At 29.8% G+C, this 127,194-nt stretch overlaps 6 protein-coding genes and 4 non-coding genes across 14 annotated transcripts; 6 read left to right on the top strand and 4 right to left on the bottom strand.

Moving 5' to 3' along the window:
• The first annotated feature begins 13,139 nt into the window (after positions 1–13,139).
• TRNAK-UUU (transfer RNA lysine (anticodon UUU)) lies at positions 13,140–13,211 on the top strand. The gene has a single exon. It is a non-coding gene; the product is annotated as a tRNA-Lys (tRNA).
• Positions 13,212–16,402: 3,191 nt separating this feature from the next.
• Positions 16,403–16,473, bottom strand: TRNAG-GCC (transfer RNA glycine (anticodon GCC)). The gene has a single exon. It is a non-coding gene; the product is annotated as a tRNA-Gly (tRNA).
• A 1,689-nt stretch (positions 16,474–18,162) lies between these two features.
• Positions 18,163–23,739, top strand: LOC125874139 (probable protein phosphatase 2C 1). 3 transcript variants are annotated; one of them, XR_007447234.1, is made up of 11 exons: positions 18,163–18,406; positions 18,565–18,616; positions 20,371–20,450; positions 21,848–21,929; positions 22,093–22,163; positions 22,270–22,346; positions 22,425–22,522; positions 22,960–23,083; positions 23,177–23,254; positions 23,352–23,400; positions 23,494–23,739. XR_007447234.1 is itself a non-coding variant. In XM_049554976.1 (11 exons), exons 1-11 carry the CDS (start codon positions 18,255–18,257, stop codon positions 23,544–23,546), a joined length of 921 nt encoding a protein of 306 aa, XP_049410933.1. In that variant the 5' UTR covers positions 18,163–18,254; the 3' UTR covers positions 23,547–23,731. The 3 variants fall into 3 exon arrangements, 2 of the variants coding, with proteins under 2 accessions (XP_049410933.1, XP_049410934.1); XM_049554976.1 differs by having other exon boundaries at positions 23,172–23,254; positions 23,494–23,731; XM_049554977.1 differs by lacking the exon at positions 18,163–18,406 and having other exon boundaries at positions 18,563–18,616; positions 22,266–22,346; positions 23,172–23,254; positions 23,494–23,733.
• An 11,948-nt stretch (positions 23,740–35,687) lies between these two features.
• Positions 35,688–87,854, bottom strand: LOC125874145 (40S ribosomal protein S4). 3 transcript variants are annotated; one of them, XM_049554984.1, is made up of 6 exons: positions 69,296–69,368; positions 68,280–68,357; positions 68,009–68,189; positions 67,491–67,588; positions 67,173–67,368; positions 35,688–36,134 (listed from the first exon to the last, which is right to left on the bottom strand). In XM_049554984.1, the coding sequence occupies exons 1-6, from the start codon at positions 69,296–69,298 to the stop codon at positions 35,896–35,898; spliced, it is 795 nt and encodes a 264-aa protein (XP_049410941.1). In that variant the 5' UTR covers positions 69,299–69,368; the 3' UTR covers positions 35,688–35,895. The 3 variants fall into 3 exon arrangements, with proteins under 3 accessions (XP_049410941.1, XP_049410939.1, XP_049410940.1); XM_049554982.1 differs by lacking the exons at positions 67,173–67,368; positions 67,491–67,588; positions 68,009–68,189; positions 68,280–68,357; positions 69,296–69,368 and adding exons at positions 36,453–36,550; positions 36,988–37,168; positions 37,258–37,335; positions 38,235–38,341 and having other exon boundaries at positions 35,688–36,330; XM_049554983.1 differs by lacking the exons at positions 35,688–36,134; positions 69,296–69,368 and adding an exon at positions 87,830–87,854 and having other exon boundaries at positions 66,732–67,368.
• A 2,199-nt stretch (positions 87,855–90,053) lies between these two features.
• Positions 90,054–95,545, top strand: LOC125874561 (gamma-interferon-responsive lysosomal thiol protein-like). Its single transcript, XM_049555462.1, has 5 exons — positions 90,054–90,476; positions 91,213–91,278; positions 91,729–91,869; positions 94,358–94,450; positions 94,976–95,545. Exons 1-5 carry the CDS (start codon positions 90,207–90,209, stop codon positions 95,180–95,182), a joined length of 777 nt encoding a protein of 258 aa, XP_049411419.1. The 5' UTR covers positions 90,054–90,206; the 3' UTR covers positions 95,183–95,545.
• A 1,097-nt stretch (positions 95,546–96,642) lies between these two features.
• LOC125873151 (gamma-interferon-responsive lysosomal thiol protein-like) lies at positions 96,643–98,870 on the top strand. The gene is made up of 5 exons (XM_049554033.1): positions 96,643–96,912; positions 97,199–97,264; positions 97,376–97,516; positions 97,838–97,918; positions 98,535–98,870. The coding sequence occupies exons 1-5, from the start codon at positions 96,655–96,657 to the stop codon at positions 98,700–98,702; spliced, it is 714 nt and encodes a 237-aa protein (XP_049409990.1). The 5' UTR covers positions 96,643–96,654; the 3' UTR covers positions 98,703–98,870.
• Positions 98,871–103,478: 4,608 nt separating this feature from the next.
• Positions 103,479–103,560, bottom strand: TRNAS-AGA (transfer RNA serine (anticodon AGA)). The gene has a single exon. It is a non-coding gene; the product is annotated as a tRNA-Ser (tRNA).
• Positions 103,561–104,123: 563 nt separating this feature from the next.
• TRNAR-CCU (transfer RNA arginine (anticodon CCU)) lies at positions 104,124–104,196 on the bottom strand. Its single transcript has one exon. It is a non-coding gene; the product is annotated as a tRNA-Arg (tRNA).
• Positions 104,197–108,151: 3,955 nt separating this feature from the next.
• LOC125872029 (ubiquitin-activating enzyme E1 1) lies at positions 108,152–115,472 on the top strand. Its single transcript, XM_049552682.1, has 7 exons — positions 108,152–108,368; positions 109,683–110,056; positions 110,277–110,494; positions 112,214–113,008; positions 113,232–114,100; positions 114,194–114,629; positions 114,731–115,472. The coding sequence occupies exons 2-7, from the start codon at positions 109,696–109,698 to the stop codon at positions 115,325–115,327; spliced, it is 3,276 nt and encodes a 1,091-aa protein (XP_049408639.1). The 5' UTR covers positions 108,152–108,368; positions 109,683–109,695; the 3' UTR covers positions 115,328–115,472.
• Positions 115,473–116,067: 595 nt separating this feature from the next.
• Positions 116,068–125,616, top strand: LOC125874116 (uncharacterized). Its single transcript, XM_049554937.1, has 11 exons — positions 116,068–116,151; positions 116,247–116,456; positions 120,579–120,636; positions 120,754–120,797; positions 120,898–120,978; positions 121,693–121,763; positions 122,052–122,162; positions 122,927–123,009; positions 123,148–123,364; positions 124,291–124,374; positions 125,192–125,616. The coding sequence occupies exons 2-11, from the start codon at positions 116,361–116,363 to the stop codon at positions 125,259–125,261; spliced, it is 915 nt and encodes a 304-aa protein (XP_049410894.1). The 5' UTR covers positions 116,068–116,151; positions 116,247–116,360; the 3' UTR covers positions 125,262–125,616.
• Positions 125,617–127,194: the final 1,578 nt, after the last annotated feature.

The following is a 127,194-nucleotide window of genomic DNA, read 5'->3' as shown; positions in this document are numbered from 1 at the left end:
AAAAAAATAAAAAATTGAAATTAGAAATATCTTTTAAAACAATTTTTAATATTTTTTTGGGAGGGGATGGTGGTAGGGGTAAAGAAATTGAATTTAAAAACAAGCTATAAACTTTTATTTTATTTTGGGGGGAGGGGGGTGGTTGGGGTACTGGTTTGAGGGTAGAGACAAAATAAATTAATTTTTTCAACAAAAAAAGTAATTGTAATTTGAAGTTGGAAGAGAGTTTTGGAAAATGTTTTCCTTAAGTTTTGAAGGGAAGTCATTTTCCTTAAATTTGAGGAAAATGAGTTGATTTGGAAAACATTTTCCAAAATATTTAACCCAACCAAACATGAGAAAATTGAAAAACATTTTTCGGAAAATATTTTCCTTCATACCAAACACACTCTACGTCCAAAGTTTGGTTCTGTCAAATATCAAGTCTAACTTCAGACACCACACATCCAAAATAATACTTATACAAAAAAGATATAAATTAAATGATGATATCAAAAAAGAGACTCCGCCTAAAATTATAGAATCATAAGCTAATAATTGTAAAATATGCATTATGCCATAAGATTCTACACTAGCGTTAAATTATAAGGACCATCAATAGTTTGGTGCCCTAAAAATTATCAAAAAATTCCAAATGTCAGTGTGACCCATAGAAAATGATATACTCACCAAACAATTGGTGTTTGCTAGTTAGAGATATGTACAACAAGATATTTTTTAAAACTTTGTTTAGTTAAGTGAATGATACTTGGGTATTGAGTCTCACCGTTACCATTAAAAAAAAATCATGTATTTGTCATATAAAAAGAATCAGGTTAACGCGTGAGTAGGCGTATCGAAGACAAAATCATGTAAAATGAAAGAGTGATGAATATTTTATATTGTACATTAACTTGATATTGTTATACGAAATCATAACCTTCAAATTTTAAATTCTCTCTTCTAAATGAGATGGTAACCCATTTCAACAGTTATCAGTAAAATTTTATACCTTGTTCTTTTCACTTTACGTATCTTAACTTGACTAAGCACAAAATTTAAAAATTAAAGTACGTGTAGCATACTAAAAATACTATTTTCTTTATTTATTTTTAATGTTAAACAGGATATATCATTTTTATATATGTTAATTGAATTATAAGTGAAAGTGTCCACTTTTTACATAAAATGTTGCTCCTCCTTATACTAGCACAACTTCTTATTTCCTGGCTAAAAACCATATTAATGTTTGTTGGAACACCATACAAAATCCCATGTTTTCTCCTAGGTATTGCAATTTTTTGTGTGGCATGAATTTGTGAAAAAAGTGAAGTTAATTTTTGAAGAAATTAGAGGATCCACCAAGACAATGATAGGAAAAAAGAATTATTGAAAATAATATTTGTAAATAGAGTTGAATGGTATCTTTTTAAAAAACAATATAATAAGTAACTACAAGTCGCACAAAATCATACTTATTTTTTGTTTTAATTTTCTTCAACAAAGAAAGTGATTTTCTGAATTGAGTGACCAACAGAGAAATCAGCTTCTATATATATATAATATAGTCACTAAAAACCATTTAAATTATGTTATTTTTTTTATTTTTTTTGAGAAAGCAACCTCTAACAACTTAGGAAATTTAGAGTTTAAATCAAATATGCATATTTGAATCATTAAAAACCAAAATCTAATGTTTATTGGCTTATGAAAAAAAATGAGAAATATATGACAACACACAATACAATATATTTAATGCATAAAATATGCATAATTCATGACTTTCTACTTTTAAAAAGATAAAGTTATTAGGTACAAATCATCAAAAAGGTCCAAATATTTCTATGACCCATTTATGATATTAATTAGGCTGGCAACTCAACACGCTATGGTTTATATTAGTTTTGGACCCTTGAAAAGTAGTGGCAAAGAACCTTCTAAAAAAGATGTAACACTATATTTATTTATTTTTGAAAATAAAAAACTTTATATATATTTATATCGTATTAAACACGAGGAGAGTGAATGTACTATTACAAAAATTATTATTTCTGAATCCATTAAACTTTTGATTCAAATAAAAAAGGAAACAAAATAATAAAATTTCATTTTTGCTGGTATATTGGGGCGAGAGCAGAAGCTAGTTTGGGTGCAGATAAATTATACGTTTTTCTAAAAGGATACATACCATAGGCTTGAAAATAATTATATAAAAGTAAATATTAATATCGACATTGTTGCTGGATAAAGCAAATTGACAAAAGTTCTCCAATTTTATGTCTTGACAATTTGTTATTACATAATTTATATTGAACAAAATAAATATTATCTATACTTTTGACTTGTCAAATTAAATCATAATTAGATATACTTTAGCTCATAATTTTTTTTGGGTAACCAACATAAATTCCAATAGATTAGGGCCTTATGTGTCTTTCCATGAGTTTGTGAAATTACTATTCGTGTCAAGTTTTGGTTCCGACATACATGTATCTGACACGTTCAAATACAAGTATCTCGGACTCATGTGGGTCAAAATTAGGTGTAATTTGTTTAAGATATATTGTATCCAAATTGATTCACATGTATATGAGATACACTAACTCTTTCGCTCACCTCTATTCTCTCTTGCTCACTTCTCTTCTTGTGTATCTATATTTCAAAATATATATCTAGTGTGATTTGCATCTATTTGGGGGCACAATGACTCTTTCACTCGCCTCCCTCCTATCTCTCTCTCGCTCTCCTCTCTCCTTATGCATGTATTTGTATTTCAATGTGTATCTGATAGCAAAAATATATGTATCTAAGTGTATTTGACTTGAAATTTGATGCGAAATTATTAATTAATCAAATAATATGTAATTGTTTTAATTATTAAAAAAATGGAAATATAATAGAAATATTTGTATAATTAGATAGTTTTCAAAATTTGATCAAGTGAATCAACCATAAAAATTAAAAGGCCCCCATTTTATTGGCAAACCACAAAACATTATATTGAGGTAAGATCTTTAAAAGCCTTTCAAAGGTTGGGATTGGCTAAATTTTGTTTAAAATACACAAATTATACAGTGATTATGTAGGTTAAATTTGACAAAAATAAAGATTAGGTTATTTAAAAAAAATAAAAAGAAAATGTTTCCCATTATAGGTTGTTATATGGTGTAATAATCTCATTCATATAGAAGTATTATATTTGAAAAATAGTTATGGATTTGATTATGGGCCAAATGTGTACAAGAAGCCCAATCTTACTACGTGCTTTTCTATGTATTCTTGAACCACTTGTTAATTCATTGATGTCCAATCTAATTTTATAGTATTATGATTCTATAATATATGGAATATAAATTTAGTAACGTAAGTCACCAGACATATATGAAAGTGAAGACTGATACTTAAGTCTACCCTCAAAAGCGGAAGTTTCAAGTATCTTTGATCAATAAACAATATATAATACAAGAAACTAGGGAGATCAATGAGGATATTGCCTATTGTATTGGAACAAAGTGGATGAAATGGAGCCTCACATCTGGGGACCTATGCGACAAGAATGTGTCATTACCAATTCTTAAAGGTACTTTTTACATAGTGGTTGTTAGATCAGTTATAATGTACGCATGAGACTGAGTGTTGGATAGTCAAAAACTCACATGTCCAGAAAATGAAATTAATAGCGGAAATGAGGATGATGAGACAAATGTATGGTCTACATAGAGAGAGATAATTAGGAAGAAAAATATTTTAGACAAGGTGGAAGTGATCTCCGTGATGGACAAAATGAGGAAAGAGAGGTTGAAATGGTTGAGGCATGCATGTGAAAAAAGATAACAAATACCCAGGGAGGAAGTGTGAGAGGAAGGTTGTGATGACTCATGAGTCTAAGGAGAGGTAGGTCGAAGAAGTATCTTGGAGACTAGGTGATTTGACAAGACATGACACACCTGCAATTTATCAAGGACATGATCCTAAATAAGAAGATATGAAAGTCAAAGATTAAAATAAAAGACTAGTAGGTAATCGAGCGTCGTCTAATCCTTCTTAGTATAGTATTACGATCACCCTACTAATATGTTGTTTCTTTTCGTTTGGTTATCATATTTTTGCTATTGTCACTAAAAAAATTTTTTTTATCTATTTCTTCATTTGTATATTCCCTTTTCAAATCTTCTTTGAAAATGCTTTATTTTAGGCAATTGTCTTTTGGAAATAGTCTCTTTATACCTTCGAAAGATAGAGATAAAATTTATATATACACTATTCTCTCCATACGCTACTTATGGAATTACACATGATATATTATTGTCATCATTGTTTGGTGGTAACGACTCAATTTATCCCCCTCGTATGTTCTAGTGGTGTATATAAGATAACACATTTAAAAAATTTTAAATTCTTATTTTATCATTGATAAAATGATGATTCATAGCGAAACAAATCTCTTTCTTTCTTAAACTCTGTTACTCGGTAAATCATGTCCATAAAAATTGGGAGTAATGGAGTAATGATCACTAATTTTGAACTCAAAGATGTGATAAGAATGAAGTTTTTTTCCTAGTTAGGTAGCCCTAGGAAGTGGTGCAAACTTCTGTTCAAGCACAGTCCATACCTAACATGAAACTATATAAGATAAATAAAATGTTGTTCATTTTAATAGTATATAAGTACTAAAAACAGTAAAATCACAAGATTGAATATAATGTAAACAGGTGAAGTGGTTTCATTGTCTCCATACAGTAAAACACCTAATGTGCCCTAAAGTAAGATCAACTTCTCATAATCCAATTATAATATGCAAACCACTTCCCTCAATCCCCTTACATATTTAAAAGATATTGATCATTAGGGTTGTTATATTCTTACAGGCTAAAATCAGCTCATAAAAATATTATTCGTTTAATCTTGTTTTTGATCATAGATCATTCATGACTATCAGAAAACATGGAATTGGCGACAGAGAAAATTTTGCAGATGAACAACTAAAATCTCATGTTAATCCTTTTTAGCGTACTGATTATTAAAAAAAAATCTAATTAGCTATGAGTTTTTTAACGACTAATTAGCTGGAGATTACCGATAAAGTTTATAGCTAATTTCATATTTTCATATAGTGATTGGCCCACAATTAATTTAGTCTATTTCCGCTCATAAAATTTTTGGATTGATATATAGCGAAAGATATACTTTATCTTTATTGAAAACTACAAATGTAGCGGTAACTCTTCATAGCATAGGCGAAGTAAAGATTTTTACTAAAGGGTTCAGAATATAAAAAGATTATAAATACACGAAGAATAAAAAAAATTAGATTGATATACAAGCTACAAACGTACCGATAAGTACTCTTCATATATAGCATAACAAAGTAAAGATTTTTACTAAATGGTTCAAAAATATAGAAAAATCATAAACACAAGAAGAATAGAAAAAAATCAATATCTATAATATCTACATAAAATTTGTTTATATATATATGATGTAATTTTTGACTAAAAAAGAAATTCATCTGAACCCTTTTATGATACTCTAACTCTATTCCGACCCAGAAAATAAAATACTATAAAAATATTGTTTACACTATATATCAACATAGGTACGTATATTTAACTTAAATGCATATCTTTATATGTAGATCTTTATCTTTAAAATAGTTTAATAAAGCATTAAAGAAAGTAAGGGAAAACGTGACTTAAACGCTATGGAGTCAACATCTAAATTAAAAGGCCTGCAATAATATTTACGTCAATATGCAAGTGGCTGCTAAGCTAGTAAAAGCATATACTCATTGTGTTTCTTTATTAGCTGGCGTTTTAGCTCAACATAATTGTTACTTTAAAAATTCGATCAAGATCAAAATCGAATATCGTTTTTAACGACGATACTCTTAATCTTAAAGAAATATGTAAAATATTTAAAAGGAAAATTTAGTCTTCCTCTACAAAAGGATAACGCTTAGTGTAAAACTATAGTTTGTACTGATCATTTTTTTAAAATGAAAAATAAAAAGAATTATAGCGATAACTATGATAATAATTGAGTTCTAAATTTAATGTTTGTACATATTAAATAAATTATTAACACAAAAATCTTATTAGGGCAAAATCTATTAAGTTTGACCGAACTCGTATGCAGGCTTCTGGCAGCTCCATCAATATATGTTTAATTTCATGAGATTTAAGCATTATTGAAAAAAAAAATAGTTATTTAGCACAAAAATATAATTGAAAATTGTTACTAATTATTGTGTCTTGAATTTTTGAAGTGATAATTATATTGAATTTTTTTTTTATTAAAACAATATTTATTTTAAGATAGAGGATTTATGTCAAAACCCTAGCCACAACTACTTCATCTTTATTGTTCTGCATAATAATAATACTTCATACAATTAAACCTCTCACAGACTCTCAGAGTACTGTATATATATAATTAATAATAATAATAATGATAATAGTAAATAAATAAACAGCTATGCATAAAAAAGAAAATAAACATTTAAGAAGTTACCAGAGACACAGACTGAAAAGCCATATTTTTAGGCTAAAAATAAGAACCTATTATGGAAAAGAGTTTAAATGTTAAGCATGATAAAATAAATTATGGAATAAACTCAAAAGCTAACCCGATAGTATTTTTATTTATTTAATTATATTGTCAACACGTATGGATCTGATTCTTTTTTCATGCATGGATCAATTAGCTAAGTTATTTTTGATAATGGGTGTAATTAAGGAGAGTCAATATCAAAAAATTTATTTGTTCTACACGGTCATATTAAAGTGTGTAACTATTTTATGTAGTTAATTATATTTTTCTAACGCATAATAACTTAAATATTCTTAGCTAACATAGAAATTGCTTAGTAAAGTATGATATGAAAAAACAAAAAATAGAATTTGCATAAAATGAAGTAATTAATCACTCAAAGTTGATCATCAAGAACCCTAGCATGAAAGCACAATTGATGGACTAATTTCAATCTCCGGATCGATTAATGCAAGAACTATATATATATAATAATAAAAAAATATATATTACATACCTGAAAATTGTGAGTGAATTTTTGTGAATGTTAATTACTTGTGTTTTATAGCAAAAAGTATGAAGGAGCCATAGAACTCAGGATGGATAGCGCCAAATATAATTGATGAATTTATTGTACCAAAAAAACATAATTAAAAAGATGAATTTATTGTACCAAAAAATATAATTAAAAAGATGAATTTATTGTACCAAAAAAAATAATTAAAAAGAAAAATTCTGAAAATCAAAAAGAAAACATCATATCATTTTCCATGGCGCTATCCCTCCTGAGCTTTACAGATCCCTCCATACTCTTTTTTTCAAGTTAACATCACTTGTATAACTACTATGATATAAAATATACAAGTGTGTGTGTATATATATATATACACATATACACACACAAAAAAGAAAGTCTTTTTGTTTGGTGTTGAAAGAAAGTATAGTCCAAAAGTGTTTATATAGGAGGAGGAGAACTAATGGGGTGTTTTAGGTTTTTTGATTATTTTTTTTGGGGGGGTGGGGGAGAGGGGTATTAAGGGTGGGGGTGGGGATGTGATTAAGAACATACCATAAATAATTAGTATAGTACTATCTTTCGTTTATTTTTATTTGTCATGTTTCGCTTTTCGAGAGTTAAATTACTTGAACTTTGATTAATATTTTAAAATATATTTTTTTTCATTGTACAATGTGTGAAAGATTGCAATTTATAGTATTTTTTGTACAGTTTTTGAACATTTGAATTTAGAGTTTGAAAATTGAATAAATCTAATTTAATTGAACTTCGAAAATTAATCAAATTAATTCTTGTAAAGCGAAATATAACAAATTAAAAGTAAACAGAGGGAGTACTATTCGTTTTGGGGTTTAGTATCAAGAGTATGTTCGAATTAGTTTATAATTTATAGCTTATAAGTCAAAAGTCAAAGAATATTATTTTTAACCTATGATTTTGACTTATTTTTATTATCTAATTTTAAAATAAGTGCTTAGATTATTCTTTTTATTTTACTCAAATATTATAAAATTATTTGAAAATTATTTTACTTAAAAAGCACCTTAAATAAGCCAGTTCAGACATGTTCTAAAAGGCTAAAATCAGATCAAGTTTAAAGTGGTTTGAGTTTTGGAGGGACAGGGGAATTTTTTTTTTATTGTTCTTGCAAAAAAATATTTCCTTTTAACATATTGTGTTAAAAAATAATCGTTGAGACGATAATTCAAATCCGCATCATAAAAGCATAGTAAGAAGCAGTGTTTTAAAATACGATGATATGAAATGAAGCATTTTACTTAATAAGATCAAACTTCAATTTCAAGGATTTTTAAATTTTAAATAAATAAAATAACATAAAAACGCAAAAAAAAAAAAATCAAAATTTCCTTAAATTGCTATCAAACTACACATTTTATTTCCCTGGTAAATAATTGATAAAACTTTATCTGTATTATAATTTAAACTATTGTTCTTCATAAATAAGTCTAACTATAATTTTGAGAGACGTATATAGTGTTAGGGTTTTGCCCTGATTTCCTTACCATAATTTAAGATTTATTTTTCCTTAAAGAAAAAACAAAACATTACCATAAATGTTTTTACTTTTCTTGAAAGGAAAATATAATATTATTTTATATTTGGTTTATTCTCTCCTTTTAAGACTCTTTTTCTAGTAAGAAAATGTTTTAGGACTCTATAAATATAGGTTTGTTTCTCTAACACAAAAACAATAACATCCACAATGTAGACATTTAAAGACTTTTGTTTATGGGGAGATTTATTCTCTCTAAAGTTTCAATGTTTTTCTTTATATTAGTTTTGATATAATAATATTTTGATTTTTAGTATAAGATTTTGTTATCTGATTTATCAACTATATAATTTGCAATTGTAAGCTTCCGCATGACGCCCTATTCACTCCTTCAGAACCCAACATATAGAACTAAGATATGAAGGTCAATAATACGTTAAGATATAAATTTTAGCTTTTATCCTCACAATATTCACAATTAGTAAATATGCAATATATGAGTCATTATATGAAATTCCTGAGAAAATAATAGTTCAAATATGTTTAATCGTTATATCTTTTTTGAAGGATAAATATAAGTAAATAATTATGTTTTAACCCTTCAAATATGATGCAAATAACTTGACCTTATTTACTTTTTTCTTAATAAAGTTGTCAATAAAATTATAGGAATGTGAGTTCTGACGTAAAGTCTCCCAAACACAAAATATGTAATTATTGCATTTGAATTTATTTTTATCTTAATAAGATATAATAATTATATGACTTTTTCAATGAAAATAAAAATATATAAAATAAATCAAATATAGTATCATCAACAATAACGATAATAACAATAAAAAAATAATAAGTACTATTAACAAGAGATAATAAAAATGAGTATAGCTTTATTTGAGTTACTCGATGTTTATGAGTTATAATTTTATAAAATCATATTATACTATCAAATAATTATAAGGTCAAACTTAAAATAACATGTTAAGAAATGTGAATTAAGAAAAAGTTTAAGAAGTACTTACAAATTACATTATAATAACTAATAAGTAAGTATTTTAAACTATAAAAAATTAAGAAGAAAAATAACATTCTTTTTAAAATAGTATTTTTTTAAAAAAGGATAAATAATTTGAAAAGTTTGGGATTTTTTTTTATACATTATGTTTTCTTCCTTTATACGTTGCCGACTACGTTACCTAGGCTCTCCTCGAGACACGCCGTATTGTTGAATGCCACTTTGTACAATATAATACAAACTAATTATCACTGATATAAGTTGTGGTGTAGTGACGAGATTGTTTCATCCTTAATCAGAGGTTTCGGGTTTGAGCCTTGAATATGAAAAAAATCTTGTTCGGAGCGCCACCGTTAAATGGGCCCTGCAATGCATGATCCGAATTTAATCGGAGCTTCAATGTGTGCTCTAATTATCAACAAGACTTTGAAAACACAAGCAATATAAAAAGAAAATGTAATATTTTTTTTAAAATAATTTAGTGATAATATTATATGTGAAGGTATACTTTTCAGAAAGTAAAATGTAATTTTGTATGTATTTATTGAGTTAGTATATATATTGAATGTCAATATATTGTAATGTTAGCTACATTTTTCACATAAATTTATACATCCAATCAAGATTATTTTGGATTCAAATGAACCTTACCATTATTGACAATTATGGTCTTTAATTGGGATACTGTTTGAGAAAATGTTAGATTGATATTTCGTATGCTACTTACGAAGCTGAGATAATTTTAATTGAAGTTAATTTAATATTTTGTCAATATTAAAAATTATCTGATAAATCGATATCGATAGAAAAGCTATTAATATAATAGTAAGGTAGGGTAATACATATTACATAGTATAGTGAGTCGTACATGGTATAAAATTTTGGGTCAAAGATCACCAAATCATGGCATCGATTGTTGTCTTTCACCATCCCAACATAACTAGTGATTTATACTTTAGATGCCCCCATTTTCTTCAAAGTAATCATAATTATTTTATTATTTTATCATATTATAAGGTCGGCAAAAGAACAAGTTCCATGGCTTTTCCTTTGAGTTATTTGTTTATAGTCATAAATATAGTTGTCATATGATAGAGTTTGATTAAATCTGAATAGATTGAAATGATGTGAGTTTAAAATTGAATAGGTTATTAATTCACTCAAAAATTATTTGGATTGAAATGGAATAAAAAGAAATGGATCAAAATTCAATCTCCACAATTATAACTATATTTTTAATTTTTTTAATTTTTTTTATATTAATACCTAATAAAAAATCTTTATTATCGCTATATAACGTATCAAAATTAAAAATATTTTTGACTATATAAATTTTTAATTTTATGTTAGTAAGAAATTTTATTATGTAATAGCTAATTAATAGTGTATATACTCTTTCTAACAAGCAAAAATATACTTCTATTCTCTTAGTAACCAATCATCATGCAAAACAAAAATTATTTAGTCCAAACTTTTCAGGTGAAAAAAAAAAGAGAATAAATTCCTGATTATGATTATTTGTCATATTACCAACCATTGCTTGAGATTTATTTATAACTATTTGATAAAATTGACTTATTTGTATAAATAATAATTCGTACACTATCAATATATACAATTTAAATTCTTTTAAACATTTTAAAAAATAAGTATTATGTATTCAAAAGTAGCAATGCGCATGTAGTAGAAAAACTAAATGACTTTTAAGTTAACTTCAAGTAAAATATATTTATAATATCAATGTAGTTTAATAAATGCTATTATGATAGGTCCAGTGGTGTAGCCATATTTAGCTTAAAGTGGCCAATCAGATACACTTTGTCAAAAAATTATATTACATATATAGATAATTATAGAAATATATTGTTTTTTTTTTTTTGATGACAAGGGAAACCCGCAGTCGCTATCCTTTGGGTGCGCACAGGGTAAAACCCCCGCTCTTATGCAATAGCTCGCAAACCACATAGGAGAGGTAACCCGCACTAGACAAACCCGGTGAAAAAATATTTTTCATACGTATATATTAAATTTTGAATACCCTTAATAAAAAAAATCCGACTTTACCTGTGTCAGTCAAACTATTATAATTATATTATAAATATTTTTGTGATAATATTCTCAAAACTCAAAAAAAAAAAAAAAATTAGTCAAACAAGGGTTTTGGAATCTTGAACTTGAAATTATCCAGCTAGAATTAAATCATTAATCATCAAATACCAACACACCTTTCAAAGACACAAAGATTAACATCATTGCAAATTCACCATAATTCATAAGCAAAACACAATGTTTAAAGGAAAATTATACACAAACTTAAATGAGGTATGCAACATTATCATAATTAATTCTTGTAATAGCTACGACAATAGCAAATAAAATACTGAGAAATGTATTTTTTGTTTCTTCAAAGCTGTTTGTATTGTCTTTTTTATGTAATTATGATGTTATATTTTTATGTGTCATAATTATGTGGGGTTCTAATTTATCATTTGTTTATCTAATAATAATAATAACCATAAGTGGATAAAGTCACGAGACTTCGAAATTCCATTAAAAGAAAGGTTCCGGAAGTTTCTATCATAAATTTTAAATATCAAAGATAAATGATATTCCAAATTACCATATAATAATAATGATGATGATGATATATTTAATAAATTTTATAAGTAAAATGTGGAAAGAGAAAAGTGTACGCATGCTTTATACTGCAGCAATAGAAAATTAAAAATAATAAGAAATCAAAAATAATAATAATACTATTGGTAAGGAAAAGCAAAACGCAAAACTATTTACTACTAGTTGGCCTTCTATTCTAATTCTAGATTTGTCATGTCTTATTTGATCGCCTCTTTCAGTTTCAGAAATCATTTATCTTCAATATCTACTCCTCTCTTGGAATATCATTTATCTCTCTTCAAGTCCTCTTATGTCAGTATCTACCATCTTAGTAATAACTACTCATCCATTTCAATTTATAAGATATAATTCAGATTTAAAGAGTCAAATTTCTTTATTTTGATCATGCATTCGGACATGATCGATTTGATTTTTGAAAAATAATTAACATATTTAAAAACTACACAAAAAGTACTATAAATTATAAGAATTAACAATTTAAAAATATTTGAAATGCATATAAATAAAACACAATAAAAAGTCTTCTTATTCGTTGCTTGAAATTCAAACCTCATATAAACAAGGAAAAATACATAATAAATCAAATACTATATTTTTTATCAAAGCAAAAAATAAGTGAATATTCATTTTCTTACACTGCACATTACATAAAAATGCTTATGCATTTATTACTCCCTCTATCTCAATTTATATGACTTACTTTTCCTTTTTAGTCAGTCCCAAAAAGAATGACATATTTCTATATTAAGTAACAATTTAACTATAAAATGTCCATATTTCCTCAATGAAATGATTTACAGCCACACAAATTTCTATCATTCATTTTAGACCACAAATTTTAAAAGTCTTCCTTCCTTTCCTAAACTTTGTGCCGAGTCAAAGTACCTCATATAAAATGGGACGGAGGGAGTATTATATATATATATAGATATATACAACAGTAAAACATATCAGCCGTCTTAGCTCAGTGGTAGAGCGCGTGGCTTTTAACCACGTGGTCGTGGGTTCGATCCCCACAGACGGCGATTGGTATTTTTTTTAATTTTTATTGGTCCAAAACTAGAACAAATACACAATTTTTAGATTATTTTTTTTTGGAAACGTTATAATTATTTAGATATTTCTTAGTCAACCTAGGGTGGCGTATTTGGTACAAATAAAAATATTTTTCGTGAAAATAAGTGTCTTTTACTTATTTTTTTGTGTTTGGTACATAAACAACAAATATTATTCTAAAAGCATTTGTATATAATCTAGAGAAACACTACGAAAGGTGAGGGGTGGGATGGGGGACTATGGGAGTAGGGGGTGAAATTTGAAAATGAGGTGAGTTGGAGAGGGGGAATACATAATCGATGTGGATTAATGCTACTTACGGAATTTATTTTCTCTACTTTCACTTTTTTTTAAATAACTTGTTTTCTTTTTAAATAAGTACCGAACACACCCTTATACTGATAAATAACGGGTGATGAACAAAGTAACCTTATTATTCTGCGACGCAAATAAGTTAAATTTGAAATGCGAAAACTATATAAGAAATTTAATTTAAAATTATGAATTCTCAAGCCGTCATGAAAAAACCAAAATCACATCAAGTTACATTATAGATGTAATATATTCCCAGCTCAAGTGATAATTACCAATACTATTTCCATTTTGATTTATTTTGTTGATTTTGACATAAAGTTTAAGAAAATAAATGATAATTTTGAATCTCGCACTCTTAGTAAATATATATAAAATGTACTAAAATATCCTTTAATTTAGTTTTAAATTTTTTTTTTTTAAAACAAACTAAAAAAGTAGTCCTTTGGGATGGCTCAGTTGGTTTGGAGGGTGGTCATCAACATAGATGATCTGAAATCGATCCCCCTCAATGCATTATGAGTCGAGTTTGTCGCATAGAGCTTGTCTAGTGTGTGGGTTTACCCAGTGCACACAAAGTGCTCATCAGAGAGTGCTCACCTGAAGAACAGAGATTGTAGCGGTTGCAGTTTATCCTAAAATTTTCAGAAGAAAAAAAAACCTAAAAAGATAAAAGAAACAAATTAAAACGAAGGATTGCGAATTTGCGACTTATTTAATCCTAGAACTAGAAAGTTCTAATGTATAATAACAGTATAAAATTGAAAGAGCTCCATCAAAGACCATATTACTATTTTTGCAAGTTAGTAATGTCAAAGATTGTATTATATATATATATATATATATATATATATATATATATATATATATACTCATAAAGCTAGAGACTACGTACACGTCTATCCATACTAAAAGTTTTAATTTTTTAAATTTAATCTGCTGATAACTGATAGTCATTTGAAGAATGTCCTTAAATCTGGACAAACAAAAAGTTCCAAAATTAACTTGATTTTGTTTATATTTTTGACTTCCAATTGGTCCAAAATTAACAACAACAAACATCATGTCTAATGAAATCTCATATTTCTGAAAGACCCTCCGCTCAATTAACACATAACAAAGCGGTATAGAAAAGCACATATAGTTAAGAAGACAATTGTTTCCAAAAATATAGAAGCCAAACTAAGACATGATATTTGAGTTGACTTAAGCTTCCTTGAGTTCTAAGCACTTTGGACGCCTCGGTGATGTGAAGCGTCGATCCCAATACCAATTCCTATAGCTTTTACTTGGTGTTTGCTATGCTATTTATACTACTCCTTATGATGAATTTAATTGAAGTAACATGATGTATTCATATAATCGCGCCAAATTATTTAGGATTGCGGCATAACTGTAGTTAGGGGTGTTCATGGGTCGGTTTGGATCGGTTATTGGTCAAAATCAAAACCAAACCAACTTAATCGGTTTTAAAATTATCAAAACCAAACCAAATATAATATACATTTATCGGTTTGGTGGTTATCGGTTTCGGTTTGGTTTGGTTATTCGGTTATTAACCGTACACAAAAGTAAAATAAACAATTCATTCAAAATGTGAAAAAAGTGACAACAATCCATTCAAAACGAAAAATAGTTAGAATGACTTAAATTACTAAACTTTCGATCACTAAATTTACTATCAATTAACTTTAAAATTCACTATATTGGCCTAGAAGGAAGAGACAATAATATTTTCAGTCCCACAAAGAATTGTCATAGACACTCATATACATGAAATCAATAAGATAAATATTTTCATCTTGGGCATTTTTGCTTTCAATAAGTAAATTATAAAGAAATTTTAATGAAAATATATGTAAGATCTTTAAAGTTGTTTATAAAAACAATATATTAAGTATGTATATTAATAAAATATATGTATATAATTTTTCGGTTCGGTTCGGTTATTTTTTCGGTTTTTTCGAATAAAACCATAACCAAACCAAATACTATCGGTTTTCAAAAATCTAAAACCAAATCAAACCAAACCCAAATAAAATCTATTTTATTTTATCGATTTGATTCCATTTTTTGGTTTGTATCGGTTTTTATCCAAACCGTGAACACCCCTAACTGTAGTTATATTATATGTACATGAAATCACGAATGTAAAGTATGATTCCGACATAACCCTAGCTTTATTTACTTGTTAGTTGATCAAAACTTTTAATAGACAGCTTTGGATTAAAAAGAAAAAAAAATGCACCAGCCGGGANCTGAACTTTCGATCACTAAATTTACTATCAATAAAACTTTAAAATTCACTATATTCGCCTAGAAGGAAGAGACAATAATATTTTCAGTCTCACAAAAAATTGTCATAGACACTCATATACATGAAATCAATAAGATAAATATTTTCATCTTGGGCATTTTTGCTTTCAATAAGTAAATTATAAAGAAATTTTAATGAAAATATATGTATGATCTTTAAAGTTGTTTATAAAAACAATATATTAAGTATGTATATTAATAAAATATATGTATATAATTTATCGGTTCGGTTCGGTTATTTCTTCGGTTTTTTCGAATAAAACCATAACCAAACCAAATACTATTGGTTTTCAAAAATCTAAAACCAAATCAAACCAAACCCAAATAAAATCGATTTTATTTTATCGATTTGATTCGATTTTTTGGTTTGTATCGGTTTTTATCCAAACCGTGAACACCCCTAACTGTAGTTATATTATATGTACATGAAATCACGAATGTAAAGTATGATTCCGACATAACCCTAGCTTTATTTACTTGTTAGTTGATCAAAACTTTTAATAGACAGCTTTGGATTAAAAAGAAAAAAAAATGCACCAGCCGGGAATCGAACCCGGGTCTGTACCGTGGCAGGGTACTATTCTACCACTAGACCACTGGTGCTTGGTTGTTGGAATTTGTATGCCACAGCAATTTTGTTTATGAAACGAGAATATAAAGAAAAAAGTTCTCATAAAAATAATTAAATGAAAAAATAAAATTTTAAAAAAGTCAAGTTGTGAAAAATACAATTTTGGACGAAATATTAGACTATTGTCTAATATCTATAAAAGCTTAAATTGTGATCTCATTTCTCTCATAGTATTTTTGTTTTAATCAAAATGAATCTTTTAGATCGTAGTTTATTCATAAATCATAAGATAAATAAATAAAAGGGTCATTTACTGAATCAATCAGATTATTTTTTTTTTCTTATTTTGATTTCTAATTCAATGTCGGTTATTCTTACCAACTAATTTGTATTCTAGTTGTATAAATTTCATTAAAGAAAAAACGTGTTCACTATTCTATTTTTAGGTCTCGAATTCTAACTTTTTATTAAAAAAAAAAGTTCATTCTTTCTACCACAATCTTTGATGATAATTTGAATTCTATCAAGTGAGTGAACTTTTAGTACCAGTTGATGGGATAGTAAGTATCCAAAATATGCGTCAAACCATATATTCCAAAAGTTTTCTTTCATTTTAAAATTCATGTTTAATCAAACACTTTTACATAAATTAAGAATGCAAAAAGTAAATAGCTATTTATCCTTAATTGGAGATTTAAAGTCAGATGATTGATATGTAATTACCTTAAATAGTTCTCTCGTTATGTTTGAGTGAAATTTTGAATATAAATTCAAAGTAATATGACCTCAAAAAAGTGAAATAGAAAATTCTAAGGACAAATTAAACAAAAAGTCTATTGAGTTAAAAAAAATTACACAACAAAGCAAACATGTGATATATATTTATGAAAAAACCATTATAGTTTAAAAATTAAAAGTTGTATCTATGTAACATTTTAAAGAAAATTTCTCTCCTTTTCCACATAAATATGACAATTTTATTTTGTATTATGTACCAAATGTAATTATATTCCATATTAACTGTATTTTGTATTATGATCAACCGTATACATATTTTGTATCAATTATATTATGACATTTTCTATTTTGTTAATTGTATTCGTCAATACAATTTGTGTTCGTTAATTTAATTATATTCGGTATATGATACAAATCAATTGTATCAATTATATTCAAACAATTATATTTGTATTTCGTATCAACTGTATTTATATTCTATATTAATTGTATTCGTGATACAATGAATATAACATGCATTGATCCTCTCTCCGGCTCGGTCACCTCTCTCCTTCTAATATGTATCTAAATACAATGATTTTTTATACAAATCAATTGTATTCATGATACAACTTGATACAACGAAAACAACAAGTAATTAACCTCTATCACCTCTCCTCCCATAGCATGATTTCATATCGCATGACCAAACGAGCCCTTAGTATCAATTGAGTGAAAATATCAACCTTAATAATATCAATATAATATATTATACTGATTTGATATTAGTTAAACAAAATTAATTTGGAGGTATATAATATAATATAATATAATAAATTATTTAGTAAGATATGAATGTAAATGATACTATATGTTTGAACTATTTTATTTTTGTGAGGTATTTTCTTAGTGTCTGTTAAAATTTATACCACGATATCCTTTTCAGACTCTACTTGCGAAAATAAACGGGGTTGTTGTAAATGCAAAATCCAAAACAACCAAACGTGGCCAAATGACGTACCCACGTCCTCCGAAGAAATCCCATTTTTACACTGTTAGCCGATAGCGTAGAAAGGGGTTAGAGGAGACGGAAAAAATGGCGATTTCCATTTTCAGGCCTTCTGTTTCTCTTCCTCAACAGTTTCTCTATTCAATTAATCCCCAAAAATTTAGCTCAATTTCTGTTATTAGAAAGAAACAGAGTTTTCTTCGTTGCGCTTCATCGGATTCTGCTCCTCCTCCGACTAGGTAAAGCAGAAAAATAGTTTCAATTTTTTTCCTTAGTTAACAAGTAATCGTATCATTTATTTGAAAAATTAGTATAATTATTTTTTTATCTTAGTATGTTGTATCCATTGTCCTGAAGAATTAATGGTTATTGTGTATCTACATTTGTTTATTTGCAGGCAAGAGATGTCATTAAGTGTTGGAATGTACCTAATTCCTCATCCCAACAAGGCAAGTAGTAAATCATACTCCGTCTCTGTCTATTTTTACTTGTCCACTATTGACTTGACGACGGCTCTTTGCTATGTTGCCCTTCGAATATAATACTCTTTATGTCCACTTTGAATTGTCATGTTGTGCTTTTTGAAAGTCAATTTAACTATTTTTCAAAATTAAATTAGATTACATTAATTTGATATTTTAAACAAAAATTTTAGATATTCAAAAACTATACGAAAAATACTATAAATTCTAGTAATTTTTTGCATATCAATATATTGAAAAAATGCATCCTAAAATATTAGTCAAAGTTATTATCGTTTGACTCTAAAAAGAAAACTATGACAATTAAAAGTAGACGGAGATAGTAAAATTCAATGTTTTGAGAAATGATTATAGTAAGTGATAAATTATCTTTTGATTTTTCATATTGGATAAATAAAGGAAATATTTATTTTTCGTATAATGGACAACTAAAAGTAACAGAGGGAGTATTGTTAATATTTTATAATGGCTCTTCTAATTATGTAAATTTCTCTCAGTTTGGACCAATATGAGTAACACTACTTCCCTCTTGTTTATTTCATATGAGCCCCGGTAGTTTTCTTGTCCTATGATTTATGTTTTCTGTGTTTCGATTATCGCACTCTTTTGTTGTTGTTACTATTCCTTGTTCTCTTAATGCCATGCACTGTTTTTTTCCTATTATTTACTATGTCCTCTCTACTTTTAATATTTTCTTTTCATATTTTGCTTTGATATGTGTTACTTGAGCTGAGGGTTTTCCCGAAACAACCTCTCTACCTTCCCGAGGTAGAGGTAAGTAAGGTCTGCGTACACTCTATTCCAGTCAAATTTTCACTAAGGGGGTTTAAAAATATAAAGAAGTAAACACGCGAAGAAGTAAAAGGGGGTTAAACATCTACTATGTAATTTTCCGTCTAAGAGTGTTGATCAGCCCTACGTGGCTCCACCCCTGCTCTACCATCCTCAGGAGTTACTTGTGGGATTAAACTGAATATGTTGTTGTTGTTGTATATTTGATTGAGCATGGAGTTCTCTTTAAAAAAGACTTTTGGAACATACCATTAGGAACCTTAAAAGATTTTGGCAATTGTGCTATTAACTGAGTTTTGAATATAATATTTGTACATATTTAGGGGTTTTTAGATGCATATATAAGGTTTGGCAAAGCTACTCACAGTGTTATCAAAGGCGCGCTTAAGCCCTGAAGTGAGGCTCAAAACGTGTTAAACGCTTCGTCTCGCTTTTCCTTGCTCCAGAGGAGATTGGTATTGGTAGAGTCGCATTCAACCCCGTCTTTGTGTGCTTTAGTGTCGTCATCAGGGTTCTAAGGCAAACATTTCCTTGCCAATGGGCCTCTTATGAAAAGTGAAACTAAATAATTGATATTTCACTTTATCATAAAAAAAATTCAATTTCTTTGGTAATATATTTGTCATTCATGATTATAATTATTAGTCTTGGACTAAACATATATTGTATTCTTTTCTCCCTTTGCGCCTTTTTTCATTAAAGCCCACGTTTTATTTGCGCTTTGCGCTTAAAGCCCCACAGACCTTAGAGCTTTTTTGCCTTTGATAACACGGGCTACTCATCGAACTCATACACTCAAGCCTACATCCACGGTCTGCCCCTGGTCTACGTGCCATAACATATAACATTTCCATGATTATAAGGGCATGTAATTAAGTGTAAAATGAGATGTTTTATTATTGGCGGTGTTGTATGTTTATGTTTTGAAGGTTGAGAAAGGTGGAGAAGATGCATTCTTTGTGAGCAGTGATGATGGGGAAGTGATTGTTGTTGCTGATGGTGTTTCCGGGTGAGATGCTTTATTATGGTTTCTTTTAAAGATATTTCCTCAGTTTGCAAAAGCACGTCATTTTGTTTATCAGTAACTCTTTGGCGTAATTTTAGTGAACATAAGTTATATGTTAAACTATCTTTAATGTGTAGAACTTTAAGGAATCAATTTTCAATATTATACAAAAAATTATAAGCCATGACTTTCTTTCTATGATCAAGTATTTGTGTTGGGGACAAAGAAAGTATGAACTTTGTAGACAGTACTAGTCTGGCCTTCAACCTCACAAGTAAAGTCGGACATGAGACAGCTACAGCCTACGTGTATTGTTCTGGTGTTCTCAACTCCTCTCTACCTGTGATTTTTGAGGTTTAGAACTCACTGAGATCCCATTTGGAGATGTTTATAATCACATGCTTGCACCACAATAAATCAACATATGAGTACAACTTCCAAGTCGTATTAGCCAAGTAGAAACTCTCATCTCAGGCAAGGCAAGAAAATTGAGCACGATATTAGATTTACTGTCCCATAGTAATCAATCAACTATGCCTCAAATCTAGACTAATTAGAAACAAGCTTATATCTGCTTTAAGGCAGAATCGATTGCAGGACCTTATTTTGAGCTCTTTTCTTCTGTACTTTCTGGAGGGGAAAATTTTGGGAAAGGTCCATACTAAGAGCTCAATCACATTAAGAAAAATTATCTCTGGACTCGTTGCGAGTTTCAAAGTGGTATCTTTTTTTTTTGGAAGTTACTGGAGTAAGAAAAATTATCTCTCGGTTTCACTTTTTCGGTAATATAAGGTGCACCTTCTAATAGCGCCATATATAAGGATGAACATTACAATACAGTATTACTTAAGTTGAATCTTCTAAATGATATCATCAGAATCCTGTTTATTTTCATATCGAGACTGAAACTACTACTCAACTGGAGTAACAACGCCAGAGCAACCTGATGCATGAAATTTTTTTAAGTTGAACCTCTCTACCTGGTATACGACTATAAGCCATCAGAATCCTGCTGCATGAAAATTCTTTATTTCAACTTCTGAGTGGTATATTTGTGAGGATTGAAATTTCGTCTTTTAATTTAGAATTACATACATATACACAAAACTAGTGCATAGACGAGGTTCCCTAGAGAGGATTATGCAATGAAAGGATATTAGCTAACTCTCAGGACTAACCTTATCAGCTAATAAGGAACTATGATGATTCCGACTGTTATTCTGCTTACACTCAGCAATCAACAAATTGAAGCTCTTAGATCAGTTAAAGTGCAGAGCTAAAATAGCCACAAAGTCCACTGGCATTATCTCCAAATGACAATTTTTTGAACCTAAATGTTTGTGGCTCAGAGTTGCATAAATATCTAACATATATTTTATTCCCTCAAATGTTCTTTGCAGTTGGGCTGAAAAGAATGTGGATCCTGCACTGTTCTCCAGAGAATTGGTGGCTAACGTTTCTTCTTTGGTGGGGAATGTGAAGGTACCAACATTGTGAAGACAAACCATCCTGATTTTAAAATTAGTTTCAGGCGTCACATCACATTAAATAACAGTGACCTGTGTTTCCGTTTAAGTAATCACCTAGATTTAATCAATTGTTATGGATTCTTCATTGAGACATTCTGGTTTACTAAATTTGCCAGGTCAATGATGATCCTCGGATTCTCATAAAGGGAGCCCATGCTGCTACATCATCTATCGGTTCAGCTACGGTGTAGGTTCCTTTTATCTTCAGTGCTATTGTTCTCGAGCATTGATATTCATCCAGATTGAGGAACTTGATTATTATCATTGAATGTGGCTTTCTATGTGGAAGATAGAATTGTTTCTGTATTCAAGAACGGAATTTTGAAGATAGGCAGTGTTGGGGATTGTGGACTACGGGTTATTCGTAAAGGTACAAACTCATATTTTTCTTTTGTGTGACTTTAAGGTTCAATTTTATCTGATGTCATTATTGCCTATTTGGGTGCAGGTCAGATGATTTTCTCCACATTTCCACTCGAACACTATTTTGACTGCCCATACCAGTTGAGCTCAGAGTCTGTTACTCAAACATACCTTGATGCCATAGTATGGAAAGTTATATACGGTGAATCATATTACACTATTCCTTTCGAGTAAAATGAACTTGGTTCTATTTGCTTCCTTGTCATTATTGGTATCTGGTTAGGTAAAGAGGATAAATTTTATAATCTTTTCTCAGCTGTCAAAATTTTACACAAAAAGCTTTCAGAGACCTCCTTGCTTTCTAGTACTTGCAGAATCCAGACTAATTTGGATGCCAAGTAATTAAAATTTACTCTTTTCCTGATCACCTGATGGAGAAAATCAATTTTCTCTAATGTGCACTTTGGTATCGTTAGAGATCTTGTTACTTGTCATCCAATAAGCCTACATGTCCTAGGGAGACGTTTCTGTCGCCTCACCACATAAATTTTGTGATATTGTATTTGACTGCTAGAGTAAACGCGCTCTTTGTCTCGTCTCTGTGTATGTTCTTTTCTCAGGTTAGCACGGTGAACTTGCAAGTAGGAGATACAATTGTAATGGGCTCAGATGGCCTCTTTGATAATATTTTCGATCAAGAGATTGTTTCAGTTGTGACCACAAATGATGATGTCTCTAATGCTGGTACTTGTTTTCTACTTAAATCTTATTTCTGCTTGGAAACAGTTGACTCATTTCTATGGTATTCTTACTTGTTTGGTATCAATGTTAGCTAAGGCATTAGCTGATTTGGCGCGCAATCATTCTGTGGATACCAAATTCGACTCCCCTTTTTCACTGGAGGCTAGAGCAAGGGTAAATTTTCAGTCTGATTCAATATATATATATAAATTGTCCTCAAATGCATTGTCTGTCACGGTATAAGATGATACTTATTTTTTAGCACTAACAGGGATTTGATGTTCCTTGGTGGAAGAAAGTATTTGGAATGAAGTTTACAGGTATGACTAGAAGGAATCATTTTTCGAGCCTTTTCTTGCCATATTCTTGATGACATGCCCGACAAGGTTTCTTTCCTATGTAACCTTGAACAGGAGGAAAGCTCGATGATATTACAGTCATTGTTGGAAAGGTGAAGACTATGTGAGCAAGCTGGCCTGAACACCACTGATATTTTCAACAACAAAAAAAGGTCGTGAACATGTCATATATCTTTGGTGCCAAGACATTGGCAGGGTGAATCATTGGGCAATCGAATGGTGTTTTAAACTACGAGTTGAAGGATGAGGTAAGACGAGAACAACTTCAAACTACACTCGATCATTGTTTTTGTATTGTAAGTTGTCTGTTGTAAGACAATATATGGCACTATTATCTGTATGACATTTGGGACCATTTAAATTCTTCATTGATAAAAAATACAACCATAAAAAAGCTTGCTAACTTGTTTAACACCTGCAGTCTCCAAAGAAATGGTAAGTATTATAGATGTTATATCTCTTCTGGAAAATGAAATTTCATTATGTTACTATACAAGTTTTGGGGAATGAAGTTTCATTATGTTACTCTTATCAACATAGATATCAATTTACTCTGAACGTGAAAAAAAAGGATAGATAGGAAGAGGTCACCTCGCATATATAATCCTGGAATATTATTCCTGGTTTGAAACCAAATTCCTCCTAGAAATGGAATTTAAATTTTAGTGTTAAGTAAGACATCATACATTATTCATATATAATGATAAGTCTTCAACATAATATAATTGTGAGGGAATCTGTAATTAATTCTAAAGTAATAAAAGAAAGAGTACATTTGCAGCAACAAACTGGCTTCTGCTCCTCTTCATGCAATCACGTGACTACGAGCCTTTTGCCACGGACTACAATTTATGTATCATATTTATTGAATTTATATACATAAAAAAATATTATTATACATAAAGTACAATGAATAAATTAAAATCATAATATCTTACTAAATTATGTATCATATTTATTGAATTCATATAGAAAAAAAATTCATTATACATAGAGTACAATGTATATGTATGATTCATTGTAATACAATTTTTGTTAAATGATTCATTGTAAAATAAATTTAAGAATTCAATGATTCATTGTAAAAATAAATTTAGTATACATAATGTTTATTGTTTCTTAATAATCAAATATTATTCCTTGTATCTTTACTTTTTGCATTCAATGTATGTTGGTGAGAGAATAAACTATATAAGCAGATAATAAATTTCTTGAAATCATATCCAAAAATGGTTTCTCATTTAAAATGTGTCACAATTTCAACAATAGCATCATATTTCACAAAATTGTCTTAAATATATTTGTATTTTTTAAAATTTATTAATTTATAATATTAATGGGACCACATTTATATAGCGCTCTTCTGAAAATACTTTTTTTAAAATTATCTTATCAGTGATTTTTTTCATTCGCCCAAGTCGAAATCGAAGAAAAATACTATCTTAAAGAGATTATTAATTTATTAAGGTTTTACAATAACTATCATTCAGTATTCGACAGCTAATTATAAATTAACATTGGATATATTAGACTTAATTCAACTATATCGCACGAATGAAAAAAAAAAAAAAAAGAGAAACCTTTCTAACATGTCTTTGAAATATGGCCATGAACAACATACTCATAAATGAGTCTATACTAAGACACTACTTCTTGACTCACATAATTTTATAACCTAAAGTTCTTATATCAAATTTATCGCGATCTATATAACACATTATAGAAAANACCACATCCAAAAATGGTTTCTCATTTAAAATGTGTCACAAAATCAACAATAGAATCATATTTCACAAAATTGTCTTAAATATATTTGTATTTTTAAAAATTTATTAATTTATAATATTAATGGGACCACATTTATATATCGCTCTTCCGAAAATACTTTTTTAAAACTATCTTATCAAAATGAGTGATTTTTTTCATTCGCCCAAGTCGGAATCAAAGAAAAATACTATCTTAAAAGAGATTATTAATTTATTAAGGCTTTACAATAACTATCATTCAGTATTCGACGGTTAATTATAAATTACATTGGATATATTAGACTTAATTCAACTATATCGCACGAATGAAAAAAAAAAAGAAAAAAAGAGAAACCTTTCTAACATGTCTTTGAAATATGGCCATGAACAACATACTCATAAATGAGTCTATACTAAGACACTACTTCTTGACTCACATAATTTTATAACCTAAAGTTCTTATATCAAATTTATCGCGATCTATATAACACATTATAGAAAAGACAACATTTGCCACTACTAACAGATTGTGGTTGGCTTAACTCAGCATAGGAGCTTATTGGATATTGATTTTTAAATATACTATTCCTTCCGTTTCTTTTTATATGTCATCCTATTTTATAAATAGGACCACAATATTTGTTATTTTATAAAATTTATACATAAATTATCATATTTTACCTATTATACCCTTGATAGAGTAGTTAATTAATCTTGAAAATGTATTCATCATTTATTATAAAGTTGACTTAAGAAAACAAAACACTAAAGATAAAGTTACATCATTTCTTAATGCAAATGCAAAGTAAAAAGGGACGGAGGGAGTAATTCATTACTCAATCTTAAAGTGATATAATGTTGTCTTTAATTAACTACTAGTAAACTTTAGAAAAGACAACATTTGCCACTATCAATAGATTATGGTTGGCTTAACTCAGCATAGTTTGGCATGTGGCCTAGAACTACTTATCTATCATGATTTCGAATTTTGGATCGTGACACTCTATAATGTCTATATTTACAATATCTTTGACCTTCCAAAAAGGTTAGCAAATTATATCTCAGTTTCATTAATGACAGTAAAGCAACAAATATATGTAGAGTCTGAGATTGAAGAATATGTTTAGTGATAACAACGTTTTAAAACTTATACACATGCTCAAAATTGAACTTGAAACACAATAACTAAAAATCAAGGATAGAGTTGTTACACAAATGACCTCCAAAATTTTAAGGATAATCATTGATAAGTAATTTGAAAACAAATCTAATTTCATAAATATATCAAGTTAGATTACACTATATTTCTTCCATTTCAAAACAAATGATGTTTTATATATAAAATAAAACAAAATAACTTTTTTCTTCCAAAATTATCCTTGTGTATATGAAGTTTACACCATTAAAAGGTCGTCTTTTTCTCCAAACTAAAAATATCACTTATTTTGATACAATTGAATAATATATGAAGTAAATTTACCATGTCAATAAAATACGATAAATTCTAAAACTTAAGACTCCCTCTGTTTATCTTTACTTGTTCACTATACTAAAAATAGTTGTTCAATAATATTTGTCCAGTTTGAAACCCAAGAAATAATTTATTCTTGTGCTTATTGTACCCTTACTATCAAATACTATTCAATATGAGTAATATTTAATACATTTTTCAAAACATTAAATTTAATATATTCAAAGAGTAATATAGTAATATTATCTCTATTATTTAGAGTATTATTTCTTAATGTATATACCAAGTCAATAATGAACGACGACTATTGTTGAACTGAGTAAGTACTAGTCGATCATAGAACACGAAGCCTTGGGAACCCAATATTAATGCTTTCTAATTAAACAATAGACTTTAAGCTATGTTGTCAAATGTTCTCATCTAATCTGAATTAGTTGCAATTTGGTGTCTGGTCCTAGATGCTTTCAGAGCTAGATGATTGCCTTGCTGATATAATTTCGATCTTGAATATCTCAAATTCGAATCTTCTACAAATACAATTTCTTCTCTAAATTATATTTAAAAAAAATATTTGATGTTTACTCTTGATAAGACGTATTTAATCTATCCTATTTATCACGTATCACTTCGTAAGTTACCTATATATCTAAAATCTTATCCAATTTTCACCCCATACAACCTCTTCAAACTCTAAGAATAGAAGCTATGTTGTCAAAGATTAGATTGTTTAAATCTTCACTACTCATATTGAAATTTGAATATATAAAAGAAAATAAAAAGACAAAACATCCATTTTCCCAATATAATCGAATCTTCCATATAACAAGGCTCATTAAATGTTTTGGATTGGAGCTTGCATGTTTTTTTTTTTGTTTTCTCTATGACGGTGAAGATGTTTGTTTTTTCCGCAAACTTTAATACTTAGATTTATTAATTAGTTTAAACAAAATAAATAAATTAATTAATTAATATTGGTTTAAACAATACATTTACAAGGTTCTGAACTTCTGATCCTGTCGACCACCCTATCTTCTTCCTATGACCGTAGGGTTTGAAAAAATTGTAATTGTTCATTTTTATTTGTTCGATTTGAATTTTGTACGCTTTAGATTAGATTTATAAATTGTTTTTACGATATAATTAGTTGTTTGTAGTGGCATTTATTTAATTTTCTAGGGTATCAATTTAAATTTGTTATAATAGTTATATCTTTTGTTATATATGTCTCTTTAATGTAAAACCTTTTATGTTTATCGAATTCTGAAAGTCCTAGGCGGGTAAAGTGCACCTAACAAAAACAATTAATCTTATGTTTAAAAATTAAACTCAAAATCTCTTATTAAGATAATTGATCTTTTGCTTAGAAATTGAATTCGAAATCTTTTATTAAGTATAAAGAGTTACTTATTATCCTACTATAAGAAATTCTTGTTGGTCTAATGCATAAAAGTTAAACATAATTGGATCAAACTTATACAATTAACCGTATATACATTTTTTTTCTAAATTATCAAGTTAGTCTTAAATCATCTATGAATGTGTAGTGATAGGAAAATTTTCTTATTATAATTTTTACTTTTTTTAATCGAAAGTTATCGATGTTATCAATTTAAATTTATGCCACGTAAAATCAAAACACCAATTAAGAGTACAAATTTACATGTGTATCGCATAAAGTCATACTCTCGATCCTTTTCTAATATAATATATTTTTATTTTCATAACTCAAATCCATCACATCTTAGTGAGAGAAAAAATTACATTATTTATTAGTCTCAAGAGGAACTTTGACTTGGTTTTTTAGAATTTTAATACTACTAGAGTAGCATATATTATAATATAATATAATAATATTAGAGTCTACTAGGGAAAGAGAGCTTCTTTTCTTGGAAGAGCAGATTACAAGTTTGGAATCATGTGGAAAGCATTCAATGCACATCTTAAGAAACATTTGTTAATTTATTGGACTTTTTTACGGCAGGAATCTCATAATTAATTTTCGTACCAACTTAATGTGAACATATGTTAGAAAATATAGTTAATTAAATAAATAATTAAGTGGACAGGAAATATATTGATTTTACTATATACAATATATAATATCCCTTTTTGCGACCCTTGTTCTATGGTAAAATCAATTTGAATTTTCTTCTTTATTTGTTTTGCAATCTTTTGGGTGAGGGAAGTAAAGAATAATTAGTCTGGGAATAGATCGGATCACATAATTAAAAACTTATTATTATTATTATTATTATTATTATTATTATTATTATTATTATTATTATTATTATTATTATTATTATTATATATATATGGTCTTGTTTTATATTTTTGTAATTATATATATTCTACTTTTTATAATCTCATAACTCTTGACTAGTCAACTCTTCATCGCGATCGCTTGATTCAAATTTTTCAGCCACTATTTTAAGTTTCCAACCTGTCGAGTATTATCTATTTTGATCCGTCCAGATACTTGTATTTCAAAATATATGAGGTTAAAATTAGGTATAATTTGTTCTAATACAGTGTATTCATCAAGTGGATTCGCATGTATCTGGAATAAACAACAAATCTAGCTTGCTTGTCTTGCCCCTCTCCCATCTCGCTCGTCATTCTCATATGTATCTGTCATCCCAAATACATGTGAATCACACCAGATACATACAAATACATGTATCTAGTGTTGTGGTCTCCTTCCACATCTCGCTCGCCTCTTCTTACTATTTTAGTGTATCTAGTAGCAAAAATGCATGTATCTAAGTGTATCTTTTTCAATATATAATAGAAAACTCGTAATTAATAGTAATATACATAATATCTTTAAAGTATATATAATAATGTTATATATAATACTCCATTTGTCCCTAATTACTTATCCACTTTTGAATTGACACACCTATTAAGAAAACAATGACTGACATAGTGAGTTTACCATTTTTACCTCTATTAATTATGAAGTGGATGAATTAAAAACTTAAGATTTTCAAAAAGTTCTATATTTTTCAAAGTAATTAATTGAGGGTATAAGAAATTGTCTTTTCTTGATTTGTCAAAATAAATAAGTAATTAGGGACAATTAAAAAAAAAAGAAAAGTGGACAAATAATTAGGGACAGAGAAAGAGTAGAAAAGTATATCTAATTGTGTAAAGAAATTAAAGACATAGTCATTAACCTAAGTATTTGTGCTTAATTCCATGTGAATGTCTGCCAACAAACATTCACGTTGAGTCCATATTTTGCTAAAACCTAACGCTAGTTGTTCTATGTAATATTTATTGCCTATTGTCTTATCTATTAGCTAATCTTGAAATAAATCTTCTACTTGTATTTTCAATAATGGATACTATAACTTTTAACTATATATACTAAAATATTTTATTTTTTTAAAATTATACTATCAATGTAATGTAACATATCGTCGTATTTTCCGGGTTACTCATTTCATTTATTATGTGCAATTAAATATTATAGTTTTCTGATTGGGAATTTTTTTCGTACACTCATTATATATATATTATATAAGTTAAACTGATAAATAATCATGTGCCATCAACCTTACACATTTAGATATTTCAAGACTAGAGTTTTGTGCATTGTTAAAAAATATTTAAAATAATCCCATCGTTTTTATTTAGTTGTTTAAGTTTGAGTATTTGACATGGAGTTTTAAGAAGTGAAAAAATATTTATGTAAATGTATCATGTGGTCTTAAACATGTCAGGTAGAAAACCAATTTATATTAATTCCTTATGCGTTAAATCCTTATATCGATCCCATCTTAATCATCCTACATACATGTATTTTTACTGAATTAAATCTTCGTGTCTCGCCTCTATTTTTACGCGACATTTTCTCCAATTAAATCTACAAAGTACAAACCAATTTAAATTCCTTAACTCGGATCCACTAAAAAATTAAAACACAAAAAATCCATCATTTATCAATAGTGGATACGATTTCACCATTCAAATATCATTCAAATTAAAACACAAAAAACTTCATTGTTCATCAAGAGTTGACACCTTTTTAGAAATTTATTTATAACTCAATCAACTAATATTTATTTAATTCTTTTTAATTGAATTAATACACACGCAAAATGTGAACATTAAAATTACTTTTCTAAGAAATATGTCACATCTTCAATTTTATAAGACCAAAATAATATATATGTAGAGATATAGATTAATTAGTACTAAAATAAATTGTTAACTTATTAAGTATGAGTCAAAGGAGACAACACACCCCACGTTATAACTTATGTACGCCATGGCGGTGGTCAACCACTTTTGATTTGATTTTCTATGATTTATTCTATCACGTACATAATTAAATCATCTAAAAATAATGATAAATTTAAAATTTAATTTTTATGAATTAATATTTCTTTATTTTTCAAAATATACACATAGTTCAAGTTTGATGCATTGAATTCTATTAAATTTATTGTGTTTAATCTTTTTTTTTTTTTTTAATCTATTGTGTTTAATCTTAGATTCATCATTGTCTAAAAATAATTATATGTAGCTAGTTATAAAAGTTACATTAAAAATTCACACAACGATTATCCAATCTTTGTAATTGAAAAATGACCAATGTCAAAGAGTTTTAGATTTCACATGTGAAATTTGATATATTCATAAATTTTCACATGTGGAATTTGAAAAATTGAAACTCCATCATAGTGCTATTTTTCAAATATGTTTTTAGTCTGAAGAATGACTAGTGAATGGGGATGGGGGGGGGGGGGGGGGGGGGTTAATTTCTACTAATGATGTTAATAACACATAAAATAAGTCAAAGTTATCTATTATAATAATATGTTAAAATATGATACTGATTAAAGTCGGTCAAGTCGTATTCCTTCTGTTTTAATTTGTTTATCTTTTTTTTCTAGTCCATTTAAGAAAATTTCTTTTTTGATAATTTCTTAAATTGAAATTTTCATATAGCATCTTTAATACCACATGATTAAATAACGTACATTCTATATATCTTTAATTTGACAGTACAAAATACAAGTCTTCGTTAGCTTTTTGAATTTTATATCAAGTTAAAATCAGATAAATAAATTGAAACACACGAGGAAGGAGGATGGGATATTTTATTTTGTCAATCATCAATTGTAAACACAACTAACTCACTCCTCCTTGTATAAATCATTATAAATAGGGTGTTTCCCAACTAATTTGTCTTCCAAATTAAACTACACTTTATCCTATACTATACTATTACTACTATATACTATTATTATTTCTTTGCAGAGAATTAAGTTATAATTAATTTCTCTTTTTTCAAGATTACTATACTTGACCAAATTTAATGGGAGGAAGTTCTTCTCCTTGTGCTTCATGCAAATTATTAAGGCGTAGATGTACAAAAGATTGTACATTTGCTCCATATTTTCCACCAAATGAACCTCACAAATTTGCCATTGTTCACAAAGTCTTTGGTGCTAGCAATATTAGCAAGATGTTGCAGGTAATTTCCTCTTTTTCCTTCCTCTGATTACCATAATTTATATCGGCTAATTTTTTTTATCAAACTCATTTGTATTGATTACGCCATATAGAGATATTGTAGTGTATTACTAGGGATAAGATAACTTATGGTCTTATTCTTCTGTCAAAAGTAGGAAAGAGTAAAAAATTGATCAAATCGAGAATCAAGTGTTAGCTCTCACCTCTAACCTCACAAAAAAATAATAATCAAAATGGCGAAAGGGGTTTATTCAAACTCATTTAATCGGAATATCATATTGCATATATTATAAGATTAATTTTTGTTTTAATGTATATAATAGATATTGAATTTTGTTATAAAAGCATACTGCCATTTTGAATTTTTTTACATTAGCATTATATGCAGTGATTGTATAATGAGTTTTTACAAGTATTAGTTTGTATGGTAGCATGTTTGTTACCATTTTTTAAAAAAATATTATCAATTAATGTTTATCATAAAGATTTTCTTATAATATATTTATATTAGCTAAACTCTAAATTTATTACCTTATCAATGATTGATTTGAGTGTAGAAATATTGTTTACACATACTTGAATTTATAATTTATTTGTTCAACCTTCTAAAATTGGTCTAATTTTGAAGAATGGTTTTCAAAAGAAAATTGTTTTGATGAAAACTAATGGTGTTTGATCAATAAATTTTAAAATAATTTTTTAACAGTAATTAATTAAGTTTGGTCAAACTTTTTAAAAAGTGCTTCTAGATGTATTTTTCTCAAAAGTAGAAAATACTTTTGGTGAAAAACTATCTTTTTAGCTTGTTAATACTCTCTCCGTAAAATTGTCATGGTTTCCTTTTTAGAGTCAAACTATAAAAATTTTAACTAACATTTTATGATGTATTTTTTCATCATATTGATATGAAAAAAATTGCAATTTATAGTACTTTTCATATAGTTTTTGAATATCTAAATTTGTTGTTTAAAATATTGAATTAATATTTTTAACTTTGAAAATTAGTCAAATTGACTTTCGAAAAACGCAACATGATAACTAAAAGTGGACGGAGGGAGTAACAACTTTTGCTACTCTCGAGAAGCATGTATTTTCTCTTAAAAACTTGACCAAACACCTAAATTTTTAAAATAAACACTTTTAATCTCTCAAAAATGTGGTCAAACAGACTATTAATATCGTCATGTTATATGCAACATGTGTATACGATTAATTTATTTATTTTTCATATTTTTCTTTTTTTGGTCTTAAATCTTAATGTAATATTTTTCAGGAATTACCTATACAAAAGAGAGCAGATGCAGTAAACAGTTTAGTATATGAAGCAAATGCAAGAATGAGAGATCCGGTTTATGGTTGTGTTGGTGCAATTTCTTTTTTACAAAATCAAATTTCACAATTAGAAATGCAACTTGCTATGGCCCAAGCAGAAATATTATGCATCCAAATGCAGAATAATAATAATAATAATAATAATAATAATTTGTGTGAAATTCAAATTAATAATAATGATAATAATTTGCAACATGAGTACATAAGCTTGTTGCAAATTATTAATAATACAGATTAAATAACTTGTTTTGTTCATTTTGTTGTAACTTGTAACACAATGTTTGGACTTCTAACAAAATGATGAAATGTATTTTTGCCTTTTTGAGTACTAGTTAATGAAATTGATTTAAGTTTTATATAATTGACAACGTAAAATTGACGTTATTGTCCTTTTGTTAATTTTCAAATAATTTTTGTTGTACATTGAATCTTCCTTTTTATCAGTAGTATTAGCGTTATTTTGTTCTTCAATTTCAACTATCATCGATATCTTTTGGTGTTTCGACTATTACATTATTGTATTGTTATTATTGTTTTTTTTTTTGTCTGCTGTGTAATGCTATGCATTTCGTATTATTTCAATTTTGTTATTGCTTCCACATATATTTCTCCCTTTTAAAATTGTTTGGCATGCTCTATGTTAGTCGGGATCAGTTGGGGAACCTCTATATCTTTATGAGGTAGATGTAAGATCTTCGTACACTTTAATTTTTTCACACCTCATTTATGATATTACACTAAATATGTTATTATCTTAAAAGGATAAATATAACATGAATAAATAATATTTATGGAGGATAAATAAGAAACTCAATAGTTTTCTTTTAAAAAAAAAATTGTTTTATGAAATTACTTTGTTCAAACACATCATATATATTGGCAACTAGGCCTAGCTAATTGTAGAGAAAGGGTATATTTGCATATATCTACTTGTATATTTATATATACCATTTATATACATCATATATAATTGAGGATGTGTGAAAATTAGGGGAAATGGCTTTTTAAGTCGATGTATATTTATATATCCTCTTGTTTATATTTTTTATGTAAGTGTATATCAATGAAATTTTAATATCATATACAACAATATAGACAATATAGTGTTTTTTTTACTTAATTCGTATATGAATTTAACCTTAAATCAATTCAAATCACCATTAACATTTCTCAACTTTGTATATAATTTCATCCAAGTATTTTTAATGAATACATTCAAAAATATTTTTAAAAATTCAATCCAAATTTAGATGTGACCTTGGGGTTTTGATTAATTTTTCTACAAATGAATCAAGAGGATTTTTGTGGTAGTACTGAAATAAATTGCAGCAATATACCACTAAAAAGGATATGGTGGTGTGGATAGAGTTGTTGTTCTTTTAACCAAAGGTCTAAGGGTTTAAACCCGGGTATGAAATCTCCGAGTGGAACCCAATGCAGTGGTGATCAGGGTAGCTCACAGAACCCAATGCAGTGGTGGTCAGGGTGGCTCACGAGGAGGATATGATGAGCAAAATCCAATGAACTGTTGGAAAGTAAGAATTTACTATTTTAACCTGCAGCTGCATCCACCCCACACCCCATAATGCAATACTTGACCCAGCCCACTGCTATCGCTACTTTTATCGAGTTTGCTGTAGCATTAGTGTATGATGCAGGATCAATACGGGTACCAAACACTCGAAACTGTGCACTGGAGGAGCGAGGTGTCACCCAACTGTAATAAAGTGAGTTGGGTGAGTGCTGGTGGAAGATAGCAACTACCTGTGAGAATGTTCAAAGGTTCAAAGACTCAAATGATCCAATGGATCAATCATAGTGATGTGGAAGAAGACCTGAGTGATCAAAGTTCAAATCCTAACAAACAAGAACATCAAGTAAGTTCTTACCGTTGGTGAGTACTGGTGGAAGATAGCAACTACCTGGTGAATTAGTCGAATAGTGTGGACTATAGATGCTTCCATAATAGTTTTGAGCAGACTGTTCTAAGACAAGATAGCAAATTGGTACCAGTACAATCCTAAACTCTCAAGACCTGGTCAGCACTAGAAGGAAATAAAGCGTAGAAGCCGAGTTGACCAGAATCTTGACATGATATACTCAATGCAGCAAATACAACCCTCAGCAGTAACATAGCATCTTAACTACTACTCTATGGCTTAAAAGAAAATGGGAAAGGAGAAACTATTTCAAATCTGGAACAAAATGAACAAGGATTGATCCATAAAGGAGTCTAATCATCTTCTCATTAAAAAGTTAGGCATGCTAAAACCAAGAATACAAATATTCAAAAGGCTGCTCGCAGAATAAAATATGTATTACTAAACAAAGCAAAACATTTAGAGTCCAAACTACAAAACTTAACTTTATCACGCTGTAAAGCGTGAAATTGACTTGAACAGTGGATGAAGCAACCTGGACAGTTTAAGCAGGGGTGCCAGATTGAGCAGCCAGCCTCTTCCTTGCCTCCTCGATGATGGTCAACTTAATTCCTTTACCTTTGGGTAGTGAAACCCACGGCTTAGTACCCTTACCAAGAGTGAACACATTTCCCAAACGTGTAGCAAATTCATGACCCTGTGAATCCTGAATGTGGAGGGTCTCAAAGCTACCCTTATGCTTCTCCCTGTTCTTAATAACACCAACTCGTCCCCTGTTTCTACCTCCAGTCACCATCACAACATTCCCAACATCAAACTTGATGAAATCAACAATCTTATTGGATTCCAAGTCCAGCTTTATGGTATCGTTGGCCTTGATGAGAGGATCAGGATAGCGGATTGTTCTTCCATCGTAAGTGTTCAGGTATGGGATCCCCTTCTGACCAAACTGCACAGAGCGGACCTTGCAAAGCTTAAACTGCAAATCGGAAGAACATCATTCAAATAAGAGCAGTATACCACCAATAAACTATACAAGGTCAGAAAATGACTCTAACAAAGACATTCGTCACAAATGCAAAAGTTAAAATATTAATCTACCTTGGACTCCTCGTCCCTGAGCGAGTGAAGACGGAATCGGCCCTTAGTGTCATAAAGGAGACGAAAGTTCTCATTAGTCTTCGGAATTGAAACGACATCTGTATATAGAACGTGCATTAGTCATTTTCAAGGGTGAAACAAATAAGACAGCCGACAGAAAGAGAATGTCATATGAAAATTTAATAAAAACTCTATTGACAAACAGACCACCTATCCATAGTACTCCAGAAGTTCCAATTAATATGACTTTCCCTACTTTAGAATGTTCCCCGAAATATTTAACACAATTCTCTTTCTACACAATGTTAATAAATCAAATTTTGTTAAACTGTTCAAAGAATTAAAACTTTAATGTGATGTTTTATCCATCAAACTAACTTACCAACCAGTATTTCAGTATCCTTTTCAAGTATTTACTTATAATAAAAGACAGATGTTTGGACTCTGTAAACATCAAATACCATTAATACAACATGAATTGACAGTGCATTAGAAAAGATACCAACAACAGAAAAGGTAGAAAAAGAGCATTTACCCATGAAACCAGCAGGATATGTCTTATCTGTCCTAACTTTCCCATCAACCATAACTTGTCGTTGCATCAGAATTGAGATCACCTCTCTGTATGTGAGAGCATACTTCAACCTGTTTCGCATAATAATGACCAATGGCAAGCACTCCCTTGACTTGTGTGGGCCAGAGGATGGCTTGGGAGCCTATAGAGCAAAAGACAGAATTTATTTAGCTAAATCAGCTCCAAATCATCTCGAGTTACTTGGAAAATACTCAAAGATAATTCACTTACAAATGCTCCACCAAGTTTATCAAGCATCCAATGCTTTGGGGCATTGAGCCTCTTCAGATGCTTCTTCAAACCTCTAGCCTGTAAATAAATGAAAGCGCAAGTTGAAATTTTCCTCGATATATCTTCAACATGCGTTTTGTTTCCAAAAATTAAAGCAACACCAAGTATGCAATATGATGCATAACACAAAACCAATCAACCACTTTATGATCTAAAGATCAATAGACATAAGGGGTGGCAAAATTGTCTTAAGAAAGAAAACACTCTTCCATAAACAAGGTTTGCACAAGTCATGACTCATACTCATCTACCGGAAATTAAACCATCAGATCATGTAAAGGGCCAACACTCATCATAGAACTATAAATTAAGCAATATAGATCATGTAAAGGGCATAAATCAACCCCAAATAAACACTCCATCTTCCATAAATATGTCACAATACTGAGTAACACACCAAGACAGCATAATCGACTGATAAAAGTAATCAAATAGAAAAAAAATTGATGACACAAAAATTAATTTACGAACATAAAAAGAAATGTATACAACCAGTACTCGATCCAAAACTACTAGTAGAACAGTACACTTATTTGAACCGATCTGGGATCCAATTAATTTTCAGGTCGCATCTCTATAGCAAAACTACAATACATAATCTAATGTTTCACTCGAATAATATCAAAACAAGTAAATTTTAACTTCAAAACTCCAGAATCTCTACATCAACTGATCCTTAAATCTCAAAAGACAAAAGAGAGCATAAATGACCAAAGTAAAAAAATGGAACAAACCCAATATTTCCTTCATTGAAAAATGTAATTTTAGGTCTAGTAGAAAATTTTCCATTCAATGATATTAATCCATGAAAAAAGTTGTAGCAACAAAACTCAGCAAAGCGTAAAAGATTGATAAAAAAATGCATCATAGTACATACAAACTTAATGAGTGAAGAAATGGAGGATAGAAGAACGAACCATTTTGTTGGTCTAAGAATTTCTCTGTATTTTTTGCAGCTTCGATGAAGAAGACGAGAGAAATACTAAAACCCTAGTTTTTTTGTTATAACCTTGCATGCCCTCTGGGCTCTGGATAAGTTGGGCTGGCCTTTTAGTGTGTTACTAATTTGGGCCTCCAATTACTTCTCATAAGAAAAAGTGAAGGCAAAAGGCATAAATTCACCATTCAACTTGTCCTAAAAAGTCAGTTACATGCTTAACCTATCATGACGATCTATTTCACATTTATTCTTGTTAAAACTGTAACTAATATCACCTCAGAACTGACGTGGAAATTTAATTAAATTAAAAAATAAAATAGGTGCATTTGAGTCGAAAATAAAGTCAAAAATAATAAATTTTTTACCCCCACCCCCCTCTATTCTCCTTCTTCGTGCTCATCTTTTCTTATTCTCCTTTAGTGTTCTTCTTTTTTATTTTTTCTTGTCACAACTCTACAATTTNTAAAAAATAAAATAGGCGCATTTGAGTCAAAAATAAAGTCAAAAATAATAAATTTTTTACCCCCACCCCCCTCTATTCTCCTTCTTCGTGCTCATCTTTTCTTATTCTCCTTTAGTGTTCTTCTTTTTTATTTTTTCTTGTCACAACTCTACAATTTCTCACTCAATTTTATCATACTTGAGAATTCTCCACTAATTTCTACCGATTCACCAAGAAAAGTAATTTGCTAATCTATATTTTACAACCCAGTAACATCAAAAGAACATTCAAGTGTCTAACCCCTAAATCCCCAAATCATTAATACCTAGAAAAGTTAATTGTTCCCCACCCCCATATATCAAAATTATCAATTTTACACAACACTGCAGATTTGATAGAGCAGGGGTTTGGATTCAATGACGATTTATACATAGCAAAATCAAAATTGGCCCGACAATATAAAATTGATCGGTATCAAACTAAAATATCTATTTCAAGTTTCACAACCCATTACCATCAAAACACTAATAACTAAAAAAAAATTCAAAACAAAACATTACCAATTAAAGTTCATTTGACTCATATTTGAAAAACCCAGAAGAAAAGAAGGTGCTTAAATAGGGCTAAGAAGCTAAGAAAGATAAGTTCTGGGTTTAAAATTCATGTTAGTGATGATGACAAGTGGGATGAAATCGTATTGGGTAATAATTTTGATTTAATTTATATTCATGTCCCCACTCCTTCGGGAACATTCCAAATCGTTGCTACTCCGTCGATTATCTTGTATGTAGCAATAGTTTGTATTGTATATTTTAGGCCAAAGTCATGTGCGGCCCCTCAAAGTTGTCCTCATTATTCATTTAGACACCTCAACTACACCTAGTACCTATTGAACACCTCTACCACCCCAGATTTGAACCGTCTAAGCATTTTTTGCCTACATGGCAAATCATTTGTGATTCACTTTTCATGGGCGCGTGAAGATGCCGAAAACACATTTTCCTTTTTATTTTTCCTGAAAAAAGTACATTTTTTATTTATTTATTGAACTTGACATTAATTAATAAAGAAACCAAAAACAATTAACTAACAATATAAAAAAAAAAAGGACGTCTTCTTCCTAGGAACAACCTCAACGATTTCCATCCACCATCTTTGTACTTACCGGTTACCTCCCATGTCACCCCAACCCACCAACTTTCTTTGTCTCTTCTCTCACCCTCTCTAACTATTCTTCTGTTTTTTCCTCTTTTTTCAGGTTTTAAATATTTTGGCAAAACTCCATTTACGTTGATGAAAGAATACTGAATCAATTCTTTTTTCGGCAAAAGTTTGTTATTATTTTTTGTAACTGTGATAAATGTTTTTTATCGAAAGAAGATGAAGGCAATGGGTAGGAGGTGTTGTCGATGCCGATGAAAGGGAATGAAACAGTGGGGAGATGTTTTATTTGTGTGTCGACGCCGGCGAAAAAGGGTAAAGAAGAAGATGAGAGGGTTGGGGGGTGGGGCGTTAATTAAAAAAGTTAATTTTTATATTCTTAAAATTCCTTTTGGATTATTTAAATAGAACTTTTAAAAAATTGAATTCAACCGCCACGTGTCGTTGTTTCATTGGTACACCTGCTATGTATTTGCGTTTGAGCTATACGCAATTTTATTTTTCAACTGATTGACATTTTGTGTCTAATAGATATAAATTTTTTAAGGTTAAAGTGTTCAATAGGTGCTACCCCTAGTTGAGGTGTCTAAATGAATTATGCGGACAACTTTAAGGGGTTACAGATGACTTTGGCCTATATTTTATAATCAGAAGAAAGAATTGAAAATGGAGTCATTCAGGTAAGGAGGAAGAGAAAAAATAAAGAAAAAAATGGTGTCATTCAAGTGAGGAAGAAGAGAGAAGATAGAGGAAAAAATGGCTGTGAAAAAAGTGGAAAAAAAAAGAAGAGAGAAGATAGAGGCAAAATTGGTTGGGAAAAAAAGTAAAAAAATTACACGTGTATGCTTGCATAGATCTAGCAGGCGCGTGCGCACAACGCTAGTATGTGTGACTGGTTTTGTACATTAGAAGGTGGTATTAATTACACAAGAATAAGTGTGTAATAGATCGCCATGATAGTTTAAACGTGTAACTGACTTTTCGAGATAAGTTCAGTGGTGAATTTATGCTTTTTCCCAAAAGTGAAAAACTACGTAATTAGACAAACATGCGATATGTAATTATAATATACAATTATAGTTTGAAAGAATTATCACTTGTAACTATAGTTAGGATTTTAATACTATCATCTCTCCTCTTTTTTTTTTTTCTCTCTCATCTCTCCATCTCCTCTCTCTCAATACAAATGATAACAATTAATTATACAAATATAAATGATAAGTGTCAATTATACATATTTTTTTTAGTGATACAAAATACAAAGACACACGTATTCAGTGAAACATTATTAATACAAATTATAACAATCAAGTATACAAATACAAAGGTTGGACTCGATACAACATTGATACAATTTATTCATTGATACGAATTGTATTTATTAATGCTATTGATACAACATTGATACGAATGATAACAATCAATTATACAAATACTTAAACTTGATACAATTGTATTCGTGATACAAGTTGTAATCGGATACAAATTGTATTCATTATTACATATACATACTAATTACATATATACAATTATCTAGCAAATATACAAATATAATCGTTGATACATATACATGTATACAATTGTCCAATAGTTATACAAATATAATTTGTCTCTCTCCTCTCTCCACTTCTAACATGTAGCTATGAATCCTAATTAAGTAAACTATAGCTATTTTACCTCATAATGTTTGAAGCCTTCGCTATTTTTGAAAGTTCCTCTCAAAAAATTAACCCAACAAACCAAGTACCAACTAAGACATCAAATTAATATCCATTAGCCATGTTTTAAGAAATTGACATGTATATACAATAAAATAAAGTATTTTATTAGTATACTTCTAATAAATTTCTCTCAGATTATAACATTCCATGATTCTCTCATTTGATGAACTAGTTGTTGTTTCTGCTAAACATATAGAGTTTGTGTTAAACATACGCAATCAACACTTTTGTACTTATTATATTCGATCAACATACATTCAAGAAAATCATTTTTTTTACTATAAAAAGTTTTCTTAATTACAGATCATGTTAAAATCATTTTTTTTACTATAAAAAGTTTTCTTAATTACAGATCATGTTATTCGAGTTTTTTTTGAAATAAAATATAGTATCTTTTGTTCAGTCAACCTCCTTTAAGAAGTCATTGATATTTCAAGGAATTGTTCACAAATTTATTTTGAAAAAAGCAATTATTCTCTCTTTCTCTTTCAGTATGACAGATGACACCACTCACTCAATTTTTGATTTACCATTGTAAAAAGAGAAAATACATAGAAACCCCCCTAAACTATGACCTTTTTTTTAAAAAGACACTTAGACTTTGCGGGGGTCCTAATACACCCCTGAACTAGTTTAAAGTGAAATTTTTAAACCCTTTTCCGACATTTAAGACAGAGGGTGTATATAACTCGTTTGAAGAGCGTGAAAACTAAAAAAAAATTAATCTTTTTATTTTCAATATTTTTTTAATTAAATATATAAATAAATTTTTATTTTAGAGTTAAATTTTTATTTCTTCTTTCTCCTTCCTAAGAGCTTCATCATTGAAAGAGATGGCAATGACTTCAAGGATTTCTTTTCTCTTTTTCTTTCTTTTTTTTCATTCTCTTGGAATGGCAACTAGTTGATTTCCTCTGCGATAGCAACAACGACAAAGTTTGCCATTTCATCCACAGATTTCTTTTCTTCCTTCTTCACCGGCGGAAATCTTCTCCTCCTTTTTGATTGGCAAGGTGAGAAGCGCTGGAAGATGATGGCGACATTAAAGAAAGAATCGTCGGCATTATTTTCAGTGACTCCTAATCAATTACGGGGCTGAAAATCATCTTCAGACCAAACAAAAATTATCCCATCCAAGCTCGGAGAGAGAATTTTCGTTTTTGCATATACAACCGTGTTGATTTGCAAAAATCAAAGGCAAAGTACACAAAATAATATTTTGATAGAGATTTTAATTTAAGAAAAAAAAATACTTTGCTAGCTGATTTGATTTTCCAATTTTAATCTTAGTTTGATAATAAACACAGTGAAAATGGTGTATAGCATGGCGGTGATGGTGAATTGAAAAAGAAAAGAAAATAAAGAATTAAAATTAAAAAAACAAAAAAAAAATGTAAATAAAAACAAAAATTATAAAATTATAAAAAATTGACACATGACAAGCAACAATTGGTGCATACTTTCACCTTCTTTCTTATAAGTAGGTTTAACCGAAAAATGGGATATTTATATTACTTTCAAATAGTTCAGTGGGGTATTAGGATCCTTGCAAAGTTTAAGTGTCTTTTTTTAAAAAAGTGTTATAATTGAATGGGGTAATTACACTATGAACAATTTGTGTATCAACGTAGTATGTGACACTATGAACAACTTGTTGATACACGTTATTTAAACGACGATTTATAACTTTATTTAAACGTTATATACACTATGAACAACTTGTGTATCAACGTAGTATGTGACATCTTGAACACATTGAAAAAAATATAAAACTTTGAACATTGCTTAAATTAGTGTATGAAACTAGATATTAATTGTATATCAAAATTGAATAGGTGTTAGTGGTATAAGAGTTGTATGTGAACTAAGATGTCTGAAAAATATGAATGAATTATGTATACCTGCATATGTATAAAAACTAGTATGTTAAAAGTTTTATCTTCATATAATTTAAATACATATGAATTACTACATTTTGTTTCTTACCTGTCCTCACATCTCGACAATTCACTTCCCTATGGAATTTCAGTCGGACAATATATTGATTTTACTATATACAATATATAATATCCCTTTTTGCGACCCTTGTTCTATGGTCAAATCAATTTGAATTTTCTTCTTTATTTGTTTTGCAATCTTTTGGGTGAGGGAAAATAAAGAATAATTAGTCTGGGAATAGATCGGATCACATAAAAATTTATTGTACATATATGTATTTAGTCTTGTTTTATATTTTTGTAACTAGTATACGTATTCGCGCGTTACACGGCTATATATGAATTTATGATTAATTTAATTTTATGAAACATCAAATAGTTGAAATATTTTTACATATTTATCCTTTATTATTTTTATGTAGTATTGATATATTAATATGTTTTTCATATTAACAATTTATTAGTTAAAAATATTTCACATGAAAGATAAATTATCATAAGATTNATGAAACATCAAATAGTTGAAATATCTTTACATATTTATCCTTTATTATTTTTAAGTAGTATTGATATATTAATATGTTTTTCATATTAACAATTTATTAGTTAAAAATATTTCACATGAAAGATAAAATATCATAAGATTAAATGACATGCTAATATATTTTGCATATATTTCTTTTCAAATTCAAAAGATTCAAATATTCTTTACATTCTTAAATTTGTGTCAAACGTTAATAGAAAAGTAATTTTAAAATAGAGTCAATATAAAATAATGTCATATAATAATAGAAACATGTTCATGATAGATACATTTTTTATTAATCATTGAAAATAATTAATCACAAATACTGAATAAGTTACTTTTAAACTTTCAAAAAAGAAAATCATAATTTAATTTTTTATCAATGATTATATGTCGAGGAACTTATCAATTTTTCTAATATTCTATTATAGTAATTATTGCGTAAATTCCTTTTACGACTATTATAAAATTTATTATAATTTTTAGTACTTATTATTTTAATACAACGCGTAATCTTTATTTATCATTTTCTTCAAATTGTTATTTTTGTTTAATCATAAAAAATAATACTTACAACAATTTCTGTTTTTATTAACTTAAATATATTTCAATACAACGTATAATTTTTACTTACTACTTTCTTTCCCGTGTTATTTTCTTTAGCCATATATCAATAATACATACAACAATTTATTTTTTATTAACATAAATACCTTTAGTAATAATTCTTCAAATGTTCTATTAATAATTATGATTGATAATCAATAATTAAATAAATAAATATAGACACATGTCAATAATTAGAATGACACATGTCAACATCACAAAAATAAAATAAAAATAAATAAATAAATTTTAAACAAACTATTTAAAATACAAAAAAATAAAAATAAAATACCAACGGACAAAAAAGTAAAAAATGTTAAAATAGGTTGTAGTAATAGAAAATGTAACAGAAAAATTATGATTACTATTAAAGTTTTTACATAATTGAGATAAAAATTGAGGTTACGTACACATAAAAATATTTTTGAACAAATAAAATAATTACATGCACTATTAGAGAGTACCTTCTAGTTATATAATTATCTTACAATTATGATAAAGTCAGAAAAGTGTAACTATCTTCAAAAACTATAAATATTAAATTCAAAATTTGAACTTTTAATTAGTCAGTCTCAATTATTTAAAAAATTACAAATATTTTTATAATTTTAAAATAACTAACTTATCATTTTAAAAATAATTTTATAATTCCTAATTAACTATTTAAAAATTTATATAAATTTTGTATTTTTTAAAAATGTCTAAATTCCTCGTTATAAAAAAAATAATCTTAATTTTGAATTCTCTTTGATCTAATATTTTGAAACATGTTACTATTTGTCTCGATCTCATATACAATGGTGCATAGTCTCTTATTAATTAAATGGTAATTTCTAATTAACTAAATGACCTATTATTTATTTCAATATCGATAAAATAATTTCAAATTATCTTATATCTTGTAATATAAGAGATCTTTTTTATACATTTAATTTTTAGAATGGTTGTATATTCTATAGGTTTGGAGGTTCTAAATTTCAAAGACAAACCGTTTATTTTAAGTATAGTAAAAAAAATTAAAAATTATATTTTAAATAAAATTTAACTGAACAAATGAACAAACTTTTGTTCATACTTTAATATTTTATCACTCACAAGTATATTACTAAAAAACTATAAGAAAGTGGAATAATATGCATAAATCATGATATTCTACATTTATCGATACATTATATTAACAATTCCATAGCAATTAAGATATTCAATTGCACATATTTAGCATTTTAAAAATGTGAATATATTACCAATAATCCAACAATCAAAAACATGTTAGTGTAAATGATTGAGTAAAAATTAACAGAAAATGGAAAAAAAATAAGTATTAGAATAACTTCACTAAAATTAAATTTAAAAAATAACGTACAATCTAAAAAAAAATATTAATCGCCGTAAAAACATCAAATATTACAAAAGTAAATAAATAAAAATATAAAACTCATTTGATTTAAAGAATCTAAGTGTTAATATCACAAAAAACAAATCAAATTGAATGAAATAAACTAAAAAGTCACAATAAGACATTATACTTATCAATATCATTATTTGCAGAGGATTTTCAGTTTGATAAATATTGTTCTTCTTTTTCTTGGACTTTCACTTTTTTATTTGCAAATATATTCAAATTTTCTTCGGCTAGCCATCAAATAATCTATCTATACACCCCATAAAAATTGAAGATAAGAAGAATGAAACTAATTTAACAAACAACATTACACATTTGAAGAAGAATAGATTCATGGTTCAATCATTTGATTAAAAGAATTTATGTACAAAATATGACAAAACAAATCAAATTGAATGAAATAAACTGAAAAAAAAAAAAACAATAAGACATTATAGATTTAACAATATCATCATTTGCAGAGGATTTTCACTTTGATAAATATTGTTCTTCTTTTCTTGAACTTCTACTATTTTATTCGCAAATATATTCAAATTTTATTTGGCTAGCCATCAAATAATTTACCTATTCACCAAATAAAAAGATGAAGATAAAAAGAATAGAAATAATTTAACAGACAACATTACACATTTGAAGAAGAATACATCCATAATTCAATAATAAACACATGTTAGTATAAATGACAGAATAAAAAATTAACAAAAAATAATAAAATTAGAAAATTATTCGATTCAAATAATTCAATAAAATAAAAACATGTTAATATAAATTATTGAATAGAAAAAATTAATAATAACATAAAAAGTATTAGAATAACTTCACTTAAATTAATATTAATTATTTAAAATTATTTAAAATACTGAAAATTTGTGGTGTTGACATGTGTCATTTTTTCTTCTCCTTTTATATATAGATAGATTATATATATTCTACTTTTTCCCATCTCTTAACTCTTTGATCAGTCAACTCTTCATCGAGATCGCTTGAATCAGATTTTTCAGTACTATTTATTTTGGTGCATCCAGATACATATATCTCGAGAGTCGGAATATATGATGTCAAAATTAGGTGTGATGATTTGTTTTAGATACATTGTATCCAAGTTAATTCGCATGTATCTGAGATACATAACACATCTATCTCGCTTGTCTCACCTCTCTCTCATCTGACTCGCCACTCTCATATGTATTTGGTATCCCAAATATATGTGAATCACACTCACATCATATAGATACATGTATCTAGTGTGATCGTCTCCCATTCTATCTCGCTCGCCTTTTCTCCCTATTTTAGTTTATCTTGTAGCAAAAATACATGCATACATCTAGTATATCTTCCTCAATATATGATAGGAAGCTCTTAATTGATGATAATATATATAATATTTTTAAAATATAAATAATAATAATAATATACTATGTAATAGTGAAATATATCTAATTGTGTCGAGAAATTAAAGACATGGTCATTAACCTAAGTTTTTGTGTTTAATTCCAAGTGAATGTCTGCCAACAAACATTCACGTTGAGTCCATATATGTATTTTTCTCACTTGGGACTACCGTGTTTTTTTTTTTCATAGTTAGGCATCAATTAATATTTTGCTAAAACCTAACCTTAGTTGTTCTATGTAACATTTATTGTCCATTGTCTTATCGACTTAAACAAACCTTCTTCTGGTATTTAAATAGTACCCTATTCATAATTACTTGTTCACTTTTGAATTGGATGAATTAAAAATTTAAGATTTTCAAGAATTGCTATCTTTTAAAAAGTAATTAATTAAGGATATAATAGGTAAAAAAAAAAGATATTTTTTTTTTATTTGTCAAAATAGACAAGTAAAAAGAAAGTAAATTAAAAGGTAAAAAAGGAAAATTGAACAAGTAACATATCGTCGTATTTTCCGAGTTACTCACTTCATATATTATATATAATTAAATCTTATAGTTTTCTGATTGGGAATTGTTTTTTCGTACTATATATATATATAATATAATATAAAGTAAACTGATAAATAATCACGTGCCATCAACCTTACACATTTATGTATTTCAAGACTAGAGTTTTGTGCTTTGTTAAAAAATATTTAAATGATCCCATAGTTTTTATTTAGTCGTTTGATTTTGACTATTCGGCATGAGGTTTAAAAAAATAAAAGAAATATTTAAATTTTATGGTTTTAAATTAAAAATATGTAGAATGTATCAAAATATTTTATATTGTGATTTTAAATATGTCATGTGAAAAATTAAAATTAAAGAATTATTAAAAAATGGATGAGATATTCTTTTTTAAACAGACTAAAAAGGACAATAAGACAAATAAATTAGGAGTAAGAGACCCAAAAAACGAAAAGAAAAATCACATTTTCTTCCTACCTTCCTCACAATATCGATCTTTAACAGGGTTGTTTCTTCAATGCTAGAAGGTCGCACTAGGACAAAAACTTCACTCTTTCTTATTTATATCTTTGAGTATTTGTTTGTAATTGTCATGTTCAAAATGAGAAGCTAAAATACTAAACATAAGAAGTTATATTTGTCTTTATACTTTCATAAATAAGTTTTATTTGTCCTTCATTATAGATTTTCAACATATATTTTTCTTTATGCTTGAAAAAAAAGAGTCATATTTATCTCTACATGTTTTCCACATATTTGACATTTTCATCTAACTTTAGAATCATATATTTACTTGTACCCTCAAAAAAGGTATATTTATCCTTTTTTGCGTTAAATACTCATGTCTCATCTTAATCCTCCTACATAAATATTTATTTCTAGGGGAATCGGACAAATATCGTAAATGGTATGCAGATACCCTCCATCATATTTTTGAGATATTAGTGCCCGTGTTGTTAAAAAACTAGAGCATATATACTCTTTATACTAACGGACATACACGTGTCATAATCTTATCCATCGATCCGACATTTATTAAATATTGAATCAACGGATAAGATTGTGCCACGTGTTCCTATTTAGTCTTCCGTTAGAGTAAAGTGTATATATGCTCTAGTTTTTGGACGGCAGGGGCACCAATATCCCAAAAATATAACAGAGGGTATCTACATACCATTTACGATAATTCAGAGATATATTTTTCATTTTTCCCTTATTTCTATTGTATCAAATCTTCATTGTCTGGCCTTAATTTTCCTATATGACGCCTACACCGCATTTTCTCCAATTTAAATATTTTAACTCGGATCCACTAAAAAATTAAAACACAAAAAAATCATTATTCATTTATAATGGATAAGATTTCACCATTCAAATATCATCCAAATTAAAACACAAAAAAATTCATTGTTCATCAAGAGTTGACACCTCTTTAGATTTTTATTTTATAATCAATCAACTTATATTTATTTAATCCTTTTTAATTGAATAAATACACACGCAAAATGTGAACTTTAAACTTACTTTTCTAAGAAATATATGTCACATCTTCAATTTATAAGACCAAAATAATATATATATATATATATATATATGTAGATTAATTAGTACTAAAATAAATTGTTAACTTATTAAGTATGAGTCAAAGGAGCCAACACACCACACGTTATAATTTTTATGTACTCCATGGCGGTGGTCAACCTCTTTCGATTTGATTTTCTATGATTTATTCTATCACGGACATAATTAAATCATTTGAAAATAATAATAAATTTAAAATTTAATTTTTATGAATTAATATTTATTTATTTTTCAAAATATACACATAGTTCAAGTTTGATGCATTGAATTCTATTAAATTTATTGTGTTTAATCTTAGATTCATCATTGTCTAAAAATAATTAAATGTAGCTAGTTATAAAAATATTAAAAATTCACACAACGATTATCCAATCATTGTAATTGAAAAATGACCAATGTCAAGGAATTTTAGATTTCACATGTGAAATTTGAGATATTGTCATAAATTTTCACATGTGGAATTTGAAAAATTGAAACTCCACTAATATACGTGTCCGCGCGTTGCGCGGATGATTTAAAATGTAATAATTTTATAATTAAAGATAATTAATAAAATATATTATGCACTTAATAATATATTTAATTTGTTATAATAATAATAATAATACAAATTATTAACTTATTTATTTGAGCACATTGAATTAATATTATTAGTACACAATTTATTTTATCGTATTAAAATATTATACCTATAACTATATCAGCTACGCTTTTAGTTTTATAATATAATAGGTTGAATTCTTTGTAAGGATACTATTAATTTTATGATCATCTTATCTTTGATCACATATCAAATACTTCAAATATTTTTATTTGTTTGTGCTCTATTCTTTTCATATCGTTTGAATAAAAAATCATGTTAGTAATTTATTAATTCGAACATTCCATAAGAAATATTTGATATCATAAGATTAGATGGTATGTTGATACATTTTCTTTATATATTTTATTCAAAACCAAAAGATTTTACAAAATATTTTTTTCCGTATTAAAATTGTGCTACAATATGATAGAAATTTGATTTAAGGTAAAAATAATTTTAATAAATACAACCATAAAGTGAAAGTAAAAAAAATTAAAGAAGTAACCGATTATAGAGGCAAAACTGACATATTGTTGAGATTGTCAGTTTTTACAAAATTTAATTTTAAATAAATTAAAAAGAAACAATAGTTGAGGTAATTTTAAAAATAGTTTTTTCTTTTGGATATTTGTAGATAATCCTAATGGCAGATTATTATTTTTAATGTTTTAAATATTTTATTTTATATTTATTTATTATTATTTTTATTATATTTGTCATTGTTTTTATTAACTAAACATTAAAAAGATAACACCATTAATATCTTTATTTTGAGTTGATATTATTTCAAATTGTGTGTGCAGTTATCTCCTAGACAAATTTGATGAAGATATGGTTATTATAACTTTGAAATTGTTTAATTATTTTATTTTTAAAATTAGGATTTAATTGTTAGTTTTTTCTTTATTTTTTTTTAAAATGCTCAACTTTCACAGTTTATAGGATTTCATAATTCATGTCTAGTTGGTGAAAGTCTTTATATTGTATTTTATTTTAATTGAAAATAATTTTCAAAATTATCTCCTAGCCAAAGTTGATGAAAGTTGTAACTACTTGGAACAACTCTTTTTTTTTTTTTTTAAAAAAAAGACGAATTAAATTGCTAATATTTTTAGAATATAAAATAAATTTAAAACTATCAATTTTCACATTAGGGTTTTTCTAATTTGTGGGTAGTTGGTGAAAGTCTTTACTTATCATTTTTTTTCATTTAAATTAATTTTCAAACTTATCTCCTATCTAAATTTGAAACACAAATTTAAAACATATTTTTAAAAAAATTAACACAAATTTATAATGTATTTTTTGAAAATTTAAAATGCCCAATTTTCACATTAATGGGATCCACAATTCATGGATAGCTAGTGAAAGTCTTTACTTAGCTTTTATTTTAATTTAAGTTAATTTTCATTCTTATATCCTAATTATATTTGATGAAACTATGATTTCAATTACATGAAATTGATTTTTTCTTGATTATTATTTAAAATAACGAATCTAAATTTTTTAATGTTTTAAAAATTAAAAAGAAATATATTTATTTTTTAATTTGTTTTAAAAAATATGTAATTTTTCGTAAATATTCCTCTTTCTTTAGATCTTTTAAAATTTGCCAAAATAAAATGTTTCTCCATAACTTAATGTAATTTTTAGAACTCAAAAACAATTCTTACACATTTAATACAAACTAACAAACAACGTTAAAAAAGAAACACACATAAGAAAACCTATATTACCCACATAAAATTTTTGTGGGTAATAAATCTCATCTCTTTACATATTATAAAGAAAAGAAAATTTATGCAAATTATATATTATAAGATTTACAAATTATCACTTATATTTATGTTTTACTTTATGAATTTTAAACATAACATTGGTATATTTACCTGGACATTTAAAGAAGAATAAGTGTGATGGACTGATAAATAATCATCACATTATGGTATCAATGCTTATTCCTTTACCATTGCCAGTATAATGTTGAAATGATCCAAAATAAAAAATGATGATGTCCTTTGTTGTATTTCTTTTATCATTACAGTCATTGTATGTTCCTTCTTGATCTTTTTTTTTCTTCTTCTTGATCTCCTTCGTCATCTTAATATTTCTTTTGTTGTCCACTTTAATCTTCATTGTTGTAATATCGATATCATCAACGTCGTCGTCATTATCACTGTAGTCGTTGTTGAAATGGTTGTCATATAAACATTTTCAACATCATCCGATAAATAAGTAAATTGCAAGCAAATATATGTCAACTTTCATTTATATTAATATAGAGCGATATATGTAAATTAAACATAGTTAATTATATTTGTTAACATCTGGAAAGATAAATTTGTGAAATAGTAAGAGTTTATTTAGAATTCTATAAACATGAGTTTCTAATTTTAATTAAGTTAATAATTTTTTTTCTTTTGAAAATATAATATCTTCAAATTCAAATACTTCCAATCTTTCAATTCAAAATTTTCATTGTAATTTCATCATTATCTGCATGTTAAAAAAATAAGATTAAAAAATTATAAATATGAAATATGCAGTAAACAAAGAATCATAAATTATATGTAAATGCATCAACACAGTTTGATTTTCAAACAAAACATAAGATGAAAAAAAATTAAAATATTACATGCTTGGCATAGTTATCGAATATAGTCTTAAAAGTGTTTCTCCTTCTTCAACTACATATATTCATCACATAAATGGCTTGATCCTAACTTCATCAATTGACATCTTCAACATCTAAAACTTCCAAAATAAAGTACAATTATTGATAATGTAAACTACATAAAACAGAAGAAAAAGAGAGGAAACATGCAAAAAAAAAAAAAAACCTTACCATGAATGGTAAGGATTATTATTGCTTTGAATTTCCTTTATTGAGATGTATTTTTTTTCCTGAAAAAACTAAAGAAAAGACTATCGTATTTAAATTTAGTGAATTAATATGGTTGAGTTTTTTTGGGGAAGGAAGTTAAGTAAGTGGGTGAGGAATTTTAGGGATAATTATTTGTAGTTGAAGTTTCTTTTTATTTTATTTTTAAAAACAAAAAAAAAAAGATAATTACATAGGTTTAGATTTCTTTACAATTTTGTATATAGCTTAAATATGCTTTAGTGTTATCTAAACGGTAAGTTGCATAATGTATGTTTTTTTTTTAAAAAAAAAATTGTTTTATATTGTTATTTATTTTTAAAGTTGAATTTAAACATTACGTTCCAAAATAGATTTTTTAAAAAAGTGGTTTTATATTGTTATTTGTTTTTAAATTTGAATTTAAATTTTAAGTTTCAAAACTGTTTTTATTTTTTTTTAAATATTTATATTGTTCTTTGTTTTTAAAATTGAACGGTAAGTTGCAAAATGTATGGTTTTTTTTAAAAAAAATGGTTTTGTATTGTTATTTATTTTTAAAGTTGAATTTAAACATTACGTTCCAAAATTGATTTTTTTAAAAAGTGGTTTGATATTGTTATTTGTTTTTAAATTTGAATTTTAAATTTTAAGTTACAAACTGTTTTTATTTATTTTTAAATATTTTATATTGTTCTTTGTTTTTAAAATTGAATTTATTGTTTAAATTAACTAAAAATATCAGTTTTAAAACTAAAATTTAAGAATAATTGTGGTAATGATATGTGACGTTTTTTTCTCTCCTATTATATATATATAGATAAATTATATATAGATAGTATATTATTATTATTATTATAATATTGTTATTGTTATTATTATTATTATTATTATTAAATTATTAAATTGTACTTCAATTTTAAAATTCTATTTCAGAAAAGGAAAAATTTAAAATTCAAATTTGTTGACAGTTTTCGTGGAAACTGATTCCAACAGTAACCTTAATATCTTTTTGGTTAATTTAAGATAGATAATAATTAAAATATTTTTGATTAATTTTTGAATTTTAAAATTGTTAATTTTTTTGTGATGTTGACATGTGTCATTCTAATTCTAATTATTGACACTAGTATTCGTACCCGCGCGTTGTGCGGATATTTTAAAATTAAAATAATTTATAAAATTTATTATTCACTTATTAATTTATTTTTAAAAGTAATTATAGTAATACATTATACTATTTATATGATCGAAGTAACCTAACTTATACATAACTTTATTTGTTATAATATTATTGTAATAGCTTTAATCAAATACGTTTTTAGTTTACAATATATTTCTGTTGAACTATTAATAAAATCATTATTTTTTTAACAAAAAAAAAATCAAATTCTAATTTTCCACATAAAATTTTAATACTATGATAATAAAGACAAATTTAAATATTTTACATATGTATAATTCAAAACCACAAGTTTCAAAAATATTTTTTATTGATTTTAATTTCGAGTTAAAATATTAACGGAAAATTTAATTAACTTACAATAATTAATAATTATTTAATATTAGTATAAACATAAAAAAAAAAACTAATACATAATTCATAAATGCATTTATATTGATTGAAATTAATTAAATACACATAGTGAAACAATCGTTTGATCTTATATATAAGTGATTATTCAATAAAGAATTTTGATAAGTTACATTTTATTTATGCACTATAAATAACTCAACAAACTATACACAGTAAAAAAAACAGAAAAATGCTATATAAATCTGTAATTTATTTTTACAATAAAAAGTAGTTAAATGATCTCAATTACAATATCTGAATAAACTTTATTTTATTTTTTTAAAACAAAAAACACACGTTAGATATATATAAAAAATAAAAATAATGTGTCTACAACAAAACAATAAAAAAACTTTTTAAGATCATGTGATGTATTTAATAAAATTTTGAACTTATTGATAAATGCATAATTACTTATCAAACGAAAACAATAGGGTTATAGAGAATAACATGAATTCTATGTTGAATTTTTCTTCCTTCAAAATATGTGATCTTTTATAACTCCTTTTTTCATTTCCTTCAAACATTATTTGTCTTAATATTAGTATCAATGTTTAAAAATTTTAAATCATAGAGTTACCACTATAAATTTCCAAAAAGTGTTCCTATCATATCACTTGAGATAGTATTTTAGGAAAAAAGATTAGTATATCCATTTTCAATTAAAAAAATTATATCATGAAGGCAATATTTTATCGGGGTCGTAGAAATTACAATCATATGCTATTATTTGATCGATAAACGATATTTTAAGCCTCTATCTATGTTTCTATAAGTGGCAAATATTCATCTCAATTTCAACCAAAATGTCTAATGAAATCTTGGGAATTATTTATGTTTTGCTTATATATAGAATTACGAAAGTAACAATAATGGTGACAACCTGCCTATATTTTTCTATGTTATACTTTTACGATTTCACATATATAAAGTGTATTTAATATGCTATTGAATAGAATTTTATAACTTATATTGTCGTAATTTAAATTATCAAAATAATATGTTAATTATTTTAATAGAAAATACTCATATAATAACACAAACTTTTATCAATATAAAGTTACACAATTAAATACATATGCATTTGAATTTTTAATTTATTTCATCATAATTGATTAAATACATGATTTATTTATTTTTTGCAATTCATTTTTTTTAAAAAAAGTTTATTGTTGATAACATGTACCAATCTAACTATTAGATTTATATATTTTTTCAACCATGCATATTTATTGCACATAAATCAATAGATCATATTCAAAATCCATAATTATTATATTATTTATTTATCATATTCAAAAGATAAACATCATATTTAACTAATCTCTTTATTTATCTTGTCTTAATTTAAATTAAGAAAATAATATGTGGATTTATATATACTATTTTATTTATGAAATTAAATTAAATATTAAATAAATGCATAATAAATAAGAAAAATATGGTAAAATTACAATTTTTAATAGTTCAAGCCCTCCAACTACCTTCTCTCTTATCTTCCTAATCATGCCGTCATGCAGTTATTGCTGCTCCACTAATCCTTATCCATCATAATTATAGTAGTCATTTACTTGATCTTCATTTTTCCGTAATAGCTTATTAAAAATTCAACATAAATAGTTTGATTTGATAATTGTACTTGTGCGTTGTGTGAATATTTTTAAATGTTATAATTTATAAATTAAAAATAATTTATAAAATTCAATATTCACTTGTTAATTTATGGATTGTTTTGATGTATACTTGAATTATTAGAATTAATAAAATGAAGAGCAAGCAAGTCGAGTGTCTAGAGCACCATCATCAATTTATTGTCCTTTCAAATTACACCAACAAAAGAGTGAGAAGAAAGTTTCTTTTAAAAGTGAATAACTTTTTTTTTTACAAAATACATGATAAGAAAAATAATAATATGAATTCAGTTTTATATTACTATCGCATTCAAATAGGTACTAACAGGGTGATTGACTTGATCAACTCCTTCTTTCAATAGTCGTTCAATATCCTGAAATGTATAAAAATAATATAATAGGAGATGCAAAATATTTCAGTTACAATTAATCATTTCACTAATATCATAATATTTAAAAATAAAATAATTTAAAGTGGTCTAAAATCAATTTTGACATAAAGCTTTGAAACACACCTTAAGGATTATAAAATTCTTGCTTTTGATTTTTGGTATGATATAATTGCTTTCATGTAACCTGCAACACACAAGAGAAAAGACATAAAAGCATTTAAATTATGATGGCTAAGAAAAATTAAAGAAGATGAAATATTTACTCTTTATTTATTTTATATCTCATTTCATTTCAATGCCCTCATATATTTTGTGATAATGTAATATATGTTTCTATATTGTGTAATTGTGTGAATAATTCCTGAGAGTTATTATGTGATGAGGTGAGAAATGGAAAGTGTTTATATCTTAGAGTTAAATCTATAAAAAAAATTTGTCTTGAAAATTACATGCTCTTTTCACTCATGTTCCAATTCACACAACCAAAATACATGAGAACAAAATCATTTAAGTTTGCTTTGGAATTTATTGACGGAATAATGACACCATTTTTTAATTTTAAAACTTCTAAGATCATTTGAAGACTGTTCAAGGATCTGCATCTTTTCATGTGGTCAACATTCATATTTTTTCTATTTCATATTGAATGAAGAATTGTCGAAAGCATCAAATTTAAAGGGGTCTTCTTTCTAATCCGACGTGTTGTTATACTTGCATGATCTTTTAGTAGCAAATGAACCATGGAAAAGAAGCAAACACAGTAGCAAAAGCAATAGCAGAAGTAAGAGAAACCTGGAAAAGAACAACACAAACACTCCACCCATAGAATAATGTTCAAATATATTGTAAAAACTAACTTGAAATGCGAGAAATCTATGAATTGAACTGGAACTTTGCCAGCCGATTAACAAAATTGAACCCATGGCTTCTTATTCAATTTTTTTTAAAAATAACTGCAAGTTTTTAAATTTAAAAATTGAGGATAACTGCATGCAACAGTTATTTTAGATAATTAGTATTTTTTCGATCTTTTTCTTCTTTTTTTTGCAACTTTTATTTTTAGTTTTGGATTTTAAATTAATTTTGATAATTCATAAATTATATTCGATTTCTCCTATTATATAGACATATAGATATTATATAAATGATGAATTTAAAAGAAACTTCTAAATGTGGGTTTATAATTTGAGGATATGTAATTAGATGTTAATTTTAAATAATAAAGTTTAATTAATTTAAAATATTTATCCAAAAAAAAAAAGGAATCGCTCACAGACACACACGTCACAATACTATATTTAAAATTATTGATTGATATTTATTTATTATTGATTATTTAATATAATTTAAAATTTAAAATTCTAAAAATTTGTGGTAATGACATGTGTCATTTTTTCTTCTCCTTTTATTTTTTATTACTAGTATACATGCCCGTGCGTTGCGCGGATGATTTAAAATGTAATAATTTTATAATTAAAAATAACTAATAAAATATTATATAGCTTTTAATTTATATATATTATGTTGAATTCTTTTAAGGATAATCAAACATAAAATACTTCAAATAATTTTACGTGTCTATACTTTATTCTTTTTATGTCATCTGAATAAAAAAACTATGTTAATAATTTATTAATTCTAAGTAACTACAATAACACTTAAAATATATATCTCAATTTAAAAATAAATAAATCAATTTAATCCCGTGGGAGATAAAATAGACCTTGTAATTGTTATATTGAAGTAGTTGCTAATTTCCTATAAAATAGATTTAAGAAAAGTGTGATCTAATTTTTTTAGTGATATCTATAATTTTGAGTTTGTAATGTTTTATTTTTCGATTTAGAAATTAAAATACTTTGAATTATGAGTTTTTAAAAGGAAAAAGAAGTATTTCTTTTTTGGATTTTCGATTTACAAATTAAAATACTTTGAATTATGAAATTTTTAAAAGGAAAAAGTAGTATTGAAATGAAAATAAATATGAGTAGGAAAGTATGGCACAAATTTAGGCTTGTTTTAGTTTTAAAATTTAAATATTACTTTCAGTTATTGTTTGGAAATATTCTAATATTCAATTCAATATTGATTTAAGATATATCAATTTTGTTGATAATTATTTTTATATTTTGTGCAATATCAATTAAATATTTTATATGTATAAATAAATTTTGAATTTGATAAAATAGTTCAAATACTTTTACACGTTTGTCATGTATTATTTTTATGTTGTATTAATAAATTATTTTTTTTTTCATATTAACAATTTATTAGTTCAAACTTTTGAAATGTTATTAAATGACCTTTTTTTGCATATTGTTTTCTTTGAATAAAAAAGGTTCAAAATATTTTTTACATCCTTAAATTAGTATAAGATTAGAATTGAAAAATAATAGTTCTTTTTTGTACAATTTTCTTTAAGAATCTATGGATAGATTTCTATATTCTAAAAGTTAAAGACAGTTCATTTATCTTAAGTATACTAATAGTTTAAAAATATTACTTTTCAAATAAATAACATATAATATGATTTCATCACTTCGTTCTATAATTTATTTATTTTAAAAGAAAATATTTAACTATAGCTTATTATTTTCTACCCATTAATATTTCTGTTATTTATAAAAAAAAGATATGGTTATTATTTTTATCAACATAATATTTTTTTGTAGTGCTTTATTATGCTAAAAATTAATGAGGTTATTTAATTATTTGTATGCAGTTTATATAACTGTAGTTATCCATTTTTAAAAAATAAATAAATTTTATTATTAAATTAATTCTTTTATAATACGTACTGTTCATATTCATAATTGAATAACCCAGCATATATGTTGCATGTCTTATTTTCTTTTGCCTTTACTTTTTGAAGAAAAACATATCTATCTTTATTTTTATAATTATTTTTAAAAAACCTATCCATATTTATTTTTATAATTATTTAAGTTTGAAAAAGGAGATTTAATTTTCATGTTTGTTATTTTTTTTTTCTATTGCATGTATGTTATTTTGGGTTGGAGACAAATAATTTATTGTGCACCTATGATTTAGGAGCATGTTTTTTTGGATAAGTTATTTGAAAAAAAAATTGTAATTTTTAATATGGATAAGTTAAGCACGTGAATTTTTTTGATTATCTATTGTTAATAATAAATACTTTAAAAATTTACTTTGAAAAAAATTTTCATGATAAAAGTATGATCCAAAATAATTGGGCCAAGAAGTTCTTAATCAGTTACCTTTTTTGAAGGATTCCTTCATAAAATTACCATACGAAAATTTAAAATTGTGCTTAATAATTAAAAAAAATAACTGCAATAATAATTGGAGATAAATTAATTAATTTTAATCATCACAGGAGACAAAAACTTGCCTTGTAGTTGCTATTCAAAAGGGGTAAAAAAAATCATGATTTACACTTTTCTAGTAAGCATATTTAGTAAATTTGCAAATAAATAAATTTATTTTTATTCTTAACAAAATCTAATTTTTTATTTTATTAATTTTTTGTTAATCAGTTTTAAAGAGTTCGTGTATAGGTGGAAATGTAATGGAAAGTTGTAAAATCGACTATTTAAATTCTAATTGTAAATAAAAGTTTAATATTAGAAAAAAAATGATAATATTTAGTTAGTAATTCAGTTTTATATTCACATTTTATTTAAATATTTTTTAAAATTTTAAAGCGGATCATTTAAATTTTAACTTTTTTAATCGTTATGTTAATATAAATTTTATATATTTTTTTAAATGGTTATATCACGATAAATTTAAGTAATTCTTTAATAAAATTTAATTTTTAAAATTTTAGTTTAGAATTTAATATGATTACAAATTACAAATAATTAATTTTAATAAGGAAATTATTTTTCTATGATGCAATAGGATTTTAGGAATTCTATTTTGTGATTTTTGTCTTATAAGCCATAAGTTATAAATCTATCCAAACATGCTCTAATAAAAAAAGATAGAATTATCAAAGATGTCCCATCTATAAGACAAATAATAGTTTTATCGAACTTTATAAGAAAACGTAAATAACATATGTTTAAACATCATACTCTTCACAACAATACTACTTAAAGGCCATGAAATAAAAACTAAACTAAATAAACAGAAGGCTTAAAAGACTGGATAATGCGTGATCCTTAAAACTAATTAGGCCAACTAATTAATTAGTCTAAATAGAAATGTTAAAATTTAAGATTATAATAAATATTATCCTTAAACAGTTGTGATTAGTTTTAAAACTACATATTTTGTTTCTAATTTTAAACTTATATTTTTAAAATTAATTAACCACTCTCAATTCAAAATTTTGAATTTAAAATTTAAAAATATAATTAAAAATATTATGTAACTCTTAATTTTTATAATTTTTAAATAGTTTCTTACTTCATTATTAGAAAGTATCAAAAAATCAAAATCAACACACTAATTATTCGACTAATTAAAACTTAAGCATCAAACCAACAAACTCAAAATATACTACTAAAATAGTATAGAATCTTAGATAACTTCAACAAAATATTGAGATCATTTCATGATTGTTTATACAATCAAATAAAAACATATGTTAAAATTTTGTATTAAATTTATGATCATGGCAAATTTTTCTTCCGCTAAGATTAAAAATCTATATTAAAAAAAGAGACATGAATTAATACGGTGAACAAACTTGTTAAATTCTAAAATAAAAAATTATAAATACTTACCTCTAGTGTTGATTTTATACCCCAAGAATCTTCCATATATTAAACTGTCATATTTTGAAGTGGCACACAAACACACTAAAAAAATATCAAAATTTAACATTTAGATTGAACAATTTTAGCAAAAATGAAGAACAGTGAATATACATATAATAATATAATAAATAAGACAAAGATAAAAGAAGAACAAAAAGTGACACAAAGAAAAGAAAGTTGAAAGAATGGTTTGCCAACATCACTGTAGTATTAGTATTAGTATATATATAAAAAATAGTTTCAATTCTGTAACCGTTTTTTTTAACTCATTAATTAGAGAGATTTGCAAATCGTGTGTTTGAATTTTTTTGAAATTTAAAATTTATTTTTAAAACTCTTTTTGTGAATTTAAACCGTTTATGCACTTTTTAGAAATCTGCTAAACAAATTCAGTTCTTTTTTTCAATGCTACTTTTTTTAAAAAAAAAATCAGCATAAAGAAAAAAAGAAAGCAGATTTAAAAGTTATTTAAAAAACTGCTTTATACGATATTAAAAAGCAATTTTTTTATACGATAATAAAAATAAAATAGACTTTTTTTTGTGATGACATTTGTCAGCGTTTTTATATAAAAATAGATGACATTTTGTCCGTGTTTATATAAATGCATTTTTTTTTTAAAAGGTATAAATTAGTTTTTTAAAAAAAATATTAAATCTGTCCTAGATATATTTTTTTTTAAATTGAATTTTGAATATTTTAACTGATTTGACGTGGAGTTTTATAACCAATTGATTTTGACTCTTGTGTTTTTATTTCAAATTTTGAATTTAAAATATTTAATTAGTTATATAATATTTAATTATTTATAATTTAAAATTTTGAATTTTGTGGTGCTGACATGTGTCTTTGTTTCTTCTCCGATTATATATAGATAGATTTTTAGGTGTTTTTGTAATTTGAATTTTTAATTTAAAAAAAAAAAGATTTTTAATTGGTAGTAATTCTAACTTTTTTGTTGATAATTTTGGTAGTAATTCTAATTTTAAATATTTAGAAGGAGTTTTAATATTTATTTTGAAAAAGTTATTTGTATTTGTTTTAACGTCAGATTTGTTATTTAATTTGTTTGACATTCAGTTTAAAATTTAAAAATAGTAACTAAGTTTACATAATAAAATTGTAAGTTAACAAATAAAATAAATAAATAAATGAAGTTCTTTGTTTTAAAATAATTTTCGGACTTGATAATTTATGAAAGATGAAAGATGATACTAATTATTATAATATTATTTTATTTCTCCTACTTTTTTATTCAAAATCAAACGAATAAAAAATATTTCGAAAAACAGTAAAAAGTTAAAGATAACTTTAAATTTTTGAATTTTTAAAAAAAGATGTAAAAACTGCTTGTTGAATTTTTCATTTTGTTTTTTGTGTTTGCAATTTTTTTTTTTTTTTTAGATTGTAAATTAATTTAATAATTCTTAAATTGTCTTTTTTTGTGGTGATGACACGTAGGCGTTTTCTTTTCTCTTTTTATATATAGATAGATGATAGTGCTATTTTTCAAATATGTTTAAGTCTGAAGAATGACTAGTGAATGGGGATGCGGTGGGGGTGGAGGGGTAATTTCTACTAATGATGTTAATAACACGTAAAATAAGTCAAAGTTATCTATTATAATAACATGTAAAAATATGATACTGATTCAATTTGGTCAAGTGGTATTCCTTCTGTTTTAATTTGTTTATCTTACTTTTCTTTCTTAGTTCATTTAAGAAAATTTCTTTTTTGACAATTTCTTAAATTGAAATTTTCATATAGCATCTTTAAAACCACGTGATGAAATAACGTACACTCTATATATCTTTAATTTGACATCACAAAATATAAGTCTTCGTTAGCTTTTTAAATTTTATATCAAGTTAAAATCAGACAAATAAATTGAAACAAATGAAGGAGAGAGGGTGGGAGTATTTTATTTTGTCAATCAATTGTACACACAACTAACTCCTCCTTGTATAAATCATTATAAATAGGGTGTTTCCCAACTCATTATAAAAAAGCATAGTGCCATTTTGAATTCTTTTACATTAGCATTATATGCAGTGATTGTATAATGAGTTTTTTTTTTTACAAGTATTAGTTGGTATGGTAATATGTTTGTTACCATTTAAAAATTAAAAAAGAATTATCAATTAATGTTTATCATAAAGATTTTCCTATAATATATTTATATTAGCTAAACTCTAAATTATTAATGGGTGTGGTAGCATGTTTATTACCATTTTCTATTGGCAATGTATATTAGCTAAACTCTAAATTCATTACCTTATAAATGATGATTTGAATGTGTAGAAATATTGTTTACACATACTTGAATTTATAATCTATTTGTTCAACCTTCTAAAATTGGTCTAATCTTGAAAAATGTTTTTCAAAAGAAAATAATTTTGATGATAACTAATTGTGTTTGAACTATAAATTTAAATTAGTACATTTTTAGAAGTAATTAACGGTTGGTCAAACTTTTTATAAGTGCTTTTAGGTGTATTTTTCTCAAAAGTAGAAAAATAATTTTGGTGAAAAATTATCTTTTTAGCTTCTTAATACTTCCTCCGTTCACTTTTAATCGTCATGATTTCCATTTTTAGAGTCAAACTATAAGAACTTTGACTAAACACCTTTTTTTTTTAAATAAACACTTTTAACCTTCCAAAAATTTGGTCAAACAGACTATTAATATCGTCATGTTATACACAACATGTGTATACGATTAATTATTTTTTTTTTTTTTGTCTTAAATCTTAATATTATATTTTTCAGGAATTACCAATACAACAGAGAGCAGATGCAGTAAACAGTTTAGTATATGAAGCAAATGCAAGAATGAAAGATCCTGTTTATGGTTGTGTTGGTGCTATTTCTTTTTTACAAAATCAAATTTCACAATTAGAAATACAACTTGCTATGGCCCAAACAGAAATATTATGCATCCAAATGCATAATAATAATAATTATTATAATTTGTCTGAAATTCAAATTGATAATAATGATAATAATTTGCAACATGAGTACATAAGCTTGTTGCAAATTATTAATAATACGAATTAATTAACTTGTTTTGTTCATTTTGTTGTAACTTGTAACACAATATTTTGGACTTCTAACAAATTGGTGAAATGTATTTTAGCCTTTTTGAGTACTAGTTAATGAAATTGATCTAAGTTTTATGTATTGACAATGTAAAATTGACGTTATTGAACCTTTTGTTAATTTTCAAATAATTTTTGTTCTACGTTGTTGAATCTTCCTTTTTATCAGTAGTATTAACTTTATTTTGTCCTTCAATTTTGACTATCATCAATATCTTTTGGTGTTTCGATCATTATATTATTGTTTTCTATCTGTTGTGTAATGTTGTGCATTTCGTATTATTTCAATTTTGTTATTGCTTCCACATATGTTTCTCCTTTTTAAAATTGTTTGGCATGCTTTGGGTTAGTCGGGGATCTATTGGAGCAACCTCTATATCTCTATGAGGCAGATGTAAGGTCTGTGTACACTTTAATTGTTTTACATCTCATTTATGACGTTACACTGAATATACTATTGTCTTAAAAGGGCACATCTAACATGGATAAATAATATTTATGGAGGATAAATAAGAAACTCAATAGTTTTTTTTTAAAAAAAAAAATTGTTTTATGAAAATCACTTTATTCGTACCAAACACATCATATATGGCAACCAGGCCTTGCTAATTGTAGAGAATGTGTATATTTGCATATATCTACTTGTATATTTATATATACCATTTATATACGTCATATATAATTGAGGATGTGTGAAAATTAGGGGAAATGGCTTTTTAAGTCGATGCATATATATCCTCTTGTTTATATATTTTTAAGTGAGTTTATATCAATGTAAATTTAATATCATATACAACAACATAGACAATATAATGTTTTCTGACTTATTTCGTATATGAATTTAACCTTAAATCAATTCAAATCACCATTAATATTTCTCAATTTTGTATAAAATTTTGTCTAAGTATTTTTAATGAATGCATTTTAAAATATTTAAAAAAATTCAATCCAAATTTAAATNNCAAACCACATAGGAGAGGTAACCCGCACTAGGCAAGCCTGGTGCAACGAGCTCGATCCAGAAGGCAAATCCCTTGCTTTCGCTGGCAAAGGGTTTCGAACTTGAGACCTCCAACATGGAAGTCCCAAGCTCAAACCACTGGGCCACCCCGAAGGGTGAAAATTAAGTCGATGCATATATATCCTCTTGTTTTATATTTTTATGCGAGTTTATATCAATGTAAATTTAATATCATATACAACAATATAGACAATATAATGTTTTCTGACTTATTTCGTATATGAATTTAACCTTAAATCAATTCAAATCACCATTAATATTTCTCAATTTTGTATAAAATTTTGTCTAAGTATTTTTAATGAATGCATTTTAAAATATTTAAAAAAATTCAATCCAAATTTAAATGTGATTTTGGTGTTTTGATAAATTTTCTACAAATGAATCAAGAGGATTTTGTGGTAGTCAAATAAATTGCAGCTATATACCACTAAAGGATTTGGTGGAGTGAATGAAATTGTTCTTCTTTTAACCAGAGGTATAAGGTTCGAGCCCGGGTATAAAACCCCCGAATAGAACTCCACTGCAGTGGTGGTCAGGGTGGCTCACGAGGAGGATATGATGAGCAAAATCCAATAAACTGTTCAAGGTAAAAATTACTATTGCAGCTGCATCCACCCCACAACCCATAATGCAAAACTTAAGCCAGACCACTGCTATCAACTACTTTAATCGATTTTTCAGTAGCATTTGTGTATGATGCAGGATCAACACATGTACTATTTGGATTAATCAGAATTTCAATATGGGTACCAAACACCCGAAGCTGTTCACTAGAGGGCCATGGTGTCACCCAACTGTAATAAAATGAGTTGGGTGAGTGCTGGTGGAAGATAGCAGCTACCTGTGAGAATGATCAAAGAGTCCAATGATCCAATGGATCTAGCCTAGTGGTGTGGAAGAAGATTTGAGTGATCAAAGGTTCAAATCCTAACAACCAAGAACATCAAGTGAGTTATTTCCGTTGGTGAGTGCTGGTGGAAGATAGCAACTACCTGGTGAATTAGTCGAAATAGTATGGACTATAGATGCTACATTAATAGTTTTGAGCAGACTGTTCTAAGACAAGATAGCAAATTGGTACCGGTACAATCCTAAACTCTCAAGACCTGGTCAGCACTAGAAGAAAATAAAGCATAGAAGCTGAGTTGACCAGAATCTTGACATGATATACTCAATGCAGCAAATACAACCCTCAGCAGTAACATAGCATCTTAACTACTACTCTATGGCTTAAAAGAAAATGGTAAAGAATCACTTTTTCAAATCTGGAACAAAATCAACAAGGATTGATCCATAAAGGAGTTTGTTCATCTTCTCATTAAAAAGCTAGGCATGCTAAAACCATGAATACAAATATTCAAAAGGACGCAGAATAAAATATGTATTACTAAACAAAGCAAAACATAGAGTTCAAACTACAAAACTTAACTTTATCATGCTGTAAAGCGTGAAATTGACTTGAACAGTGGATGAAGCAACCTGGACAGTTTAAGCAGGGGTGCCAGATTGAGCAGCCAGCCTCTTCCTTGCCTCCTCGATGATGGTCAACTTAATTCCTTTACCTTTGGGGAGTGAAACCCACGGCTTAGTACCCTTACCAAGAGTGAACACATTTCCCAAACGTGTAGCAAATTCATGACCCTGTGAATCTTGAATGTGGAGGGTCTCAAAGCTACCCTTATGCTTCTCCCTGTTCTTAATAACACCAACTCGTCCCCTGTTTCTACCTCCAGTCACCATCACAACATTCCCAACGTCAAACTTGATGAAATCAACAATCTTATTGGATTCCAAGTCCAGCTTTATGGTATCGTTGGCCTTGATGAGAGGATCAGGATAGCGAATTGTTCTTCCATCGTAAGTGTTCAGGTATGGGATCCCCTTCTGACCAAACTGCACAGAGCGGACCTTGCAAAGCTTAAACTGCAAATCGGAAGAACATCATTCAAATAAGAGCAGTATACCACCAATAAACTATACAAGGTCAGAAAATGACTCTAACAAAGACATTCGTCACAAATGCAAAAGTTAAAATATTAATCTACCTTGGACTCCTCGTCCCTGAGCGAGTGAAGACGGAATCGGCCCTTAGTGTCATAAAGGAGACGGAAGTTCTCATTAGTCTTCGGAATTGAAACGACATCTGTATATAGAACTCGCATTAGTCATTTTCAAGGGTCAAACAAGCAAGACAGCCGAAAGAAAGAGAATGTCATATGAAAATTTAATAAAAACTTCTATTGACAAACAGACCACCTATCCATAGTACTCCAGAAGTTCCAATTAATGTGACTCCCTACTTTAGAATGTTCCCTGAAATATTTAACACAATTCTCTTTCTACACAATGTTAAGAAATCAAATTTCATTAAATTGTTCAAAGAATTAAACTTTAATGTGATGTTTTATGTATCAAACTAACTTTTCAACCAGTACTTCAGTATTCTTTTCAAGTATTCCTTATAATAATAGACAATTGTTTAGACTCTGTAAATATCAAATACCATTAATACAACATGAATTGACGGTGCATTAGAAGGAAAAAGTAGAAAAAGAGCATTTACCCATGAAACCAGCAGGATATGTCTTATCTGTCCTAACTTTCCCATCAACCATAACTTGTCGTTGCATCAGAATTGAGATCACCTCTCGGTATGTGAGAGCATACTTCAACCTGTTTCGCATGATAATGACCAATGGCAAGCACTCCCTTGATTTGTGTGGCCCAGAGGATGGCTTGGGGGCCTATAGAGCAAAAGACAGATTTTTTTTTAGCTAAAGCATCTCCAAATCATCTTGAGTTACTTGGAAAATACTCAAAGATAATTCACTTACAAATGCTCCACCAAGTTTATCAAGCATCCAATGCTTTGGGGCATTGAGCCTCTTCAGATGCTTCTTCAAACCTCTAGCCTGCAAATAAATGAAAGCGCAAGTTTAAATTTTCCTCGATATATCTTCAACATGCGTTTTGTTCCCAAAAATGAAAAGCAACGCCAAGTATGCAATATGATGCATAACAGAAAACCAATCAACCACTTTATGATCTAAGGATCAATAGACACAAGGGATGGCAAAATTGTCTTAAGAAAGAAAACACTCTTCCATAAACAAGGTTCGCACAAGTCATGACTCATACTCATCTTCCGGAAATTAAGCCATCAGATCATGTAAAGGGCCAACACTCATCATAGAACTATAAATTAAGGCATATAGATCATTTAAAGGGAATAAATCAACCCTGAATAAACATTCCATCTTCCATAAATATGTCACAAAACTGAGTAACACACCAAGACAGCATAATAGACTGATAAAGTAATCGAACAAGAAAAAAATTGATGACACAAAAATTAATTTATGAACATAAAAAGAAATGTATACATACAACCAGTACTCAATCCACAACTACAAGTAGAAACACTAAACTTATTTGAACCGATCTGGGATACTATTAGCTTTCAGGTCACATATCTATAGCAAAACTACAATACATAATCTAAAGTTTCACTCGCATAATATCAAAACAAGTAATTTTAACTCCAGAATCTCTACATCAACTAATCCTTAAATCTCAAAAGACAAAAGGTAACGTGAATGACCACAGAAATGGAACAAACCCAATGTTTCCTTCATAAAGTTTTGATTTTTCCACCGACCCAGTAATTAAAATATGTTTCTACATAAGTTCTAGGTCTAGTAGAAAAATTTCCATTCTGATTCAATGATATTAATCCATGAAAAAAGTTGTAGCAACAAAACTATGCAAAGGGTAAAAGATTGATAAATAAATGCATATCATAGTACATACAAACTTAATGAGTGAAGAAATGGAGGATAGAAGAACGAACCATTTTGATGGTCTAAGAATTTCTCTGTATTTTTTGCAGCTTCGATGAAGAAGGCGAGAGAAATACTAAAACCCTAGTTTTTTTGTTATAACCTTGCAAGCCCTCTGAGCTCTGGATAAGTTGGGCTGGCCTTTTAGTGTGTTACTAATTTGGGCCTCCAATTACTTCTCATAAGAAAAAGTGAAAAATTATGTAATTAGGCAAACATGTGATATGTAATTATAATATTATTAAGGAAAAATTACAGAAATCTCACCTTTTAGTTTACTTATTATCATTATTTCCTGTAAGTTTTACAAATTTCCAAAATCCCTCATTTCCGCGCATCAAATTAATGTATCAGCATTTATATTATTGTATATCGTACATTAGATTAATGTATCATGTATAAAATGTACATCAGATTAGTGTATTATGTATAAAATGTAATGTATCTTACTTAACGATTAATGAATCTCGCGCATCAGATTAATGTATCAACGCTTATATTATTGTATCTGTTTGATGGATTTCTGTAATTATAAACTTTTAAGAGATAGATTGTAATTTTGCCTTAAAAATATGTAATTTATGTAATTTGCCCATATATTATTAGGGGTCGTTTGGTTTGAATACAAGTTATGCTGTGATAAGTTATGTTGGGATTAGTTATACTGTGATTAATTATTCTGGCACTATTTTTTATTGATTGTTTGGTTTGTTGTACTAAAATTAATAACCATTACATACTTCCTAAAAATAAGTTGTTTGATTCCAAAAATACCCTCTTATTTAACTTTTTGTATATTTTTTTGGTAGAGTTTTAGTTAAANCTCTGGATAAGTTGGGCTGGCCTTTTAGTGTGTTACTAATTTGGGCCTCCAATTACTTCTGATAAGAAGAAGTGAAAAATTATGTAATTAGGCAAACATGTGATATGTAATTATAATATTATTAAGAAAAAATTACAAAAATTTCACCTTTTAGTTTACTTATTACCATTATTCCCTGTAAGTTTTACAAATTTCTAAAATTCCTCATTTCCGTGCATCAGATTAATGTATCAGCATTTATATTATTGTATCTCGTGCATTAGATTAGTGTATCATGTATAAAATGTACATCAGATTAGTGTATTATGTATAAAATGTAATGTATCTTACTTAACGATTAATGAATCTCGCGCATCAGATTAATGTATCAGCGCTTATATTATTGTATCCGTTTGATGGATTTCTGTAATTATAAACTTTTAAGGGATATATTGTAATTTTGCCTTAAAAATATGTGATTTATGTAATTTGCCCATATATTATTAGGGGTCGTTTGGCTTGAATACAAGTTATGCTGTGATAAGTTATGTTGGGATTAGTTATACTGTGATTAATTATTCTGGCACTATTTTTTATTGATTGTTTGGTTTGTTGTACTAAAATTAACAATCATTACATACTTCCTAAAAATAAGTTGTTTGATTACAAAAATACCCTCTTATTTAACTTTTTGTATATTTTTTTGGTAGAGTTTTAGTTAAAACCAAATTTAACTACTCAATCCATCCAACATAGAAAATCCATCAGTTACCCATTTTAAAACTAAACCCAACCTATTTTTCTCATAGAAGTAGAAATACATCCCAAAAAATGAACAAAAATTACACTAGTAATATCAAAGGAATTCACATAAGAATTTGTTAGGAAGCTGAAAGGATCTTAGAGCCATCTCAAAAACTTTCCTCTTCTTCATCATGCCAGCACTAGGAGCATCACTGTCAAATGCACGTACAAAAATATGTTAAGACAACCAATTTTGGCACATATAAAAAATGGAATCTTGATAAGTTTCTACATAAATAAATGTGTTAAAATAATATTTTCTGCACACAGTATGGAAGGCAATGGATCATATGAAGTGACAATTTCATTAGTTTGGGTTCCAGACAGTAGATGCAATTATAAAAAGGAATTTGTGTTAACTCATAATCAAATGAGATTATATGAAAGTTACATTCTTAAATGCCATACTCACTTTCAGCTTTGGAAAACAAAAGAGACACAAAAACAGAGTTTCCATATCCAAAATTCTTAAACCATGAAGCATTGGAAGAAAGCAAACACTAGAACTATGTCTAAGTCGCAAACGATTATAGACATATCTAATAAAAATAATTGAAACAAAGAGCACAAAATCAGATAAGCAAAATCTGCCTTATAATGATCCAAAAACTCATCGAATCGGACCTAAAATAGAATAACATAAATAAACAATAACTCTTAACGGATTAACGATTAAATCAATAAAGAAAAAAAGTAAATCTTTTAACCCAAGAAGATTTGCACAAGAAGGAAATGACTACCTTAGCTAAGTTATGAGCAACATCATTGAGATATCCACAACAACAATTATGACAACACCTATTTAGCCAAAGTGCATCAATAATGTCAATTTTGTATACACGCATTGAGCCACTGGACTATAGCAATGTTTGAAAACATGAAATCTTGACATTTTCTAGCATTAAACAGAGGCACCAGCAGAATATACTTCTATTTGAGAACCCTCTAATTGTGCAAGTTCTCTAAACAACTATGTTTAAACAGTAGAAATACTTTAAAAAACGTTCAACTCGTGAAGTAAGAGAACTACTACATGTAGCATGACTAAATTGGATTTGTGCTCAGAAAGTTTTACTTTTGAAAATAAAGTGCTTCCTATAAAAAATGATTCCATAACAAAGCTTATATAAATTCAGTTATGAGGGAAGACATGATAAGTTCAAAAAGCTAGGCAAAGGGATATAAGTTACATATCTATCTCGAATGGGTATGTGCATCACAATCTCTTCACAGACTCGTACAACATTGAATTTCCTATTCAGAACCTCTAGGAGTACTTTTTTCACCAATTACAGTAAGCCTTGCATCAAAGCAACAGAAAAAACTAGCTCATTTAATCAAAACTGAAACCAAAGCCCTGCATCAAAGCAACAGAAAAAACTAACTCATCTTGCAAAGGAACAATAGGCCTAGACTAACAGAAACTTATATCTTCATAGTAACCGAGAAACTTGACCAAAATTGCAGCAATCCATACAACAAACCAATCAAAACTACAACTAAAACAACAGCTAAAGCGAGAGTAAAATTTCAGAAATTATTCACCAAAATATTTGTTAAAACTGAAACAAAAGTCCTAAATCAAAGCAACATAAAAAAACTAGCTCATCTGGCAAAGAAACAATAGGCTTAGACTAATAGAAACTTGTATGTTCATACTAACCGAGAAACTTGACCAAAATTGCAGCAATCCCTACAGCAAATCTGTAACGACCCGCTAGGTCATTTTGAAAACTATAGTTATTTTGACTTTTCTCGTTAAAAAAATTATAAATGAAAATTTTGAACTATTTATTTAATTACTATTATCTGATTGGTAGTTAATGGGTCAACTCTCTCTAAAACTTATTAATGATTTATACCAGTAGGTCACATATGTGATAATAGGTTAGTGGGCTTTTCACGGTTAATACACTCTTATTTTAGAAAAGAAAAGAGGTGGAAGCGGAAACTTACCATAGGCGACCAACGAGAGAAAAAAGAAAACAATAATCATTGCTCAGGTGAAAACATGCAATTTTCATTCTTTTTAATTCTACATATTGTAGTATGTTGTCAGAGTGCTTTGGATTGTTGTTATTATTATATTGTTATATTGATGGTTGATATCAAAGTGGAAAAAAATAATATTTGCATCTGTTCAAAGTCCTTATAAAGGAATGAAAACTTATTTTTTTTTAAAGAAAATTAATTTGTATCAACCTAAAGGAGACATTTAATGCCCATTAATGGTTCATCATTCTAAGGGTGGGCATTTGATCGATGGTTAAGAATTATTTTCATGGAAAACATGTAGTCGGAAGCTGCCAGGTAAAAGAAAATATAATTTAAGTTGATATTGTCGTGTGTGTATGTGTTGACGGGTTAGAAATATGTAGAAGTTATTGTTGCCACCAACAAATCGGTGCTAGAAAGATTTCGGCTGGAATTTATCATTAATGGGTATGGATTTGTGTTGATAAGATTTAGGCTGGAAAATAAATAATATAGTTAAAGTTAAAGAAAGCAAATTTTGGAAATTGACACTATATTGTATGATGGTTTTTTTGGTATGATAAGTTAGTTGTAAATTAGGAGTTGGTTAAGAGATATGAGTGAATTTGTCGGTCTAGGATAGATATATAATAATGAGTGTGAACTCGCGTGCTTACAATAATTTGCATAATTGGTAGATTGGGAACGTTCCGAAGCTTTGCGAAAAGGAAAGGAAAACTCTTGAGGATCCGTGGCACGTGTTCGGCATTCAAGGTATGTTAAGACTTTAGACTTCGTTGGAGGACGTTTTCCTAATTTAAAGATAAAAAATGGAATAGACAATGGGTAAGGGCGAAAGATGGGGGTCTCGTACCAATGATGTGACATGTATTGGTACGAGTACTGGTGTTATAAAGGGAAAGTTTATTACTATAGAATGCGAATTTTAATCCGAGAATGCCAAAGCAGATGAGCATTAGCTGATATATTATTGACTGATTATTTTGTGTAATTGTGTTCTTTTTTGATCCCGTATACTTATGATTGTTGAGGTGGTTATGTATTATGCTGATATTTGATTGATTGAGATGCATCATCATCCCCTTTATTTGAGATTCTATTGTGCACATGCATTGACATGAGATTGAGTATAAGTTGGGCACGTGGAGATCGTCCGTGTTGGGGATGGTGAGATGTTAAGATTATATTTTGGGCACGTGGAGATCGTCCGTGCGAAAATTATTTAATTTATGATAGTGCGTTGAGATTGTCCACACAGACATGTGAAGATCATCCGTATCGGTATATGGACCTCGCGAGTCCCCCATGGGTCATGAACTCTCGATGTATTTCCGAGGAGTATCATGTATATACGATTGAGAGAGTACTTGGCATTCTGAGGCATATCATTTCATGGTGTCACATTGCACTGCATCTCATTACATCATTTATTATTGCAGATTATGTGTTTTATTGGTGGTTGTACATTATGTGAAGTTTGATTATTCATATTTTGATGAAACTCGACCGGTAAGCGTACCATAGACTTGTATAAGTAAAAGACTTATTTTATTTATTTAAACTCATGTCACTACTTCTTCGTTGTTGGTCTATGAGATATACTGGGTACACGTGGTTTCATACTCATACTACACTTGTTACACTCTTTTGTGGTGCAGATTCGATTCCGAGTACGAGCACGTCTTGTGGAGCTTTTTGAGTCCGAGCTTGGAGTATCTTGGAGTTGTGGTGAGCTGCTTGGCTGTTCCGTGGCCCACACCTCCTTCTACCTTTTATTTATTCTGTTATTTTAGTATTCAGACAAAATATCCCTTATGTTTGGATGTGTCATTTAGTTTTAGACTTGCATCATATTTAGAGGCTCTTGTACTTATGACACAATTTCTTGGGTAGTATTTTAGCTTTCCGCATTTCATATTTATAAGGAACTTAGCGTTGGAAATTTTACTCGTTGTTTACCTTTTACCTCATTAGTTAATCATAATTGGTAAATATGTTGGGTTGGCTTACCTATTCGTTGGGAACATAGGTGTCATCACGAGTTGTGAATTTGGGTCGTGACAAAATCAATCAAAACTACAACTAAAACAACAGCTAAAGCGAAAGTAAAATTTCAAAAAATATTCACCAAAACATTTGTCAAAACTGGAACAAAAGCCCTGCATCAAAGCAATAGAAAAAACTAGTTCATCTGGCAAATGACCAATAGGCCTAGACTAACAGAATCTCGTATTCATACTAACCAAGAAACTTAACTAAAATTGGAGCATACAGCAAACCAACCAAGACTACAACTAAAACAACAGCTAAAACGGGAGTAAAATTTCAGTAAATATTCACCAAAACACCAGCTAAAACTGAAACAAAAGCCCTGCATCAAAGCAACATAAAAAACTAGCTCATCTGGAAAATGACCAATAGGCCTAGACTAACAGAACCGAGAAACTTAACCAAAATTGCAACATACAACAAACCAATGAAGACTACAACTAAAACAACAACTAAAACGGGAGTAAATTTTCAGTAAATTTTCACCAAAACACCTGTCAAAACTGAAACAAAACCTCTGCATCAAAGTAACAGAAAAAACAAGACCAAAAACTGATCTACCATAGTAGAAAAAAATGAGACTAAAACTGTAGGGAAGCAACATAAGCAATTGCACAAAAATTGATAACTAGTAATAAACTTACAATAAACTTGACTTTTACATGAGAGTTAATCTATTTAATATATTTTACATATACAAAAGATTCTAGCATCCTCATGACCTACATTAGTCATACACAAAAGAGTATGAACATCACTAGAGGATTAAAAAATGGCACTCCAATCAAAGTTTGAAACTGTTAGTTGAGCAAAAACTATCACACTAGTGCCACCACTTATATACACAAGCTTATCATACTTCAAAGTTCAAAGTTTATCATTGACGACCATGAACATCATTGTCTGGCGCTCAAGCTCACTCATACATAAAAATATTTCCATATTTTTGACATCTCCACAGATAACCTTTTTAGCTTTGATACGTTGTTCTATGGTGTACAAATCAAATGTAGGAGATTCAATAATGGAATAAATTTGACCACGCATATCAGAGTGGTCACGATTTCCAATCTTGTCGATCAAGGAACCAATTTTTTTATCTTGGCTTTCAGTAAAGTTTTTCATAACTTCCACCATACTCTTGAGAAATGTTTCATTAACATTTTCCACAACCCTCTTTCTTTTCTTGCCTTTTTCTTTTTCATTGACACTAGAAGAAGATTTTTTAGCATATTCTCCTTGCTTTTCAGATGGTCCAGTATGATCATGAGGAGATCCTCGAGCATATTCATTTTCAGTGGTTTGAGTAAAATTATATCCTGTATCAGTATTTTCAGTTTCTTCAATAGGTGCATTAGGTCCATAAGTAGCTTCATCGTCATCAACATTGATAAGAAATCCTAAACTTATATCAGTAGAAAGTCCTGATGTTTGACTCTTTAAGATATTCTCAACAACATCCAATAGCCCTTCTGCATGTTCTCCAGTTGCCCTATATTTTCCAAAAAATTCCTCCCAATCAGCAAACAGTGGCCATTTTTTATTATTCATGGTGCTTGCACCAGGATCATCCTAGATAAACAATAAAAGAAAGACGACAATTTTATATGTATTAATTATAAATTATGAAGACTTAAGAAATATCTATATGAAGTAATAATATTCTAATAGCAAAATATTAAATACCTTTAAAAATTTATCCCATTCTTTTGGATCATCAATAATTATAGTTCCATAATTGTATTGAAATTCCAAACCCCTCCTACCCTTTAGTAAACTTAAGCTTGCATAACTTCTCTTCCAAGCTTTTAATTTAGAATTGACATGTGGTTCACCTTTAAAGCCACTGTCAGGATGACGTTTACGCAAATAGTGCTCTAACTCTATCAGATATCCTGGCCTAAAAGTTTCATTATCAGCTCTCCAACCATTAACACATAACTCTTTCAAACCAATTATAAGAGTACTTTCTTCTATAGGAATCCATGTCCTTCGAGTTGACGGTGTTGATCGTCTTCGTCTTGATCTTTTTGGTGGTTGCATTGAAGATTTCTGGATTTCCATTTGTCTGAATAATCTTGTGAAACAATCATTGTTAGTATTATTACTTAGCATCATAAAAAAAAAATTATACACTTCAAAGTACAAAAACAATAAATTAAAAACATACCAACAGATCACAAAAAAGAAATAAATTAAACACATTACAAATTAATGTAAGTAATTGTTTCTTATATCATAAAAAGCTAAAAGTTAATGCATCTTACAAGAATATCAAAAACTAAAGGGAATAATAATTCAAATGCAACATAAAACATAAAACAAGCAGAAAATAATGAAAATATCAATTGTTTAAGGGCCCGTTTGGATTGGCTTAAAAAAAGTAGCTTTTAAGTCAAAAATAAAAAGTCAAACTGAAATGAATTTTAAGTCAAAAAATAAAAAGTAGGGGGAGACTTATTTTTGGTTTTTGACTTATTTTAAGTCATTTCAAACTTATTTTAAGTCATTCTTGACCTTGCCAAACACTTCTCAACTTATTTTAAATCATTTTTTACTTATTTTAAGTTATTTTTTATGTTTGCCAAACACTTTCAGAAGTCAAAAACTGACTTAAAAGTAGGTTTGACCAACTTTTAAGCCAATCCAAACACCTTCTAAGTTAGCATTCCACATTGATTGAGCCAACTCATCCCTCCATGTGGTCCACTCCTCAGATGATTCAACAACATCAATGTTATCTTGTTGATATTCTGTTTGTTCTTCCACACCGATTTCTAATGGATCCACTTCTATCTCTTTACGAATAAAGTTGTGTATCAAACAACAAGCACTAATAATCTTGTTATGTATCTTAACCGAGTACCAAGAAGGGCTTCTAAGAATTTCCCAACGTCCTTTCAAGAGACCAAATGTCCTTTCAATAACATTACGAGCTCTAGCATGCTTCATATTGAAAAGCTCTTCTCGACATTGGGGTGGTGGATTTTCACCTTGCCAATCCCTTAACCAATATCTATATCCTCGGTAAGGTGAAAGAAAACCATTTCCATTTGTATATCCTCCGTCGCACAAATAATAATTACCTATAATATAAATAAGAAATTAGTTGCTTTTATATAGCATTATTTTTGTGATATAATTTTAATGTGAGNTGGATTGGCTTAAAAAAAGTAGTTTTTAAGTCAAAAATAAAAAGTCAAACTGAAATGAATTTTAAGTCAAAAAATAAAAAGTAGGGGGAGACTTATTTTTGGTTTTTGACTTATTTTAAGTCATTTTAAACTTATTTTAAGTCATTCTTGACCTTGTCAAACACTTCTCAACTTATTTTAAATCATTTTTTACTTATTTTGAGTTATTTTTTATATTTGCCAAACACTTTCAGAAGTCAAAAACTGACTTAAAAGTAGGTTTGATCAACTTTTAAGCCAATCCAAACACCTTCTAAGTTAGCATTCCACATTGATTAAGCCAACTCATCCCTCCATGTGGTCCACTCCTCAGATGATTCAACAACATCAATGCTATCTTGTTGATATTCTGTTTGTTCTTCCACATCGATTTCTAATGGATCCATTTCCATCTCTTTACGAATAAAGTTGTGTATCAAACAACAAGCACTAATAATCATGTTATGTATCTTAATCGAGTACCAAGAAGGGCTTCTAAGAATTTCCCAACGTCCTTTCAAGAGACCAAATGTCCTTTCAATAACATTATGAGCTCTAGCATGCTTCATATTGAAAAGCTCTTCTTGACATTGGGGTGGTGGATTTTCACATTGCCAATCCCTTAACCAATATCTATATCCTCGGTAAGGTGAAAGAGAACCATTTCCATTTGTATATCCTCCGTCGCACAAATAATAATTACCTATAATATAAATAAGAAATTAGTTGCTTTTATATAGCATTATTTTTGTGATATAATTTTAATGTGAGAATATGTATAGCATTACCCTCGGGAATTTTCAAAACATTCGTTCGAGATATAGCATTTTGTAATACACGATCATCAACTGTTGATCCTTTCCAATCAGGTAATACATAAGTAAAATTAAGATTTTTATCATAAACTCCTAGCATATAAGTTGCTATTTCTCCCTTTATTGTCCTGTATCTTGGTTTGTCCTTAGATGGAACTCTAATTTGAATGTAAGTACCATCCAATGCACCTAGACATCTCTATAAAAAAAAATAACACTATCTCAAACAACAAAAATTTCGTAAAATTATATTTATTTTACTTATAAATTAATAGATACCCAATTGAAAGTGCATATACCTTAAACCATCTCCATCGATCACCAAGCTCATCTTTAGGCACCAGTTTGGGGTTAACAAGTAACAATGGAGCTAGTTTTAGAATAGCTTTCAAGCATTCATTGAAAGCTTGACTTACGCTCCAGTCCGATCTAATATAATCAACCTTAATGGATCTATTCTTCTCATGATGAACCAAAATATTTAAAAGCATTGCTAACTTTTTACTACTTGTCATATATTTGCTATCAGTCAGACCTCCAACTTCCTTAGTTAAGAGAACTAAAGTGTGAAAAGAATTTCTATCCATCCTTAACTTATCAATACATGTTGTGTCACTATCTTGTACAATACAATTTAAATGAGATATAATTTTAGAAACTCGACTACTCATAAGGTACCTAATCACATGCCTATTTCTTTTTATAGAAATACCATGAATAACCATGAAAAGAAAAATAAACATAACAAGAAATTGTTGGCACAATATATCTCCTCAAGAATGATAAAACATTCAATATCGGACTGTAATTGATGATCCATAAGAAACCCTATTTTTTTCATAAAAAATGAAAAGAGTTAATACACAAAAAAAAAATATCTCAACATATATAAAAAGAACAAACTTTTTTCAAAATTTACAAAAACCCTAAAGCATAACATTACAGAAAAAATTGATTTCTTCCATTAAGTAGAAAAGATGAGTGTATCTAAATTATTATGCCATAGATCAGAGAATTATAAATGATGACAAAGAAAGAAAAGAGAAACAAATTCTGGAAAAAAAATTAACCTTGTTAGAAACTTGACAGTTGAAGGTTATTGGTAAAGAAGTTCTTCAATCACCCATCTATAGCTTCAATCGAAAATGAAAAGTTGAGTGTACCCAAATGAAAGAGTGATTCTTACTGCAATGAAGAAGAGAAGAAACCTAGAATACCATAAGTGGCGCTTGTGAAAGCTTATCAATAAAGGGTTTGTAGGGTAGTTTCGTCATTTAATAAATTTATCCCATCACAAATTGTGATGGGATTATTATACCACCCTTTTGGAGGGATAACTTATGTTGGTACTATTTATTAACCCCAGGATAAGTTATCCCAAACTTCCCAACCAAACACTAAATTAAATCTCATTAAATATTTATCCCAGGACTATTTGTATCTATCCTTCACACCAAACGACTCCTATAGTTTGAAAGAATTATCACTTGTAACTATAGTTAGGATTTTATTGCTATTATCTCTCCTCTCTTTTTCTCTCTCGTCTCTCTCTATCTCCTCTCTGTCCAATACAAATGATAACAAGCAATTATACAAATATAAATGACAAGTGTCAACTATACATGTCTTTTTTAGTAATACAAAATACAAATACACATATATTCAGTGAAACAATATTAATACAAATGATAACAATCAATTATATAAATACAAAGGTTGAACTTGATACGACATAGTTACAATTTATTCATTGATATGAACAGGGCCGACTCTATGTATATTTTAATAAGGCATTGGCCTTAGACCCCCAATTTCAGGGGGGCTCAATTTTTACCTAGAATAAATTATGTGTTAATTTTTATAGAAAAAATATTGATTATTTACGATAAAAAGTAGTATATATTTAAAATTATTATTTTATTCTCTTCAACCCCATTCAAATAGAAGAAATCAAGAAAATATTGTTTTATTTTCTTCCACTCTCTACTAATACTCACATTATTTTCTTTTTAACTCTTTTACACTCTCTTCTTTAAATTGTTGATAAGTTAGAGTAATATTCTGTCAAAAACATCAATTAATAGTCGAAAAGTATTGAACAAATTGAATTGTAAATTCTTTTTCCATTTCTTCTTAGATTTTCAAGCATTACAACAACCATAGTAAAATGTGGGGTAACCAAATTATCAACTTCATCAAAGCTATGGTTCTAACTCTTATATTTATTTGAAATTTGTCAACTTATTACTTGTAGAACTATGTTAACAATTCATAAAATGATTGCCCAAGTAAAATAATATTTTTCAACGTTGAATTAATAAAATCTTATTTAAAACTAATAATTGAAAAAGAAATCGAATAAATCATTTATATATAAAAAAAATATTAAGTAATACTTTGCATTTAAAAATGTAAGAAAAATAAAATTTTAAATAAATGCATGTGAAGTTTATTTAGATTTTAGGCCTCTAATTAAGATTTCGCTTTAGGCCTCCGATTACGTTGAGCCGCCCCTGGATACGAATTGTATTCGTTAATATTATTGGTACAACATTGATACAAATGATAACAATCGACTACTTGAACTTGATTAACATTGATACAATTGTATTCATTGATACAACTCACATTGATACACATTGTAATCGGATACAAATTGTATTCGTTAATACAACTATATTGATTGATACATATACATACTAATTATATATCAAATATACAAATACAATTGTTGATATATATATATATATGTATATTAGTTACTTATATACAATTGTCCAACAATTATACAAATATAATTTGTCTCTCTCCTTTCTCGGGTCTCTCTCTTGCTCGCCTCTCTCCTCTCTCACATAGTCTCCCTCGCATTTCTCCACTTCTAACATGTAGCTATGAATCGTAATCAAGTAAACTATAGCTATTTTGCCTCATAATGTTTGAAGCCTTTGCTATTTTTGAAAGTTCCTCACAAAAAATTGGCACAACAAANTCACATAGTCTCTCTCGCATTTCTCCACTTCTAACATGTAGTTATGAATCGTAATCAAGTAAACTATAGCTATTTTGCCTCATAATGTTTGAAGCCTTTGCTATTTTTGAAAGTTCCTCACAAAAAATTGGCACAACAAACCAAGTATCAACTAAGACATCAAATTAATATTCATTAGCCATGTTTTAAGAAATTGACATATATATACAATAATAATAACACATTTTATTGATTTACTTCTAATAAATTTATCTCAAATTATTGCATTCCATGATTCTCTCGCTTGATGAACCAGTTGTTGTTTCTGCCAAACATATAGAGTTTGTGTTAAACATACGCAACCGACACTTTTGTACTTCATTATATTCGATCAACATACATTCAGGAAAATCAATGCTTGATTATTATTTTTACTATAAAAAGTTTTATTAATTACATATAGTGTTATTTGAGTTTTTTAAAAATAAATTATAGTATTTTTCATTAACTTGGTTCTCTCTATTGTTGAGTACTCAACCTCCATTAAGAAGCATTGATATTTCAAGGAATTGTCCACAAATTTATTTTGAAAGAAGTAGTTATTCTCTCTTTTCAGTATGACACATGACGCCACTCACTCGATCTTTGATTTATCATTGTAAAAAATGTAACTTATCAAATAAATATTTGTACCTTTATTTAATCGTTATATACACTATGAACAACTTGTGTATCAACGTAGTATGTGACATCTTGAACACATTGAAATAAATATAAAACTTTGAACATTGCTTAAATTAGTGTATGAAATTAGATATTAATTGTGTATCAAACTTGAATAGGTGTTAGTGATATAAGAGTTGTATGTGAACTAAGATGTCTGAAAAATATGAATGAGTTATGTATACCATATGTATAAAAACTAGTATGTTAAAATTTGAATCTTCATATAATTTAAATACATATGAATTACTACATTTTGTTTCTTACCTGTTCTCACATCTCGACAATTCACATCCCTACTGAATTTCAGTCGGACAATCTATGATATACTCCCTTAGCTGGAGACTAACACCTTGTTTGGATGGTTGTTACCCGTTGTATAGTATTGTTGGTTTAAATACCATGTTTCGTTTTAGTTGTTACTTAAATTCTATTGTATCGTGTTGTTTAAATCCATCGTTAGGTAACAATGAAAAGGGAAAGGTTGTTTGTTGCATTTAACATTTTAAGTACATAAATATTGAATGAAAAGGAAAAGTGATATATATCCATCAAGCCTCTGTACTCGAGTCTTGTTCATATTCCCACCTAAACAAAGTGAAAAGAAACAATAAACCAAGTGTATTTATACATATTTATCGCATCTCGAAAAACACCGTACTAAAGACTCAAATGGTACAATGGATCTAGCCTAGTGGTGTGGAAGAAGACCCGAGTGATTAAAGGTTCAAATCCTAACCCAATCAAGAACATCAAGTGAATTCTTTCCGTTGGTGAGTGCTGGTGGAAGATAGCAACTACATGGTGAAATAGTCGAATTGCTAAACCAACCAAGACAATATAGTTAATTGGTATGGAAATATGGAACCATAGCTACTACCATAATAGCTTTGTGCAGACTGTTCTAAAACAAGATAGAAAATTGGTACCAGTAATATCCTAAACTCTTAACATCTGTTCAGCACTAAAAGGAAATAAAGTGCAGATGCCAAGTTGACCAGAATCTTGAAATGATATACTCACTGCAACAAATCTTAACTACTACTCAATGGCTTAAAAGAAAATAGGAAATGAGAACTCTTTTTCAAATTTGGAACAAAAAGAAATAAGGTTTGATCCATAAATGAAGTCTAATAATCTTCTCATAAAAAAGATGGACAAGCTAAAACCAAGAATACAAATATCTGAAAGGCTTCTCGCAAATTAAATTATGTATTACTAAACAAAACAAAACATTTAGGGTCCAAACTACAAAACTTAACTTTATCCACGCTGCAAAAGCGTGAAATTGACTTGGAACAATGAATTTAGCGACCGAGACAGTTTAAGCAGGTGTGGCAGATTGAGCAGCCATTCTCTTCCGTGCCTCCTCGATGATGGTCAACTTAATTCCTTTACCTTTGGGTTAGTGAAACCCACGGCTTAGTACCCTTGCCAAGAGTGAACACATTTCCCAAACGTGTAGCAAATTCATGACCCTGAGAATCCTGGATGTGGAGGGTCTCAAAGATACCCTTATGCTTCTCCCTGTTCTTAATAACACCAACACGTCCCCTGTTTCTATCTCCAGTCACCATCATAACATTCCCAACGTCAAACTTGATGAAATCAACAATCTTATTAGATTCCAAGTCCAGCTTTATGGTATCATTGGCCTTGATGAGCGGATCAGGGTAGCGGATTGTTCTTCCGTCATAAGTGTTCAGGTATGGGATCCCTTTCTGACCAAACTGCACAGAGCGAACCTTGCAGAGCTTAAACTGATAATGGGAAGAACAACATTTAAATAAGAGCAATATACCACCAATAAACTTTGCAAGGTGAGGAAATGAATCTAACAGAGAAATTCCTCACAAAAGCAAAAATTAAAATATTAAGCTACCTTGGACTCCTGATCCCTGATAGAGTGAAGACTGAATCGACCCTTGGTGTCATAAAGGAGACGGAAGTTCTCATTAGTCTTCGGAATGGAAACAACATCTGTATATAGAAAGATAAAATTATTTATTGTCAATGAGCAAAACAAGCCAGACAGCCGAAAAAAAATAATGAAAATTGAACCAAAACTTCTATTGACAAACATATCACGTATCCATAGTACTCCAGAAGTTCCAATTTATATGGCTCTACCTACTTTAGAATGTTTCGAAATGTTCAACACGATTCTCTTTCTAAACAACTTTAAGAAATCAAAATCATTAAATTCTTCAAAGAATTAAGAATTAAACTTTAATGTGATGTTTTATAGATCAAATTAACTTTTCAACAAGTACTTTAATACTCTTTTCAAATATACTTATAAGATAATGCAGATGTTTAAACCACGTAAACATCAAATACTGTCAATATAACATGAATAGATGATACGTCCAAACTTACACTCCAAATAAAGAGTGTAAACAGTCGTTGTCAATTTACAGAACTCAACCAGAGTTGAACTTTTTCCCACAGAGAATTTCTTTACAGATAAAGTTTCACTATCGCGTTTACTCAATTGTCATTACTATTTCCTAAACAATTAACAAGGAAAGTAAAATTTGGTTTAATTGAAAAGTATTCTATCAGCAAGCAATTCCAGTCAAAACTTAGTTACACGGTTCACAAAAGATCTCGTTGTAAGTTGATTCAATTAATTTTAAGAAACCAGGTTTTGTGTTCACCATGACATCGATTATAACACTCTCCGTAAATTGAGTGTCAAGTAAATCAATGTTTACAGACTCTTTGCGAATTAAATAAATCTAATGCTTCTCAGCCTAATTAGATAATATTAACTCTAATTCTCTCAAACTTAAGTGTTATCGATATTGGACTTCACTTAATTTGATATGGTGTTAAAGATCCCTTCTCTCAAAATCCAACTTTAACTTTGATTCGTAAACTTAGTTTAGTTTTTTCCCAACTGATGTTTTTCTCTCGAACAAACACCAGATACAAGACTGTCTAAAGCGTGCACTCAATAGACTAAACTGATAATGAAAGTTGTAAACTACAAGTTGTAAACAAAGATTGCCTTTTACTCATTTTACAGAATCGCAACTAGAATATCATTATCGATCCCACACACCCAGTCGTGATGTTTAGCCACTCATGTTCTTATGCAAATAATCAATAATAGATAATGAAAACATGTTAAGAATTACTTACAAAAATAATTGGTAAATCAACAACCACTTGATAATCTCAAGATCGAAATGAACAACGTCCCACCGATGACAATAATCTGAATCCAAAATCTAAAACTAAAGTTTTTCTCTGTTCCTCGTCGTGAAACGTCAGATAATGCATAATAATGCACAAAACAACCTAAAGTAATTCAAAATAGAATGTTTAAAATGAGTTATAATCAAGTTAGGACTGAGTTGTCGGGCCTTGTCACGGCCACTACCACAACCCGTCAAGGGCTTCACGGACCATGAAGCCCTCCGTGGTCTTGCCTTGGAGCTTTCCCAGAGTGGGTCTTCAAACTTGGTCACTAGAAAATGTACCACGAGAGACACCACAGTCCGTAGTGAGGACCACAGCCCGTGAAGTCACCCGTGGTCTTTACTTGGGTTTCAACCTTCTTTTAACTCTTTCTTGCTTTTATACTGGTTCAGCTTCACGGTAGGTACCACGGTTCGTGGTAAGAAGAACGGCCCGTATAACCCTCCGTGATCTTCACTTCGTTATTCTTGCTCTTCATCTTCTCAAGGCCCAGTTCTGCCCCACTTTCACGTGCTCAACCACGGACCGTAACGAAGTTAACGGTTCATGAAGTTGGCCGTGAACTTCACCTGGGCCAATATCAGTTCTGCTTCTTTTTCTGTACAACCCAGATTCTGCCTACACATTTAACAAACCCATCAAATAATCCCAAAATATCACTTAATTCCAGTATTAGTTCATAGTTATTAAGCATCAAATGTGCTACGATTTCGCGGCACATCAATAGATGGTACATTAGAAAATTTAATAAAAACAGAAGAAGTAGATAAAGAGCATTTACCCATGAAACCAACAGGATATGTCTTATCTGTCCTAACTTTCCCATCAACCATAACTTGTTGTTGCATCATACTTGAGATCACCTCTCAATATGTGAGAGCATACTTCAACCTGTTTCGTATGATAATGACCAATGTCAAGCACTCCTTGACTTGTGTGGCCCAGATGATGGCTTAGGAGCCTATAGAGCAAAAGACATAATTTTTTAAGCTAAAGCAACTCCAAATCATCTCGAGTTACTTGGAAAATACTCAAAGATAATGCACTTACAAATGCTCCACCAAGTTTATCAATCATCCAATGCTTTGGGGCATTGAGCCTCTTCAGATGCTTCTTCAAACCTCTAGCCTGTAAATAAATGAAAGCCTAAGTTTTTATATAAAATTTCCTCAATATATCCTCAACATGCATTTTGTTTCCAAAAATGTAAAAGTAACGCTAAGTATGCAACATGATATATAACACAAAACCAATCAACCACTTTATGGTCTAAGGATCAATACACATGCGGAATGGCAAAGTTGTCTCAAAAAAGAAAACCATCCTCCATAAACAAGGTTCACAGAAGTCATGACTCATACTGTAAGGAAAAGTTATAGCATCAGACCTATTGAATGGGCCTATCCAAATACCACTTGAAGTAAATGACCGAAATCATCAGAGAACTATAAATTAAGCCGTATAGATCATGTAAAGGGTATTGGATCAACTTCGAATAAACACTCTATCTTCCGCAAACAAGTCATGAAACTGAGTACAACACCGAGACAATCGAATAGAATGAGACAGTAATGAAACTAAAAAATTTGATGACCCAAAAATTTATTAATTACCATTAGAAGAAAAGTATATAACCAGTACTCAATCCACAACTACAAGTAAAAACACTAAACTTATTTGACCGATCTGGCACCCTATTAGTTTTTAGGTCGCATCTCTACAACAAAACTACAATAAAAATTTCACTATCAAACAAGTAGATTTTGGCATCAATGACATGAAACTGATTGATCACAGAAAAAATTTTGAACAAATCCAATGTTTCCTTCACAAAGTTTTTATTTTTCCACCGACCCAGTAATTAAAATATGTTTCTACATGATATAATCCATGAAAAAAATTGTACCAACAAAACTCAGCAAAGTGTATAAGATTGATAAATAGATGCATCGTAGTACATACAAAAAAAAAACTTAATCAGTGAAGAAATGAAGGTTAGAAGAACGAACCATTTTGTTGGTCTAACAATTTCTCTATATTTTTTTACTGCTACGTTGAAGAAGACGAGAGAAATACTTCAACCCTAGTTTTTTTGTTATAACCTTGCAAGCCTATGGCATATGGATAAGTTGGGCTGGGCTTTTAATGGATTACTAATTTGGGCCTCCAACTACTTTTCATAAGAAAAAGAGATTAGAACAATAAAATTGTATAAAATAGCAAATTATTAATTCAAATTGAATGGTATAACCATAGTTTGATTTAATGTAACCCATAGCAAACAATTGTCATTTGCCTCTCTCCCTGAATTTCTCGCTCGCCACTCTCCTGATCTCACTCGACATTCTCTCCCTCGCCTCTCTCACTATACAAACACAAATGTATAAAATGCGTCTGTGTTTGTATAACGCGAGAAAAAATTGTATATACAAATACATATATTTTTGTCCTATACACTTATAATTATACAAATACAGATCTTCCCTTGCCTAGTTTTCTTTTGTCTTTCTCTCTTTCTCGCTTTATACAAACACAAATATACAATTGATTCGTATATGTTTGCCAAAATATACATATTAATAGCCATATTCATATATGTATACCGAAATATACATATTAATAGTCATTCATACATGTATACTGAAATATACATATTAATAGTCATTTGTATATGCATACTGAAATATACATATTAATAGCCATATTCGTATATGTATATCGAAATATACATATTAATAGTCATAACAAACATGAAGTTTGCTATGGAGCGCAATTATACAAACTATATCTACAGCATACAAATATAATTTTTATGTTTGCTAAACCTAAAATTTACTCTACAATATATTACCAACTAATAAGATGTCAAATTAGCATTCATTAGTCATGTTTTAAGAAATTATGTATGTGCAATAACGTATTTTGTAGATATACTTCTAATAAATTAATATCGGTCTGTCGTACTTCACGAGTCTCTTGTTTGGCGAAGTAGTTATTGTTTCAGCTAAACATGTGCAATTTGTGTTAAATATATACGGTCGAATTAAGTTTTGATTTTTTTTTACTCTGCGAAAGGTATCTTAATTACATATCGTGTTATTCGAGTTTATTTTAGAGGTAAAATATTATATCTTTCATCAATTTTGGTTCTCTCTATTGTTCATTCAACCTCTATTAAGATTGTCATTGATATTTCGAGGAATTGTCCACAAGTTTGTTTTGAAATAAGTAGTTATTCTTCTTTTTCAGTATGACAGATGACGTTATTCATTCAATATTTGATTTAACATGTAAACTTATCAGATAAATATTTGTGAATTTAAATGTCATAAACAATACGAATAACTTGTGTATCAATATAGTATGTGACATCTTGAACACAATGAAATAATTATAAAATTTTGGACATAGCTAAAATTAGTGTATGAAATTAGATATGAATTGTCTGTCAAATTTGAATAGGTGTTGTGATGTAAAAGTTGTATACAACACGTATTATTGTGAACTAAGATGTCTGAAATATATGAATTAATTATGTATAACATATGTATAAAAACTAGTATGTTAAAAGTTGAACGTTTACATATTTCAAATACACATGAATTACTATATTTTGTTGGAGTCCACTTTGCAATGAAAAAGTGGCTCCTGATTCAGAGACTTTTACGTTAGGTTATAAATTTTCTACCATATACCAAAAAAAATCTTTGCTTCAAGTGTTGAGTCGCAAGTATTCCATCAAATCAAGAATAATCGTAAATAGAAGAATCAATGGATTACATATCTTTTTTTTAAGATTTTATAAAGATTGTAAGCTTCGCATAAATTCAAATACAAATACTATTTTTGGCTTGCTATTTTCCTTTCTTGTTTGCTGTATTTCAGGATTGAAACTTTAGACGCAAACAATGTGATCATGTCATTATCTTAATATTTTCTTCTCATTTTTTTTTATATCGTTTTATCTTTATTTATTATTTAATAGTTATATATATTTCATTTTTTTTACTATACCTTTTCATAGCAGTTTTATTTCATAGCCTATTTTTCTTACAGATTTATCATCCAAATTATGAATGTGTGATTATATAACGATAAAGAATGACACAATTATCAAAACATTATATTCATTAAAACAATACAATAAGTCGATAACTCTAAAATAATATATATTATAAAACAATACGTAACGGATGATACTTCCCTTCTTCAAAACAGTTCCTCATCATTCACCACGCTCCTTGTGTCTCCTCTCTTCTCATTCCACGTGTTTCTCATTCTGCCGTGAAATTTCAAGAACCAAGAATTTTTTTTTTACTTAATCCCCAAATTCAATCTTGTAGAAACCTCAAACCCCATAAAATACAAGTTTTTTTTCCAAATTCTATGTTGTCAAAAATGGAATTTTCTTTCCAAAAAAATGTAGTCTCATATTTCCTAGTTTGCTTGCTATGTTTTACCCAATTTTCTTCAATTTCTTGTGAGAAAAAAGTTTCCTTGACTTTGTATTATGAAAGTCTCTGTCCTTACTGTTCCAATTTCATCGTTAATTACTTACCTAAGATTTTCAAGAATGGGATGATTGATATTGTTGATCTTAAGCTTGTTCCATGGGGCAATACTAAACTTCAACCAGACAATACCTTCAAATGTCAGGTAATCCAAGATTCCCCTTTTTAGTGGGGGTTCATGTGTAGTTTGATTTTGAAGCTTATGGATTTGGGATTATAGTTCTTTAATATGTACATATTCATCAAATTGCTAGATTACTCTAGCTCCGCCACTCAATTGGTGGCGGATCCGAAATTTAGCTAGCGTTTGACCATAGATTTTAGAAAAATTACATTTAAATATGTGTTTGACAGTTTCCAAAAATGGGCTTAGATGAGGTTTTGGATTTCTGGGACTTCCTCTCATGAAAGTTCAAATTTTTTCAAAGTAAAATGCATGTCCAAACACAATTTCAAGTTAAAATTTGATAACTTTTCATATTCCAGAATACTACTAGTTCAGTTGAACCAAGTAAACTATGACACCTCTGAGTTTAGAGTGTGATATTTATACATTTTGTAATATTTTTGTGTATGTATAATGGCTGATCAAATAAAGAGTGAGTGGAGTTGAACCCATTGAGAAGGACTAGATCTGTATCCGGGGTATAGTTTGGCTAGTTAAGTTTTATTTTGTGGTTCTTACACATATATATTCCGGAAGTAGCCTCTCTAACTCCCAAGGTAGGGGTAAAGTCTGCGTACACACTATCCTCTCCGGATCCCACTTGTGGGATTACATTGGGTGTGTTGTTGTTGTTGTTACATAAGTATATATTTATATGATGCTTAGTATCAGGGAAAACTAGAGATTTATGAAATTCTCTTTGTAATGGTTGCAGCATGGAAAAGCTGAATGCTTTCTGGATATTGTAGAGGCGTGTGCAATTGATGCCTGGCCAGATTTGGTAAGCTTCTAATTAAAGTTGTTGGGCATGGTTTCGATAAGTTGTGGTTTGCTCATTGAAAAGCTTAAAAACATCACAGCTCATTTCATCTAGAGCACGTTCAGTTTGATGTATAGGAAGGAATAATCCATGCGTTACTAATATTTGTATTACTAATCCTTGCATAACTTGTGTTGAAACCTATGTTGCTTGAACTCACCAAAAATGTCATCTTACTGGTGTCGGATTCTCTAAAAATGCACTACTTTTGGAGTATCCTACACACAACTGTCAAAAACTTTTTGGAGAGTCTAAAGCTATGTAGCTTGAAACAAACAACTCTTTAAAAGATAATGTGTAGCACCACGTTAGTGAGTTACTTGATAAATGATAGGTAGCATGTTACTTTTATATCTCTCTAAGGAGGCTATTCTAAATTCTGGTTGCATTTTTATTGGATTTTTTATGCAGAATGAACACTTTCCTTTCATTTACTGTGTGGAAAGTCTGGTCTACCACAAGAATTATACCCAATGGGAAACATGTTTTGAAAAACTGAATTTGAAGAAAAAGCTTGTTACTGATTGTGTCCTCGGTGGGCGAGGGAAAGAGGTTAGTTCTCTTGATTGATTTACAGCTAATCATAAATCATGTCCTTTCTATTTCTCTCTCCGGTTTTTGTTTTTTGGGTGTTATTGAGCATTTCATGGTAAGTTGGTATTATTTCTGAATTACTTTGCTGTAAAGATGTATTTGAATTTATAATTTCACATCATAATGAGCAAAAAAAAGAACTTTTGTTTTCCATTGTTGTTCTATATCCTTGATCAATAGATGTTGAGCATATGAATATGAAGAGGAATTCTTTCAAGTCGGCTATTGTCAGCTCACAGATATACATTCTTGAGCATACTAGCTTGTGTTATTCATCTATGTATATAGAAGTAGTTGAATTTGAATGTATTCTTCACGAAATTAAGTTTAAGTAGACAGTCATAAAAATTAAAAAGAAAGCAAAGTATTCTCTGTTATATCTTGCTTCGTTATCGTAATAGTTATAGTTCCACCTGTTTGGATATACCTCCTCTTTCTCCCTCTTGGATATACCCTTCAATGTGTTGGTAAATAGCACATAAAAATACTATTCAGGGTATATTACAAGAATAAAAACGGACGTGACAGCGAGAATAAAAAAGAGAAACAACAAAACCAAGATTCAAATGTGGAAAATCATTCTCAATAAAGAATAAATCACAGCTCGAAAGGATCGATTCTTTCAAAACACAAGCAGTCCCTTGAGATATTTCTCCGGTACATGGAATATCCAGTTGAGAGATCCCAGTGTTCTGTTCTGGGATTTTCAAGAAACCTGTTGACAGCACCGCTTGCATGAGCAATGTCATGTGTTGCAAACTGTTGCGTAATTAAACTCCCGATGGTAAAGGAATAGGGAACTTCTCCCATGCTATCTTTCTCTTCCTTTGTTTTAAGACGCATCTTCTTGCTCAACTTTGTACGGCTAGCAAGTGGTGTGCAGATTGACTTAGCATTCTTCATGTTAAAGCAGTCAAGTACACATTCGATGTACTTCGCTTGTGACAACCACACCTTTCTACAAATGACTTGGACAAGTCTCCCGTCAACTTGATCAACTTCTTGTCTTGTCATATAATAATCATGTCATCCATGTACAACAAAATGATAAAAAGTTATAAAAAATTTACAAATGATACTATTTTCTTGTAAAGATTCCATCTCTTTTTGCATGACTTTCATCCAATACCTTCTTAAGACTGTTTGGTTCCTCTCATCACTAATGAGGATATACTTGAGGAAGCATACTTGGATGATTAATGATTTTACCCTTTGCCTTTTTTGATTTCCTTTGTGGTTGCTCTACTTCTTGAGTAGGATCATCAAGTGGCGCCGCTTCCTCAACATCTTCATCAGGGTGCTCTTTCTCAGCAACCTTCTCTACTCTTTCTATAGTGCTTTCTCCGCCTACAAGATGGTTAGAAGTAGAATTAATGTAACAAGATTATGGGCTGTTTTTTTTTCCTGGCAACACTGACTGTTTATTAGCAATTCCACATTATTCTCTTGGAACCTATATTTCTGCTTCTTGAAATTTCTTTTCGGGATCCCACAATATGTAACCGATGAATATGCAGGGATTTTCCAACTTCATTTGTTGCTCCTACAGTTCATGTTCTGAAGCTCTCACATGAACACCTTTAACTTGGGAGTAGGACACCTCCTCATTCGTCTAAACTTTCTCCGGGATATCTTAACCAAGTGAAATTAATAGACTTCTGTTGATCAAGTAATAGGTTTTCTGAAGTCTGAACTGCTTCATCTGAAAATGACTTGGCACTTGAGCCATTCTGAGCATGCTTCTCACCTTCTCAACCATGAGGCAATTCATCCTTTTAGTTACACCATCGTGTTGTGGTGGGGTTTCGGGAACTGTCTTTTCATGTATGATCCAATGACTTGAACAATACTCATCAAATTCCATTGAAATGTAGTCACCTCTGTTGTCAAGTCTGAGACGCGTTAGTGTTCAAGTTTGTCTCCCTTTCCACTAGAACAAGGAACTTCTGAAAATCTTGAAACACCTAGTTTTTGGTTCTCAAGAAATAAACCCACAGGTTTTGGCAAACAAGTGGCGGCTTGGCTAACGAAATTGTAATTTTAACCTTATTCTCATGATTTATGAGAGTAGCATATAGAGGAGAAGTGAGTCAAATTAATTAAGAAATTCAAAACAAAATTGCTAACATAGTGGTAAAAGTACTTCAGAAATTTGTAGTGGTGCAGGTGAACAAATGATGTCTTCCTCGTTTCTTGCTATGATGAGACCGGAGAGGATTTAAGTTACTCACATGCGCTGTTTGAGATTGATGAAATTGTGTAGAATAACTCAGCAAGCTAGTCCTAGCATCCATTTGTTTGCTTGAATTCCAACAACAGAAAATCATTATTATCGAGCTTATCGGAAGCAAATTTGATTTATTAAGAGCTTTGATGGTACAATGTTTTGTTTCTTATTGTAACATCTTATGTTCTGTGAATTAATGTTACTTGATCTTATGTGCAGCTCGAACTAGAGTATGCGGCTGAGACGAATGCCCTTCAACCTCCACATAAATATGTACCGTGGGTTGTTGTTGATGGTCAACCACTTTATGATGTTAGTTCTTCTTACTCTACATTTCAGAACTTGCACTGTTTATTATCTAGTGTTATAGTCCGTTTTTCACTGTTTGTCGAAATATATTTTCGAGTTCTTTTCCTGCATGCACGCCGAGAATAAACTCCTTCTCCCCCCCCCCCCCCCCCCCCCCCCCCCCCCCCCCCCCCCCCACACACACACCCAACATTTCCCCTGTAAACTATTTCACAATAATATGAAAGTTGCCAGCATTACACTTTAAGGAGCGGACTTCAATCTTCTGTGCTGATATAGAGCTTTTTACCTTTGAAATTGCCTTGGCTCTCAACAGTTTCTCGAAGTCTTTTCTATATCTATCTGCTATCGAAGTTTTTGTTTTGTACAATTTTTACAACAACATACCTAGTGTAATCACACAAGTGGGGTCTTGGGAGGGTGGTGTGTACGCCGCCTTACCCTCTTACCTTGTGAACGTAGAGAGATTGTTTTATGGTTTGCTGTATGAAAATTCTGTACTCTTGACAATACATTTCATTGTTGCAGGACTACCTGGACTTCATTAGCTTCATCTGCAAAGCGTACAAAGGAACTGCCCCGGTCCCTAGTTGCAGCTCATCCATCAATGTCATTAAAATTGGAAGGAAATTTAATCCTTTCTGTTTAAAGCAGACAGCCATGTCAAAGTTATCAACTGTAAGTTCGGCTATCACATCATGGTTGAACCGCGCTAAGCTCACTGCATCTGCATGATACTATAGAGCTCGTTGGTGCAGACACACGTTTTTCGTTTTATGAAATGATGGGATACTGTAGTTGGTTTATGCACTTGTTATGATGGATGATAATGAAGAAGGTGGTCAGTGCTCTCTAATCAGCTGTTGATGGGAAATGTTGTAATATGAGAATTCAGAAACAACCTCTCTACCTTCGTGAGGTAGTAGTAAGGTCTGTCTGCGTATGTACATTCTATCCACCTCAGTTGTGAGATTTCACTGGATATGTAGTTGTTGGTTGAATTGTGTACATTCTATCCTCCTCAGTTGTGAGATTTCACTGGATATGTAGTTGTTGGTTGAATTGTGATGTGGATATAGAAAGTGTGGGTTTTTATAAGTTGTCTACATCTAAGCAGCCATGACATTGATTCAGAATGAATATGATCTTATTTTATGTTTTGATCTTTTTAAGCACCATTGCGCACAGTTCAGGGTGAAAATAATGGATCCAGTAGGGTTTTAAATTGGACTATGGATTATTAGCTTGTTTTGGCCAACCTTCTAATATTAGCTTATTTAAAAAAATATCCTTTTGTTCTTAATTACTTGTCCATTTTAACTTTTTTAGTTGTCTCTAATTTCTTGTCCATTTGACAAATCAAGAAAAAATATTTTTTTTATCTATTATATCCTTAATTAATTACTTTGAAAAAAGTAGAACTTCTTGAAAATCTTAAGTTTTTAATTCATACGTTTCATAATTAATAGGGTAAATGGTAAATTCACTATGTCAATCATTGTTTTCTTAACATGTGTGTCAGTTTAAAAGTGGACAAATAATTATGGATAGATGGAGTACTTTTGATGAGAAGTGGTTTATGTTTGATCAATAAATTTTAAAAACAATTTTGAGAAACAATTTAATGTTTGGTCAAGTTTTTAAAAAATGTTTTTCAAAAAATGTTTTTTGAGGAAAGATAATCTTTTTTATTGCTTCTGATAAACAGTTTATTTTATTTTTTGAAATCACTTACTTTCTCTCAAAAATTTGATCCAACACCCTCATTTAAAAAAAAAAAACAAACTCTTTTTTGACGTAAATAAGAACTTTAACTTTTTTTTTTTAGAAAGTGGCACTTGACTACGGGTGATATCGATGAGATCTGGAGTACTTTTAAATAAAATATAATTCACGTGGAATTTTTTTTATTCATATACAAGACAGCTAATAAAATTACATTATTTTATTCCAATAGAAAAAGTATATAAAAAATATAATCGAAATTTGAATAGTCATGTGAAATCGTTTCCTATGGCCTTTTTTAAGTGATACCGGTATTTATTTTAATTAAAAAGTGAAAAAAAATGAAAAATTTATTATATAAAATAATAGTACAGACTGTTTTCACTGATCAAAGTGAAGAGGCAATTTTAAGATTGATTTCAGCACAAACTCTATAAAAGTCAAAAACACAAAAAAAATATCCCATATTCCATCATCTCAAAATGGGATTTTTTCTCCAAAAAAAATTATCATCATTTTTCCTATTTTCCTTGCTATGTTTCATCCAATTTTCTTCCATTTCTTGTGAGAAAAAAGTTTCATTAGCTTTGTATTATGAAAGCCTCTGTCCTGGTTGTTCTAATTTTATTGTTAATTATTTACCTAAGATTTTCAAGAATGGGATGATTGATTTTGTTGATCTTAAACTTGTTCCATGGGGAAATACTAAAATTCAACCCAATAACACCTTCAAATGCCAGGTAATCCAACAATCTCTTTTTTTCTTTAACATATCATGTGTTAGTGTTGAGTTTTAAATTAGTTTTTGTATATAAAAATCACTATTTCCGGCTATTCGAGAGATATTTTGATTGAATCATTGAGAAAATAGTAGTGTTTTCACATGGAATAATTAAGATAGCTGTTGATGGTGGGAGGTGTGAGGTATCCCGTGAAATTAGGTAAGCTGGCTTGAAACCAAGGTTATAAAAAAAGAAGAAGAAGAAGAAGGGACTTATGATGTTCTCTTTGTTGTAATGGTTGCAGCATGGTCCAGCTGAATGTTTTCTGGACACTGTAGAGGCTTGTGCTCTTGATGTCTGGCCAGATTTGGTAAGTTACGGAGCAATTTACTTGCACATATATAGTTCAGTTATCGAAAATTGATGATTCTGCGACTATTCTAAAATCTGGTTACATTTTTATTGGATATATTTGATGCAGAATGAACACTTTCCTTTTATTCACTGTGTGGAAAGTTGGATCTACCATAAGAATTATACCCAATGGGAAACATGTTTCCATAAACTGAATTTGAAGAAAAAACTCGTTACTGATTGTGTTGGCGGTGACCGAGGTAAAGAGGTTAGTTCTCTTCATTGATTTACATCTAATCCCGTTCACTCGTCTGTTTCTATTTTTTCCTTGAGCCAAGGGTCTATCAGAAACAACCTTTGAAGTAAAGGTAAGGTCTACGTACGTACTCTTTACCCCCATCTACTTTGTGGGATGATACTAGGTATGTTGATTTCACATCGTAGTGTTTCCACATTTATTGCTGTAAAGAACAAAAAAAATTCATAGATGTGGAGCGAACTTGATATGTTAAGAACTTCGATTGAATTTTTTCAGCAATAGTATATCTTATGCTGTGTGAATTAAACGTCACTTAAATCTTATGTGCAGCTTGAACTACGTCACGCAGCTGAGACACCTCCGCATAAATTTGTGCCATGGGTTGTTGTTGATGGACAACCGCTTTACACTGTTAGTTTCTAATTCTATATTCTTGCATTTTGCAATATTATATACGTACCTGCTAGAGTCCCTATCGGAAACTACTTCTCTAACTCTCAAAGTAGAGATAACGTCTACGTACACTCTACCCTCCCAGACTCCTCTTGTGGAATCACACACACTGGATTTGTCTTTGATATTGCCTTTTGCTTTCAACAATTCTTCATAAGTCTTTTCTACATCTATCTGCTTCCAGAAGTGTTGTTTTGTACGATTTGTGACTAATGTAAATGACCTCTATGTGGGGGGAGGGGAATCGGAAGTTTTGTAGATGATGGTTGTGATCAAGAAGTACATAGAACTCAGAAAATCATTGATTATGGTGTAGTATGAAAATTCTCCTCTGAGCACGACTTGGTCTGCTAATCGCGTTAAACCATCCAAACGCTATGTTGCTCTATGGTCAATCTTCAAAAATGTCACCAGATGTCTGTCGGATCCTTCAAAAGTAGCATTGTTACGTTGGAGGTTCTGACACAGATGCGACTAGCATTGAGTGTTTGAACAACTTAGTCTAAAGGAGTACCGTTAGCCCTCAAAAGTACTTTCCTTCTAACGCGATGACAATGTATTTTCATCATTGCAGGACTACAGGGAATTCATAAGCTACATTTGCAAAGCTTACAAAGGAACCACGCCAATCCCCGGTTGCAGCTCGTCTGATTCTTTAAGTTTCACTTCCAAGTTATCAACTATAAGTTCAACAATTACATCATTTGTTGAACAGAGAGTTAAGCTTGCTGCATCTACATAATCCACAGACTGCTCTCTATCGCGCGCGTAAACTATATAATAGAGCTCCTTGATGCTGGTTATGTTTTATGAAATGATGAATTGGTGACTGCATTTGTAAAATATTTATCATAGTTTGAATGATAATGAAGGTGTTCAGTTCTCTAATAAGTTGTTTATAGAAATTGTTATACAATTTATAACACCTTATCACTTATCAGCATGATCTCGAGCAAATACTCTAAAAGACATTGATCGTACGGACATTCTTTTGCATAAATTATGACAAATTGAATTTGGCTGTGGTCTGTGGATATATCGGCAAAAGTCATTTTTTTTAATTGAACACTATACAATTTCGAAGAAAAAAAAGGAGCTTTGCCGTTGAGAAAAAAAAAAGGTAATTACTTCACTTTACTCGAGCTAATCAGGCTTGATGTCGGGAATAGAAGAAGATTTGATTCACCAATAGGCGAAGAAGCAATTTCAGTATCTACTATTGTCATCTCACCACATTCAATCTTGATGACAGATAGTTCAGTATTTGATGTTAAAAATTAATTTGATAGTGATGATATGACAAACAACATCAAAAATAAAAATGAAACATCGAAACAAGATTTTTTAAAAAAAAAATAGAGTCTATCTATCTTTTATGTCAATTAAATCGATTAGGGGACTTAAAATCTTAACATCAAGAAGCAAAATAGTAGATATATAGGATTATGTTAAAGAAATTATATTTCTACATATTCACCTTGATGAAGGTTTGAAAATGAAATATTTTATTGTTAAAGATATTCTAGTGTTTGTGGGATAATTTGAAAGATAAAAGATATTATTTTTTCCACAAACACGTTTTAATTAGATTCATTTAAGACCAAAATTTGCTAGTAAAGTGGGCCAATGAGCATACACAATCATTTATTTTATGATACGATATTATTTTAATGACTATGATATTGGATAAATAGTATTGTTTTCATCATTACATAACATTACAGATTTTTGATAACTTGAAGGATAAATCTATAAGATAAGTTGGATAGGGAATAAAGTTACTAAAAATAAAATAAGATTATTATATGTAGGGTAGGGGATGGATACAGTTACTAAGGATAAAATAAGATTAATAATTAAAGACAAAATGAGAAGAAAAAAAAATGGATAACTATGCGATCACACCATAGATGCCGTTACACAAAAATGAGATTGTTTGTGATTACCTAACGATGAATTTAGCATACAATACAATAAAATTTAAGTAACAAACATGGCATCGGACCAAAACACCTAAACTCGTTTGTGTGGTATATTATATATGATTTTATATCATAGATATGTGCAGTAGCGGATCCATAATTATCACTAAGGGATGTCAATAGTTGTAGTAAAAAATATAATTATGAGGCTAGTAGGACTAGAACAAGCGACCTCAAGGAATTTTCACAACGCTTCAATCACTATTCATTAGACTAAACATTTAAGTACTTGTTTCAAGAGATGTCAATACTTATATATATGTCTATTAAACCAAAATTTGACCTCTATATACAATGTAATTTTCCGACAGAGGGGTATCGCTTAACACCCCTTTGGTAAGGGTGGGTCCGCCCCTGAAGACGGTAATAATTTATTACTTTATCCATGCATAAATATTAAATATTAATATTAGTACTTTACTGGTTATTACCTTTGTTATTTAGCCTTCAATTCATATTATTATCCTAAATCTTTTATTTGTGTTGCACTTGTGTAGTTTTTTTTTCATGTTAGGTATTATTGTTTCTATTTTATATACATTTTGTAAAGTTATGTTATTGTCCTGTCGCCGAAATTATTAGAGATGTCATATATTTATTTTATGAGTATTTTTTATTAGTTAAATCGAAACCGAATTGTTGAGTACCAAACTCGATAAACCGAAAACCGATAAAAAATATCTTATTAATTTAGCATATTTAAAAATAAAAAACCAATAAACCAAATCGAAAATACATAAATTGAATTGAACTGACAAAAAAACACATCTACTATAAGCCGATAGATTAACAAACTAACATATTTTGCCCTTTTACGTTTACACCTTCTCAAATTATTATAAGAAAAATTCTAAAAAAATAGTAGAATATGATCTTTAAACTTGTTTTATTTTCTTTTACTTGTTATAATTGAAAAAAAAATGATTAGATTGGAGATTCGGTTTAACATTGATTTCCCTATTAAAAATAGAAAAAACAAATTTCATAAGTAATAATCTAAATGATATTCATGAATTCGTGACAAAAAATCATCACAATAAAAGATCCGAACAAACAATAATGTTATAAAAAGACATAATTGTAGAATGGAATTATTACACTGACATGAAATTGTTTTATAAATTTATTACTTTCCCATAAAATATCAATCAAATGTAAAAGAAAAACGTTAATAATTGGGCCAACAATTATCAACTTGATAAAAGTGTTCTATTCATCAATTAATGTTTCTTTCTTCTTTTCACTACAAAAATAATAATAAATGGAACTAACTACAAAATAAATGACTAATCTATCACTAAATTATTCATTTCTATAATATCAATAATATCCATCGCTACGGATTTTGTTAGCTAGTTAGGAGATCACGACGGCAAATAGGGTAATAATGACTATTCTCTAACCATCTTATAATGCAATGAAACATATACGAGCGAGGCGTTATAATAACTCCCTTTATTCCAAGTTCTTCTAAACAAATCACACAATCATTCTTCAAAAGATCTTCATCAACTTCTATTCTATTTATCGATTGCAATATAGATGATTCATCCTTTATCATCCGGTCAACGATTATAGTCATACCAACATAAACATTCAACTTCATACTATCATCATCGATCATAGATTCACGTATCTTAGCTAGCATATCACGGATGACAACGTGACGATAATTCTGATCGAATTCTTCATCCAAATTTACGAGTTTTCCATGCATAGTGCGATAGAACAATATGTCATCACACGACGTGTATAATAAAGGGTGAAGGTTGAAAGAAAGGGATTTAGTATGAATTTTCTCATGGTGGGGTTTAGAGTTTTTAGACCTATATTGTTCAATAGTTTGAATACAGAATTGAACCACTAAAGATCCAGGAAAAAAATTATTAGTGTTACTATTAATATCATCTATTTGTTGAACTATGAGGGATGCATCTGATGGAGAATTGTGGTATTCAAAATTAGCAGCCATAATACGTTAATGTTAAAAGATTGATCAATTATTGGAATTAAGTAAAGTAATGTCAAACCAATATTATATACTAGTTAAGAAGCAAATTAATCCTAAACCAACTCAAATTAGGACAATAAAAATTAGTCCTACAATTCAAATTAGGAAACTAAATTAATCCTAGACCAACTCAAATTAGGACAATAAAAACAGTAGTTCTACAATTCAAATTAGGAAACTAAATTAATTAATCCTAGACCAATACAACTTAGGAAACTAAATTAAACTAATTTTAACAATTACAATTATTATTATTGTATGGAATATATTTTGTTGCTAAATTGCCATGCGACTAATATAAATAAATATCCTATAGTATTATTATTGAGTTTTTAGTGGGTATCGCTATTCGTATCAATTGATATATTAGTGTATTTGTTTAGGAAATTTTTATTGTTTTTAATAGGGAAAATGCATAAGTACCTCCAACGTATGCCTGAAATCTCAGAGATACATTTATACTATACTAAGGTCCTATTACCTCCCCGAACTTATTTTATAAATAATTTTCTACCCTTTTTCGGCCTACGTGGCACTATCTTTTGGGTCCCGCGTGTGTTGACAATTTTTTCATTGATAGTGCCACGTAGGCCGAAAAGGGGTAGAAAATTATTTATAAAATAAGTTCGAAGGGGTAATAGGACCTTAGTATAGTATAAGTGTGTCTCTGAGATTTCGGACATAAGTTGGCGGGTACTTATGCATTTTCCCTTTTTAATAGTTTAAAGAATGTCGGTGTGCAAATATTTGAGTATTTTTAATTGTTTGAGTTTGAAATAGAAAAAAATCTTGGGAGCTTCTATAAGCTAGGGGTGTGCAAAAGAGAATCGATCAATAAATAAACTGAAAAAATGTTATTAAATTATTAGTTTAACGGATTTTTATGGTTCTACAATAATAGTCAGATTTTTGGTTTGATTTATTTTTTTAATACTAAATTATTGAGTAAATCGATAGCCCATTAAGACAGACGGTATGACAAGTGAAAAGAAATGATTTAATATTTTTTTTTATCTCTCTGTTAATTTTAAACGTTTGTTTCGTATTTTATTATGAATTTACTATATGTGTATTCTTTGAACGTAATCGCTTACGAATGTTACTACAATATGTTATCGGATAAAGTAATGAAAGCAATTTATATAATACCTAAAGATACAGTCTATTAGCAAATACATAAAACTAACTTACCGTTGCCTTATTACATATGTTTCAAATAAGCAATCTTGCTGTCGGATTTAGAATTTATATTTAATACGTTATACTTTAAAATTCTTTGCATATAAATTATAATACATGATTATATGTTAGGGGTGTGGTGGATGATAAATACTTCTTCATCTTTGATCAGAGGTTTCGAGTATGAAATTCTCTGAGTACGAAGTCTTTGTTAGGAAACAATTTATCTTCAGAGTGGAACTTTCCATGATTTCAAATTTAGTCGAGATTCAATGCGGATATCAAACACCGGATAAGAGATCAAAAAAATAGTCTTGTGTTAGAGTTCCTCTCAACATGAAAGGGGCGTGAGCGGCAGGATTCGAACCTGCGCGGGCAGAGCCCACATGATTTCTAGTCATGCCCGATAACCACTCCGGCACGCTCACTGAATGAACTTCTAAAACATCATTAATTTTTACTTTAATTATTTGCTTAGCTAATTAGTATGTTAAACAAAAGTTAGAAATGTGCAAAATAGTAAAAGTATGCACGAAATTACACTCAAATATTTGTCTCAATTGTTATCAAGATATTTTCTAACAATAAATGTCTTATATGAGTACAAATACATGATTACATGTTAGTATTGAATTTAGAGATCATCAATTGGTGTTGAGTTGTTTATGTTAATTGTAACGGTGTTAAATTTTGAGACATCACTTGGTGTTGAGTTGTTGCAAAGAGAAGGGGATTAACAAAAAATGGTAATCATAGGAAGTGAACATAGCAAAGGGTATGAATCAATAAAATATATTTAGCTTCAGAATAAAATAGCATAATCTCCCACTTGAATTTTTTTTAAAAAAAAAATTCAATCGCGTGATTAACAAAAAATGGTAATCATAGGAAGCGAACATAGCAAAGGGTATGAATCAATAAAATATATTTAGCTTCGGAATAAAATAGCATAATCTCCCACTTGAATTTTTTTTTAAAAAAAAAATTCAATCGCGTCAGGTAGGGGTCGAACCTACGACCTTCTGCTTAGGAAACAGACGCTCTATCCACTGAGCTACAGACGCCAGATGTTATTCCAAGTCAGCTTTTAGTTTATATTCTAACATACTATTCATTTTGGGAATAATCCAAGTTCGCGACAAGTAGTCCCACTTTGGCCAGCGAGACTCTAGAAAAGGTAATTCTACTCTCAAGACTCGAATCCACGATAAAAGTGATATATGTATTGTATTTTATCATTTTCATCACAATTCACAATATGTTTTTTGACACATATAGTACATAGGTGGACATATATACTCCTATAGAAGCGAATGAAGATGTGTTTATTATGTTGATCGAGCTACAAACTCTTTTCATTCCGTTTTAGATGTGATAGTTTCCTTTTTGAGAGTCAAAACGATTTGAATTTTGATAATATTTTAAGATATATTTTTTCATCATATTTATGTGAAAAAATTGCAATTTATAATAGTATTTACGTATAATTTTGAATATCTAAAATTTTATTTTAGAATATCGAATATATGAATTTAACCTTGAAAAGTGGTTAAATTGACTCTTAAAAAATAAACATGACAACTGAAAACGAAAGGAGTAATAATTCGAAGAAAAAAAATCCAAGTTTTCAAACAACATCTGAAAGAAGAACAATCAATTTATTAGTAGTATTTAGTAGTAATTCAAAAAAAGCGAGCGATGACCGCGAAAAGCTTTTAGGAAATATGAAGAGTATTTTATAATATAATGGAAAAATGACAGCTGACCTACATTTTATTTTGAAAGCATTAATATATCCTCTCAGTTTCATTTTACTTTTTCCTCAAGAGAATATTTTTTAGGAATTTAATTTTTATTAATTATGATTTAAAATTCTACATTTAATAATGAAATTTTGATATAATTACTTAATTATAACAAGAATAATACTGAAAGAAAATAATTTTTTAAAATTTATTAAAATAGATAAATATAAAAAAATATCCCTTTCATCTCATTTTATATGACATTTTTTCCTTTTTAATTCGTCTAAAAAGGAATGTTATTTTATTATAATTAGATACAATTCAAATTAAAAATTCTCTTTTTACTCTTAATGAAATAATTTATGAACCCGCAAATAACTAAAGATTAGATAAGACGATAATTTTTAGTTATTTTTTTAAAATACCGTATCTAATCAAACACGCTACATAAAATAAAATGGAGGAGTAATATACTTTTTTTCGTATAAAACCAAATAAAATAAGACGGGAGAATTTATATACTACTTATATACTCCCTCTATTTAAGAAAGAATGACCCAATTTTTTTTTATTTTGTTTAAAAAAAATGATTTCTTTTCTTTTTTTTGCAACAATTTAATTTTAACTTTCCACGTGACATATTTAAGATAACAAATGACATTTTGATATTATTGACATAACTTTAATTTAGAATCACAAGATTAAAAAAATATTTCTTTTTTAAAATTTCGTTTCAATTTAAATTAGGTCATTCTTTTTTAAACGGATGGAGTGACATAATTCACTGCTTCAACTTTATTGAATGGCCATTATGTTATTACTTTTAGCCCAAGTTTTTGAAAAGTGTCTTGGCAGTTGACACACCGCACTATGCAGGCAATGACGTTGATCATTATGAAAATTATCGGCCCATATTCATAGTATTTCTAAACAGGAATGTTTTTTTAATCCGAGAAACCCGTGGTCGTTTGTTCTAGCCTTTGTTTTTTGGATGAGCGCTCTATGTTGAATACTTGTGTGTTCAGTAAATTTTTTATTGTGTAATAGTTTGTAAATTATATTGGGAATGTAAACTGTACTAGACAAGTTTTATACTACGTGTTCGATTCAGAAGACATTAATGGGAATTAGTCTCGGGTCATCCCACCCTCCAAACCAACTGAGTCATCTCGAAGGACAAAAAGTATATAATATCGCTCGAATAAATAGCACTAGGCAAACCCAAAATAGGAATGTTGATAACTATATTTCATATATTCATATTGTGGCGTCTGTAGAGAGCATAATTGATTTGCTAACTTAGCATTTCACCCCACATTTAAGATATGTTTTAATGTAATAGGAATTATATTTTTGATTTTAGATAGGTAAAAAGAACTTATAGTAATAATTTAAGTTATTTTTCACAATTATGTTTAAAACTCTTTATGTCACAATTTATATAATTTACTTTTTTTTAGTCAATCTACAAAATAAATAAATTATAGGAAGAAGGCACAAGTATTCCTAAACTATAATCGAAATTCCAGAGACACACCTTAACTAAACTAAGGTCCTATTACCCCTGAAGTCATTTTATATATAATATTGTACACCTTTTGGCTTGTGTGACACATCCCGTGACTCCACGCAGTTGAGGCGCGTGGGAGATATTTGGATGTTACGTAAGCCAAAAAGGTGTACAAAATTACAAAAAAACGAGTTCAGGGGTAATAGAACCTTAGTTTAGTTAAGTATCTAAGATTTGGGTCATAGTCTAGGGAGGTTCTACCTTTTCCCTAAATTATATTTAGTAACAAGTTAAATTTATAATCTTCATTTTATCTTTAATAAAATGATTTATATAACTACATAAATGACAAATATTTGTTACTTATTTTAAATCACAAGTTTCATAAAAAAAAATTCTTAGCTTTTACTCTTGCGTCAATAATAGTTATCTATTATACTTCCGTTGTCCCTAATTACTTATTCAAATTTCCTTTTTTACTTGTTCATTCTGACAATTCAAGAAAGAACAATTTTATTTTATTTTATGTATTATACCCTCAATTAATTAATTATGAAAAAGGTAAAATTTCTTGAAAATCTTAAATTTTTAATTCTTAAAATATAGGGGTTAAATGACAAACTCACTATATCAATCATTGTTTTCTTAATAGGTGTGTCAATTTAAAAGTGGACAAATAATTAGGGATATTGGAGGGAGTACTATTTTGGAATGTCCAATAACATTTGTCCACTTTATGAAAATAATTAATCATTTTACACTTAGTTTCTAATTTATCTTTTATCATTAATCATACCCATTCTTCTTTTAAATTTTTTAAGAGATTATATTTATTATATTCAAANTTTCTTAATAGGTGTGTCAATTCAAAAGTGGACAAATAATTAGGGATATTGGAGGGAGTATTATTTTGGAATGTCCAATAACATTTGTCCACTTTATGAAAATAATTAATCATTTTACACTTAGTATCTAATTTATCCTTTATCATTAATTATACTCATTCTTCTTTTAATTTTTTTAAGACATTATATTTATTATATTCAAATGGTTATTGTTTGCAACAAATTTTAAACATATGGAAAACAAATCAACCGCACAAATAAAATATGAAGAAACATAATTTTATTTATCAAGATTGCGGGTACAAATTTTGTTGATCCCTTGATTCTACTTTCTTAAGATTTATCCATGAGTCAAGTGCCGTTTGTGGCGTATTTCTCAACCTAGGATGATTTGAACAAGGACCGTTAGTGACATATTTCTCAAATTAAGATGATTTGCGTTTGATCTCTTTATGAATATTTCATGAGTTTGTGGAATAGTTGAGATATTCTAGATGCCTTTTGAAGGGAATATAGTTAGGTATGAACTAGGGTTTAGGATTGAGTAGTCTCCAAAAATTCTAATTATAATTAAACCCATAGAGTCTCAATTCAAATTCAACACGTTTTATAAAATCCTACAAAATGTCAATATTTATAATTATATAATAACATTATGATTCTATTTATAATTTCTTAAAATAGAAAATATACATAAAAAAGGAGAAATATATTAAATTAAACTAAATCACATAAACTTAAGATCAACAAAGTATACAGTACAGATAGATTAATTTTGAGTTTTTAAGATTTGGTAATATAAACTTGTATAAGCGGTGATGCCTTAAATCATCACCATTTTAGTACTTTCTAGAACCAGTAAACACACACAAAATAAAAATAAAAAACAGTCAACCTTTTCTCTTTCCCCGTTGCAAAGAGAGATGCACGTAATGGAAACGCTACCCATTTTTTCTCTGTAAACCCCCCAAAATCTCTATGCCGAGAAATTTTTTCTCTCACACACAAAATCCATAAATACCCCCTCACCTCTTCTGTATCGAAACTTCTTCTTCACTCTACACATGAAAATTCTTCTCCATAACTTCTCCATCTTTCGGATCACTCATCTTCACTCATATCTTCTCATTCAATCGGTAATTTTCTCTATCTCTGCTCTAAATTTTGCTATCACGATCTACTCAGATGTTGAATTTTGCTGTGGCGATTCACTGATATGTTGAATTTTGCTGTGGAGATTCACTGATATGTTGAATTTATGGCGATTCACTGTTGTTATCACGATTTAATGAGATTTAGTCGTCGTCGTCGTTCTATATAGTCATACTTTTTTTTTTTTTTGGTTTTTTGCTTGTGCGAGCTGCCTTGATTGATATATGTATTTGGAATTAGTTGCAAACTGCGGTGTTTTATCTCTCTCGATCCATTGAGATGTTGAATTTTGCTGTGAGGAATTACTGAGATTTAGTCGTGATTTTTTTTTGCTTGTTTGAGAGCTGCCTTGGTTGATATATGTATTTGGAAGTAGTTGCAAACTACGATATTTTCTCTCTTACGATCTACTGAGATTTAGTCGTCGTCGAACTATGTAATCATACTTTTTTTTTTTTGGATTGTGCGAGCTGCCTTGGTTGTTATATGTATTCGGAACTAGTTGCAAACTACTTTATGTAATCTCTCACGATCCACTCAGATTAAGTTGTTCTATATGATCATACTTTTTTTTTTTTGCTTGTGGAATTAGTTGCAAACTGCGATATTTTTTCTCTCAGGATCCACATCGTTGTCCTGTGTAATTATATGTTAGTTGCGAACTTGATATTTTATTGGTCAGGATCCATTGAATTTGTGTGAGAGAAAACTTAAATAAGTCATGATTTTGTGTTTTCGGTACAAGCGACTTTGCTTGATATATGGTGTTTGGAATGTGGAATCAATTGCAACTGATAGTTTTATATATATTTCTTGTTGTCACGATCAACTGAGTTGTAAGAATATGCCTTTGTCTTTCAGTGCAAGCTTCTTTGCTTGATATATTGTATTTGGAATAAATTACAAATGACATAAAGTAAATGGTAGTTTTAGGTATTATATTGTTATGATATATGGAATTATTGTGCTTTGAGTTTTTGCATTTCTTCTTTGCTTGATATACTGTACTTGGAATAAATTACAGATGACACAAAGTAAATGCTAGTGTTAGGTATTTATGATGTTATGATATATTGGATTATCGTGCTTTTTTACGTTTCTTCTTTGCTTGATATACTGTATCTGGAATAAGTTACAAAGGACACAAATTTATATACTATTGGTATAGTATTTATGTTGTTCTGATACTTCGGGTTATCCTGCATTGGATATATGCATTTCGTGTCTTTTGATTTTGCATTTTTGAGTTGTTTTCTGATTTTGGCTGTTTCAATGGGTGTTCGACGAGCGTTAAGCAGTTTGTTGCACTATATGCTTCCTAAAAAGAGACCGGCAGAAGGCGTGGTAGTTGAAGGTAACAGTAGCAGTTGTGATCCAGAAAGTGCTCTTAAAAAGCCTAGAATTAGTTGCGTGATTTCTTCTGGTACCAAAGAGAATACCAGTGGTTGCAGTAGTAACAAGGTCGTAAGTAATAATACAAACGGTAACGCTAGCAGCAGTAGTGTTGGTGAACGGTCAGTGACTGAAATGGCTTTTGATGATGGAAATCCACATGATATTGATGAGGATCTCCACAGCAGACAGCTCGCCGTGTATGGCCGTGAAACTATGCGGCGGCTCTTTGCTTCTAACGTTCTTGTCTCGGGAATCCAAGGGCTTGGTGCTGAAATAGGTATTTGTTACTGTCTCTTTAAAAAGTGTAATGCAATATAAAGTTATACATAAGTTACATGTACTTGCACTTGTTAACCGGTGTTGCAATAGCAACAACTGTAGATTATATAAGATTGAATACTGGACCTTTTCTGGTGGGATCATGTCAATCAGGCTATTTTTGGTATTTTAGTGTTTCTTTGCATTTGTGTGATATATGTATTTCCATGTGATTGCAGCAAAGAATCTTATACTTGCTGGTGTAAAGTCTGTGACTCTGCATGATGAAGGACAAGTGCAGTTGTGGGATTTGTCGAGCAATTTTATTTTCTCAGAGAGTGATGTTGGTAAGAACAGAGCACTTGCTTCTGTTCAAAAGCTACAAGAGCTCAACAATGCTGTGGTTGTCTCAAGTTTGACGACAAAATTGACCAAAGAAAAGCTTTCTGATTTCCAGGTAAGGTGCCATCTTTGAGTTTAGCTTTTTTTCATGGAACAAGTTTGGTTGTTCAACGGAAACTATATGTTCTCACTGATGCATGGTAACTCCTAAGAGATGTGATAGACCTTTGGAAGTTCTTTGGTGCAAATTAATAATATTGTCTTTGATTTATCAACCAAAAGTTAAAATGAAGTCCGAGATATGTATGCTGTTTTCGTGCAAAAGGTGGATGCTACTTGTCAAAAAAAAGGTGTCTGCTGTCGTATATGTTTAAGATCTCATTGACCATATTTCTATTCCCGCCTGTCCCCAATGAATGGCCCTACTATCTTTAAACAATCTACTCCCTCCATTTCAAAGTATGTGGTGTTTTTAAATTCTTATTTTGTTTTAAAATAAGTGATGTTTCACAAAACCAAGAAGGCATTATGATGTTCTTCCAATTCTACCTTTATTTAAATAATAAAGAAAGTTTTACATAATCAAGAAAATTAGAGAGCTACGTCTTTTTCAAGGTAGTTATTACTCGTAAGTTAGTAAAAATACATCTTACTTTTAGGAATGAGTAGTTTTCTTAAAGGGATGTGCCCTAGCTAAAAACACAACTTATTTAGGAATGAAGGGAGTAATTAAAAACTATTGGTACTAGCACATATGGATTTATTTTACTTGACATGTATTATGCATCTTGTAACAATTATTTTCGCATATACTTATTGGATAATATGAATACCATATTCATTGTTCAAACTTTCATCTTGGTCTCCTCATGAAAGTCATCCATCCAAATGAAGCTAGTTGGGATGGGAGGTATGTTTATCTAGTGAGTTATCAGGTCAAATTGTCCAACTAGACAATTATTCGCCTCTTGACATTGTATTGTGATGGATCTCTCTTTGAATTAGTAGAAATAGTTGTCTGAATTATGTTCATCATTTCTCTTGGTGAGATGCCTCAAATTTTATGGATGTTGGTAATTGATCAAAACCAATCTGATTCTTCGAACTTTTCTGAGAGGTGGAAATCATACACGATTGATGTCTGTAGACCCAATGTTTCGAATACAATATGGGAACAATTCAGGATAGTTTTTTTGTCCTTATGCTGGCCTGAGATGAATTTTACTTGAAGAAACATGGTCAGGGAGGATTCATATTAGCTGACCCCTACTTGTTTGGGGTTGACTATTAGTTTGTAATTGTAATTATAGAAGTGGATATGCTCACATCTTTCGATGTTGTGTTGATTTGCATATGCTCGTGTTGATCTGTACTTTAACTCTTAGTATGATTTTTGGCTGGTGCTGCCTGACTATCCAAATAGACTTGTGGATTTTGTGGTAGTATTTCTATATAAGGAGATATGACTTAGTCGGTAGAAACAAGTTCCTTCAACCAGAGAAATCTATATCTGTTGTGACTTTTGGGAATGTAGTGCACACTTACTGTCTTAACTCTTAATCATACTAAATTCTTGCAATTTGTTCTTGTTGAGGAATATCAATTTGCTAAGATTTATAAGCATTTGGACTTTTGGGAATGTAGTGTGCATTTATTCACTACCTTAATCATGCCAAATTCTTGCAATTTTTCCTGTTGAAGAATATCAATTTGCTAAGTGTTTAATCTCCTGTTGCAAACTCATTTGAACTTTGGACTGCTAAGAAATTCCAATCTAACCGTCTGACTAGATAGTTTCCTGCCAAACACTGAACGGTATGTTGTTTTAATGCAGGCTGTGGTATTTACTAACACCAGCTTAGAGGACGCACTGGAATTCAATGACTACTGCCACAACCATCAACCCCCTATTGCATTTATCAGAACTGAAGTGAGGGGTCTATTTGGTTATGTCTTCTGTGATTTTGGCCCTGAGTTCACAGTTTTTGATGTAGATGGTGAAGAACCTCATACGGGTATTATTGCATCAATTAGTAATGATAACCCTGCCCTAATTTCGTGTGTGGATGATGAAAGGCTTGAGTTTCAGGATGGGGACCTAGTTGTCTTTTCAGAAGTACAGGGCATGACAGAACTTAATGATGGCAAGCCAAGAAAAATTAGCAGTGCAAGACCTTATTCCTTTACCCTCGATGAAGACACAACGAACTTTGGTCCCTATGGGAGAGGTGGTATTGTTACTCAGGTGAAGCCACCCAAAATTTTGAACTTCAAGACACTGAGGGAAGCTATCATGGATCCTGGCGACTTTCTTCTTAGTGATTTTTCAAAGTTTGACCGCCCACCTCTGCTACATTTGGCATTCCAAGCATTAGACAAGTTCAGATCAGATTTGGCACGATTTCCTCTTGCTGGTTCAGAAGATGATGCTCAGAGGCTGATATCTATTGCCACCAATTTAAATGAAAGTAATGGGAATGTCAAACTGGACGATATAAACCCAAAACTTCTACAGCAGTTCTCTCATGGTGCACGTGCCGAACTTAATCCCATGGCTGCTATGTTTGGTGGTATTGTCGGGCAGGAGGTTGTGAAGGCTTGCTCTGGGAAGTTTCATCCACTTTATCAGGTTACAAATGCTGTTACTGTCTTCTGTCGATTTCATTCTATTTAGTTCTTTTTTTTCAGAGGTCCTTCCTTATTCCCCCCCTTCCCCACACCAAAGATAGGGGTGGGGGAGGCATTACCGTGAGCAATTAATTTGGTTGCTTGATTATTTTTTTGATTTATGCATGAGGGTCTAAAGGACACTGACTTTCTTTAGTCGTCGTTTTTGTTATATTTGTTTACAGTTCTTTTACTTTGACTCCCTGGAATCACTTCCAACTGAACCACTGGATCCTAGTGATTTAAAGCCATTAAATACTCGGTATGATGCCCAAATCTCAGTTTTTGGGCAGAAATTCCAGAAGAAACTAGAAGATGCCAAGGTGTTTTTGGTGGGATCTGGTGCCCTGGGTTGTGAGTTTCTGAAGAACTTGGCTTTAATGGGAGTTGCATGCACCGCGCAAGGGAAATTAACAGTGACTGATGATGATGTTATTGAGAAGAGTAATCTTAGTAGACAATTTCTCTTCCGTGATTGGAACATTGGCCAGGCAAAATCTACTGTTGCTGCTGCTGCTGCAACATCAATAAATCCCCAGCTCCGAGTTGAAGCTTTGCAGAACCGTGTGGGTCCTGAAACTGAAAATGTGTTTGATGACACTTTCTGGGAGAATCTTAGTGTGGTTATTAACGCACTTGACAATGTCAATGCAAGACTTTATGTTGATCAGAGATGCTTGTACTTTCAGAAGCCACTGCTTGAATCAGGGACCCTTGGTGCCAAATGTAACACTCAGATGGTGATTCCCCATCTGACTGAGAATTATGGTGCATCAAGAGATCCTCCAGAGAAACAAGCACCAATGTGCACTTTGCACTCCTTCCCACATAATATAGATCATTGTTTGACATGGGCACGATCCGAATTTGAGGGTTTACTTGAGAAAACACCAGCCGAAGTCAACGCTTATCTTTCTAATCCAAGTGAATATACATCTGCACAAACAAATGCTGGGGATGCTCAAGCCAGAGACAATTTGGAGCGTATTCTCGAGTGTCTAGATCGAGAAAGCTGTGAAACTTTTGAAGATTGCATTGCATGGGCACGTCTCAAGTAAATACACTACCATTTTGCATTTGTCCTTTTGCATATAATAACATAGCGGTGTCTCTATTTCTGCTGTTTCTGACCTTTGTTCTTTTCCAGGTTTGAAGAATATTTTGCAAACCGAGTAAAACAATTGATTTTCACTTTCCCCGAGGATGCTGTGACCAGCTCTGGAGCCCCTTTTTGGTCAGCCCCCAAGCGCTTCCCTTGCCCCTTGCAGTTCTCTTCTACCGACCCAAGTCATCTCCATTTTATCATGGCTGCATCCATATTACGCGCTGAAACATTTGGTATACCTATTCCTGATTGGGTTAAGCACCCAAAGAAACTGAGTGAAGCGGTGCAAAAGGTTATGGTCCCATGTTTTCAACCTAGAAAAGATGCAAAAATTGTGACTGATGAGAAGGCAACCAGTCTCTCTTCATCAGCTTCTATAGATGATGCTGCTGTCATTGATGAACTTATATCAAAGCTGGAGTGCAGTAGGAAGAATTTACCACCAGGCTTCAGGATGAAACCTATTCAATTTGAGAAGGTCCCAATTTTGTGATGTTCCCCCTCCCTTAATACTCTAGTTAAAAATTTGCATGATGCTCAGATGAATTTCTCGGTGACTGATGTTACATCTAATCGCAGGACGATGACACTAATTACCACATGGATCTTATAGCAGCACTTGCCAACATGAGAGCAAGGAACTACTGTATCCCTGAAGTTGACAAACTGAAAGCTAAGTTTATCGCGGGAAGGATCATTCCAGCAATTGCGACTACGACTGCGATGGCTACGGGTTTGGTTTGCCTTGAGCTGTATAAGGTTCTAGATGGCGGTCACAAACTGGAGGACTACCGGAACACGTTTGCGAACCTTGCTCTACCTCTTTTTTCCATAGCGGAGCCAGTACCACCCAAGGTCATCAAACATAATGACCTGAGCTGGACTGTTTGGGATAGGTGGGTCATCAAGGACAATCCTACACTGAGAGAACTAATCCAATGGCTTGCAGACAAAGGACTGAATGCTTACAGCATTTCATGTGGAAGCTGCCTGCTCTTTAACAGCATGTTCCCCCGGCACAAGGAACGAATGGACCAGAAAGTAGTAGATTTGGCAAGGGACGTGGCAAAGATGGAGATACCACCATACCGGCGTCACTTGGATGTTGTTGTTGCCTGTGATGACGACAATGACGAAGACGTTGATATTCCTCTGGTGTCTGTATACTTCCGTTGAATTTTCTTGTTAATCAATTCCAGTATTTGTTTAGAAGTTCAGGATCATACATCTTGTATGCACTATCCTCCAGTCCTCTATGTTCTAATACTATAAGATACACGGCAAGATTCTTTTCCATAGCAACTTTGATCCTTACTATGTCAATTGATGGTGCCTCGCTATATTTTGAACCTGACTTCGTGTTGTATGTATATTCTGCATTTTGTCAATTATGTTACTTGTCAAGATATCAGGAAATTGGCCTGAGAGGTGAGTGATCTTAAATTTCAATGTTGATGTGACTGAGAAGTAATGTTAAATGACTCACAGTCAATCGAAATTCAAAATAACGGATTAAATAGAAATGTGAACCCTAGTTATATGGCCAATAATGACATGATAGAACCTGTATTTTCAACTTGAATTCTAGTGAGCGCGTAGACATAGCTATTTTTGATTTTTTATGAATAATTTAAACTTTAAAATGAAAATTGTTTTTTGAAACTTTTTAGAATTAATTGAATTTCGAAAAATTATTCGATTCGATATTCAAACAATTTTATGAAATATTATTTGGCTAAACGAGCACACCTAGTTTTGTTAGAATAATAGCTCATGACTCCTTTGTTTGTGAACTTTGGACTAAATCTGTCCACTTTTTAAAAAATAAAGGATGTTTTACATTTAGTACTATACATAAGGGAAAAAACTGCTACTATACCCATACATAAGGGACTATCTCAGTCTCTTTTTCTCAAATTTCACAAAGCCAAAGACTTGTTAGAACTAATTTCTTCAGACGAAAACATCTTCAGCTGCCATGGCGACTGTACGAATGATCGGTAAAATCTTACTGCCTTCTGTTTTCCAGGTCAATTTATCGTAATCAGAAGTAATTTTTGATCTTCTATCTAATTATATTTTCTTATTTGAGCAGATATAGCGGTCAATTTTACTGGTAAGTAAGCAGCAAAATGCAATTAGTATTTCCAAGATTCATTTTTTTTGTGTTCATTCTATGTTTTGAAGAAACCCCAACAATTCAGATAGCATGTTCAAAGGGATATACAATGGAAAACAATATCATATGGGTGACATTCAAGCTGTGTTGAAAAGGGCGTGGAGTGCTGGTGTTGAAAGAATAATAGTAAAAACCCTTCAAACTTACTCTTTTATTTGTTATTTACTGGATTTGTTTGAATGGGGTTCGAGTCATAGAAGCAGCCACTAATGTTTGCTTGCATTAGGGTAGGTAGACGGTCTATATCACACCCTTCAGGGTGCAACCCTTTCCCGAACCCCTCTAATGCGGAGTGCTTAGGGTACCGAACTGCCCTTTTTGTTTGAATTCTGTTGCGGTTAAGAAGATGATACAATGTGGAGCTTTTTGAAGTATCTTACAATGCTTTTTAACAGGTTTTGGTTTTCTTCTATCTTGTTGTAAAGTTCCACATTTTATATCAAATCTGACTTACAATTCTGATGTGTTAAAAATCCAGATGATTCACCCCTTAAAGTACTAAAAGATGGACTACTCCATTGTAAAATCACGGTTCTTAAATTATTACAATAAGGTTGCGGGTTTGAGCTGTGGAACAGTTTTTTTAGAAATGGAAGGTAAGGCTGTGTAAAATAGACCCTTGTGGTTCGGCTTTTCACTGGACCCCATGCATAGCGGGAGCTTAGTGCACCGGGTTGCCCCTTAAGGAAAAGGGAAAAGAGGAGAATGTTTAACGTAATACATGATTGTTGGTATTTATGTTGTCGACCCTCGTTCTCTGTGTTTCGGTTAGTTTTGTTTCTTCAATCTTGACGTTGCATTGATATAGTTAGAAGAAATATATCTGTCAGTTTAACTGTTTATCCAAATGACTAATACCAAGTCCAAATAAACCTAATTGCTGTTTTATAGTGATTTGGGTGATAAAGAATTTGTTCAATTAGCTTATACTAGTACCAAAAAGATCTCTTTTTTATTAATTACCGGACTTGTTCTACAGCAAGAACTAGAACTACTACTCAATAGTTGGAATCAATCAAATACTTGAAGATTAGGTTCTCTTGCAATAAGAGTTCTCTACATATCTTACTAGCACACAAACCAAGATACATCTATTTCTTCCACTTGTAACTGAAAAAATACCCTTGGAATGACCCTTCCAACTGATAGTGTCCCTTTTGTAGTGATCCAAAACAATGTTGCTTAGCATTTGAAAGAGACCTAACCTTTCCATTTCCCAATCATATATATCCCTTCTCAAACTCGAAGTCCAGCTTGTGATATACAGAATTCTGCAATTGTCCCATTGTGATGTGTTGATAGATAATAAAAAACCAAGAAGTGGTCTTTTAGTGGGATATGGCCCAACCACGCATCTTCCCATAATCTGATTTTCCTTCCATTTACAAGAGTAAACCCCATACTTGTCTCGAACTTGTTCCAAAGCCCTCTAATTTGTTCCCATACCCCGGTGCCATGAGGCATTATAGACTCTTTGGCACGCCATGGATTGTCCAGAGAGAACTTTTCCAGTAAAATTCTCCTCCAAAGTGCATTATCCTCCATGTTAAATCTCCAATGCCACTTACCGCTTTCATTATTACATTTTTTATTCCTAGATTCCCCTTCCTTTTATCTTTGGTGACTGTTTTCCAGATTACAAGACAAATAGGTTTTGCTAGTTCATTAGCTTGCCAAAAAAAAAATCTCTCCTTAATTTGTCCATGCGCTTCAACACTGAAGAAGGAGCTGAAAAAAGAGACACAGTATAGGTGGGTAGTGCGCCAAGAACACTGTTAATTATATTTTGATTCTATGTTAGCACCCTTTTAGTCTACCAACACACATGGAAGATTTAAGGAAATTCGAAAGTAGATTTCTTCAGCTTATAAGTTATTTATTTTTTATTTCTGTCCAGCAGTGTTTGTAGTAGAGTATTACAGCTTTTTGGTTATTTGTTTTTCCTATTTCTAGGTAGCAGTTGTTGCAGTAAGGAGGTTATTCCTCCACTTTCTCATTTCAGTTGTAATAGGAAGTTACTTCCTTGTTTTTAGATGGGTGGTTAATCCACTAGTGTTGTGTTTAGTGTTATTTGCATTCAATGAAATGATAAGCAGAAAATTAGTCAAGTTTTTGTGTACTTTAAACTCGAGATTGCAGGTTCTCTCTTAACGAACCATCACCATAGGTAGAAAAAAGAAAACTTCAGATTTTATATTGCAACGTCCCGTAACTAGATCCTTAACAAGGGACCATAACAACTTGGTATCAGAGACAGGAGTTATGGGAGACCAAATTCAACATCAACTAGCAGAATTAGTGAATTTGTTTCAAGAAAAACGTGCAGCCAATTTAGCCAGACATGAAGCAATAAATGCTCGCTTGGATGCACTCACACAGGATTTAGTAAATTCTAAGGTCGATTCTGATTCAAATGAACATATCAGTTAGAATCGTGGTTGGAAGGGGAAAAATAGAGTCGTTGGAGGGTTAGGATCAGAAGCAGGAGGAAGTTTCATCATTCCTCGACATACAAAACTCGATTTCCCACGATTTAATGGCCAAGAGGACCCTTTGGGATGGTTGAACAGATGTGAACACTTCTTTCGACACCAACAAACTCTGAAAGAAGAAAAAGTTGGACTTGCTTCTTTTCATTTGGAGGGCAATGCACAACTTTGGCTTCTGCAATTAGAGACAGATCTGCCTCAACTGTCTTGGGATGACTTCAAACGTCATTGTAACCTTCGTTTTGGGCCACCAATCAGAAGTCAGAAATTGGGAGAATTGACTAAGTTATGCCAGATTGGGTCTGTGGCAGATTACCAAGAAACATTTGAGCAGTTAATTTCGCGGGCTGGTACACTTACGCAGTCACAAAAAATTGAACTTTATATCAATGGTGGTCTTACTGATTATATAGCAATTGAGGTTGAGTTGCATAATCCTCCAGATTTGTCTACGGCGATGAGTTTATCCCGAATTTATGAACGCAAGGAACAACCCATTTGTTTGCAAGTGTTAGATGCTTGCAAATCAAAGACAACAGATTTCTCACCTCAACATGTCAAATTTGTGAAGAAACTGACCAGACCTGAAATGGAGGAAAGGCGACTTAAGGGACTTTGTTTCAACTGCAAGAAGTTATTTTGGATTGACTCTATATACGATGAGGAAGAATTTGTTGGAAAAGGGGGAAATACTAATACTTTCCACACTTAGCGCTTGAGGGCAAGCGTGATCTGAAGAGGGGAGTAATGTTAGCACCCTTTTAGTCTACCAATGGTCTACACATGGAAGATTTAAGGAAATTCGAAAGTAGATTTCTGTCCAGCAGTCTTTGTAGTAGAGTATTACAGCTTTTTAGTTATTTATTTTTCCTATTTCTAGGTAGCAGTTGCTGCAGTAAGTTGCAGTAAGGAGGTTATTCCTCCACTTTCTCATATCAGTTGTAATAGGAAGTTACTTCCTTGTTTTTAGATGGGTGGTTTATCCACTAGTGTTGTATTTAGTGTTATTTGCATTCAATGAAATGATAAGCAGAAAATTAGTCAAGTTTTTGAGTACTTTAAATTCAAGAGATTGCAGGTTCTCTCTTAACGAACCATCACCATAGGTAGAAAAAAGAAAACTTCAGATTTATATTGCAACGTCCCACAACTAGATCCTTAACAAGGGACCATAACATTCTACCACCCAAGGAGAGATATTGTCTCATCCAATTTGCCCACCTCTTTTCCATCTTATCAAGGACGTCATTCCAAATTGTCACCGATTGTGTTTGTCTCCCAATAGTAAACCCAAATATTTTTTATGCTAAGTCTGCATGCTTCCAACAGATTGTAGCTCTTTTGATATAATTACCTTCATGTGATTCTAGGCCTACCTTGTCCTCCTTCAATCACCATGGTTTCACATCTATGCATCACTCTGTCTGGAGGTTGACGTAGGACATGACTAAACTATCTCAAGTGGCCTTCCGTCATTTTATCCTCTATGTGTGCTACATGTACCTTCTATATGATGTGATCATTCTTATCTTGTCGAATCTGGTATGATCGCACATCCATATCAACATTTTCATTTTTGCAACACTCACCTTATGGATATGTTGGACCTTGGAGGCTCAACATTCACTCCCATTAACAATTCTTAAAAAAAAAATCATTCAACTCCCATAGTTTACATTTATGGTCTTACAGCCATTCTATGAACTTGCCTTTCACTTGTTCTACTGAAGATCATAATTTGGTTAGGTTTTCCTTCCAGGTAACTGGTGGCTCTCTTGAAGAATCAAAGGAAGCTCTTGCCATTGCTGAAACAGATGGTTGTCCATATGTCTTTATTTAGCTGATTTACTCTGACTAATGTTATTTGTTTGCAGCTAGTTGGCTTCTCAAATATATTGGCACGTCTGACCTTGAGAACTAACTCTTTTTTGCAGCAAGACTTTTCTGTACTGTGGGAGTGCACCCGACAAGATGCAAAGTGGGTTTCACTCTTGTTGTTTTGTAATGTCCTACAGAAAAAAACCTACCCATTCATATATGTTGGATGCTTTGTCATTTTCTTCTTCGTTCTCAATCAGGAATTTGAAGACAGTGGGGATCCAGAAAAGCATTTGCAGGATCTTTTGACATTGGCTAAAGAGGGAAAAGAAAAAGGAAAAGTATGTTCAATTTTTCTGTATATAAGGTTATGGATTTATTGAACCTACACCTTCTTAGTAAATGCCCTGTTCAAATTAGCAACTTTTGAAAAACTTTAATACTATACTTCTTAATGTGTGAACTACGAGCAGTTTAAGCTCCTGGGTTAACTGATCTTATGTTTCAATTGCTCCAAACTTTTTCGAAAAGGATTTGTTCCTATAATGACATTAGTATATCCAAAAGAATACTGAATCATTTGCACACTTTTTAAGATGTGATATTTTTAGCAATTTAAGCTCGTCCTTTAACTGCTTTGAGGTTTCAGTGCCTCCAAATCAAGGGACGAAAAAAAATTGCCCCAAAATGAGCTTAGAAGATTTTAAGAATTTTACAGGCTCTAACATTTGGAGATCTACTTTTTGGGCTAACTTCCTACATTGTGCTAGGAAGACGGCAAACAAACATTGGACGCTGTAAGTAGTTTATAATGACAAGATTTGTTCATAAGATGCACATTTGTAATGCATTCTAATGATATAGCAAGTCGCCCATCATGTGATTCATTCCTTTTCTCTCGTGAATATACACTTCTGCATAAATCTTTTCTTTATTGGCTAGCAAGTTTTTTAGAGCTAATTTAATTGTGACTATATATCCTTGGTGCCTAAAAAATAACTATAGTTTATCTTCATTTACTTGCTTTGCTAACGACAAAATTCATTTCAAACAAGGTGGTTGCGATTGGCGAATGTGGGTTGGACTATGATAGACTTCACTTTTGTCCATCTGATATTCAGAAAAAGTATGTATCTGCTTCAAATCACCCACCCCTATGAGTTCTTCCTTCACAATTTACAACACTCTTGCTCTCTCACATCCCCCAAGCAAAAGCAAGTGGCGAAGCTGCGTTGCTCAATCCCCGCACCACTCCCCACCCCCAAAAAAACCCTGTTTTTGGTGACATTTTCTCCGAAGGAGTTACTTCTTCCTCAACTTGTTGCCTAGGCGCACCTTTTGGTGACTATTGTTTTGTAGACTTACCTTGTTTCCACTTTGCTGATGTGCTCTTGCTTTCTATTTTGAAATATAGGTACTTTGAAAAACAGTTTGAGTTGGCATATACAATGAAGCTGCCAATGTTTCTTCACATGCGAGCAGCTTCTCAGGATTTCTGCGACATTCTTCAACGAAATAAGGATCGGTAATTTTTTGTACTTGTTGGAGATGACGCAAAATGGCTCAGCTTTAATTTTCACCTTGTAATCCTCAGAAGACTTGCAGAAAGATCAGGTTAATTAATCTAAAATCTTGTAGTCCTTCGGTTTTCCATAAGCCAGCTTAAAGGGGGGAAGAATTAATAAACCTCCAGTATCTCATGATTTCACAACTGTATGTCTGACACCTATATCTCACTGCTTTTGGGATGAAGCCGGACGCCCATTACTAGAAGGCTACCACGTATGTGGGTTCAGGGAAAAGCGAATGTAGACAGCGTTACCTCCTCATGTCAGAGTTTGTTATTGGGCCAACCTATGCCGAGATTTGCTATTGCAAGATCAATGTAAAACTTCAAATGCTGTTTGACTGGATAATTTGTCTTATGGAGTGGAGATAGTACCATAGTCTTGTTTTGTTTGATTAAGTGATATTAAACAACATTATCATGGTTCAAGTTTATTTGATTCATTGTTGCAGCTTTATATAAATCAGTGCTATCAAAAGTCCTAAGGTCTGTTGGGGCTTTAAGTGTAAACCACAAATAAAGTGTGGGCATTGATTATAAAAAGGCGCCAAGGGAGACTATATGTTTAGTTCAAGACTAATAATTATAAGCATGAATGACACTGAAGCGCACATTAAGCGACGTGAAGCGCTCAATACGTTTTGGCCCTGCTTCAGGGCTTAAGCATGCCTTTGACAACACTGGTATAAATGGCATTCTGATAAACCAGTTGTGTTGAACAGGTTTGTTGCTGGCGTTGCACACTCTTTCACTGGAAGTGCTGAAGATTGTGATAAACTTCTTTTATTTAGTAATGTTCTTATAGGTGAAATCTCCGGTTCATTGTATTCTATCTTTTCAATTTAGAAGCTGTCATGCTCATGTGTTTTCCATGAGATAAAATTGCTCAACCGTGATTTACTTAGATCTGTTTATGTCTCTTGATTTGAACAACTTATATTAGGAATAAATGGTTGCTCTCTCAAGACACCTGAGAACCTTGAAGTTGTGAAGGGTATACCTGTTGAGCGAATGATGATTGAAACAGATTCACCATACTGTGATATTAAGAATACACATGCTGGGATAAGGTATGTGAAATCCTCATGGCCTTCAAAGAAAAAGGATAAGCATGATCAACAATGCCTTGTCAAAGGTCGCAATGAGCCTTGTTTAGTTCGGTGAGTGTCATAGTATTCTTATTGCTAGTTATATGATTCTTTTTCCATTTCTAATATACATCAATTCGAATTTTGTTCCTGAGATTGAAGTTGATTGAACATGAAAGCTACTACTTGTCAACTTCCATGTATTTCTAAATTAGATATTCTTTATAGGATACCAGTGTTCTGTATCTTTCCTTCTTTTATCCCTTAAATACACTTTTATATATTAAAGATTTACTTTCAATACTTATTTAATCAAAAAAGTAATTTTAGAGTCGGGAAAGGATACAAACTTGGACAAACTCATTCTAAGTAGAGCTGGAAAGGAGAATATCTGAGATGTGGATGGAGGCAGAGAAGGGGTAGAGAACTATCCTTGCAACACATTCCCTCTGAACTTCAAATTGGCAAGTGCCACAGTCCAAAAATAAATAAACTAAAAACCAAAAAAATAAAATAAAAAAATATACAAAAAGAGTGAAAACTCAAAGATTATGTGTGAAAAGTGTTAACTATTCGATCTGGGACTTGAGCTTTCTTGAAATTTGTCTTTCTATTTATGATCTGTCAACACGAGTGCTTCCAATATTGTCGGGCCTATTTCGAACTTTCTGGTCTTACTGGTTACTAGAATAAGTGGTTGTTTGCTTCAACAATGAGGTGTGGTTTGGGGTTGTAGGGTTTGAATTTGAACTTAGAGACAAGTCTGATGCATTCTTTGGTAATTCCTATATCATCCCATGAATAAAAGCGAAGTACCAGCTTATCCCCCTTTTACTTTGTTCCGGATGCTTTTAGTTCTCTCTAGATTGTGTCTGTTGTGAGATATTTTCCCATTACTTGTGCCTTGGCAATATAGCAGTACTACTAGCTGCATATGATTCTCTGTATCTCGAGTTTGATCTTGATTTCTTGAAAAATATCAACTCTCTTCTTCCCAGGCAAGTGCTTGAAGTTGTTGCAGGCACTAAAGGTATCACTGACATAGACCAACTGAGCCAGACACTGTACCATAATACGTGCAGGTGATTATAATGTCTCCTCTTTTTCACATCTCTATACTTGTACAGCAAGAAAATAGATGGGTTTCTTATACTAAAGACATGCTAAACAATTGGAAAATGAGGGTTAATTTTCATTTCCTAAGACACAACTTGGACGCCTTTCAAGGTATTCCCATTCTTCTTACTTTTGGTGCCAAGAATGCTTTCTTATAGTAGGATTTGAAAATTTTGGTTCTTTTTAGCCAAGGGATTATCTCAGTAAACCAAAATTTTGGGATTATCTCAGTAACCCAAGTTTTTGGTTCTTTTTAGGCATCTCAGAAATTATTGATTCCTGGGGAGAGAGCCTGGCAGTTTTCTGCTTGCACTTCCATGTCTAAGCAATTTCTTTTACATAATGTTCTTGAGTCAAAAAAGTATTGGGATGAAGTGATTAGGCAGGATATGGCACAATTTAGCTATACGAGGATATGATAATTGATAGGAGGGTGTGGAGGTCGAGAATTAGGGTAGAGTGTTAGTAAGGTAGTCGGACGTATTTCTTTTCCTTTCACTTGAGTAATATTATTCTTATTTCTTGTTATTTTAAGATTTCTATTACTGCATGTTCCTTTAGCCTTCGTTATCTTATTACTTTTCTTTTTTAACATTCTTTGAGTCGAGGGTCTATCAAAAACAACCTCTCTACCTTCTCAAGGTAGGGGTAAAGTCTGAGTGCACTCTGCTCCCCCCTAACCCCACATGTGGGATTCTATAATACTGGGTTTGTTGTTGTTGTAATGTTCTTGAGTCACTCATGAAGATTTGAGCTCATTCACGTGACCGTGAACGTTTTCAGGGTTTTCTTTCCACATGATTTGGATTCGGCAGCAGAAGCCCTTCTTGCTAGTGGTAGGGAAGATCTATGAAGTTGCTGCACTCTGCTAATCTTTCATAGTGTATGAGAAACAAACAAAACGCAACTTTTTAGGATAAGAATTATGTTGGTTTTAATTTTTTAAGATAAATGCATTCTGTTCAATGAAGAAAACACAGATTTAAAGTTGAGCAAAAGTTATTGGATTCGGTTGAACTTATATCAGGACTTCTAGGTCCACTCTTGACAACAACAACAATGCATTATTTTCTTATAGTTATTTATAATGAAGCTAATGATGAAATCGAACATGTTTCTTTATATATTATATTGTTAGAAGTTTCATGTAATAACCTCTAATTTGCTATTTTGCAAAATTGTGTTAGCAAGACATTGATTTTTCAGCATACTTGTTGTAAAATATATGGCAACTGTTGCTATAAGTAGGTGTTTGAACCTGAATTTGAAATTATGCTTTTGTAGGTGTTTGAACATGAATTTGAAAATTATTTGTTTTGAAAAAGTAAAATATATTTTTACGAATCTATCTATATAACAAATACCTTGAAAAAGATATAGTTCTTTATTACTCTCTTCGTTTCAAATTAAGTGGTATTTTAAGTATTTAAGACATCTTCAACCCTATCATTATTTTACTCATCAAATATGGAGTTATTTATTTTTATTCTCTCTACTCAATATTATATTATTATTTCTATTTCATTCTTATATTCTTATTTCTTTATATAAATTCTTTCTCTCTTTTTTTTTCTCCAAATAATCAATTTGTATAATTTTAATGTAACATAAATTTTTTTTTGAATTCTCTATTTAATATAAAATTATATATTATTCTAAATTTCCAATTAACATAAATTGCAAGCAAATATTATATAATATACAAATTAATAGATATAAATTGCAAGCAAAATTGTTGTGATAAAATTATTGTGTTACATGTCATATTGTTATCTTCTATTTAAATTATTATGTTACGTATTGTATTTTTAAATTAATTTTCATCTTATCATTTTAATTTTGTGCATTTTTCATAGTGAAAATTAATAATATTAATATCAAATTATATAAAAGTGACGAAAATTTAATTTGAAATAATATTAATTCGGGATGAAAGTAGCAAATATTAAATAATATGTTTTTTTAAAATGTAATATTACATTTAAAAAAGAATTATGAATATTAGAGATTTAACTAATGGTCTTGTATGAAAAATAATATGTTAATTACAAAATAATAGAAATAATAAAATTATCAAAAAAATAAAATAGAAAGTGTGAATAGTAGTTCTCTAAATTTGAAGAACTGTTATTCATCTCTATATAAATGGAGAATAGAGAGTGAATTAAAATCTAGTTGGAGAACCCATTCTCTATTTTACTCTTCAAATATAGAGAATGGGTGTACAATAGAGGAGAGTTGGAACTCGTCTGAGTAAACTACTCAGTTTTGAAAAAGAAGAAGAAGTGTTTTTACTAATTATTCTTAATAAATACATTGAAAAAATATAGCTCCTTAATAGTTTCTTGTTTATGTAAAACTCTCTTTATTTAAATAAAAATAAAAATTGGCAGAGCAATATTAATTCTTTCTATATCACTTATTTTGAAACGGAAGAAAGTAATTTCTTGATTATATAAAATTCATTTATTTAATTAAAGACAAAACACCACTTTTTAATTTGAAATAAAATGGAAAGACATAATGCATAAAATGTTTTTTAACTTGGTTTTGACTAACATCTATGCTTTTTGATTTTGAATGAACATAAATAAATATTTTAACTTGTATAAAATTAAACAAATAAACACACATATTTTACGTGATATAATACACATAAAATTTCATGTAGCCTTACTAATTCATGTAGAAGCGTTTATATATCAAGCATATAACCTGCAATATTCAAATGTGTATTTATTCAAGTTTTAAATAGTTAGAATTTCTCATGTGCATTGACAAAGTTA

The sequence above is a fragment of the Solanum stenotomum genome, chromosome 8, assembly GCF_019186545.1.
Source record: "Solanum stenotomum isolate F172 chromosome 8, ASM1918654v1, whole genome shotgun sequence".
NCBI classification, from domain to species: Eukaryota; Viridiplantae; Streptophyta; class Magnoliopsida; order Solanales; family Solanaceae; genus Solanum; species Solanum stenotomum.
The sequence above is the reverse complement of the archived record's forward strand: the minus strand, read 5'-3'. Positions and strand labels throughout refer to the sequence as shown.

What these genes read in the sequence shown, in the direction of transcription:
- LOC125874139 (XM_049554976.1), top strand. Translation starts at nt 18,255, where the DNA reads ATGGCGATTTCCATTTTCAGGCCTTCTGTTTCTCTTCCTCAACAGTTT. An exon ending in CTTTGGTGGGGAATGTGAAG is followed by an intron (nt 21,930 to 22,092) that starts GTACCAACATTG and finishes TAAATTTGCCAG; the next exon opens with GTCAATGATGATCCTCGGAT. An exon ending in TGATGATGTCTCTAATGCTG is followed by an intron (nt 23,084 to 23,171) that starts GTACTTGTTTTC and finishes TATCAATGTTAG; the next exon opens with CTAAGGCATTAGCTGATTTG.
- LOC125874145 (XM_049554983.1), bottom strand. An exon ending in ATAAACTTGGTGGAGCATTT is followed by an intron (nt 68,190 to 68,279) that starts GTAAGTGAATTA and finishes TTTGCTCTATAG; the next exon opens with GCCCCCAAGCCATCCTCTGG. An exon ending in TCAGGGACGAGGAGTCCAAG is followed by an intron (nt 67,369 to 67,490) that starts GTAGATTAATAT and finishes TCCGATTTGCAG; the next exon opens with TTTAAGCTTTGCAAGGTCCG.
- LOC125874561 (XM_049555462.1), top strand. Translation starts at nt 90,207, where the DNA reads ATGTTGTCAAAAATGGAATTTTCTTTCCAAAAAAATGTAGTCTCATAT. An exon ending in TCGGTGGGCGAGGGAAAGAG is followed by an intron (nt 91,870 to 94,357) that starts GTTAGTTCTCTT and finishes TCTTATGTGCAG; the next exon opens with CTCGAACTAGAGTATGCGGC. An exon ending in ATGGTCAACCACTTTATGAT is followed by an intron (nt 94,451 to 94,975) that starts GTTAGTTCTTCT and finishes TCATTGTTGCAG; the next exon opens with GACTACCTGGACTTCATTAG.
- LOC125873151 (XM_049554033.1), top strand. Translation starts at nt 96,655, where the DNA reads ATGGGATTTTTTCTCCAAAAAAAATTATCATCATTTTTCCTATTTTCC. An exon ending in TTGATGTCTGGCCAGATTTG is followed by an intron (nt 97,265 to 97,375) that starts GTAAGTTACGGA and finishes TATTTGATGCAG; the next exon opens with AATGAACACTTTCCTTTTAT. An exon ending in ATGGACAACCGCTTTACACT is followed by an intron (nt 97,919 to 98,534) that starts GTTAGTTTCTAA and finishes TCATCATTGCAG; the next exon opens with GACTACAGGGAATTCATAAG.
- LOC125872029 (XM_049552682.1), top strand. Translation starts at nt 109,696, where the DNA reads ATGCTTCCTAAAAAGAGACCGGCAGAAGGCGTGGTAGTTGAAGGTAAC. An exon ending in AGGGCTTGGTGCTGAAATAG is followed by an intron (nt 110,057 to 110,276) that starts GTATTTGTTACT and finishes ATGTGATTGCAG; the next exon opens with CAAAGAATCTTATACTTGCT. An exon ending in AAAAGCTTTCTGATTTCCAG is followed by an intron (nt 110,495 to 112,213) that starts GTAAGGTGCCAT and finishes GTTTTAATGCAG; the next exon opens with GCTGTGGTATTTACTAACAC.
- LOC125874116 (XM_049554937.1), top strand. Translation starts at nt 116,361, where the DNA reads ATGTTCAAAGGGATATACAATGGAAAACAATATCATATGGGTGACATT. An exon ending in CCATCTGATATTCAGAAAAA is followed by an intron (nt 121,764 to 122,051) that starts GTATGTATCTGC and finishes TTTGAAATATAG; the next exon opens with GTACTTTGAAAAACAGTTTG. An exon ending in CTGTACCATAATACGTGCAG is followed by an intron (nt 124,375 to 125,191) that starts GTGATTATAATG and finishes GAACGTTTTCAG; the next exon opens with GGTTTTCTTTCCACATGATT.